The sequence below is a fragment of the Emydura macquarii genome, unplaced genomic scaffold (genome assembly GCF_026122565.2).
Source record: "Emydura macquarii macquarii isolate MOO-44397 ecotype Brisbane River unplaced genomic scaffold, CSIRO-AGI_Emac_v2 contig_554, whole genome shotgun sequence".
NCBI classification, from domain to species: domain Eukaryota; kingdom Metazoa; phylum Chordata; order Testudines; family Chelidae; genus Emydura; species Emydura macquarii.
In genome coordinates, this window is record NW_027130691.1 from 7,581,257 (window position 1) to 7,725,435 (window position 144,179).

General features: G+C 46.8%; 1 long non-coding RNA gene across 2 annotated transcripts; it reads right to left on the bottom strand.

Moving 5' to 3' along the window:
• Nucleotides 1-12,880: 12,880 nt before the first annotated feature.
• On the bottom strand, nt 12,881-120,570 carry LOC137147359 (uncharacterized). 2 transcript variants are annotated; one of them, XR_010918187.1, is made up of 6 exons: nt 120,474-120,570; nt 113,577-113,692; nt 47,965-48,019; nt 17,353-17,495; nt 14,193-14,302; nt 12,881-13,529 (listed from the first exon to the last, which is right to left on the bottom strand). It is a non-coding gene; the product is annotated as an uncharacterized lncRNA (long non-coding RNA). The 2 variants fall into 2 exon arrangements; XR_010918186.1 differs by lacking the exons at nt 12,881-13,529; nt 14,193-14,302; nt 17,353-17,495; nt 47,965-48,019 and adding an exon at nt 111,473-111,818.
• Between the last annotated feature and the right edge of the window lie 23,609 nt (nt 120,571-144,179).

Sequence of the window (144,179 nt, forward strand, 5' to 3'; positions counted from 1 at the left end):
AGCGTCAGGAAACCTACAACCAGACTTGACAGTTCTGCATTACCAGACTAAGGCTGTGTTGACTCCGGACTTCTTGGCCCTGTCTACAGGAGGTTTTTGTTGTGGGTTTCTGATCAATTTCCTATCATTGCTACCACAGGCTCAGCTGCGGTGATTGGTAAAGGTGGTGGGCGCGTCAGCGCAGCCAGCGCAGTGGTAGTTGCCAGTTGTTTAACCACGAGGTCCGGATGACATGGTGGTTAAAATGCTGAAGGCCTGCCTCTTTCCCACCCCCGCTCGTGGGTAGCTGAATTGGTGAGAAATGTAAACAACAGATAAAATTAAGCACATGCTCAAGTGCTTTGCTGAACAGAGGTAGGCTTAAGTCCAGGCTTAAAGTCAAACACATGCTTAAGAGCTTTGCTGAGTCCGGACCTTGGTGGAGCTGTCATGCTTACAGTTTTATGCAGGCCGATTCCACGCGACTGGGAACCAGCCCGTTCTCTGCCGCCTTCGCACAAATCCCCAGGTGAGAGAACAACCCCCCTGGCTCTTACACAGCCCTTCTCGTCAATAGAGCGCCAAGCGCTCCACAATCGTCAGCGTATTTATCTTCACAACACCCCTCAGAGGTAGAGAAGATATTATTAGCCACACTGCACAGAACGGAGGCATGGAGAGGCTCAGTGACTTATCCAGGGTCACACAGAAAGTTAGTGGTGGTGCCAGAAATTGAAGCGGGGTCTCCCAAGTCCAAGGCTAGTGTCCTAACCACTGGACCACCCTTCCTGCGCTCTTTGACAAATCAAAAGGTCCGATAGTAGAGGGAGCCCAACACGAAACTTGTCACGTAACGTCCGCCCTTTTTCATGCTGCCGTTTAGCCTGAATTGTAAAAGTTCAGCATGAAGCCTCATCTCATGCATTGCTGGAAACAAATTTCATCGGTTCAGCCTTTTGGGGTGTAGGCTGAGCCTGGTGCGCAGGTGGATTTTGCCGGTAATTATCGTTAATGGCAGTTAGACAGCTGCAGACAGATTCTTGGTCCTGTTGAGGCAGCTTTGCTTAGTGGACCAGATGGGGATTCCCCATCCCTTCAGGACTCCTTGGCTGGTGTAGCGGTTCTCACCATACCATAAAGGTAGTGTTTTGACACCTACTTTGCACTGTGTAGGGCAGTGGAAAACTGAGCCCAGAGAGAGCTCTACCAACAACACGAATTTATTGAACGCAGCTATCTTGGTGAAGACTTAGAGCCCCACTGACTTAACAGGAGCATGACCCAACCCTCCAAGTAAGCTTCCAACTGTTCTTCTATAACCGGTTTGTTGTCACGTGCCAGTCGGCTGGAGAAATATCACTGAAGCACATGTCTGAGACAAACTCTTGGAATCCAAGTAAAGAACTAACAAATGGGCTATACAGGCGTACAGCTTATACTAGGACTTGCTTTGACATCTTGGCTTTGACATTGTGCATCAAGTGTTAATTGGGTTTGTGTTCTGCTCAGAGGAGACTGAATAAAGGACCTGAGAAGGAGAGGAGAGAGAATCCAATGAAAAGCAGAGCAGAAAAGTTGAGTGACAAACCAGGAAACATTTTGAATGTTTTTGTAGGGCCAACAGTGTGTCAGGTGCTGTACGCACATACACAAAGGTGAAAAATTAGGCCGCTGCCAAAGAGCTAGCTATTATAGAGTATCACTTATCAAATGCCAACAGTGTGGTAAAGCATGTAGAGCCCCTAGTGTGACAAACTTTTAATGGGCTGTCATATCACTATTATTGGCATTATGGTAGTACCTAGAGGCCCCAACTGAGTTGGTGAGCCTGTCTGTCATCTTCTGCACATACACACGGAAGGAGACAGCCCCTGCCTCAAACAGCTTAAATCTAAATGGACCAGACAGACAATGAAAGGATTATCATCTCCATTTTACAAATGAGGAACAGAGACCCAGAGAATTTAAGTGACTTGCCCAAGGTCGCACAGGGAGTCTGTGGGAAAGCTGGGAATGGAATCCAGATCTCCTTAGTGCTTTAACCACATCCTCCCTATCTTTAATGCAACAGGAAAGGCATCTCGTTAGCTAGAAAAGCATGGTTTTTAAAATCTCTCCCTTGTAAAGAAAATGGGTTTAAATTATAGGAACAAGGGGTTCAGGGATTTGAACTTGTGTTGTAAACCTAAAATTAATAGTTTAAGATGTTTGCAAAACTCCCTGTCTTTCAGCTATCTTGTCTAAACCCCCTTTTTGTCCTATGAGTGCGCAGAGGTGTTAATAGGCCACTTGCAATATGTACCAACTGCTTATGCTAACAATCTGCTCCATCTTGCAGTTAGCTGTGATGCTGGGAGTACCTTTCCCAGACCTGAAGAGGAGCTCAGTGTAGCTCGAAAGTTTGTCTCTCTCATCAACAGAAGTTGGTGCAAATAAAAGATATTACCTCACCCGCCTTGTCTCGCTAATATCCTGGGACTGACAGTGCTACAACTACCCTGCATTCACACATCATAACATTCTTGATAAGGACAATGTAACAGCGTCACCACCTTACGCAGTCTGGCTTCAGGCCAGCTGCTCCCTCAGTTTCCCCTCACTCAGGTCGGATCTCCTGATCTTCTCTCTGCCATGTCCAAATCTCTTTCCAGGCCCAGTTTTATTCTTCAAACATGAAATGTAGGCAAAACATGAAAACAAAAGCCGTTCCCCTGCCTCCCCTTGGCTGCAGCGCTCAGAGGCTTTCCCCCTGCCTCTCTCAATGCTGAGAGGACATACCCTTTCCTTCAGTGTCCCTGCTTCACGGCCTACTGCAGAAGCCCACCTCCTTCCTGATGCCCTCTTTAACTGAGCTCTCTCTGCCCTCTATAGAGAACACTGGACCCCTTCCCATTGGGGTCTGATCATTGAACAGGGCTGGCAGGCCACCTTCTTCTAGGCAAAGGGGCAGAGATCATTTTATCTTCCTTGCATGGCAATCAGTAATGATCTGTGAATTGGTGTACCGTGTAGCATTGCTTCTACAGGCCGCAAGCCAGTTAGGCCCATTCCCCAGTTGCATTTTGCTCTTTGAATTTTGGATAGTTTTTGCGCCCTCTCCTTGGGAGCATTGTATGTCTGGGAACATAACAATGTCTGTGGTTTAATGCTGGACTATTATAAACCTTGGGTTCAGATTTTATTATGATTGCTTCTGTAAGACATTTTTTAAAAAAATATTGTGTTTCTCTTTATGCTGACATTTCACTTTGCTGATCTTTCTCTTGATGTTTGAGGGAAACATGGAAAAACACGTCTAATGACCGAGCGCTCATTTCCTCCAAATCCTACATTAACTGAATTTCCAAGGCAAAAGATAGCTTTACTATTTATTAGGGTAAATTAGGCCTATGCCCGCTTTGAAGCAGAAATAGAATGGAGCATGGCACAATACAATATTGACGAGCCTAAAGAATATTGTTTTCCCTTTCCTGTCCCAGCTGCACAATCCTCTCTCAGGTTTCACTTTTGCTCCAGTTCAAATCCCATATTAAAAAAAATCAGCCCCCACTCTCTCACTCTGTCTCTCTCCAAATCAATTGTTGCTCTCATGCAATTTTCATTAGAAGAGTGGCGTGACTTTATTTGACGGCGTTCCATTAGGAACAACTACTGCCTTTAGTCACCCAAATCTGCCATTGATTTCAAGCTTCTTTTGCAAGAGAAGACTACAAGGCTTTGGTTCAATGGGTACTGGCATGTACTGGTTATAGGTACAACTGCCTTTTACTGGATGGGATGTCATAGCTGCTCAGGTGTATGTGAGGTCATATCACCATTCTAATGACAACAGAAGCTATAAGTCATAAGATTATTGAAAGCCAATGGGAATTGTTCTAGAGTTAAGTGGTAGGTTTCTGTTTTGCAGCTGAAATCCTGAGATCTTTCCCTAGCTTGTATAAAAGCTAACTGCCGTGTAGCCTTGGCAGCTAAAGCATCAAGACACTACGTCTCTATGATGTTCTGTGGCTGAGACAGGCTGATGGAAATGAGGTGAACTGTATTTCTTTTACATCAATGGTTTATTTTTTCCGGGTTTTAAATAAATGAGTGAAAAAAGAACTGCAACTGAAGCTGAAACATGCTTTGTGCATTATTTTAAAGTAAAACATTCTGGCTCCATTCATGGCATGCTGGGATCTAAGCTGTAGGATTGTGTGAAATATGCATGTTGGGCCACTCCCCAGTCATGTATCTTATCTTTATTAAAAACAGACACATTTGAAAATCGCAACATGGGGTGAGCCATTTTAAAACTCTACTAAAGGCTTGATTGTGCCCATTCCATATGTGGTTGCACAAGAGAGGTAAGGTGGAAAGACACAAGGAGTCTTCCACACTTTGCACAAGAGTTAGGCACAATCTTATGCCCTGATCCTGCAAAAACTTGTGCGCATACTTAGGAGTATGCACTACAAGCAGTCCATTGTAATGTACCGGGTGGTGGACATCAGTGGAGTACTCACAGTGCATAAAGTTAAGCACCTGCAAAGGGATTTTCAGAATCAGTCTTTGTGTTTCCTGAAGCACAAAGACAACTGGAATCTGGATCTGTTGCCCACACTAGACCTCATTGTGATCCTTCCTTGCCCAGGGTAGGAAATGCCAAGGTCAGGGCAGGCTGCAAAAGGAGAGCAGATTCTCCCAACACTGGTGGGTGACACTGAAGTCAGACTTCCCAACCAGCCGCAAACTACTTCTGATTCCCCACACCCGTTATCAAGAAGCCAATAGACAAATGCACACAGCCCCCTTTACTGCATTTCAGTCTCCGGCTCCCAATCAGCCACTAGGTCCAGTAAAGAGACCAGTTATTTAAACTTTATGCTCTTTACCAAAAAGGTTTCTCCTGACCCCAAAGGGTCAGCCACAGTACCAGATCAATATAAGTTTGGATCTTACCCAAAATACCACGCTGCCAGCCAATCCTTTAGTAACTAAAACTAAAGGTTTATTATAAAAAGAAATAAACAAACTGTAAGAGAAATGTTAAAGGATTAAAGCAATCAGATACATACAATTGATTTGAAAGTCCATAGAGATCAGGTTTTTAGTAGAATTGTGGAGTTTGCAGGCTTGTACAGTCCCTCTGGTGTACATCCAGTACCTGGATGGGTCTCAGTCCTTTGTTTCACAGCTTCAGTTATAGATGAGTTGATCCAGAGGTAGGTAAGTGGCTAAAGGCTGAACAGGATTGAAGACAAAATGGATCCCGGGCACCTGCCTTTTATGTCCTCTGGCCCTTCTCATGCTGCTTGTGGAATTTCACAGGAACCAAAATGGAGTCCAGAGTCACATCAGCAAGTCCTGGTGACTCATCAGGTATATCCCCGGCTTCTCCCCCTGGGCCCCTTGCACCTGTGAATGTCTTAATGGGCCATTAAGCAGGCCATCCCCGCAGCCATCCTGTCTGGGGCATTACCCAGACACAGCACAATTTGAAATACAGATATATCAACCATATCCATAACTTCCATTACACACATAACACCTGAACATAAACATTATCATCTTACTTAGCACATTATAGCCTTTCTAACAGTACCTGACATGGCACATCTCACATGAATTATTATGACTTAGACATACTGATGTCAAACAATATACTAAATACCCTCACCCGCGAATCCAGCCAGCGTGACGCTCATAATTGAGCCCTCATGTATAACAAATGGTATAAGACAAAGTATCCACAGTTTCTGTGTCAGCAGAGATTGTGGCTCAGACAAGTGAGATAAATCTTTAGGAGGACACAAATTTCATTGGTTTGCATTAAAACCTCACAAAGTTTGGTCAAGAGAAAGAAACAAACAGATGTCTCCAGTTCTTGGAGTAACAGAAAAATTGCTTATTAGTTTAACTGAAATGTATAAGGAGCTTCTAACCTGCCTTCGGGCTGGAAGGATGGCATCTTGGCAGGTTTCAACAAGCTATTTCGCCCCCTAACCGAAGACTAATGTTAAAGCTAAGTGCTATGTAGTGAAGTAAAGATGCATTGTCATTTGGCCAGTGCAGAAAGAAAGAGTATTGATTCTTCATTGCAATGAGTCAGGGAAATTCTTTAAAATCTCAGCATTCTGCCTTGAAGATACATAACTGGTTTCCATTACTTTGCCAGAAAGGACTAGAAAAGCCCATGGGAACCTGCAGGTACAAAATTTGTGGTCAGGCTGTAAATTATAATCTCAGCCCACATCTTTTTTACTGTGTTCATCTTTGAAGAACTTGGCAACCATGATAGGAGGTGGCAATGTTGTAAAATACGTGGCAGCCTCTTGAAAGTGTCTGCTTCAATCTTTGAGACAGGAGACTGTTAGATTCCATTTACTGTACCGCCAGCTACCAGCACTAAAACCTGATGATTGATAGGGTGGCGATGGGGAGAGATTAGAGCGTGATATTTTTAGATACAGGGAGTAAATTTTGTATTATTAAATATCAAAGATGGATGCACCTTGGCAACAACAATCGTATTCACTGGGTTTCAGATGCTAATTATCCGCAGGTGCTATTAAAATGCTATTTATCATGTACTTCACTCGTTTCACACAGGCCGCAGAAATGCTGTGAGATAATAACAAGTAGTCCAATGACTAGGGCACTCGACTGGGAGGCAGGAGAGCTGGGATTGCTCTCCTTGGCTCTGCCACTGACCTGTCGTGTGATTTTCAGCAAGTCATTTCCTCCCTCAAGGCGTCCGTTTCCCCCTCCCACTTTCTGTCTGTCCGGTCTATTTAGATTGTCAGCTCTTTAGGGTCAGGGATTGCCTCTTATGCTTTTGAAGTGCGGCACCTAGAATAACTGGATCTTGGTTGAGGCCTGTAGGTACCATAATAATGCAAAAAATAAGTTCTCATCACAAGCAGGGGCCTTGCTGCCTTGAGCCATGTTTGAATAACTGACCTTTCAATGGAAAGTCTCTTCACTGCAGAATTACTGGGTAAAATTCAATGGCCTGTGGTATGCAGGAGGTCAGACTAGAGTGGTCCCTTCTAGGCCTAAAAATGCATGAATCTAGGAGTAAGGCAAGCAGAATCGGGCCCTTAGAGGTTTCAGATTTGTTGTGACAATTGGTCTATATAACTTTTGCCTACTTAAAAATTAACCATGAAAAATAGGTCAGGTGGTTTCAATAGTTAATGTTCTATACAGGCACATGCAACTCAGACAGAGATTAATGGAGTCCAAACAAAAAGGCCACATTGGTATAAACCAAGGACTATGTTGCAATCATGCTTAGTAAAAACAGAAGATGTGGAACCGGGAATTCATGAACCAAAACTGGTGCATTGGAAATTGGGCCTAATTGGTGGGCAAAATAATGAGGGCTCTTCCACTCACCGCTCCTTTCGTGGGGCCTTGGAGAAAGAGACTTTGTGAAGAAAGTACAGAAAGAACAGATGGAGAGTACTGGAGTGAGACTCACCAGTGTGGTTGCCATCCTCTGTTTCCAGGGCCTTTGTCACCCTGATCCTGAGAGAGGGCCAAGAGAGGGACCCACATATCATAATCACTATTGGTGCCAGCTGAGTCCCAAACAGCACCTGGAATGAAATGGGAACGGACTTAAACAGCAACAACAACGGCTCCAGCCCATCTCAACTAACTTATCCTGTATCCAGAATGACAGCTATGACCATCTTTGATATCATCTAAGAAACTGCCAAACAAGGGATTCTTCCTTCTAAAAACTCTCATCATCTAAAGGGAAAGGGAACAAGAAATGTTGTTAAACTGAAAGCCTTGCTTAACACTACGTTTCAAATGCTTTAACTGTCTTCCCTTCCTCTTTGTACCTTTAATTTTTAATGGCGTGTTTGTCATGGCACTGAGCAGAGCAAGGCCTCTGTCTACCAAACCCTGAACCTTTTTAACACGTTTAATGCTGGACAGTGATTGGTTACATTAATCCCTTCGGCCCGTTTATTCCATCTCAATTAACATGACAGATCCCAACACCCGCTGGTCACACAACTAGAGCTGAGTTAATGTGAATTGAGTTTTGATTTTTTTTTTGAAGTCCCATTTCAAAAGTGCCTTATGCTCCTTGGTGCCTAGGTCATGTCTGAAAATTGGATTTGGGCTCCTAAGTCACATAGGGTCATTTGAAAATGGGATGCTCAATGCGGAATACATTTCTGTTTTAAATTAAATGCAGTTTGGGCAGGTCTGTGCCTAGGGAGGGATAAGAGGCTGTCCCCAAACTAGCGGGTTCTTGGAGAAAAGAAAATCGACATATGCAGGCCAACCCTTCTCCCTTGCAGGAACCCACAGCAAAGCGGTCGTGTGCGTAGCAGTTCAGCAGAGGGCAGAATTCTCCTTCTGCAGAACCCAGTGGAGCTTCCTACTCCACAGTGCTTGTTCTCGCCAGCCACTCCCAGGGACAGGGTAGTCAAGGATCTGTTTGCCCCAACTTGGCCAATCCCTGTTGTGCTCCCAACTCCCTTTATTACGCTGTTATGACCGGAACCCCGCAGAGCTCAGTTCTACAGAATAATTCCCCCTCCCCTGCCCTTGAAGGTTCCTGGGCAGGCATGCCACATGTTCTGTCGTTACTTGGGTCCCACGCAGCAGGAGGTGTGTGTCGGGGGGGGGGGAAGGGGAGGGAATGCAGGCACCGAACCATGGCATGTGTAGTGTTTTTGAACTATAGGAGATAGAGTTTTTCCATATGGGTGTTGTGGTTTGGCATATGCAAAGTTCACAGATTAGTAACAGATGGGAAAAGATGCAAAACCCCCATTGATCTCCGAGGGGTTGAGACATAACAGATTTCTAAAAGACAGACAGAATGCAGATAGTGAGCTTGAGCCAGACTGTGGTTTGCACCCTGGTCCCTATACACCACTCCAGGAGTGTCTAGTGACCTCAAAAGAGCTGCAAGGGGCTGGCAGAGAATTCTTCCAGTGTAGAAACAATACTACTATGACCCTCCTGCCTCCCTAAACCCCAGCATATAGGGCATGCCAAAGATGGGAAAGGGCAGACTGGGTGCATTCTCAGGGTGTTTAGGGCAATGGGCATGCTGGCTCCAGAGTAGCCCAGGACAGATTGCTCCTAATTAGAGCAACCCCCAGGGCTGCACTACATTACACAGCAGTCATTTCTGTCCCTGCAGCTGCCCAGAATCCAGGCAGCACAAAGGTGTCCCCCTCCTCCCAAGGGGATGCATTCCTGCATCCTGTATGACAACAGGTGCCAATTTAGGGTTCCTTGAAGGAGGCCATTTTTAATAACCAGCTGAGTTTACATCTATTGTTCAGCTCTAACGCAGAGTCAAACCACAATGTCTCTGAACATCAGCTCACTCTGCAAACTCTTGCAAAATCATCACAGCCAAGTTTTATGTTTTTGACTTTCTACGACACTTTGGGGAGGATATACTCATGCATTTCCCACTTGCAACCAGCAGAAGGCACTTGCTTTCTTTGCGAAGACTGATCTATATACAGAGCAGCAAATACAAAAAGATTCGAGTCTGACCCACATGTGGGTACTGTAAGTGTTTCATAGAAACAGTGATCAGGTAGGTTTAGACAGTCATGTTTTCTATTTAACTGCTTCAGTAGTTGCATGGCAGTCTTTAATAAGACATTTGCGCTGTATGTATGATCCAGCTAAAGCGCATCGCACAGTAAGAACGCAGGCCAGTCAGGTCATCTCCTGGATTAAGGCGTTAATTGGGACATGCTGGCAGCTGTCTTCCTGTGAATTTGTAACTTGGACACAACAGGGGACTGTGCTTGCTTGGTGGCTCTGTGCAACGCCAAGGAAGGCAGTGGGAGTTATGTGCAAGGCGAGCAGATGTGTATAAAGGGGACAGGACTAAAAGGTATGAGCCAGATACTGGCCTCTGTTAAGGCCCCTTTGTGGTGCTCTGGTGGCATAAAAAAGCCTTAAAGTTGCCCTAACTGGCTGGCAGAGGATTGCCCCGGCAGAGCGACAGGGAGTAGGCCAGAGTGGGAGGGGTATGGCCGGAGCTCCCTTCGTTCTGGTGATTCCTGGCTGGCATAATTTAAAGGACAGCCTACCAGTAGTTTCCCCAATCCAGTCACGCTGAGCAGAGCTGTGGTACAGCGAGGGACCGGGGCCTCTCTAGCTGAACCTAGGCTGAGAGTGGAAGTTTTGCTTAGCTGTTACAGCAGGGGGTGCAGAAGTCTGGATTCTTCTGTGCCCAGTTTTGCCGCTGAGTTGCTGGGTTCTCTCTTAGCCAAATCACTTATTAAACTGCTTTGGGCTAAAATGGGTTTAATGTTATTTATGAACTTCACAGGGAGCTTGTGAGGCTGAATTAACTGAGTGCGTGCCACAGTTGGAGCTACACAACATCTGAATAACCCTGTTTATGAAGTGTTGTCTGCAATTCCATAGCACCTTTTATCCCAGCATCAAACTAACCCCTCCCCACCCGCTAGAGGCAGAGAGCATGGGCCATGAGCACCGATCCAAATACATGTGCCCAAAGCGAACACTTTGAACAAATTTCTACAGGGAGCAAATGATGGCCATAATCCTGCATTTAGGCCTGTGAGCTGTCCCATTGACTTCAGTGGGTCTGTGCATGTGTGGAAAGTTTAGCACGATTGAGTGTTTGGCCAACTTCCGAACCTTCAGTGAGACTCAGCTTGGGTTTAATCACGGTGTCATCTTCCACTGCTGAGCATTTTCTCTCCTCCACAAACTACATGCTGTGGCAGATACGGCAATATCCGCGGAAGACCTTATTGTATGAGGCTTATGTGTTATTGGGAGGTGGGACGGTCTGTAAGCTCTGTCCAGTCGAGATGTGAGACCTGGGAGTTCAAAGGATGGTTGTGAGAATGCACAAGACAAGTACAGACTTTTGGGACAAGAAGTGCTAAGTGGAGCGCCTCGGGAATGCCGAGGGAGAGATTAACACAAACTCCCCAGTTCCATTTATGCCAAAACCCAGCCTTTTGAAGCTACAGCCTAAGGCCGGGGTTAGTGGTGATTACAGTCTGTGTTCTGGGTCTGGGTCTAAGCCAGCTGAACATGTAAGCATAGGGAAAACTCAGTTGTGGATTTTGAAAGACTAAAACCTACCAGGGAAGTAGGGTGGAGTTAGGGTGACCTCTGGGAAGCTTGTTAGCATGCAAGTAGATTCTTTGCTGTTTTTATGTTGTTTTCTCTATAATGTTTTCTCCTAAAAAATAAACGTGCTTGCTTCGAAAGAGCTGTGTGGTAGCTTGTAACTACAGGCAATACCCTTATTATAGCCCTCGGAGAGAAACAAAGTGCAGGTGCCGGCCTTGTAGAGAGTCTGGCTTGCTGGAGCTATCACAGTCTAAGGCAGAGGGGCTGGGGAGCCTTAAAATCCAGTTAGGAGGGAGTGGGATGTGGGTGTCTTCCCAACAGAGGGGTGATAGCTGGGAGGAGGAAGCCTAAAGTGGATGACCTTGGGGACCACGGAGGAGAAATAAAGGTGCATTTGCTCTGAAACTGCGACATATGCTTTTAAATGGCTGGCACATTGTGGATGAAAAATGGGACTGTCTGGCAGTCAGGAGCCATAGGTTTTATTCCTGGCTTTGTCACAGGCTTCCTGCAGGTGTCTGGCCAGTCAATTCATCTCTCTGTGCCTCAGTGTCCACATCTGTAAAATGGGTCTATTATCTCTTCTCACATGGGTGTGGTGTGAGGCTAACTGTATTAATACACGCAAGGCACACTGAGCTCCTCTCAGGGAAGATGCTATAGGAGTAGCACACGTTTATTTATTGTGGATTGCTTTTTAATTAACATTTTATAAGGTTATTCCCCCACTCAAAGCACCCATGTATTTTCCACTCAATGGCTTACTTTAGATCAAGGGAAACAACACAACCCAAAAGAACAAAAGTAAAATCTCCATGTGAGAGAAGTGTGTGTGTACAAGCTCTGCTGTGCAAAATTGCAGCTGCCCTGTCTAACAGGCAGATCCCTTTGGGATTTAAAGGTGAAAATAAAGCCAGAGCAGTTGCAGAGCTACATATACCACATCTAATTGCTCCAATACATAAATCAATGGCTTAGACAGTGACAGCTTGAGATTTTGTAATTAATAATAAGTGTCCTCACAGATAATGAGATGTTGAATGATATGTTGGTGAGATGTTTGCAATACCCCAAGGACACCAGGCTTGTGTGGAATAGTTTGTGATTTTTTCCCTCTCTCTGTATGGCAGGAGAGTTATGGATTTCACTCTTGGTCCACAAAGAAAACCTTGGGCTTAAATGAGCCATACAGTAGGATGGGTGAAGTTATAAAGGCAGCGCATAGTGCTATGCAGAAAAAACATACAGAAGTCATGGAGAAAGCACTTTTGCCTTGCACCATAAATGGACCTTGACCATGGATCTCCCAAGGAATGTGTGCAAAAGCAGAACCTTTAAGGAATTAAAACAGTGCTTTGCAGTGCTAAGGATGAATCAGAACTAAGATCTGTGGAGACAGCACCCTCGCTGTGGGCTTCCAAATAACCTCTGAATGGCTGCTAACATTGCAAACACACTAGAGTTGCAGGATGCGGAGTCCCCTCAACTCCCACTGACTCCAACCTGCATGGTAACTGGGACCAGTATAGGCTCAGATTCCTGGGTCTTCCATGTGCCCACTCCCCCTCAAGGCTGTCACAATACCAGAGTCCAGCAAAAGCCAAACTTGCAACGTGTAAGCAGGAGGGGTATATTTTCCAGCACCGCAGGAGATTTTAGCGCTGTTCACAGCACTGGCATGCTCTGCCCAGTTGGAGGACAATGGTAGAACAGGCAGCAGCAATGCAAGCTTCCCTGTATGCCTTATTCCTATTCAGAATGGCAACGTCTTTGAGCGTGAGAGAGAATTCAACCTCTATGTCCCTTCAGCCTCTCTGCTGAGACAACCAGCAAGGATGGAAGCTACCAGCAACGGACAAGAGCCTACCTAATAAGGAAATGGAACAGACATTGGATGTAATCAAACACCTTTCACTCACCATCAATCCAGGTTGGATTTGAACTGGTAACTTGGAATGAGAGGCTTTGTATTCTGCTACCAAACCCCTGCCACAGCCACGTAACTCTTACATGAGGCCTGGAAAATTTAGTATGAATATTCCTTTAAATATTTAGTTACAACAAAGCAGCTCTGTGATGCCTTACTGTATGTAAATCTGGATCTGGGCTGCATATACTAAGCTTTCCAAGTCAATTAAAAAAAATAGCAAGCTGGGAGGCTGAGATTTGATGGCTGTCAAAACAATATGACAAGGTGGCGATTGGCTGGCGACATGCAAAAACAGGCAGCAAGTCAGCATAAATTTGATTGAAATTAAATCAAAGCGAAAGGCAGATGACTTTGAACTGGTTCTGAAGGCCAAAGAGAAACAAGTAAAAGTTGAACAAGTTCAGCGTAAAACAGAGGCAGTGGGAGCAGCAGTGTCTTCTTGGCCCTGGAAATTGTTGGCATCCACTTGCAACAACTTGATTCTTAGTTCAGAAAATAAATTGATCCGGAGGGAGCAGGCCTGAGGCTGTGTGGGGCGTTAAAAAAGAAAATCCATCAGTGCAAGTAAAAACTGCCTGTTGTTACGGAGTTGAGGTCGGATTATGCTGATGCTTTGATACTCAGATATCCCATGGGGGGGTGGTATCTAGATATGCTTCTAGCACGAAGCCTCCAAGGTGGCTTTAATGTAGCCCTATTACTATTGTTTGCATTACAGCTGCACTCAGGTCCCGGTGGAGACTGGGTCCCTCCTGTGATAGGCACCACGCATACACTTAGCGGGAGAGGGCAGTTCCTGCTCTGTGGAATTTATAATCTGAATAGACAAGACAGCCCTGCTTATTGTATCAGGGCAGTAGCCTCCCTCCCTCACATGCCTTCAGGAGCCCAGGGGACCAAATCCTGCCCGCACTGGAAGGAAGGAGTGGAATTCAGGTATTAGCTGAATAAATACGTTTTGTTGCATTGAGTCCCAAAGCTCAGCAACCTGGGATCTGCCAAGCACTGGGGAAGCTGGTTCCAGGGGAGAGGAACATCAGCTGAGCACCCTGATTCTGGGATATGCAACTCCAGGAACCCAGCAGACCTCATCTGCCAGAAGCGGGCACAAGTGGCCAGGGAGGTCTCACTTGGCACACACGCCGCATGCGCCCAACAAAACAGTGTCACCCATAAAGAGACGACATACCTGCCCACGGGTTTCTCCCCTCCCTTTCCAACAATGGTCTTGGCATCCTCGGGCATTAGTGACTGGCTGGCTTTCACGGTGCCTGGTTGCACCTTGAGCCATCAACTTCCCTGACAGGGTGAGAGGAAATGCCCTGAACCGCAAGCCATTGCTGTCTGACTTCACCCTTGCTCTGCTTTCTCACTCCTGATGTGAGTGCATTGGGCGGGGGAAGGAGGGGGTGTTGGCGTCGCAGAGGTTCCTAGGCAGTGATAGCTGAGCCACTCTAGATGCAACTGTAGCTCTGGGGCTGCAGAAACATCTGAATAGATGCACTCCTTGATCTGTATATTCATAGACACCTGGGCCCCATCTGGCCCTTCCCTTTTCCTGCTCCCAGTTCCAGCAAGGATGGAGCTGGACTCCACAGCATGCAATGGGAATGCTCCCAATAGCCTCTCCCCACATCGCCCTGGTCCTGTGGCTGCCAGGACACCCCATGGCTGTGGAAGGGGGAGGGAAGAGAGATGACTGACTCCTAAATGAATGGCACATATTATCCTGGCAGGTCCTTGGACTCATTTCTTAGACCACCCTTGCTCTCAGCATCTGCAAGTGGAGCCTGTGGGATTTTTATTTTCACAGTAGTACTTAGCTAGCTGCCAAAGCAATATAAGTGCTTAAAAATCAATCAGATCAATGCCAACAGCAGCCAGATCAGATTCCTCAAATCATCTCCTAGCATCCCATTCAATATTCCAGTAATCCACGCAGATGCTAGGTGCATTACTTAGCCCAAGTGGCCTGCTATTGATCCGTAAATGGAATGGATCAACTCTACTATGCGTGTCTCCATGGAGCCAACAGCTAATTGGGGAGGGATAAAAATGCTCCAAGGACCAAATCCTGATTGTTATTTCTGTTACAGTAGAACCCAGGGCCCCATTTTGCAAGGCACTATACACATGTGTCATGAAGAGACATGCCCAAAAGAGTTCCCAAGCTAAATTTAAGATGTGCAACCACATCCCATTGAAGTAGATGGCAAAATTCCCATTGGCTTCTGTGAAGTTGCAATTTGGCCCTACATTCAGAGTCTGAGGCCCGCTGGGGCGTCTAAGTTCCTCTCACCCACATGCAGAAGGCACTCAGCTCAGCCTGCAATGTCGTAGGAAGCTATCCAGAAAAAAAATCAAACCATCCCCATGCCCACGGTCTAAGGAACTGTGAAACGGAACGAAGGGCAGGAATGTTTACACATAGTGGGATCTCCCACAAGGCCTGAGAGATGGTCAAGCATGAGCAGATCTCTGTGCTGTCCTAATTATAGGAAAAGCTCAGCTATTTTAGTGAACGATGATCATAGAATCATAGAATCATAGAATATTAGAGTTGGAAGGGACCTCAGGAGGTCATCTAGTCCAACCCCTGCTCAAAGCAGGACTAACCTCTGCTATATCATCCCAACCAGGGCTTTGTCAAGCCGCAGCTTAAAAACCTCTAAGGATGGAGATTCCACCACCTCCCTAGGTAACCCATTCCAGTGCTTCACCACCCTCCTAGTAAAAAACTTTTTCCTAATGTCCAACCTAGACCTCCCTCCCTGCAACTTGAGACCGTTGCTCCTTGTTCTGTCATCTGCCACCACCGAGAACAGCCTAGCCCCATCCTCCCTAGAACCCCCTTTCAGGTAGTTAAAGGCCGCTATCAAATCCCCCCTCACTCTTCTCTTTTGCAGACTAAACAAGCCCAGTTCCCTCAGCCTCTCCTCATAAGTCCTGTGCTCCAGCCCCCTAATCATTTTTGTTGCCCTCCGCTGGACTCTCTCCAACTTGTCCACATCCTTTTTGTATTGGGGGGCCCAAAACTGGACACAATATTCTAAATGCGGCCTCACCATTGCCGAATAGAGGGGAATAATCACTTCCCGTGACCTGCTAGCAATGCCCCTCCTAATGCAGCCCAATATGCCATTGGCCTTCTTGACAACCAGGGCACACTGCTGACTCATATCCAGCTTTTTATCCACCGTTACCCCCAGGTCCTTTTCTGCAGAGCTGCTGCCCAGCTCGTCGGTCCCCAGTCTATAGCTGTGCATGGGATTCTGGTGCATGATGGTATGTTGCATGCAACTTCATTAAAATATGTTAGTTAAAAGCTTTCATCCTTTTGGCATTTTGTTGGCAAAGACTTTAAATCATCCCAGAAGCGTTGGTGTTGAATATGAAATGCGGTTACATTGAACATGGGTGGGAAATGTCTTCACATAAATAAGATTGGGAGACCATGTGCGAGTGTAAACAACTCCCTCACTTCAGGTTGTGAGCAAAGGTAGAAACCAGGACCTTTCATGCCCAAAACACGGGCCTCTACTACTTAATTAGCTCCATTTGAGGGTAGCAGTATTAGACTCATCTCCTCTATGTAGGCCAGCCAGGGGAGGAAGAGAAATACCGCCCTTGGCTGGTGGGTTACACACATTCCCCCTGTCAGAGACAGCTCATTTAAAGAGTATGAGGTCAACAAGAGTTCAAAACCTCATATGGGTCACAAGTTTATAGTGACTCTGCCACCATAAGCCAGCCCTAAGAAATAGGCATGAATAACACAGTGGCTGCTCTACGTAGAGGATAAAGAGTCTACTACTGCTACCAGGTAATGAAGTTGTTCCTTTGGCTCCAATGGAAGAGGCATACACCGAGACCATCTTTGTAATGTGGCAAATAATGTGTGGTTGGTGCCCTCCATTGCCCGCCCTCCCTCCCTCTGCGAGTCAAGGGGGAGACACAAGCATTAACTAAGGGCACGATTTGTCCCAAAGTGTCATCTAGTCTCAGTTAGGAAGTTATATCGCCCAGAATTCTGAACAGGAACGTGTGTGTTTCTGTGTTGGGAGAGTGAAAAATAATACATGGTGCTTTGGGGTAAACGAGTGCCAAAAATTAGGGGGTGAATGTGTTAAATATATCCCATCTGAGTAGCCTCTACCAACCCTGGGATGCCTCCCACTTCCACACATGGGTATCTCAAAGAACATTTATTATGTGTCAGTGGAAATACTTCTTACGAGAAAACTGTCCAGCCTCTCAATAATGCCTGGTTATGCTTAATTCATCTAAAGTGCACAGAATAAAACCTTCATTCATGCTGGGAGCTCTCTTTGCACCATGAGCTAAAATACCTGAGATCCAGTCCAACAAGCTTTCTTTCCAGGTTTGCTGTGCCACAATGAAACCACAGAGATCACTGTGCAGGACGGTCTGAGGCTCCAGAAGTCTAGAATCACTCACTGGAGTTTGAACTTTGCAGTGTTTGGATTTGATCCTAAAACAATTAAACCCATGTGAGAAAGACATTTGGATGTGACTCTTTTTTGAACAGTCTCTGCTTTACACCCCATTAGCTCTGTGCCATCCAGTTATATAAATTAAGGCAGAAAAGTAAGTTGCAGAGCTGCACACTGCTCTAATCGACCATAGAAAGAAGTATTCTATAGTAGTGTGATTTTTTTTAGTGGAAGGAAAAAAAAGAAAGAACCACCATCGTCTAACGGTTTGAAGAACACAAGAACTTAACATTAGATGAAATCTTGGCCCCATTGAAGTCAATGGGGGTTTTGCCATTGATTTCAATGGGCCCAGGAATTCATCTGTTGCATTCAGAAGCAAGAGTTACTTTGTAGAAGCATCAAGCACCTAGCGCAGACACAACACCCTCAGGAGGAAGATCAGTGGTTAGGGCACCGGATTGACATTCAGGACAGGTGGGTGCAGTTCCCAGCTCTGCTACAGACTCCCTACATAGCCTGCTGTTCTGTGTCTGCACAGCCGCTAGCACTATAAGGTGCTGGTCCGTGACTGGGCCTCCTAGGTGCTATGATAACACAACTAAACACCACACCAGCTCTCTCTTGGGCCTCGGTTCCAAATGGGGAGAATGCTACTTGCTTTTTCTCATCCGTTGTCTGTCTTGTCTATTGACAGTGTAAGCTCTGCAGAGCAGGGGCCATCTCTTGCTCTCTTTGAAAAGCACCTGGCCCAGCGCAGGTGTTAATAACAGCAATGAGCTGCACAAAAGGAAAACCAGTGAAGACACCGATGAGCAATGCAAAAATCCAAAACTCTGCTGACAAATGCAGAACAGCGAAACAATCCAAAGTATGTTACATACAGTTAGCACAGCCGTAAGGGGGGGTGTCTCAACTACTGAGGCCATGAGGTCAAATTCAGGCTGCTGTAAAAGGATGTAAATGGAGTTGCACCCTCTTACTTCAGTTCTGAATTTGACCCTCTTATAAGTTTCAGGAATAATCAATGGAAAAGAGAAGTCTGCAGCCTCCATTAAAAACGCTGATCTCCAGTGACATTCCAGTAGAAGCCTGCATTTAAATCTGTTCTAATTAACTCGCTAATCAAGCCCTTTTTCAATATGTCCTACAATTCCTCTCTCGGTCTCCTGTGAGATTCCTCCTTATATTTAATATAATTCTGTGGTTGAGCTGAAACACTGGGAAGGTTTCAGGCTATATTTTACTAGAACCAGATGAATTTCTGAGCTTAGAAATTCGGCATAGAGAATGCTGATTAACTTTGATCTGGTGGCCATCTGTTACTGTGTTTGCAGTAGGAGCAGCTCAGTGAAAAGCTAGAAGAAAAGGGTGAGCTAACTACACACAAGATAAAGTAAATGAAGAAAGCCCCATGGCTGAACCGCTGTTGCTCACTGTCTCTCTCTGGCATGTTTGGAAGATAAATCTTGGCTCCCAGAGGGAGCCCGCTTACTGTCATGTACCACTGGGAGCCCTTGTTCGCTGCTGTACCCAGTCTCCGGTTTTCATCTGGGTTCCCAGCCAATGAAACATCACTCTATACATTTTAGTCTCATTGCATTTTGTGAAATTTCCCACCCAAAAGCCTGGATCCAGTTAGTGTGGGTAGTAACTCAAGGTTGTTGCTCTCCGAAGGCTATGATGTTATTACAGTGTTTATTATTTGTACTGAAGAAACGCCTAGGGCCCCACCCATGGACCGGGACTAGGCTCTGTACAAACACAGGGGGGGAAAAAGAGATAGTCCCTCGTCCCCTGTCTTGTCTACATTTGTCTATTACTGCTGGAGTAATACCTGTAAACCTCCCCATGTGGGCACTCACTGCAGAATAAAAATGCCTTTTTCATTATTACAAACTAAACTGAAAATGGGACTCTAATTCCAGAATGAGTGTCTGCCTGGGGAGTTATGCCATCCGTACCAGTAGAACTATAATGGTATAACTACACTGCTATAGCTATACCAGTAAACTTCTCCTTGTAGACAAACCCTAAGGCAAGAGATAACAGGTAGATACAGACAACCAGCTGTGGGAGGCACAAGATAACAATGCTACAATGCTGTGTGTACTATGAAGTGGGTTACAGGAAGCTATGGTGGTCTTGGTCCAGTTCCCAATGGGCAAGTGTCCAGATCACAAAACACATCGCCACAGTAAGTGGGAGTCTCAATAGAGGGACTAAGGGCTGAATGGGCCATTGAGACCGAATTCCCCTCCCGCACCATGCCCTGCCACTGCCCACCCAGAGTGCTTGTATCTGCGGGTGGGGCTCTTCACATGAACACAAAGAAAGAAAGAGAAGGTTTTCATAAGGTCATCAATCGTTTCCAGTCATCCAGATATCACACTGTGGGGATTCCATCCTGCTGTGGAAAAGCACCGCTGGACATGGCAGCGAGGGGTGTGTACAGATGTGTACAGGGAAGCTGACAAACCTGCTCATGGTGAGGCTGAGGGACCGGCAAAGCCACCCTTGGCACACCTTCATAGCAGGGCAAAGGAAACGCTCAAAACAGGACGAAAACTCAGCTTTTTGAAACACTTGCTGGTTCACCTTCCTGTCCTGACCCAAGATGTTTCCCAGTTCAAATGGCAAAGCTCAGCAGCCATGTAGAGTCTTTCTGACATCAAGGGACAGTGATGATGGATGCCAGAGCTTTCCTGTCCATAGTGGAAATAAGTGGGGAAAGCAAGTCAGGGAGGGAAGAATGGCTGATAGATGGTGGCACGGTATCAGTGCCCTCAGCTCAGAAAGAACAGCCAGAGCTATTAGCAGAGTGACTGAATAGGTTGGAAGAGACAGTAGCAGGAAAGGCAGAAAAAAATCTCATTGGGGCCAGGTTATGAATATAGAAAACAAGCGGGTTTGTGAGGGTTGGCGATGGAAATGGTTTCCAACATGCAAAGGTCTGGAGAAGATGCCAACACATAGTGACAAGACTTCTCTTTCCACCTCCCCACACACATTCCGCGCCATCAGATACTCCAACCTTCACATGTGGAGCCGGGGGATTGCAGCGCGAACAGTTTCACTTTGTAATTCATCAGCATGGCCCAGCTCCCAGCTGGGCTGAGCTCTTTGAAACGAAAAAAACCCCAAATCTCTCTGTTCTTCTTTAACGGAGGAGATGTTCACATGTCAGCAAGTCAATCTGAGTCCCAAAGGAGGGAGGCAGAGGCCGGCCTGAGGGCCCAGCGTGAGGTGTGGGCCTGCCACATGATAGAGATGGCTCAATGGCAGCTGCTGCAAGAAGCCTGGGCTTTTCATAGAGTGACCAAGATTTTTGGGAGGCTCTTGGGTGAGGGTGAAGCTCTTTGCTTCTCAGGGAGCTTTGCATTTCATAGTGTCCTTGCTGCTTGGTCTCCCAATGAAAGAGCGGCCTGGGATTATGGCTGCTGCTGCTGCTGCGATAGAGAAAGGAATCCTATAAGATCCTGGTAAGGGTGGTGAAGGCAGCCCAGCGTGAAGGGGTGAGTAGAAACCTTCAGAAGTCCATTAGCATTATCACTGCCATCCCAGAAGCCCACTAGGCGTATTCCCCAAGCTGGGGTTAATATTGAGATAAATCGTAGGTGGGCCCAGCTATTGCTGAAGTTTAGTAGGGATGCTGTATATCCAGCACCTGTGTGAATTCAGCTGGCTTTGATAAAGCTCAGACATTAGCATTTAAAATTTTAGGCTTAGGCAAGAAAATCCAATAATTAGGCTCCTTTATACGTCAGACAACCCTAGGAAGAAAGCACATTGTTTATATGTCACTCGGCTTAATCCACAATTTTTATATGGCCTTAAGCTCTGTGTTTTTCCTGTTACCTTTAAAGAGGTACGTGTTTTCCTGGCTAATTCTTTCCTCTCGGGTGCACATATGGCTCTCTGAACATGATAGCAGTTGGGTGAAATTCAAACCCATTTCTAAGTGTCGCTATGATGGAGGTTGGGAGAGGCTGGTGGGCATGACAGACACCCTTCATTCAGGAAATAGCTGAAACAATAGGGGCCACCATCCACGACACAGGTCACGTGCAAGGCTAGTCAGAAACTGAGCTACGTGGAGTAGTTTCACTGGGCATTGTTTGATGGAGATGTGTGTGTGTCAGAGAGGAAGCACCAGAAGCAGCCAGAGAACAGGCAGAAAGCCAAGCATGCAGCCGGCAAGCACTTGAAGTGAGGCCCTGAGGGAAAGCTAGGAGAGTACTTTGGGCAGAATACTGGATGGAAGAAGGCTTGGAACTGTAGCCATAGAACTTGCCTCCTGTTGTTTGATTTCTCCTGTGTTCAGGGAAACAAGACTGTGTGTGCATTCTTTGCAAACAAACAGGATTGCATCAAAGAGATACCCAACTACTTCATCAATTTCTCCTCCTAACAGAAACAACCAGCAATACAGGCCAACTACACAGGTCAAAAGAGGTAACAATATAGTCCATTAGGGCAGGAGCATTCCACAAAGCAGCCTCCTGTTATCATAAAAGATGGTCCAATTAAAATTAAGACAGTAAAGTGCAATGATTTGTGGTTTGCATCTCAGAGAAGATAAATCCTTCATTAAACTTGCAGTTGGAGAGAGGAATGAGGGAAATTCACCTCTGTTGCAGCTTGACTTAAAACAATGGCAAATTTTCAAAGTAACCTGTGGAAAGTAAGCTATGGTGCTGACAAGCAGAGTCAATAGAGAAGACGTGAAAGTGACAGGGTATAAAAATAAAGGGCGCGGACTTTTGTGTGTGTGTATTTGTATGATGGTTAGAACTTAGGTTTCTTCTCTCCATTTTTCATTCTCATATTAGCCCCTGACCAATGTACCTGCATGGATCCCTGCACCTGCGCAGACTTCCATCAGTGGGACGTCATACCGAGGTCCACGCTTGTGGTCATGATGTAGGATTGGGGGTCTGGAGAGAAAGGGCTGGGCCCTGTCCTTGGAGTCAGTAGAAGTTCCACGTGCAGAGGGCTTGCAGAGAGGGCAGATGTAAGGCAATCCCAGGCTCTTTGGAAAATCCTGCCCCTACTGCGGTTGCTGAGCACTTGAAACTCTGGCCCGGAGCTCTATGGAAAATCTGGTCCTGAGAGTACAAGGAAATTTACCGGGTTTTGGTGTGAGGGGAGGCCAAGCGAAGAAACCATGTTAAAGACTCGTAGTGTGGGAGGGTTGGGAGCCGTGAGGAAAAGCCAAGCACAGCACCAAAGGAGGAAGTGAAATTGAAGCGCCTGCACACCATCTATCTATTGAGAAGAATCTAGGTCTGTTCAGCTTTTCTTTCCTCCCCCACTTCCCCGTTGGAGATATTTCCTGTGCAGACAGTCTCTATAGACATTTCCTGAGAAGGTTGCTCAGCCAAAGTCACGGGCTTTTTTTTTTTTTTTTTAAAGCCATGCTTTGTAAAGTTAAAGCGGGGGGGGGGGGGGGGGGGGGAGGGGGGAAATAGATGATACTGAGGCAACATTATCTGCTCAGACACAAAGTAAGCAAGTTACCGGCCAAATATAACAGGCTTTACATCAAATCCACACACCCTTTTAAAATGTGCAATGGCAAAGCATCGTCTTACCTTCTTGGAGCTTGCTTCACTCATGCTTTCTAGGGCTTTGTTACCTTGAGCTTTGCAATGTGCTGTTTTTTCCAGGACACAAGGCAAAATCCAGATCAAGCAGGCACCCCATGGAAGTTTCTGGGCTTAATCAGACAAGGCAGTTGGCGTACTGCAACCACTGCTTATTACACCACTCTTCCCTGACCCACAGTTACCGAGAGCTCCCCCCATCTGTCTGTATCCACTTGTCTTTTGTTTTATAATCTAAGCGTCTTGAGGCAGGGACTGTCTTTTTTTTACATGTGGACAGCACCTGGCACACTGGGTCCCTGGACTCCTGATTGAGGCTTTTGTGCTCTACAACACTACAAATAATTAATGTCAGAAAATAGGTGTATGGGCTGATGAGTGTAACTTGCCCCCATTGGCATGCACCTGGTGTGCAAATCAAGTGTGATTTACACTGGCTGAGTATTCAGTGGGGTCCAAATGCAGCTCTGGCATAAACTCCCCTTGAAGTCATTAGGAGTTGTGCATATGTATCCCAGAGCTAAATTTAGCCCTGGGATGGAGCCTGTGTAAGTTAAAATAGAAGTAAACATGGCAGAGCCAACTCCCCGGAGCAGGCAGGGCCTTAGGGTGTCTCTCCCACAGCGGTGTTGCCAACTCTGATTACTTTATCGTGCGTCTTGCAGTAGTTGGGGTCTTTTATTCTGTGGCGAGGTTGATCAGAGGGGTCACATTTGGAATTGGGAATTCCTGCTCCAAACACCGGATGCAGACCAGCAGAGACTGGAGGTTTGCAATTTTCACATAAATTCATGGAATGCTTCCTATGGATGTAGCTTGTGATATGTTCATCCTTACGCGCTACGGACTGGGAAACATGCATTACGCAACACATTGCATAGACTGCACAGTGAAGCATTCAGAATGGGCCCAAACCAGACACGTGAAGTATTAAAATATGTATAGAAGAGGAGTCAGAGAAATTACTTGGGTTCTGGCCCATCTCACTTGGAAACAGAAGTGGGCAAAAACCCGGGGTGGGGGGGATGGGACAGGGGAACTTTAGTTTTTCTTCATTCATGGGGCAAAGGAGATATTTTGTTTGTAAAATAAATGCACCCCCCCCACCTTATCCATCTGCACTGCATGTGTAGAGACCACTTTAGTGTGGCCAAGCACAGGTGATGGAGGGGGATTCATAGGATTTGAAGTCAATAGGAATTATGCATATAATCTGATGCCAGTTTGGCCCTAAGGATACAGTAAGCAGTGACTCAGCCAGGTGCTGATATTTCAGTCCACCTAGCCATAGCATTATTAGCTTCAAGGCTATAATTGAGTGGTGCTAAATGCCCTCAACACCTGCTCTCTGCACTGTGTGGCTGCCAGATCCAAAGCCGTCCTCCCGTCCCCAAGTTACGGTGTAGCTGACTCCCAATGCTTGTTGTTTCCCTGACTTTTGGCAACTCTCAACATGGAGCTCCCCAAGAATTCACAGCAAGCGCCCACGATGGAAATGTGAGGTCCAGGACATTCTGCAGAATGAAAGGTAAAAAAGAATAATGCTTGATTGTCGTCAGCTCTGTGCGTGTTCCTGTAGAAAATTGGTACTTTAACATGAGTCCTGGGGTAATTAAAGGAGAGGTCAAGTGATGCCGTTAGTCACAGGCACGGTGGCACAGCAGAAGCCGAGGGAGCGGTAAATTTTAGCGCAATGAGGACAATCCAGTTATAGACATGGTGCTGTATCTCAGATGGCGGTGAAGTTGCCATTGCTGTGCTAAGTGCTTTGGTAGTCTCTTCTGTCAGTGGGATGGTCTCTGATCTCAGTTACACTGGGATACATCCAGCATAACATCATCTGGCTGTGATCCTGACAGCAAAGAAAAGCAAGTTGCATCTTTGCTAATTCCTCCCCCGCCCCCAGATTTGGCGAACAAAAGAACTTGCAGATGTCACTTGTAAGGGCCGTGAGCGGAGTGGCACCTGTGACTGTCTTTCTATAAACAGCAGGGATCATTTTACACTTAGACTTAGTATAAACATCTGAGCTGATGCAGGTAGAGAGATGGGAGGTGTCTGGGGCTGAACTGTACTGGAGGAGGAGGAGGAAAGCAACCCGGGAGACAGGCCAAATGTGTTTGAATCTGAATGCTAAGGGAAAAGGATGAAAGGAAGAACAGAGACGAAGCCATGAGACAGGAAATTCTAGACCCACTATAGACTGTGAGTGCTTCTGATGGATTTTTAAGCCCACGAAAGACATATCAGGGCTCTCTCTCACTCTGCCCTGAATGAATGCAAAGCAAATCCAAAGGCAAAAACACCACATGCTGCCAGTAAACTAGCTATAGTCAACAACCTGGCTAATAAAATACTTAATTGCTAAGGCAAGCTAATTACAACCTACAGGCTGATTGGTCAATGTGTCAAAAGAAGGAACAAGACTACATCTCACAGACAGGAAACCAAGATCCTATGTATTTTTGGGGTGTGAATAAAAATGTTAGCCCTCAGTCATAGACTCACCATTGCAGAGCGCCTCCTCATGGTGAGAGATGGCATTGCAGCCCCTCTGCCTGACCATCCTCCTCTGGACTTTGGTGATCTGTGCAACTCACTAAGAGTCCTAATCATCCAGGGTAACAAAGTCCCAACTCAAGACTCAAAGGAACAAAATCTCTTCCGCCCTTCCCAGGCGCAATCCTCTGCAGACTCTTTGCTCCTCCGTAGGGCCCTGCAGAGCTTTTCCTTGTCCTGTCACCGAGCGCTGCCTCCCAGGGCCTTCTCCCCGGAGCCCCAGCTCACACGGAGCCACTGGCGAGCTCCCAGCTACCTCTCCCACTTGGCTTGCAGTCCCAGCTTGATAGGAAGCCCCAGTCCAGACTTCCCCAGCTGAGTTCAATGCTTAATCTCCCCTCCAGGTGCCACAGAAAGGGCTAATGGGGCTCTCCGGCTCCCCTCAGCCCCGTTTACACACCCCATCACAGTGAGGCTGTGCGAGAGAACATACGAGGGGCCGGACTGTAAAAGAGGGCACTGAGTTGGCTCTGAATAGGTTGATGGGGGTGCGGGAGTTTGTAGGTGAAATGGGAAAGGGCCAAGGCACCTGGGATTATATGGAGCCAGCGATCCAACATTTAAGACATATATATGGGAGCGTGAGGGTAGCAGCTGCTATCCCAGCCCTCTGGATGCAATAGCAGCTGTGGAGGGATACCTAGAGTCTGGCCATGGGCATGCTGATTCCATTCCAATCAGGCGCCCAAAATTAGTGGACAATTTTGAAAGTGTAGGCTGTCAAGCTCCATGCCTCAGTTTCCCCTCCTATAGAGTAGGTATAATAATACTTACCTACCTTCAGGGCCATTGTGAGGCTTAAATAATTGCTGTTGTCTTGTGTGATCCAAGGTTCCTGGAGAAAAGACTCTACACTCGTACACGCATTCGCGTCTGCTGATACGGGAAAAAGTATTTTTCAGCTGAAGTGAGTATCTCCACCACAGATTTTAATCCCCTTTCTCTTTGTAGCTCATTTCAAGCAACTCCACTTTCCACTGACAATAAATGTTTTGAGCACTAAACGGCAGAGGCTCAGAGGGTGTAAAATGAAGGCAAGGAAGGCTCAACCCTTAAGTAAACAGTTTAAACTTTCCACCAAATGGGTTAAAATAAGCTGTCATACGAAACATTAAAAGCAAAGAAAGAGCTACAGAAATGAGATCCCATCTCACTTTTTTCTTCTTTCTATTTTTGGAATTCAAAAATTTCCCCAGCTTTGTGTCTTACAGACCAGGCTTTTGTTCACTGAAAAGCCGTGAAATAGCCTTTCATGTCATCCAGTCGCACAGGGCAAGCCAACATACAAAACACAAAGCTGGAAATTATGAACAGCTCTTATTGATGGAGCATGGCAGAGTTTGGTGCAGCTGTTTGTTTTCTTTAGCAGTCTTTTCAGCAGTGCAGTTTGCAACCTTTGGCTGTAAAGGGTGAGGTGATTTCAAGCTCATGGCCAGTGGTCACTGTGACTGCTATTTGGAATGTTTTGATGCCCGAGATGACTGTGCAGGTTGCACTCATGGAATGACAACACTGACTTGACGTCCAAGACACATGCTTTGTCCATTTATATGTGTAAGTACGAATACACGAACGGAAGGCTGCATGCGTCAGTAGATTGTGTTCTGGACAGAGTTGTAAGACCCGAGCTCTAATTCTTGGCTTCACTATCAACTCTTTGTGCAACCTTGGGCATGTTCTTTAAGGTCTGATTTCTCAGGTTCAGAGCCAGAGCTTCCACTGACTTCAATTGGAGAGCTCTGTGCTTCTGGAAATCAAGTCGTTTACACAGCTCTGTGACTCAGTTTCCCCATTTTTAACATGGGGATAATGCTCCTTTGTAAAGCACTTTGAGATCAATGGATTAAGAAAAGCCCTCTGAGCGTTAGTACTATTCACCTACTTCGCAGGGCTGTTGGGAGACTAACGTGACATTTTTAAAGAGCTTTGAGATCTTGCATAATGTGTGTAAGACTGTGACCAGGGTGTGCATTATATATTTTTGCCATCCCTGTTTCACAAGTGGGAGAAAACAGACACACAGAAGGGCAAAGCACACATTTTTTTTTGGACATCACTTTGGGAGTTTGGATAAATAAGATTCAGATTTGAAACATTTCAGAAAGGGGCTGGTTAGTGAAACAAAAGCGTTACTGGAACATTGGGTTTAGTTCTGGATCCACATTTCGAAAAGGACGTTGAAAGATTGGAAAGGATTTGGAAAAGCGCTGCAAGTATGGAAACCTGCCTTATAATGAGAGGCATAGACAAGCTCAATCTATTTAGTTGACTGAAGAGCTGATGAAGAGGAGACTTGATCATGGTCTACAAATACCTACATGGAAAAGATTTCTGAGAACAAATGGCTCTTTAATCTAGCAGACAACAGCAAACAAGATCTAATGGTTGGAAGCTGAAACTAGATACATTCCGATTAGAAATAAGGTGAATAATTTACCCCGGGAGGTGGTGGATTCTCAATTACCTGAAGTCTTTTTAAAATCAAAACCGGCTGCCTTTCTAAAAGAAATGCTACAGCTCCGACAGAAGTTATGGGCTTGATGCAGAGTTTACTGGGTGAGGTTCTGTGGACTGCATCACGCAGGAGATCACACTAGATGATAACAACCGTCTTCTCAGGCCTTCACACTGATAAATCTATGAATCTAAGAAGAGCTGAGATCCTATTTCAGGATGACACGAAGTGTCTCATTCAGAAAGCACTTGGGGTGAGATGGCCTGGTGGAAGGCTTCCAGAAGGCTGTAGACATTTTCTGACTTCAGCACCGCTCTGAGCTCCATTGCTGCCTTTCTTTAACGTCACACACAAGATGCACCGTAACAGAGATGGGGTCAGGGGTGGTTTGGATCCAGAGGTGAACATCACAGGTGGCATCTAGGACCCCTATTCCACAGACACAAAGAGCTTTATGCATATGAGAAGTACCACTGGGACTAATCCTGTGTTTAAGTGTTTGTGGGACTGGCCTGTCATGAACCAAACTAAAATCCTGGATTCCACTGACCCTGAATGTCGGGGAATTTCAGATTCAGATGAGATCTTTGTAGCTTATGCCCCTCTCGTCTGAAATAAAATACTCTCTCCTCCATCTCTGCTCCTAGGCAGACTGTGGTACAATGGCCAGCAATGAACTCAAGACAGCGTTAGCTAAATATCACCAAATGGAAGAAACAGTCATCAGACAGCAGCCAAATTAGCGACCAAAAACATTGATTGAAGAGCATCACAAGCCACAAAACACAGATCTGGGTTTTAAAGATCAGGGTTTGAATCTAAGGTTTCGGATCAGCACATTAGCAAGAGAACCTCAGACATCATGACAGAATTTGGATTCAGATTCGGAACGCTCTCAAAGTTAAAGGAAGGGAGGATGGTTTTGTGGTTAAGACACTGGGCTGGAACTCAGGAGATCTGGGTTTTGTTCCTGGTCCTACTACAAACTCCCCATGAGATCTTGGGCAAAATCACTTAACCTCTTTCTGTCTTAATTGCTCCATCTGTAAAAGAGGGATAACAACGCCTACCTACCACACGGTGTTATGCTTAGTTAATTAGCACTATGAGATCATCAGATGGAAGATGTTATAAAGGTACAAAGTATTATTTTTTTTGGCTTAAATTTTTCAACACTAAAATCTGCACCTGCGCACACTAGTAAACATCCATGCGTGCTGCACAATTCCAACACACGCACATGCACTTTGCTGAGTGACACAATGGGGTTTGCAGGTGTTCGATTGTTTAAAGTGTGGGTGGATGATTATGGTTGCAAAGTGCAGGTTTGAAGGTCGCTCAGTGACGCGTCACAGAAATTAAATGAATATCATTCACGGTCCCCGTCTTCAGTTTCGGCTACTCTCCATATAGTGTATTGCATTCCTTGATAATCATCAGGACAAAGGAAATTATGAAGAAAGGTAATTATTGGTCTGGCCTAAGTAGCATTGAGTTATAGCACCTGGAAGGCATTAAAATCTGACACATCAGTCTGTGTAAACAATTTCAGACATTTTCTGACTGGATTTAATGCAGCCATAACAGACAGTTCAGATTTCTTGCCCTCTCTCTTTGTGTCTGTAGAATGAAGGACAGCAGTTTATATTTTTCACACTCGTTCTGCTTATCACTACCAGTGAGGAAGCCTGTAACAATGTAACGAATGAAATAAATTCAGGTGATGCTGAGTTTGATCATGGACAGACAAACAGGGGGTGGAGTATTCAATGGTGCAATGACATCCATGGAAACAGGGTTAATTCCATGATGAGTACTTTTGAAAATCCCAACCAGACTATCCAATGTGGAATCAGTCATCTGTGTAAAGATCCTATACTGGATGGTAAAAGCAGAAATGCTGGAGTGAAGGGCCAGGTTGGACTGAACACTCATTGATAGGGGCTAGTGAATGTGTTTGTGGTGTGAACACACCCAGAGAGATTTCAAAAAGATTACTTGTGAATATTCACAAACAATTTTATAGGCATTAGCTGACCCCTGGCAAATGCCACACTCTGACATCCAACTCCCTTTTTACTAGATTAATAAATATTAAGGGCAGAAGGAACCATTCTGATCATCTAGTCAGACCTTCTGCATAACACAGGCCAGAAGCCTCCCCTGGTAATCTCGCATCAAGCCCATAACTTCTGTTGGAGCTACAGCATCTCTTTTAGAAAGAAAGTGGGTTTGCTGGAAGTAGAACTGTTCTGTTCAATACTCCAAAGTGTGTTCGGAAGTTCAGACCGTTTATATGAAGATGCAGCAATATTTCCAGCTAAAAGGGATGGCTGCCTCGATATTTACAGGAAAACCAACCCTGCTATCTTTTCCTCACTATTAGAAACACAAATCTCTTACTACAGTGGGGCGCACCTGGAGGAATTCCGCTGGGCTTGGAAGCAGAGGCCAAAGAATAAGCCAAAAACATCTGTTCATTTTAAGGGAGTAAACAGCCTGAAAACATTAGGCAGCTCTCGAGATGAAAGCTGGTTGTGTGGCGAGCTGCATAATAAATAAACCTTTTAATGTCTCCAGAAAAAGAATAAGAAAGAACTGCAGACGCAGTCTTGTCCCCTTTCCGAAGTGGCTGCCTGATTTAGTGCGTGGTCAGCTTCTCCGCAGGAATGGAGATTTGTTAGATGTTGACATGACACAGCGTATTCACAGGACCACATTTCACCATGGCACAAAGTGGCCACAACCCCACGGACTGGGGGTGAATGTTACACATCCTCAATGCCTGGCTCTGAAAACAAGGGGAGGTCTTGGGCGGCAGGTGATCTCTGGATGACGAGTTGTCCCTGTCGCTGTTTAACTTGCGGTGTCCTGGGGCGGATGCGCCATTGCACGGAGCAGGCCGAATTCATTCCTGGTACGTAACTTTGCTTACATCAGTGGATGATGCTGGCCCTGTATGACTGCTGATAATGTGATCAGCTCCCCTACCATGAAGTGCAGCCCCTGCTAGCAGCACCAGCCTCTTCCCGGTGGGGGGCTGAGGTGGGTCTGTGCCCCCCCTCACCATGGGGCACTGCACCCTGATCCTCTTCTCCCCCCAAGGCCTTGCCCCCTGGCCAGGCCGGAAGCCAGAGCCAGCTGTGGTAACAGCCACCTAGGGAGCCCAGGCTGTTGTGGGGAGCCCTGGACCCTCCACTTGCCCTGGGTGGCAAGCCCCAGGGGTTAGGGACATGGACTGGGGGCTGCTCTGGCCAGGGGTGGGACCATGGAGGTGAGGAAAAGAGGAAGATCAGGGGGCAGAGCCCTGAGGGTAGTGATGGGGCCATAGTTCCAGCATGTGGCCCCCCATTTCTACACAGGTTCCAGGGCCCCCAAATTGGCCAGGACTCCTGGGTATGGGCCCGTGGGCCTATGTGTTAATCCGCCACCAACAGTGGCCACCCTAAAGATCTTAGGATCAGGTTTTTAAAGGTATTTAGGTGTTGCTCTGCTCAATCTAGCGGTTCCTATGCATCTCAGGAGCCTAATACCCTCCTGACTTGCAATGAGTTAGATTCTTAAGTCACCTTGGCGTTGCAGGGCTAAATAGATCAAAGCCTAAATGCCTAGCTGCTTCTCTCTGCTCCATGTAAGGAAGCTGAATGTCTGGCTTCATTGCGGAGATGCCATTCCCTGGGTCAGGCTAATGTTTTGCCGAGGAGGCCCCTTCTTAGGAGAGACCGGATGTGCTGAAAGCACCAGTTATAACAAACAACCATGAGCACGTCTCAGGCGAATGCTTCACAAGTCAGAGGTCGCAGCTGGAAGCATTTGGGGGGGACGGAAGTTCAAAATTACTGTCAAAAGCATTTCTCGCTAATTTTAATTGCAATGGGTTAATCTCATTTTATTTGCCTTATGCATATTGCTGCTAAGTTTGTGAAACTCTCGGGGCCCAGCTCTGCTCTGCACCAGGAGTAAATCCACTGGCTGTGGTGGAGTCACTCTGGATTTATCCCACCCGCAGCTGCCTGTCCTCTAGCCTAGACTTGCCTCTGGTACCCAAGAAAGCTGTGCAGAAAGGAGGGTTAAGCCGTGTTCACCTGTCGTTCCTTTTTCAGACCCAAAAACCAATGCGTTTCAGGTCTGTGCTGGTCTAATCGCCCCAATGATCTGCTGCTGACAGCTGCTTGTGGGCCATCCTCCATGCCAGCGCAGGACAGCGACGGGCTGCAAGGTACCCTTTTGTTCCCTGGGCCGGCTACCCGCGCTGTGCACGGCAGTGCGGAAGGGAGAGCGGCCTCTGTGGGACTGCAACATAGGAGAGGAGTGGGTGGGAAGGGGCGGGAAATAGACAAAGCATTAGCTCCACCCCCAGAGCACACTGGTGAGTTCAGCTGTACTGACTCACTGGAGGATGCGTCCTGTGCCAGGTATAAGGTAGGACCAAGATTTGTCCTCCTGGAGGGCGCAGTGTCAGTCTACTCCTGGGGCGGGCCCTATACATACATGCCGCCTTTCACATGGGGCATGTGGCAAAGCCACGGTCGACCACCGTGTCATCGCACGTCACGTCAAACCCACCTCTGCAATGTTTATGGCAGAAATGCTCCGTTTAGTTTCCCATCATGCTGTAGGGACTTCCAGCAAACCAGCGTCCTGGGGTGTGCGTTACCACACTGCAAAGACGAACTGTGTCTGATAAAACACTCCTTCCTAGCGTGGAGCTGATAAATACATCTGACAGCGCTTCCCAGGCTCGTCTCTCTCCCCTGCCCATGCACGTGCACAGACATATGGAATTTGCTACTTTGACATGCCTGAGACTCAAAAAGCTGTCAAGCAGCGATCACATTTAATGCCACTCATCATCATGAATTGTCCTCCAAATAAAACAGGCCCCATAGCCAAGCAAAATGCTTTGGAAGATATTTTTCCACTGGATGTACATCCAAAATAAATACAGAAAAATCTGTTACTCCAAGCGCTTCTCCTAGATGCTTCTAATTCAAATCAGTAGTAAACCACCAATATGCACAAAAGTGTGTGTGACTGATGAAAACCCAAGTCAACATATTGCCACAGGTTTCCCCGGAGCTCGTTCTTCTTCATCACTATTAGCCTGGGAGGGCGAGCACCCCTCTCACACATGCTAAGCCAAGAATCCTTGTAAGTCTTCAGACGTATTCGCTGCTAACAGATACATCAGGCAGGCCTTTAACAACTAGAGCTCTGAGGAATCCAGCAATATGGGCTCATAGGGGTTTGTGCAAGCCCATTTTTTTTTTTTTGCTTCGGGTCTCTCTGTCTCCCTTACTGTGTCAGTTATGACGGTAGCTAGTGCTCATGGCTTCCGAGTTTTGCATTCAGGCAACAACCCCATCCCCGACTCATGCTAACTCCTCCCCACTGCATACAGTGGGAAATTGAGCACAGTGCATGTTCCTCGGGGCTGGGAGGAATCCTTTCTTCTCCTTAGGTTGTGAAGGAGCAGCCGATCTACATCGCTGCTGCTGCTGCCCTGAGGCTACCATAACCAGTGGGTCTGCACAGCAGCCATCCCATTGTCCCTGACTCCCGTTCTTCCCAGCCCTGCCTCCCTGTCATGAGGTTCACGCACCACTGGACACCTCCTTGTGGCTGGGTCTGGGGATTAGCTTCCCTCAGGTCTGCTACCCCCTTCCTTGCACAGTGGCTTCTCTCCCAGGACTCGGATGCTCTCTTTTCGTGGCTTGGGGCTGGCCAGGTCAACTGTAGTTTTCCCTCTTGAGTATGAAAGTCTCTCAGGACTAACTGTCTCAGGAAGTCTTCAGCTCCACTGCTCAGACCATGCCACTTCCCCAGTGGGTGGTAGGGGAACCTGGGCCCACTCACTTCTGTAGGTTCCAGCCCAGGGATGCTGTGGCCCTGCAACCACGCCCAGATCCTGTCGCTGTTTCCCTGGGCTCTTTCCTATTGTCCTTTCTCTGCCTTCTGGCCTATCCCTGGCTTACCACTGGAGCCTCCTCTGCTCCCTGTGACTACAGTCTGTATTCCCAGGCAGGATCCCAGGATATACTTCTCTCCCAGGACTCCTCCTCCTTTTCTCTAGGGAGCAACTGCACAGTTCCTCCCTGCAGCCTTCTCTTATCACCAACTTCCTCCCTTTATACCTAACCCAGCTCTTTCCCCAGCTAGGCTTCATCAGCCATTAGGTATTCTCAGCCCTGACTCTCTTCCAGTGCAGCCTGTCACAGGGTTAATTGGCCCTTTTTAACCTCGTCAGGCCGTATCAAACTCCCGCAAACCTCTCTGTACCAGGATGTGTAGTGAAACCAGATCCTTAGACCGATCCCTTCCCTGTGCCGCGGCAATGCACCATTTCCACTGCAGACACGGCCTCCTATTGCTAGATTTAGAACCTTCCCGTCCCCCGTCCCCTCCCCGTGCTGGAGGAATGAACCAGCCTGCTGCAGGCACGGCCCTCCCATGGCTGCGGAGCAGGATTTGCTCCTCAAATCATACCTCAGCCAAACCCCGAGTATTTCCTGGGTTTGGGTCCAAACCACACAGTTACATTCAATGGGTTCCACCCAAATGGTCCAGATTCACTCAAAGCATAAGCCAGGCTCACACAAGACTTGGCCCAGGGTCTACAAACAAGGGTCCTCTGTCCCCAGCGGATGTTCGGGTGAACCTGGATCACGTTTCAAGTCTAACAAAATTTATGAAATGTTCACACAGCTCCAGGAACCCACAAATAGCCAATGCTGGAGTGAATAATGGGCCCCAGGCGTGGAGGTGGGGGTGTTTTTTTCCTCTTGGCAGCCCCTTTGTTTTAATGTACTAAACTCCATGGTTAAACAACATTTTGGTTTGTAGGAAAACTTGCCTCCAGCCAGCTGCTTGCCTGATGGATTTCATAAGAAGTCAGTGCAGAACTCGGCACCTCTCTTCACCTCAGTGTGACCGGCTGGGACAATGATACTAAACAGCAAGAGCTGGGCAAATTCAGCACTTAGGTAAGCAGGCAAAACTCCATTGACTTCAGTGGGCTCACACTTTGTTAGGGGAGTGGTGAGTTTGGCCCAGTGGGCTCTAGTTGTTTTTTTGCTAAGCAGTGGGCATCCCAGAATTGAAGAGTGTGTCTACACTGGAGCTGGAGGTGTAATTTCCATCTTGGGTAAACACCCCTGAGCTAATTCTGATTGAGCGAGCAGGTCAAAAATAGCCCGCAACTGCACGGGCTAGCTGCCCGGACTATAATTGCATCCGAGGCCGTAGGTATGTACTCGGACAGCTAACCTCTCCCATCGGCCATGCACTACAGTGTTTAGAGTGCTAGCTCAATGCAGGTACGTCTACCTGAGCTGGACATTACATCTCTAGCTCCAGCGTAGACATACCCTAAGAAATCAGAGTCACCCACTGGTCCAATTCCTGTTCCAGAGTGGACTGTGCTTTAATGGAAGCCCCCTTCTGTTTACTCTGATGATTCTGAGTTGCAAACTCAGAGTATCTCTGCTCTTCAGAGCAAGGCTCATGAACAATTGGGTTGGAAGGATGGCACAGCAGATAAACAAACGGATACCGTGATGATGCTCAGATAGCCGGTGTTCTCAGCTCCTGCAGGCTTACTCCTTGCCTTAAGGCATCTTTGTGTTTGTACAAGAATTCTTGGTTCTTTTAACAGCTCATCCAAGAGACGGGGAAAAGGAAGACTGCGAGTCAGGTCTTCTCTCAGGCACCTGTTATACTATCTTTACAGAGATGCTTTTTAGCTGGCTGGCATTCTTCTGCCCTAAAGGACCAGAGCTTTCAAATGTCTGTACGGTAGCCTGAGTCTTGTAGAAGATTTTTGCCTTTTACTATCTATTGACCTTTTAGAAGCAGTAAATCTGATCTCTCCTGATAAGCTATGTTCTGCTCCCAATCGCTCCCAGGTAGATCTCGAGTAACTCCATTGACTTCAGATTGATGCTGGTGTAAGTGAGATCTGAATTAGGCCCAAGGCACTGAATAGTAAGGGAGGAACGACCTGGGAAAGCTCTTCCAAGGGGCAGTGAATATTTTGTTTGTCAGGATCTAACTTGCGTGAGTAACTCAAGGCTGCAGTGACCATGAAGTTGAATTTTTTCCGCCCCCCCAAACAGTCCATATGAAGGCAAGGAAAGCAGGTCTGTTGAGGGAGACTACTCCTAATGGTCTGACAACAAGCCCAGTATTTTTCTTGGCTTGCGGCGCAGAATGGTTACCTTGATTGAAACTAGTTTCTATTGCACATTTCAGACAGCAAGGGAGACTGCTGCTATGTGGCTCACATAGGATCGGTTACACAGAATTTCAGAGAGGTCTTTTTCTCTCCCTCCCAAAACAAACACTCTCCTGCCTCCAAAATCCCACAACAAGTCTTGTTTTGCTCAATGTGGCAAGGTAAATATGGCTCCTCAAATGAACTGCTGAGAAGGGAATTTCATTTCAGGTGGCGATATTGCACAGGATCGCCTTCCACTGCTCACCAAGCTGACAAAAAGGTTAATGAAACAGAGCAGGCATTTCATCACAGGGAACACTGAAAATGAGGGAGCAAGCTGCCATTAATGATAACCAGATCTGTGTGCCTCCGCCCTTGCCACCCTGGCTTTCAAATATCTCCCTCATGCATATAGCATCCAAGGAATACCAGGAAATTGTAATTGTTAGACTGGCCAGAGAATGGATTTAATTTGCATTTTTTATCCTCTTTGTCGCAACCCTTACTTCCACTCCCCTCCCTACCCAAGACAATAATGTCTCTATCTAGTGCCTTCCATCTTGAGACATCCCAAAGCACGCTATACGCGCCACCTAACACTGAAACGCAGCAGCTGCTTTCTGCAGGGTTTCTTGCAACGTCCACCGAGGCCTTCTGTACATGCAAAGTTGCAATGAAATCAGTTTAAAACCCAATTTAGCTAAACTGGCGCAAACCACACTGTAGACATTCAATAGTTTCAACGCTGTTGTATCAACTTAATTTAAGTCAATTCGTTACTAAATTAAGCTGCTTCAGTATAAACCAGGTTGAGATCAATTGAAGACTGACCACAAAGGAGGTTGCACCGGCTCAATTGAATGGATTTAGTTAACCAATGCAACTTTGTGTGTACGCAAGGGCTGAAGCAGCTGGTGCTAGCGCTATCAGCAATAGGATGAACCACTGGTCCTAGGGAAAGCAGCAGCTATTTAGCAGTTCTCAGCAACGGGATACAATTGGTTGAGTGGCAGTAAATACAGACGAACTCCACAGGCATGTGAGCTTGCAGGGGGACAATGTAGTTACCCAAATTAGAGCTTGGCCTGAACACGTGGGCTAATGTCCTTGCTTTTGAAAAAGTCCTGAGGGATCTTTAAGGACGTCAAGTGGCCCAGCCCTTGGCTCTACATCTCATCTGAAATGCTGTAACTCCAGAAGCACAGTGCCCCACAGCACCATAGTGAGAACAGGGTCACTCCTGACTCAGAGGGGAGAGATCTGGTCTAACGCATCACCTCAACCACTTTCTGGAGCACGTTAGCAGCCCCCAGCTCCATGCCAGAGTTGGAAAGAACCCCACTGATTGAAGCACTCACAGCCTGATTTTCAAAGAAGTCAGCGAGAGCTACGAGGGCTCAGCAGCTCGTGAAATGAGCCTACAACTAGGTGTGACACTGGTGAGCTAGTGCGGTCCCACCCTGCGATGATACGGTGGCAATGGAGCTGGACTGAAGAACGGGAATGAGACACAATGAACCACTGGCACTATGAGCTGTCCCTCCTCACTGCAGTGGCTGCATGCCAGGAGCCAAAGTGAGCCAAGATAGCATCCGTCTGATTGACAGGAGACTACACAGGGCATGTCCCTAATCAATCACTGCAACAGGGCCAACGGTGTCATGGGGGCGGGATCATTGTAGCCTGTGAGATTCTTACCCTGCTGTTGTCTTGAAGATATTGCCAGCCCATTATTAAAACGCATATTTCTGGCCAGCATCTTCTCTTCCTAACGCTTCATCCTCCTCTCTGGAGATGAACAGGAGCTTCGGAAAAGCTGGGTGAATATCCCACTCCTCTTTGGCCATTGTACTAGGACAGCGGGGCAGAGGTGAGCAGGGCAGTGGGGTGGGGAGATAGAAGAGGAAAGGGGGCGAGTAACAAAAAGCAACAGGGATGGGGAAGAAAGAGCAGGGAGCTGAAACGACCAGGGTAGCTCCTCTCACACAGCTGCATGAAACCCTGCAGGATTTGTTTGGGGGCAGTGGGGGTGTCCTGGGACTACTTCCCTTTGATTTTGCTCTGGAGCAGCTGGACTCTTCTCTCGTTCATACATGATTCTCAGGAATAAAAAAAGACCATGAGGTCCCTGGAGCAACAGTGAAATCCTCTGCCACTGGGGGACGGGTGGATTCCTTCCCAACCTTGCTGATGGTCATGAAGCATGAGGATGGCGATTCTGTCTATTGTAGCCTAGCTAGTGTAAGCGCCGATGATAGTCTTGGGCATGTCTACACATACACCGATGCAGCTGCACTGCTGCAGCATGTCTGGGGAAGACACTCCATGCCGATGGGAGAGAGCTTTCTCCCCTCATCATAATAGAACCATCCTCCGCAAGTGGTAGAAGCTATCTTGGTGGGAGCAGCTCTCCCACTGGCTTAGCGCTTATGTTGGTGTGACTTATGTCGCTCAGCCGGGTTGTTTATTCATACCCCTGAGTGACATAAGTTCTGCCGCCATAAGCTGTAGTATAGACATAGCCTTAATATCTACTCTTTCCCCCCCCCCCAACTCTCGTTAAACGGTGCCTATAGCTCCTGCCTCTTTATGGGGCCATACATTCCAATTATTCACTGCATGCAGCAATAACTGGGCTGAAATGGGCAAGGCAGTCTCCTAGATTAGCATTTCTGGAGCACCTAAAGCATAGTTGGGTAAAATTTTTTGTCTGAAACTTTCACTGAAAATTCAAGGTCAACTGGAACATTTCATGAATTCATTTGGATGTTGGCAAATTATTTCCATCCAAAAAACCCAACCATCCCACCCCCAAATAACCCTGAAAAATCCTGAATATCTAGTATTTTGAAACAAAATGTTTTGATTTTTTGGGTCAAAAAGATATGGTATTTCAAGTTTTCTTCTCCTTTTATTATAAAAAGGTTAAAAAGGCCCGAAATACAAATTAAACAATTCATTTCAGGTTGAATGTAATGCTTTATTTGACCCCAAACAGTTTAATACTTTTTGCTTAACCAAAAATTCAAAAAAATTTGTTTTATGGTCAGCTCAAAACGATTCCCCCTCTTCCCCCATGACTTTTTCAGAACTGCCAGTGAACCGAAAAATCAGTGATTCGCACAGCTCTGATTCCAAGCAGTACAGAGCCTTGTCACTAAGAAATAGCCTAACTGCCTCTTGTGGATGGGATGGAGGACAGCTCAGCAGGGTGGGGGGAATGTGATTTTATGCTGCCTCGGTGTGGCCTAGTTGGGGGGCAGTCCCAGCTCGTTGCCTATGGAACCAATGGGGTGTTGCTATAGCAATACTGTATGCGTGTGGGTATCATGGATGCACCAGTCATGCTTCCATCATTCAGGATAGTTGACTTTTGCACTGGGTATCTAGGTAGTTAATTTAAAGAGCACATGGGCATTGTTCATTAGTTAATAGGGTCAATAAAGTTGTTGTTATGCACCGAATCATCTTGGATCTAACGCTTAACAGCTGGTCCAGCAACCATTGATCATTGGAGTAAAAGGATGCCCTGACCACTCCCCCTTCCCTCCAGCCATGTCTCGCCACATGGCGACATAGCATAGCAGTCCTTAGGCCAGGCCTATTCCACACAAGGGTTTATCTATTTTTTGGGGGGGGAGAATTCCCTGTGACCAGCTAAATTGACTTTTAGGGCAGCGTTGCTCAGGATTTGGGCCATTACACTGGACCTATCAGAACCAGAGGGGTGTTTTCCCCCCCAATCACCTTGGAGTATAATACACAGCCCCTTCTCCTACAACCAAGACCTTCTGAAGTTTAAAGAATTCCACTGTGTCGAACGGCTCTTGCAGGGCAGTCAGATAAATGAGAACTGGGGAGTTTGTGGGGGGGAGGAGACAAGCATCAAATTTCTTTTTAGAAGGTCCTGGAGGAGTTTGTTTTCCTATTTTTAAGGGGAATGGGCTAGAGTTTCATTGAAGGAAATAGTTCTCCTCCTCCTCCTCTCCATTCCCACCCCCTTTTTACACAGTGTGGTAGAGGAATAATTCTCTGCCCGCCTTGGGTTTCTGAGAGACCAGCAGTCAAACTGGAACCAAAGCTGAAGGAGATGCCCGAGGGCAAAGAATCTGCTGTGGAATGAGGTGGTGGTAATGTGGCTACAGCTTCATTGACACTGGGAAGGAGACGGGCCACAGGGATCAACATGTGCCTAGAGGTTGGTGGGTGGGCTGGCAAAGGGCTGGGGCACGTGCAGACAGGGACTGGAAGAGGGCCATGCCAGGGCTTCCCTTCAGTAGCACCTGGCTGCAGATCACTGATGGGAGGGAAGATGAGTTTGCTCCCTTGGCAGAAACCACAAGGGAGGATAGGGAAAACACCACCTCCTCTCTGCTGGGGTGAATATCCCTGTTGCACAGGGGCTTTGCTAACATCGTGGCCCTAGCTGAGAGCCGAGCTCTTCTAAACCTGGCCTGGCGCACAGGCACAAGCTAGCACCCACTGCCGTCCGGAACAAGCCAAAACCTCAGCGAGTGCTTCTGGGTACAGTGACTCAGGGAACAGGAATTACTGCGCATTTATCGTACTTACATATCTTAAGCAGTCTTACCATCTGCGAGGGCCTAGAGCACCCTTACAGCGCAGAGCCCATGTTAATAAGGACCAGATTCTCCTTTCCCATTCCCTGTCCCACGGCAGCTACAGCAATTGCCTCCCTGGGACATCATGCAAGGGAAGCATTAGGCGTTTTAAACTCTTCTGCTGGTGACTGCAGCCCTGAAGGGTGATACTCATTTCCTCTTTTGCAGCAGATTTTTGTGGAGTGAGCCAGACTGCTTCCTTCTCCTTTCCAGCTGCTTTGACAGGCCTCCCTTGCCCCTGTTTATTGCAAAAAAAGGAGCCTGGAAACTAAGCGAAGCAAGGAGAAGACCTGCCAGCTCTCTGCAGACTCCAGCGGCTGTTTGATGGGCTAATAACCATAGTCTAGTAGATTTAATACAGGCCCGGAAACTAGTAACTCCTGAACTTTAACCCCAGCTCTGACACTAACTCCCCTCCATGGTTTTGGGCCACTTATACCTCAGACTTCACCTAGGCAAGACTGAGTTAATACTTACACAAGAGTGCTATGAGCCTGGAAGTGCTTTGCAAGGGTTTGGCCCCATGTAAAGTACTAAGTGTTGCTGTTGCCCATGGAAAATAGTAAATTAAAAACTGTTCACGAGTTTATGGGGAGTCCCCAAGAAATTGTGTGTGCAGCAAGAGGCTTTTTAAATTATTATTTAAATTTCGTTAGTGTCTAATGGGAGAAAGCCCACAAGCCTGCTTTGCATTGATCCCACCTTCTGGCTGTCAGAAAGCGGAAAATCAATGTCTACACAATTCTGATGCAGAGACCTTTCGTCTAGGGATTAATCGGAATTATGGGGGCGCCAAATAGACAGCATGGGCTCTCTGAGCATCTCCCATGAAAAGGGTATCTCAGATTGCTTTGCAGAGTTCAGTAATAGAAGACAACTCATGGGATATGGCCAAGATTTTTCAGAAGTGACCAGGGATATTAGGTACCTCCACTTTTTGGGGACCCCAACTGGAGACATCTTAAAGGGGCCTGATTCTCTCAAGATGCTGAGCACCTGCCCCCTCTAATCAGGCCCTATAAGGTGTCTCCAGATAAGCACCAAAAAATAAATAGCCACTAGTTCAGAGAAATAAAGGCCTCTGTTCTCATTGTATTTCAGAGAGAGACTGGTATTTAAATATCTTTTGGCTGCTTGTTGAAATAATTTCCTACCCATAACAAAATAATGGCAACAGAATGTTAACATTTTTGTGCTGCAAATATTTTTTTTTTTTGAATATTCTTGAGCTATTTCTTCACTCCCCATCCATCATGACACTGACGGGCTCATTTTTTTCTAGTTTTTCTAGAACTAATCTTTTAAGTTTCATGAAGTTGATCTTGGCTCAGGGCACCCACCCCACATCTGTTTTTCTAGGCCTTGACACTTGACTTAAAAAAATTACCTTTTAACTTCATTCCCCTCATTGCTACCGTCAAATAAAAAAAATAACACAACTCAAACACCACCACATGTATGGTGTCTGTAAATGCACATGACCCATCACCTCCTGGTACGGAATGCTGAAAAGGCATGAGGAAGTTAAAAAACTTCCAGGAAGAATTTCTTGTTTGTTCATATTTTCTAGGTGCGCGCGGTGCAAACCGATGATGCAGTTTAAACACAATTATCGTCTGTGAATGAGGTCCTGACCATTCCAAAGCATCCTAATATGGGACCTCCTTTAGATCTGAACTCGGGACCCTATTCAAGACAGCCCTTGCCTAACTTTAAGAATGTGTTTAAGTCAGTGGGGCAACTTCACATTCTTAAAGTTAGGCGCCTACTGAAACAACTTTTCTGAATCAGCGACTTAAGTGGAGCAAAACTAAGGCTTCGGTTTTGGCACAGAAATTTTTAGTAAATTTCAGGGCAGAGGTGAGGACGGAAAATGATGAGTCACAGAAAGGTCAGCAAATAATGTATTTTTTGCTACATCAACATACACAAGAGTATAGTGGGGGTTGTGATGGGGTGCTCTACTCACCACTGGGTGGCGCCTCCTCCTGGCCGTTCTGGGGATTAGCTCTGCCCGGCCGACACCACTTCCAGCGGTTACTCGCCGCCACTCTCTGAGCCTGCAGCCTCTCTCTCGTTCCAGGTCACTGTGTGGTTTCCCCTCCGGGGTGTGAGGGAGAGGGAATGGGTCTCCAAGTCTCAGACTATCCTCCTGTACACTGCGCCAGGTGCCACGCCCTCTGTGCCACTCCGGGTTCTGGCTCCCAGACCCTCTAAACAGCAGCCAAGGTGGTCTCCTTTCTGCACCTGCTGCCTTTCCCTGAGCCTTTTCCTTGCCTCCTGGTCCGCTCCATTCCTCTGGGCCACTCCCTCCTCCCAGGAGTAAACCATGATAATCAGAGATTATCAGAAAGGTCAGACTTACACACTCCGTTTTAACAGCTATAAATCTTCATGCATGGGCCTCTCTTTTCCCCACATCAAGTTGAACCATTTCTTCTGCACAGATTGTGCCTGAGGTTGAATGAAAAGTATTTGCATGTTGAATATGTAGAGAATGGGTGGCCAAGAACAACATACCAATAGCAAGTCAGCAAGGCATTCTCAGAAGTGATGGGTTCAGAGTCAGGTACAGTCCTGATAAGCACCCACATGCTCAGATGCTTTGCCAAAACTTACCCAAACTTCTTGAATCTGCAGAATTTGACTAGAAATTTCAGGATTAGTTATATTTTGTCTTATGTTTCTGGAAAAAATGGAAATACAGCTACCAGCATTATATTTCCTTTTTGGCAGTTCCAATTTTGCTTTTAGACAGAACCCAGAAGTGCAGAGAAAGTGAAAATTAGAGATGGACCCAACCGAAAACACTGGATCTGGACATCACTGAAGATTTGGGGATATTTGTAGCTGGATCCAGACTTCAGAGCTCACGTCCATGTCCAATGTAAATGAAAAAACAAAGTAACCAAGAATTTTAGAACCTTCAAACAAATTTGGTTCTTGAACTAGAGAATGATCTGGTAAAAAGGGGCTTTCTGAACGTTTCTGAATCGGCTCCTCCATCTGTAAATATGTCACATATTGTCATAGTGTCTTTTTAAGACCTCGTAAGTTCTCAAGAAAAAACCTTGTTGGCTAACAAATCTTATGCTTTCTCAATTGGGATGATGAGATAATATATAGAAACAAACCCAAACCAATAGGTTGGAGCTGAACACACTGAACTTTCAATACAGACCTAGAATGAATGAAAAATTAAGCAGAAGGTATTTAAAAATCTAATTTGCTTTGTAGCAGTTGTATTTATTGTCTGAATTTCATGTCCTTGGACAATGAAACAAGACAGCTATGTCATAGATTTTAGGACAAGAAGGGACCATTATAATCGACTAGTCTGACTCCTGCATAGCATAGATCATGGAATTTCATCCAGTAGGTTGTGCTTCAAGCTGGTAACTTCTGCCTGAACTAGAGCACCTCTTCCAGAAAGACATCCAATCTTTATCTAAAAGAGTTCAAGTGATGGCAAATCCACCACATCCTTCGTTAAGTTGTTCCAAGGGTTAATTACCCTGGACCACATTTTTTGTCTAGCTTCAGCTTCCAGCCATTGAATGGTAGGTCTTTGTTTGTAGGTTAAAGGCCCCTCTAGTTCTCATGCACTTGTATATTGTTGTATGTGTTTGGGTTTCCACCACCACAGGGGTATCATTTATATTAAAAAAAACCCTTTCATTGACACACAAGTAAGAGTCATAAAAATATTTCCCTTCTTAGTAGTTTTTGTAAAAACCTCCTGTTTGTAATGCAAAAGCCAAATGGAGGGGCTTAATACATTTTAGTTGCTTGTGTCTGTGATATTATAGGCTCTCTCAGATTGCTGGTGGTCCAGCCCTGAATTCAACAGCAAAGATTAGGAGTGGGGGTTTTTCAAAAGTGCCCTGTGTTGCTATAACCTACATTCCCATAGGAGTTTCATCACTGACTTCCGGGAAAGCTGGAATAGCCTCCAATGACCATCATCTTGCATAAGGGCAAACTATGACAATGGTGAAAAAAGAATAAAGCATTTAAGTTTTTAATTTGTAATATAATACAATTTGTAAGCATTCACTGGTTGCAATTAACAGAGATTGAATTAGGGGTGGGGAATACAGATTTTAGTGCTTGCGCGTTCTCTGTTTCAGAACATTTTACATTCTGTTTCCGTTTTAGGAGACAGCTGAAAGTTCAGCAGCATTTGACATCAGAAAATTCTTAAGGACAACATAAGACGAGATGCTACCCTGGCTTATTCCACATGCAACCTCTTTAAGGAGCAGACTTTTAGTATATTACAGGTGAATTTATCAAAGTTAATCATCCTTCGCAGGTACATAGCGTTAGCATTTGGCATTTTTCAAAGCTCTGCACATACGTTAACGAATTAACCTTCACTCAGGCACAGTTCCCAATCAACTGGGCTCTGATTCAGCAAGGCAGATTAATCTTCTTTCAATGTTCAAGAAGCCCAAGGGACCCCTGCAGTAATGGATTTATGGTTTTGATTGGGATAGCCTAAAAACCAGAGAGAAGGTTGGCAGAGTCGGTGCAGAGGGCCCCACCCTGCTCCCACTGGGAGGTGGAGTTAATTTTCAAAATAAATAAATCCTACGGATTTGGCGACACAAAAACATTTTACAAGTCTGTATCGATTTCAAATTATTTCGGTTTAAAAGAACTGTCAGAAAATCAAAATGGTTTGATTTCCAAGTGACTTTTCATTTCAAAATTTCCTTGGATTTATTTATTTATTTATTTTTTTAAATAAAACATTAAAAATTACTCAAAATCAAAACAAAATTCCAATTTATTTATTTATTTAACTGTCTGATTAACTGCAAGTTTTGCGAAATTGCATTTTTGCTTTGACCTGAAACAAAGATTTTTTGATTTTTCGGAATTTGCAGCAAACCCAAAGGTTATTCTCTCAGCTTTCTTCCCAGCGAGAGGTACACCACAGCTTTAGTGGGATCAGGATCAGGTCCTTATTTTGATGTGTTCCGGTTTGTTATGCAAGAAGACACTGCTTCAGATACTTGTTTGTGTCAGGGTCTCCATTCAGGTTTTCTGTTCTGTTCCCCATTTTCAGCTTAAATTACTCATGAGCCTAGGAATTGTTCACAATCCTTAGAAGGGCCAATTTATTAAAACAGCATGCCTAAGAAATTTATGCCAACACTGCTCTATGATACCCTTCCAGGAGCGCTGCTCTAATATTCACCTGACTCCAAAAGGGGCAGAGAGTTAGGGGAAAAACTACTATCTTCTAATATGCAACACATGCTTATAAAAAGATATCAGTAAAGAAAACTCTGGATTGTCTTCTTGAAGATTTCAGAATTTATATATGATAGGCATACACTGGAAACCATACCTGCCACCTGGGCATAGGGTTAAGACTGCTAGAGAATTGCATCACAAGTTCTTAACCCAATTAAGCTGCAGTGAGAAATTCCAGTGGGTACATGAATTAAGGCAGGCAATGAAGAACAATGTATGAGTTGCTTTTTATAGGACCAAACTCTAGGTCAAGTGACTTTTGTAGAGAGATCCCATAGAAGTTAAATGCAGATATAAAACAGGGATGAAAATATACCTGGAACAGAATGAAGTTGGAGCAAGTTCTGCCTTTGCCACTGACTCATTTACTCTTTCGGGACTCAGGTTCCCTGCTTATCTATCAGGGATAGTGTGAACACAACCAAGACACCTTCCTCCATACTGAGAGAGCCTCAGATGAAAAGCTCTATAAAAATGCAAAAAAACTATGCACCAGAGTTATTTCTGGGTGGGACTGTTTCAAGCTGGAGATAAAAATTGAGCAAGATGCCAAAGAGTAAACATGTCCCATTGTGCAGCTATCTAAGTACCTACATGGTTTTGGTGATAGATACAAAGAGTAAATGTGCCCTGACTTCTATCGAGCCTCTGTACTAAACCATAACACAGCTTCTGTCAGAGATCCCAGCTCCACACTACTCCACTCCATTCCTACCCCAAAAAAATTCCTTAGGAATTTTGGAACAGGTGCATCTTGCAGCACATAAAGGTCTCCAAACCCATGCTCTAGGGAATCAAGGTTGGAAGGGATATCTGAATTTTTAAGATGGCCATCTGACTTCAGAACGAAAGGAAAATCCCATAACATCCAAATATTTGTATTTTCACCACAGAGTGGCCACACTATCTGCAAAGAAACCTAAGGAGAGATTGTGCCTGGCAGTAATGAAATACACTCGTATAAAAGGTGTGGTGACTTTAGCACCGGTGAAAGTGCTAGACTAACAGCCCTGGAAGTCCTCTGTTCTCTGCAAGTACAGGTGCAGCCTAAACAGCGATGTTGCAAACTATCCCCTGCTCCTAACTCAACCGTAACCTGGAGGCAACTCTGGTTATTACCCAGAAGCAAGGTTTGCTCCCCACTGACATGGGCTGGACTCAGACCAGCAACTTTGAGGTTCAGGACCTCTGGCTTGCTATCCTGCGACCAAGGCAACATTCAGGCTGCAAATTAAACCACACAGAACTAACATGCAAGTGGTGATTGTTCAAGAGAATTTAAACAAGATTATCCTAAACTGGTAGGATACAGCGACCCTGCTTGCCTCACTGTTCATGACAGAGACTAGTCTGTGCCTATGCATTCACATGCTGCTGCCATCTACGGGATGGAACTGAAACTGTCAAGCTATGTTTCATAAGCTCTTTACTGCTAACAACTGACAGATTCTCCTTTAGTGCAAGTGGCAGAGGCCTGTAGTTTTAGAGGTGGGGGAAGGCAGGGAATATCTAGGTTCTGTCCCTGCTGGCATGCTGGAGATCCGAGTTGATGCACGCTGCAGCAAAGTGACAAGTGCAAAATCCTAGGCAGGCCTGGATTAGTTACACTGTCATACAGCGGTGATAGATTTTACAAGGGGTCGGAGTGAGCATTCTTAGCTGAGTTGTCATGCGGTAGGGCAGAATTCATTACTCTTGTAACCAAAATGAAACTATTAATATGCCAATTTCCACCCATAAATAGAGAGAGCCGAGACTGAATTTATAAAAAGCTGAGTGACTTACCATATGTTGTGTGTGATGGCTCCGTCCATAGAAGATCAGGTAAACAGTGATTCTCCTGAGGAAGCAAAAACAAAGAGGTGAGAAGAAGAAAAACACTCCCCCAAGCCAGAAGACAATCACAAAGATGCACTGTTTTGAAATCAAAGAGGACACAGAGTGTGTTGGAACATGTAAGGAATTACAGACTGTCGGGGTGTTTAGGCTACAGCATGTCCATCCTTTTCCAAGGTGGATTGAATGAAAAATAATGTGAAGGGCCCCTAAAATTTTTACAGATGTGTCAAGAGAAAATCTCTGCAGCATGTTGACAGATGTTTAACCTGGGGGAAACAAGCTCATTTCCAGGTGGAGGTCACCAGAGACCAGACTAGTTTCCAGGGTGTTTGAAAAGAGGTGCTGGGAGACCACCCCCCGACGTCAGGACTCTAGGATGCAGCAAGACCTATCTGGCCCTGATTCCCTGCCCCACCAGGACCCTGCTGTCTTCCCCTGGCCTGTGTTCCTTATGGGACACACTTCTCACTGCTACCAGTGCCCAGGTCTTTCCTTGGGCTGGAAGCCAGCTGGGATGAAACAACACAGGAATAGAAGTGAAGGGTGGAGGGGAACCAGCATGGAGCCAGGTTAGCTCCATCCAGGGACATAGGATGGATGGACAAGAGAAAACGTGATTTCACTATGCTCCTGTGGAGTGATGGGTTGCCCAGGTGATTGGTGGTGAACTCTGGAGGCGGTCCTATATTGGGGGGTGGAAGAGGACGGGAACAGTATTTTAAGGGAGGTGAAGGCTGGAGGATGAAGTACAGGGCATACTCCTCTCCAGAGCTCTAAGGGTTAAGAGTCATGGGGAGCAAACCCAGCGAAGGAGACAGCCTCTCTACCTGGCTGTGCAGTAATCGGAGTGAGCCTCCCAGGAAGCGAGCTCTAATGCTCCTTTGCCCAGCCAGAGCCAAGGATCTGAACGAACAAGTTTCTTAAAATTGTGTTTCAGGTTTGGCCTGTGTGGGCCCCACAATGCCCTCCAAAGTAGCCTGGAGTTGCCCACGTCCTTAAAACAGAAGTTTGGCCCAAAGAGCCAGCTACAGATCCCAAGACACAACACTTCATATCCATGGGGGGGACAGCTGTGTATTAGAAGTGGTTGCTGTCTGGGCCATTGTACACAAGTTAGGTGCAGCCCTCAGACTCTGGGGAGGTTGCCAATGAGGCCTTCAGCTGGGGCAACCTCCCTGTGCTTGAGCAAGGAGAAAAGGTTTGTATATAGACTGCATACATCGCAGAAGAAGGCAACACAGGCTGAAATGGAGGCACAGAGACGTTAGCAAAGTGTTTCAATCTGGGCCTGCACTCGTAGCTAGTCGACAGTCATGAGCTGTCAGAGCAAACCTGGCCTGTGGTATTTGAAGATTTCCCCCACCTCTTCATAGAGATGGAGCTGGAATCAAATCCACGTTCCAAGCTCCCCAAGAATTCTGGGACAGTTCTGATCTGGGGCTCGGCGGCTTGGACTTCTCTCTACTTTTCTTCTGCCTTGTTTTGGTCACTGTCTGTAACTGAGAGCCACTATCAAATCTGCTACGCAAGAAAGGATTCCAGTACAGAGGTGGGGCTGAGACGGGAGGCAGTATAATATAATGGATACTGCACTGGGAGTACACCTGGCTCTACCACTGACCTGCTGCCTGAACGGCAAGTCGCTTCCTCTCCCTCGACCCCTGTTTCCTCTCCCACCCTTGGTCTGTCTTGTCCAAACTGACTAAGTTCTTTGGGGCAGGCACCATCTCTCTCTAAGGTTTGTGCAGCACCTAGCACAGTGGGGCCCTTGGTTGGGGCCTCTAGGAACTAATATAATATAAATCCATTCTCGCTTACACTGATGTAAATCGGGAGTAGCTGTCACACGAGCAGACCCTGGCCCCGTAGTTGAATGCTGATGTCTAACTGTGTATTTGCTAAGCTCATTAAAACAAAGAGCACCAACATCAGGCAACACCACCAGCCTCTTCCCCAGACGTCTCAGAATTCAGAAAGCTCTGCCATCGGAAAGCCTCCGAAGAAAGCCCCATGAGTTTAGGTTACAAGGTAAGATTAAAACACACAACATTTATTTTGTGTGACTCGAAGGGCTGAGAAAATTTAAGGCGAATTATTTAAAATAAAAAGTGGAACAAAAACAGATTAAAACTACTGCACCATGACTATTAATGCAGTGATGGAAAATATCAATCATGCCATTGCCTCTGAAGCTAGCTGTGAGAGAAGAATTAGGAGATTTTATGTTCCAAGTACCAGGAAACCACAGGGCCCTGGTGCCTAGTTCTGAAAAGAACACTGTTTCAATCACAAGGAGGAAAGCGGAGCCAAAGGGAGGGTTTAAAAATAGCAGTTTTAAGAATTCAGGGATGTATATTAGAGCATTTCAGAGCGTGGCTGAAGAAAGGAGCCCCAAAATTAGTTGATAGACATGTCAGTGAGTGCAGCACCATCAAGGGTGGAACTGGCTGCTTTAGAGGACTGTAAAACCTATCGACTCTAAATCTCTGATTCAAGTTCAACCTGTAATAAGATCTAGTGGCTGCTCCGTGGGCTAAGATCAATAATTTTAGTGGCGTCTGCCCAGTTCCCACTTCCCAATGTCCATGCACATAGAAACTGGAAGGGATTGGAAGCCAAGTCAGACACACAAGGGACTAAATTGATTATGAAGACTGAACTATCTATTGTCTTGTGTAAGGTCAAGTTTGAGGCATAGGTGAAAGTCTATACACATTTAGAAGTCAACACTGGAGAATGCAGCATGCCTGTTGCCCAAATCAACATGACATTAAGATGCACAAGGGCATTTTTAAAATCCTGTGCAAGGATTTAGCTCCACTGGGCATGTTCAAACAGGTTACGACACACCACGTATGCGTGATAACGCAGCTGTGGGGTCCTACGTGCTGGACATGTCAAATTTAACAGAGCAAGAGAAAGGAAATGAGTTTCTACATCTCTGAAAGTTTCCTAGATGGTCAGACGTTTGTATCTGCAAAGCTACGCAACAAGATCCTGCACTGCACATCAGTGCTGGGATATTGTATGTAGGACACAGAAGGCCAAGCTTCAATAGGGAAGTGGATTTTCTCACTAAGGCTTGCACAGTAAAAAAAAAATTAAAAAAAAATATTTTACAAGGGGGGAAAGTGTGTCAAAGAAGAACTGCCTGGCTGACACCAAAGATAAGGCAGCCTGCATCTACAGCACCAGGGAAACTGGTCATGAATTAAAGTTCTGTACTCCGAGAGAATATCCTGTCAACTAGCTTCCTACCCAAATGAGAGTAATCCACGTAATAGATGTAGCAGGTGCAGCTAATGGCATAAAAACATTTCTCTACCGGCGATTAAGTACATTTATATACAAGCACAGCTGATTTAGCTAGAAGGGGAAAAACCAGCCTCCTTAGTAAAGCCTTCGATAATCCAGGGATTTCTAGAGTCAGATCAAGTTTTTTAGAGAGTAGCTTTGCTAATGGGGTATTAAGAAAATCATTTTAATTGTTCCTAACTTAAAATATGATTTGCTTAGGCAACCAGGTTGCCAATTATCCTACGCCTACACCGGGAGCTAGGAGTGCGACTCCCAGCTTGCACAGACACACTTGAGCTAGACACACTCGAGACACACTTGTCTTATCCAGCTGTTGCACTAAACACAGTAGCGTAGCCATGGCAGCACAGGCAGCAGTGACAGCAGCCCGGGCTAGTCGTCCCGAATATGCACCCACAGGGTCCAGGTGGGTTTGCACATGGGGTGGCTAGCCCATGCCATGGCTGGCTGCTGCCCGTGCTTCTGTGGCTACACGACTCGTGTTGGCACACTGTGAAAGCTGGGAAATACAGCCCTAGCTCCAAGTATAGACATAGCCATTGTGAAATCTGCCACTCATCTCCAGTCATCGCGACAAAAGTTTCTTTTTAGCTAGATATCAGAAGCCTTGTACTTAGCTGGTTATTATAGAAAATCAGCATCATCTGGGTTGCAGTGTCACCCAGGTGCCCTAGTCATGCCCCAGGATCCCACTGTGCTAGGTGCTGTACAAACATAGGACTAAAAGACCATTGCTGCTTGAAAGAGCTTAGCGCCCAAGTAATTTGCTTCATATTAGATTGTCAGCTTTTTGGGGAAGAGACTGTCTTTTTCTTCTGTGTTTGTACAGCACCTAGCACAGTGGGGTCCTGGCCCATGACTGCCATTCCTAGGTGCTATGATAATACAAATAATTAATAAACAATCTAAAAATATATTTTGGCTAGAGAGACTTGAACCAAAAGCCTCAAACCAAGACACTTGTGCGCTCCGGGGAATGCTGGATCCAGAAGGAAAGATGGTGGCTGACTCTTTTTTCTCAACCAGAATCTCAGATCTACTCACCCCTGAACTTTAGGGCGGGAGGGAGAGTTAGAATTGCATTTAGATCTTAACTGTGCAGCTTGACCCACCTGTTGTTAACTGTAGGGAATTGCTCTCCAGGGTGGTTTGCAAGCGGCAATGTTTCTTTGCTGAAGCTGACAGTGCTTGGCCGCATGGACAGTTTGCCCTTTAACCCACAAACCACACCACACACTCAATCATTTCTAACATTTGAATTTCTGTTAAGCTATTTTGGGTTTAACTTAAGGAAGCCCCAGACATTGGAGTTCCACAAAAGCCCAGCAGTAATACTCGGCACGTCATCACAGCTCAGGTTTTCACAAAGGCGGGCAATCATCATCATCACTGCCCTGCCCACTGGACGACCCATGAAAGCTGTACTATTGAGCTGAGAAAGACTTTACGGTGCAAGCTTGCCTGCAGTTGCTCTACAGTTTCCTTCCCTACCTTTGGTGCATGTTGTCCTTGCAAATCTATTCAGCCCATCCAAACTTCAGGCTTTCCCTCCAACAAAGCAAGAGATTTGCAGTAGAGGTGACCACTGTTGCCGATTAAAACAATGTAAAAATTCTAACAGAAGAACACTTCTTATTGCCAGATCTCCACCAGTGGAATTTTTAAAATGATTTTTGCACTTATAATAGAAGTAAGCTCATTTGTACATGGCAGAATTGGCACCACGGCTCAGGGAAGTAATTTAAAGCAGAAGCGGGACTTCACATAATGATCCCCTGTTTAAAAATAAATGTAGTATCTGATCTGAAGAGTAGGTGGCTTTTCCTTAGAGAAGAATATAATGAGAGGGCGTTAAAGGAGCCAGAATGAAGTCACCTGACCAAGTACAGTAGGGTTACTATACTGGGTATGCAAAAATGAAGTGATACATTCTTTAATTCATTGCAGAGCAGGAAGACTGGCTGTCAAGCTTCACTAGGTTAATATTGGTGGAGTTTTATACCATCAAAATGAACCCACTGAGTTGTTTGTTTTCATCTCTGATTGTACCAATTTTTGCTGGTTGCTGTGTTCCCCTCAGCAGGTAATAAATCAGCTACAGACAGGGTCCATCGGTTCAGAAAGTGGAGGCCTAACAGGATTTCATGAGTTGTGTTGCAGGAGTACAGCTCTTTTCAGTGGCTGTCCTAGGTGATCGCCTAACTTTCTGCATTTGAACATGCAGCTATGGACTGAGATCAGTGGTGACTTTCGGAATAGAAAGCATCTCTCCAGTGAAGTGCTAAGCTCAAGATTACCTAAGTGCAGCATCTTGATTAACAGAGGTAGAGGCAATTTATTTTTAGCTCTGGTATTACTAGGACTTGTTGGGAGGAGGGAATTTAAGTCATGAACTCAGACTTGGAATTCTTTGGGATCCCAGCTACAAAGAACATCTTAACTGCTAAACTTTAGTGCAGAATATGGAGTTCCAAAAATGTAGAATCAGAATTAGATTTGCTAATTACCCTAATTTGAAGAGGCATTTCCCATGGCATGTACATGATTACTAAAAGATGGAGGTGGTCCTGGGATGGCGACTAAGGGCATCAAAGTGCAGGCCAATCTAAGGAAGATGAGAGAGGAATTTGGAGCCAGACTCTCAGCTGGTGTCCACAGCTCTGATGGATTCTGATTTACACCAGTTGAGAAGCTGGGTCTGGCTGTCTAGTTTTCCCTCCACAAGTGATGAGAAAACCCCATAAAGGCATTGAGTTTGGATCCAGTTTTAATGCTTCTCCCGACTCTCTGACAGAGCTGTCTGGAAGTTTTCCGACAGAATGGTCTTCCACTGGGAAATGCCAATGTGACAAAATTGAAACACTCTGCAGGAAGGAGGCCATTTCAATGAAATTCCCATTGAAAACAGGTAGGTTTCCGATGGCACCCCACCGACAAGCAGGTTGCTGTCGGGAGCCCACCTGATTTTCTGCCAGTTTACCCATTGATGCCTTAGCAGCCCCCTGGTGGTCTGACAGAGAGCGGAGAACCTGCGAGTCCTGGCTCGTGGCTCCTTCACAGCCTGCCTCCCGGGGTCCCTGGCTCTGGGGCAGACCTGGAGGTGGACAGTCCAGTCCAGAAGCCAGGGGTCTCAGGCTCCTTGGCAGTATGGAAGCCCCTGCTGCTCAAGTTGCTTGGCAGGCTGCTGCGATTCAGAACTAATTTCTTGGGAGGAGGAATTTCAGAATTTCCGGTGGAAGGAGAATTCCAGTTTCTGGCCAGCTCTACTACCCAACCAAAACTGGCAGGAAATCTCATGAGAACAGGCCCTTCACATGAGTTCCATCTGGTTCCATCTTCCAGCTGGACCCAAAGCACCACAAGAACAAATAGCTTCTCTTGGAATCTTTAGTCCCTTCCATTGGAACCCAACAATGCAGTGGCAGCTGCAAATAAGGGAGAATGGGGGAGGTAACAAAAAGTGCAGCAGCCGGAGGTGGCAAAGATCTGCTGATGGTGTGTGTGTTAATTTTCCCAAGCACAACCCTCTCATTGTAAATTACAGAGTCTCACCTATTTCCAAAAGTGTCAACCTGAGCAAACAGCAGCTGGAGGTGGCAAAGATACAAACAGAATGTAGCCTGATGATGGTGTGTGTGTTAATTTTCCCAAGCACAACTGATGAGCTGAATGTTATACAGCAGACGGTTAGCAATTGCGACAAGCACTCAGATTCCTATACAACTAGAAGCTTGAATTGTTTATGCATTTGGTAGAAAATGATGTGTGTCTGTCAGTTATAATACTACCTGGGAATATGAATAATCTTGGAGTCTGATACCTGGGAATATGAATAATCTTGGAGTCTGATATCAGGAATTCACTTATTTCCATGACAGACTGGAACATTTTAACCTGCATCATCAGAGGATATAGTTCAAGGCCACTTCTTAACTGATGCATTTCCATCTTTGCAACTACACTCACAAGTGGGTTGATTGCCTGACATGGAAGGTCTCTTTCCCAGTCACAGCATTTGCCTTGGGGGTGGACAGTTCTATGCCATCAGAGCCACAACAGGGATGGGAAAAGCAGGTTAGATGAAAATAGACATTGGGGCTGATCCTCAGCTGGTATAAGTGGTCAGAGCTCTACTGAAGTCTGCTCCAGAGTTTTTGGGCCTGGTTTTCACTGCCTTGCACCTTGTGTACTCACTCTGATTTAGCAGTACTTTTCACCCACAAAGGTTAGGAAAAGACAAGTGCAGCATTAATAATTAGCTAGTGTATGTACAGTAGAGCTGGGTGGGAAATGATTTTCCCATCCTGCAAAGCTGAGATTTCAAAAATATTCCCACCAGGATGAAATCAAGTGGCGGTTAGGGCACTTGTACGTGACTCTCCCACATACCACCAGCTTATCAGCTGCTCTAGGAAAGTGGAGGGGTTGGGGCGATAGGTGAGGGTGTCTCTCTGCTGCCCCAGAAATTCCGAAACTCAACAAGAGTTTTGTTGAACATGGCAGAATCCCGCACAAAAATGGTTTGGTTTTGACAAATCAGCCTTTTCTCTCCACCAACTTCAACGTACAGCTCTTTGAACAAGTAACACGCAAAGGATTTTTATAAGCATCCAAACATTTTAACGGAGTAGAAGTTATTGTTAACCATAAGGAGTTATTTCTCCTCCAAACTGCTTTTACCAACTGTAATTAGGAGGCTGATGGGAAAAGCAGCATTGCGTGAAAGCAGCATGTGAGCAAGGGAAAGCGTGGAAGCTGATATTTTACGCTTGTTCATCAGTTGTATTATAGGAGCATGCACAGGACTAAAGCGAAAATCGCCCCCAGCAAAAAAAAAAATGCCCCTTTGTGATAGGAATTGTACAAATGCAGAGTGAGAACCAGTTCCCGGTCCAGAGAGCTTGTACATGAATGATATTCAGACTTAAAGAGTTGAGCTGAGCTGAGCTCAGTCAATCAGACTCCTGGACGGGCACAAGGCCCACAAATCCGGATCCATATTTTGGGGCTGTGCAGAGCTGGTGTTTGGGTTCAACCCCTGCACTACGACAAGCCCTGTTCTCTTGTAGTTCAGGGGAGACCATGGGCCAGATCAAAAGTCTGAGGTGACCAGTCATTTGTGCTGCTCACGTCTGACACCTCACAAACTGCAAGGGAAAGAACTATTTTGCTTTATGGGAAGAGATCCTGTTGCTATGAGAATGAAAATGGACATGTTCTCCTGATGCGACGTGGAGGGTTTTTTTTGTTTTGTTGCATGGATGGCATTACGGGAGGTCTGGGGAAGATGCACACTTAGAAATCTCGTGCTAAAGGGACAAAATCCTTTGATGAAATTGGCACTCCCTCATTTGTATTTTTCTTTTAGCACTGGATTAAAAAAAACAAAACAAAAACCAAAAAACAAAAACCCACCTCCCTCTTCCATCCGGTGTACAACTGAGGGGCAGATCGCACTACTTTTATTCACCTTGAGTAGTGCCTCACTCCACAACAGTCCCACTGGAACAAATGGGACTATTACAGGAGTAAAGTATTACCCACAGTGAATAAGGTCTGTGATTAATGGACTGAGACAAAGCCTCATCTCTAAACACACCTGAGCTTTGGGTCCCAGACCCACACCTGAGCGCTATGGGCCAGGCCTAGTACCAGCGAGCGCAGACGAAATGGATACCGTTTCAAGATATAATGGGTCACAGATTTTTCTTCACTTCGAATACAGCACTTCTGGCAACCCATTAGACACTCCTTTTACTAATGGAGACCTCACAGATCCCGACTGCGGTGATTTAGATGGTGATTGTAGCTATTTACACCATCAATCAGGAGAGCAAATGCTGGGAGAGCCTAAGGCTGGGTAATTTGAAGCAAACTAGGACACTGCTAGATTTGCAAATTGGTCAGAGGAAAGCCTCAAAGCACAGAGGAAAAATCCACAGCGGCATGAAGGGGCTACATGCTATAGTGATGTGACTGGACTTTGTTGCTGGCATCTGTTACGTATAAATATTTCCATTTCTTCTTTAGTTCTTAACACCATATCATTCCTCAGCATAACAGCTCGCAGAAGCATTAGCTCAGCATATGTGGGTTTAACTTCCATCTCTCAGTGAAAGAGAAAAGGAGGCATTTGGTTTTCTGTTCTTCTTTAAACATACATTGCAATCTGCCCTTTCCCTTGTGCTGCTACTACACGTCTGCTCAGGTCATCCAATTTAAAATCACACATTTGTCTGCATTAAACATGCAGGGGCCTGAGGAATTATGTGGATTTATGACCCAGCTTTTCTGCATTTCAGGTCCTGACACTGCCAAGTGTAAATGCCTATCTGAGCATTACCAGCTTATAGACTCGTGTCAGTACAGTCTGTCCCTATCTGACAACACACGTAGCTTTGAAGCCAAGGGTTTTAAAGTGCGTCACAAGCATTAACCCCCCATCATGCTCTCGGTTTAGCAGAGGTGAAAACTGAGGCACTGAAAGACAAAGTGATTCGGTAGAAAGGCCGAGGCTACGACACGGGAGTCCTGAGTCTCCACTCCCTTTTCTTATCAGACACTACCTCTCAAATGGATGGATTGTGGGAATTCAATATGATTCCCTTCCCCCCGCCACCCCATGACTATTATATATTGGGGGGAAAACAGTTTTAAGACCTTGAACTGGGGCCCACTCCAGCCCCCACTGAAATTACCAGCACTTCTAGCGTGGCAGGATCAGGCCCCAAATATTTACCAACGGATATGCTTAATGCTGAGTTCTACACACTTACTGTTAGGCAATGAGAGAACACTGTACTCTTCACAGTGGCTCTATGTAACACGTTCATTCTCCTGCCCTCCAACTGGTTGTAGATTTGAGCTTGATTCTGCAATCCTCACTCACACAGATAGTCCCTGTTCACATAAGAAATCTCATTGACTCATGTGAATAAGATGTGCAGGACTAGATGTTCATAAGAACATAAGAGCAGCCAGACTGGGTGAGACCAATGGTCCATCTAGCCCAGCGTCCTGTCTGCCAACAGTGGCTAATGCCAGGTGCTTCAGAGGGAATGAACGGAACAGGCAATCATCAAGTGATCCATCCCGTCGCCCATTCCCGGCTTCTGAGAGGAAGGCATGAATTGACCTCGAGAGCCGATTGTAATCTAGCTATCAAAGTGCCTGCTTGCTACTAGCGGCTGCTCAAACGAAGACAACAAAGAAGGACCGGACATTTTGAAATCTCCTCTCCTTTTACTAGTCCACAGTAACCGACACTGACTGACGTGGAGACTCACACGTGCGTGCACTTCTTGGGAAGCATAAAGCTTCAGGCCAATGGAACGATCTGAGGGAAGGTGGGGGAAGCTGAGCGAGAAAGAGAAGTCAGTCAGTTCTTGGCTGCACGGCTGGAAGCTCATTCACACATCGCATGTAAAAGAACGAAGGGGTAAAATCTGGTCCCAATGAAGTCAATGCAAGACTCTTAGTGATTTCACTGGGGGCAGGATGAGGACCCATGGTCTGAATAACGTGGGCAGGCAGACCACAGCTGGCACGGTGGGGAGTGGGTGAGGAAAGAGCATGCATGCAAAAAGGAGGCGTAGGAGCCCCCGCTGAGCATGTTTCTGCCACCTGGGTGGTCATAGGTTGGCTGACCCAGGTGCGAAACATGCCTGCATCCACCACTCCCTCATTCCCTGCTGCTGTGCCTCCGTCAGAGCAACCATAGGGGTCTTCTGGCTGGTCTACACCGAGCGATGGGAGCTTGCAAGCTACATAACGTCGACATCATATCTCCTGTCGATGTACCGTGGTGTCTTCATGGCTCTGAGCTGATGGTAAATGCCCTCCCATCGACGCTGCCTTCCGCCTTTCGGGGAGGTGGACTAATTGAGTCAACCAGAGAGCGCTCTCTGATTGATTGAGTGGGTCTACAAAGTCCCACACAATTGATGCCACTGCATCAATGCCTGCCATGACATACCCTTAGTTTAATTAATTAAGGCTCACAGCATCTCTCCGAGGAAGGGAAAGGAGGTAGAGAAGAAGGGAAATGCAGAACATTCTCTTTTACAATTGCCTCTAAAATGGAGAGAGTCTTTCTACTCAGGCATATGGATAATGCAACCAACCACATGCTACTTTTCCAGAGACACTGGGATTTGTCGTAGACTCAAAGATCAGAAGGGCTCACGCTAGTCTTCTAGTCTGACCTCCTGCAAAACCTAGGCCAGAGAATTTCATGCTAAGAATAAGGGAAGTTTTCAAGTTAACGCAGGGAAAATTAAGACATAAGCCCCATCGGACCAAATTCTGTGTGGTCTCAGTTAGATACAATGCACATCAATATGAAATCAAAACCAGTCAATAACCACAGACTGATGACTGTGCTGCAACATTATAAGAGAACAAGAATCAGGATGAATAATGCTTACATGCTGTTGCCTCTACAGAAGCAAACTTGGTTTATCGTGCTGAAGGAATCCTCTCAGGATTGTTTGGTATGTCAGAGCTTGTTTAAAGACTACATCCAAAGCACCAGGATTAAGAGCTGGTTTTTTAGATTTGCTTTCTCTGTTTCCTTCTCTCATTCTTGTCATAGCTGCGTCTCAGTCTCTACGTCTGGTATTTTGCTTCCAATTTACTTTCTCCTCAGACGTTTCAATTCTGCAGCAAAACAGCCGTGCCGTTTACTCCCTCCTTCTCATTCTTGTCATAAATTCTCTCTGTGCTCCCATTTTGGGTATTTTGTTTCAAATTTCTCTCTCATGTATATATTTTAGTTTGGACAAATAATTTATGACAGGTCTTTTGCAATTTCAGCTGACTGCTTTATCTTTGAAATGCAGCTGCTCCCTTTACCCACTCCCAACTTTGTGCCTTCGCTCCTGGTGCACTTCATGCGTGGAGCAGTTTCCCACTTCTCTTATTCCAAACCCTCCTCTTCAAACCCACGTTCTGCTGTGAAACTTTCAGACACTGATGCTCATTGACTGTACATCCAGCCTGTTTTGTTTTGCAATTCGTGTGGTATGTCTGCTATCCTGGTCACAGACATTGCAGGAGTGAGACTGCAAGATCCTCTCTCTAAGGAGTGCATTGAAGGGAATGATTCATAAAAGATCATTTGAGACGTTAGCTCCATTTTGCTCATGGATTATCTTTGAACAGGTCATTATTCTGCAAATTTAGGCTTTGATCATAAAGTAGTTTTTTCACATTTTTTACTCAATGGATTCATCAGGAACTTTCAAAATTCAGATTGTGTTTCTTAATTGTGGTTGATCTGACCAATCATAAGGTATTGCTTCAGCTCCCTGATTGGATGAATAAGTAAGACGTTCCAGCGCAAATATATAAGGTGATCCATAACACATTTTTCCGTGAACACCCTTGCTTTCAAGTTTGCTTTCTGTGAACAATTTTGCTAGTTTGACCAAGTGCTGAAGTGTAACTGAGCTACATCTTGAAACCCTTATACAGGCTAAACTCCCATTGCCCAGACCTTCAGGAAAAAATGATGCTATTGTAAATACGGATGATTATTGTAGGAATGCTTAACAGGACCAGCTTAGAGTGGGACCCCATTGTGCCGTACATTGCAAGACAGTTCCTTAGTGTTTAAAATCTAATCAGACAAAGGGTAGGAGAAGATACAGCCATGGACCGACTCCTCCAATGCTGAGTGGGAGCTTTAAAAGAGTAAAGATGCAGGTTGTGTCACAACCAGCTTTGTATCCAGAATATTTAGAAGGTATTGGGATGAGTTCATTCCATTGATATTAGTGTGGACAGAATCTTGGGTCTCTACTTAAACTCCACTTTCCAATTGCATGTTAGAGGCTGTGGCACAGATTATGAGTTTGGTGTAAATCCATCACCTTCAATGGAGCCTCTAGGAATTTACATCAGTGTTGAGTGGAGTCCAGGCATTTTCTGCCCTATTCTTTGACTCAGTTTCCTTGTATCACTCAACATGTCAAGTCAATGTAGCTATGACACTTCACACCAGCTGAGGCTCTGTCTCCAAGTTATCACTGTGATACATCCCACAGCTACTCCATACCACACACTAGAGATCCTGTGTGCAGCATGTTCTGATATCTTGTGTGCCTCACACAGTAACTCAGAACAGTTGTTCCATGTCTGCTATTTGCATCCCATCTCAGTGGGAAAATACCTCCTCGCACTTCATAAGGAACAACGCTTTAAGTGAATCCACTGCTGCCTGATGATTGAAAAGACAATTTAAGGGAAGCCATCCAGTAGCTAGGAATAAAGCTCCATTACACTATATTAAAAATTAAATTCACTCCAGTGAGCCAGACAGCCACAGATTGAATTAATAATGTTATTTATTCCATTTCACTGCTTATGGGTAAAGCATATTCATAGCAGCACTTTCAAATCAACATTGAAGTCAATAGCGTGGGTTCCAGAGTTCTTTATAGAAAACAGTGAAGTACACTGAGTAGCTGGAAGTGAAGAGCGTGAATGTGTGAAATGCCGTGGAGCTGGTAATAAGGAAGTTATATGGGTGTGATTGTTCATTTGGCTACTAGTGCTCCAGCGACACTTTGCATTTGGAAAGCAAAGGCGGCTCCCAGAAGATTAGCTGGTGTATCTTCTGGAGCTGGTTGATCTTTTTATGGGTCAAAACATTTTTTTTTCCAAATGAAAAATGGGTTTTGAACCATGCAAGAACACGCCATGGAAAATTCTCCTTCTGGGGGACAAGTCAGTAAAATCTCAGTTTTTTACAGATGAAAAACTGACCAAAAACGGTGAAGTATTTTCCTAGGTTTTGATTTTTTTTGTTGAAAACGAAACAAATTTCCACAGGAAGTTTTGTTTGTTTTTTTGGGGATGGGGGAGAGGAAAAGGGTAGGAAAAAATCCCTGTCCCCAGAGATTTCCCACAAAAAAAATTTTTTTTTTCAGCTAGCTGCTGTATTTTCCCTCTCGTCCTCCCTTGCTCCTCTCTATCATTTTGGGTTGGTCATGACTCTCAGACCACACCACTGCAGCCTGGCACAGCCATGTAAGGAAGTGCATCCATTTCTCCCCACGTATTGTTCACCACCACTCAGCAAGTCTAGCAAACTCCTCCTGTTGCTATGTAGGCACATTTTGTATCACTAAATACTTCCAATTTATTAGGATTCCAAAAATCCAGTCTGCTGGGCTTCCACAAAGGATAAAGCTGGTTGCTTTTATTTCATTCAGCTGATTAGACAGAGATGGGGTCCTCTTGGGGACAGATTCTGATCTGTTACACCCAGGTAAACATGGAGTAACTTTATTGACTTCACTGGAGCTAATCCAGCTTTACGCCTGGGTAACAGATGGATGAGAAGGTGACCCCCTTAGAACATTGGGTTCATAAGTGTATTCTTTATCCCCACGATTATCTTCACGCTCCAAAGGAGAGCAGCAATGGCCAAAAATCAACTAATTTGAATTGGCTCTCACCATTTACGCAGTTGTCCAGTTTTTAAAAAAAGGAAAAGCTCTGAAAATAAGATCTACTCTGAAAGCTCTGGGGGCACTTTCACTTGAAGCTCACATAATTCAAGGCTAGAATTAGTTCCCTTTAATGCTTTTTTCATGACAGCTACAATACTCTGGAGCATCATCGTCTTGAAAAGGTCTGTTGTAAGACTTAATGGGTTCCAAACACCTGTTAGTTTGGTGCATAAGGTGTCAGAGATATATAGCCCCTTTATAAGCCTCTCTGCAGCTAAGTGTTATTACTAGAATACTGTAATTGGTCCTACACTTGTTATCCATTCTATCTGTTTGAGTAGGAAACCTTTGCTAAAAGGTGAAAACAGCTGGCAGAACTCGCAGCGGCTTATGCTAACAAAGCTGTTTCTTCATGAAACAGATTCTATTTGCTGGCCACAGCTTGGCCGTTAGAGTCAGACTGGAATAGGAAAGGACTCGCCATGGCTTTCAAGACAAGACCACATCATCATGTAAGATATATGAGCTAAGAAGAAAGGAACTGGCTGTGGCAGTTAATACGTTACAACATCACCTAGCTCTGATGTAGTATCTACTTTTCATCAGTAGATCTCCAAGCACTTTATTTTCAAAGGACGTTTGATAGCAGTGTTATTGAGAGTCACAGATGGAATATATTCCGAGCCTTGTCTTAGTGCTTCAGTTTGAGTCTGATGAATCTGCTTAATTAGAAGCAGGGATAGCACTGCAGAGAAAAACCACAGGGAGCCAGTGTGGCAATTCTTAACTTTTCCAACGATGAGCTGATTATTATTATTATTTTTTATTACTTGTATTATAATGAATTCTTTGTGTGCAAGAGACTTTTTTTTTTTTGGATCCTTAGAGATGACAGAGGGTCCTGGAAATGTACACGGTACCCCAGCTTGGAATGGTTTCCCTTTGACTGCCTGAGAACATACATGGCACAGAGATCCTCCTATGAAAGAGCTTTGATGTGGCTCTCAGGGAATTCACAACACTGAGACAGCAGCGAGTATGAGTTTACCTTTTTCTAAGTTGGGATGATCTGAAGTACAACATACGTCAGTTTTATTTCTAATTAGCTACAGCAGAGCAGAGACACACCTAATGCACCAGATCCTCAGCTGACTTCACTGGAGCTACATCCATTTACGCCAGCTGAAGATCTGACTCTGTGTGTTCATCTGAACCGTTCTTATCCAAATTGGATCATATCCCCTCTGGTGCATAATCTACTTTGAAAAGTCTCCAAACACATTCCACACCCCAACTGGGGCATCCTGTATATGCTACACCCTGACTCCTATGCATTCATCTAGCTGGAAGGTTAGAAAATAGCAACGTCCAAAGGGTAAAGTTAGGTCCATTCTTGTTACAATTACCTCAAAAATAGGTTGTTGTCATGCAGTTGTATTTCTCTTTTGGTCATTTTCATGGGAACATGGATATCAGAAATGATGTTAAAATTAATGAAAGGACAAACAGACAGATCTCTACCTTAGCCTTTCAGCCAGCCATACAGAATAACCACCCCTGTTCTTTTCATTTGGTTCCATGTTCTGCTGAGACAACGAAAAGGAAGGACGAGTATATTCAGTCTATCAATTTCATGATACATTGGAAAGAATGAAGCACTGACTGTCAAAAACTGTACTGAAGTAACTTTGGGCCTGTGAGAGTCCCTCATTGATGTGTCTTTAGGTAAATCTAAATAAGTCTAAATTCAGGTTTTCTTGAATTCTAATAGCAGTTATTAAATCTCTCCATGACAGGCACTCTATACTCTACATAACCCCAGGAACACTCTAGAGATTTTGCCCTCCCTTTCAATGTAATACTTTGCAATTATATGTTGCAGAACCTTTCAACGGAGGATCTCAATTTACAGACATTAATTAAGCTTTTCAACACCACTGTTTGGTAGGCATGCACTATATAATCACCATTACATAGGAGGAAAAATTGAAATGCAAAGAGGCTAAGTGATTTGCTCACAATGACACACTGAATTTGTGGCAGATTCAAGAAGAGAACCCAAGTGCCCTGTCTCTCAGACACCTACACTAATACTTCGCAGGATGAGTGGGTGCATTTTATAATGCTGGGGCAGAGATGAAGGGCATGAATGCCCAGGACAACCACATTAGCCAATAACCCTAATGTGACAACGCCTCAAGTGAAGTCAGATTTGTCCATGTTAAAGGGAGCTATTGCTCCAGTCTTTCTTTCAGTCTAGATTTCCTTATCTAATGTACGTGCCTCTCTCTACTCTGTGGAACGTGTTTTAGTTTTATAGTGAACATTAGTTATGTGGCTTTTCTGAGCCAAGAACTCCTCGGTGGGTAGCTGTTACCCATAAAACTCATGGAATCGGTCACAAATTTTCCTCCGACACTGTAGAGTAAGCAAGTCACCCTGTCCCACAAGCCCCTGCTCGTTTTTATAGCAGGGACCCCATTGCTCAGCTTATTCTTTGCTTATCTGCCAACAATTTATGTGTTGTTCTACATAGTTTTAAAATAACAGAGGAGATAAATTGAGCTGTTCTATGCCTGACCCTAGGATTGTACATTTCTTGCAGTTCTTAATTGTGCAAGAGTCTCACTGATTTCAATCAGAGTTTTGCCTGAGCCTTACTTCTGGTTTTGGGCCCCATTTCAGCAGAGCACTTAAACAAATGCGTCGCACCCACTGAAGTTAGGGGAATTTAAGCACAGGCTCTAAAGCGCTTTGCTGCATCCAGGACTTGAGCAGGAGGCAGACAATAAAGCAAAGTTTTTACTGGAAAGATAGCAGGACTGCCAGCCAACACAACTCTTAGGGGTTACCAATAAAGGTTAAGTCAAATGCTCCACTGAATTCAGTGTTTACTTCCTAGGTTCTTTATCTTTTTAAAAAGCCAGCCCAAAAGGAAAGCTTAGGTCCATGAAATTGCTCTTTGGCGACACCAGTCAAGTATCTTGGCAAGATATTTCACCCTGCAAGCATCTGTGTTAAATGGATTTTTGAACCAACAGGGGACACCCAAATCCAGTACTTTATGGTGCAGTCATTCATCTCTCAGCTTAGCCTACTGATGTTACCCAGAATTATCCTCCATCTGCCTCCCGCTGAGCCACATTAGCAGGTCTCGCTGGAATAAATTCCTTGCCTCTTTCACGAATGCTGCCTCATTAGCCCAACCCTGAAGTAGAGAAGACTTGAATAGAAAATCACCTCTGTTTGCTAGATGCTCCCTGTTACAGGGACAGCAAGCAAAAGGGGTTATAGAGAAATTGGGAGCATGGGGTGCAAACCAGCCGCTTGCAGCCATGGGAGTCAATAAAGTCCTGCTCATGTGGGTGGCTGGCAGGGCCAGGCCTACAGTCATTAGTTAGTGCTCTGGCCAATTAAGGGAGAGTTTTAGTTCCTATTTTTTTCAAATTAATTTTCATTGTTGAGTTTTGGCTCTTTTAGCACCTTGTAACTTCCTAGAGAAATCAGCCACTGTCACCACTTCCCACCAGGCACCCCAGCTGGAATCGATTGTGTCTTTAACAAATGAAAGAAACACAAAGAGATGCACTCACAAATGCTTTCCCAAAGCAGTCTCCATTGCACACTGCATGTGACCACACGCACATAAGAAAGCCCTTTACCACCCCCAGAAGAACGTGGCCAAGGCTAGGTCTTCTCTGCAAAAAAAAGGCTGTGTTCTTACACTGAGACAGTGAATTCTGTGTAAAACCCTAGTGGAGGCAAGGCACTGTAGTTTTTAAACTTGGATGTAGCTAGTCGCAGCAGAGATACAGGGTTGACTTTGACTAGCTACACCAGAGTTCTTCATGGCAAGGCCCGGGAGCCAGTGGCGGCTCCCATCACCCCTAAGTGCGGCTCCCTGACTAATTTGTTTATATTCCGATACACAATACCCATCTCCGAAACATTGTGTGCAAAAAATGCTGTCATTTTTGCTCAGTACGTATACCTGCGAATCTCTATGTTCAACAATGAATACTGTGAAAAGAAAACATTGTACACTGTACAAGCAGACTTTGGTTCAGTTACCCGAGTCGCTCTGTAACATTACATCATTAAGGCGTAGCAAGCAATGTGTTAATTTTGTAGTCGATGTGGCTCTCACATTGAAGGTTTTTTGCCAAAGTGGCCCCGCTTGAGAAATAGTGAAGCTCACTGAGCTACATCATAAGAACTGCCTGAACCTGGTCTCCACTAAGATATTAAAGCGAGACAGCTATTGTGATGTAAAAAACACACACTTTTTTTTATTTTGCAGTGAAGACAAAGCCCAAGAAGTGACCTGCAAAGGAGGGCGCGGGAGACCCATGGCACACCACTGACTGGGGGGGTGGGGGGAGGAAATGATAGGGGATGTATGATCAGTGGGTGCTAGGATATGAATCCCTATCAAAGTCACTTTAAGGAAGGCTCACCATTTTCTGGAATTTCTCCTCTCCTCCCCTCAGTCACTGGCATACCGTAGGTCTCTGGGGCCAGTGCTTGCATTTGGATCACCCCTGCCTCATGCGCCCCCTATGCAGGGCAGGAGGGGTCCCTGGTTCCCACCAGACGGCGCTACCCCACAGCTGCCCTAGGAAGGGGGGCCCCTGTACCTGCAGGGGGACACACCGCTTTCCTCCTCCTGCACCACAGGGATTTTCTGGTGCTCATGGTGGTGGCTACCCCGGGTCTGGCCAGGTCCTGCCGCTAACCCCTCCTCCCTCGCACTTACCCGCCATGCGGCGCACACCTCTCCCGCTCCAGCCCCACAGTCCAACCAGATCCAGCACCGGCTCCTCCTACCGGGCAGTGGGGCCTCACCCCCCAGCTAGGGGGTAGTGAGAGGAGTGAGTTCCTCCTCCTGGTCACCCATAGCTCCCCACCCCCCGCCTGTCCCTGGGCACCATCTAGCCATCCCTCAGAGCCTCCTGCCCACCTCCATCCCCTGCAAGTCGTAAAGGGCCTGGCCCAGCCAGCGCTCAGGGACCGGCCCTCTCTTCCCCCATCGGTACACCACTGCCTTCAGTATTTGTTTATAATTTTAAGATGATTATGGGTCACTGCCTAGGAAAAATTCCTAGGATTATAACTTTACAGTTGTGACCGATATGGGCACTGAGCGATAACAATGGTATAAACCCCCCAGATTTCACCATTTGCTATCTAGCAGAGCAAGGAGGACACTGAAATCAGTGCCCTCCTTGCTCTGGTAGATTTATTTGATTCCAATGGAGTTGCACCAGGAATGAGTTTAGACCCCTACATCTGTTGGAAAACAATGCCTCCTTCAAGTGCCCTTTTATTTACTCCAGTAGATTGTGTTCAGCATATCACTTCAATCAGCTATTTCCTTAACCATAAAACCAGATGTGCACAGTCATGCACCATCGACAGTGACTGAATCGATGCCATTTAGAAAATGAAAAATAAAAAAAGAAAGCTGAGATGTGCTGAAATGCCCAGAGCTTTCATAGTTTCCTAGGTAAATTGCTTTCCTTTCGAGACACATTTATTTTTGTTGCCTCCAAAGAAATGCTGTTTTAGCCACATTTCTTGGTAACAGTGGTGAGATCTAATGGGTTGTTTCTAATGTAAATTCTCAGTGGCCATATGAGGGGATAGGCTGTAGCAAGAAGGGAGTGTATTACCTTTGATTCTGGATATCAGCATCTTCTGCAGTAGCCTGGTACCATACTTGTCATTTTGTGCCAGTGCAATTAATTACACTGCTTCCGAAAGGGAAGAGCTAATTATCTAGGAAACTGCTACAACTCCTTGGATTTTGGGCTAGAATTTAGGCACTCTTACTCAGGTGCATGGGTTAAAGAGACCCCTTTAACGCCACTTGTACAGTGGCTTTCAGAAGTCATTGTGCTCCCTGAAAATGAGGGGTGCATGTGTGTGGCAGAAAATTTGGAAAGGTTCAGAACTAGCTCTAAACTCTCAAGCTAGTCCCAAGCTCCGTAATGGGCCAAATCATCCCTATCCACCAACTCAACCCCCCTTCCTCAAACTTTGGGGACGTTCTTTGATCTTAATTCACAGTCATTGTGTAGCTCAGGTCCATCTCCATCATTACTTTGGTCTTCTCCGTAATATCATGGTTGAGGGATAAATACCCAAGTTGCAGTCTTCACCTGACAACTCTCACTCAATTTCCCTGCCACCTGGGAAAGGTTGTAGACTTTGCCAGCAATAGTATAGGTACCAGCATGCAGATATGACCTCCCTGGAAGGATCTGCATCAGCAAAACTATGGTAGGCATCTATTTGGAAGTGGCCAAGGTATATTTCCTCTTGTGAGTGGTGTGGTGTGCTTTGCCTGCCCGTTTTTAGACATATAAGAACACTTTTAGAATTCATATAGTCCTTCTCTTTCTGGCATACCAAATAGAAAGCCACAGACTGATCAGATAGGTGAGAATGCCACCTTACATTTACAGTGAAGTAGGACAAGATGACGAGTTTGTTGCCCATAATACCAGTTTCTAACAGAGCCCTTTTATTTCTTGAACTGATCCAGAGTCTCTGATTCTTATAATTATTTGCCCCCATCATTCAGGCAAATGATGTTCACTTTATTGATGGTTCTTAAATGTTTGACTATTAAGTACCATGACCAACTGTGCAATACCGATAATCAAAAAGCATCATTTTGGGACCCCAGCTGGATAAAAGAAACATTTCAAACCGCTGAATAGTGAACGGCACGTTTTCCAGTATGAGTTTTTGGACAAATAATTCATTCAAAAATTTATAAAACTTTCAGGATTAACAAACAAACATTCTGTCTGGGTATTTATATGGCTCCAGCACCATGGCATTTAGCTACAAAAATACCTGGCAATTTGCAGAATAACATGACCCCCAAAAATCACTAGGACCCAAATTCACTGTTTTATAAGCAAGCGTTTTGTTGCTCCTTAGCCCGAGCAGATAGCCAGTATTTGGGGCTTTGTGGGTTATTTCCATTAGAAGGAGAAATTGATGGCGGCAGCAGGCATTTCTTTGGTGCCACCTGTTTATTTACAATGTACACAAAGTTCTGTTTCCCTGAACACAGTAGGAACAAACAACAGGCGGCAGATTCCTTGTTCAGAAATCTAAGCCTGCTTTTGCAGCAGATTCTGTGCCCCAAGGAGCTCCATCTCAGAGCCACGCTTTCCCCGGCTCCTCTTGCTTTTTTTATTTTGTTTTTGTTTCGCGTTGTTTCTCTCACACCTCATGACACACACAACTGCAACCAATCAATCCCCCAATCCCCTGCCTCTGGAGGAAGTCCCTGGGGAAAAAGCATCTGCTCCCTCTTGTGTATGGCCGTGACATCATATTATAGATTCGGACACACTTTTGGGGAAGCAGTGTAGTCCAGCGGATCGGGCACCAGACTTAGGAGACTTGTGTCCCAGTTCAGCTCTATCACGGTGAGCTTGGAGAAGTCATTTCACCTCCCTGTACTGCTGTTCCTCCTCCCACCCATCCTCTGCCTTGTAGATGTAGCTTGGATGGCACGGGGGCAGTTTGGGGGAGGGCAGGGACGGCGTTGTTCCTCCCAAACTGCAAGTCTCACACAGGCACAGAATTTGCTCCCCACAGGTGGCCCCATTGGCCTGATTGGAGTTTGTCCCTCCCCCAAATATAGAAGTCAAAGTATGCCTGTGCTGTAGGCCCCAGATTGTTAAAGGTAGTTAGGTGCCTATCGCCCAGGGATATCTCGGACGCAGCACCTTTGATGAAAGGGACCCTCCACCTCCCCGGCTAAAATCCTGTTGTAAGTTTCCATGTACCTGATCTTTATTGCAGAGCCTCCGTGCGCCTGTGGTTTGCCGAAGACCCATGTGAAGAATGAAACCTGAGCGACCAAAACCCTTTTGTCGTATAGTGGCTGTAGCCCTGTAAGGAGCTGCAGCGTCTTCATTAAGCCAACACAATCAAGTCCAGATCTGGTCAGTACGCTTCTCCTTTGCGCCTTGAAAAGTACCCTTTTCTAGGGAACAGAAACAGCACCTGTCAGAGGCCCAGGCTATGCTTTATGCAGCCATGGACTAAAGTCAAAAGAGTGTGTCTGGCCCAAGGGACCAGGGGAAATTTCAAAAGCTCTTAACTCACAAGCACTATTACAGCTAAAACCACATGCCAGGCCGCACTAGGATTCTTGGCTTCTAATGTCATCCCTCCCCCTTTCATCCCTGGCTGGCCATGAGAGATTAAGGCATTAAATTTACATTATTCTGATTATCTGGCTCTCCCGCACTTGAGCCCAGACTCCCTCTCCAGGCCCCCCCCCAAAACCTTTTCTGCAGCCTCCTCCTCAAAGGCCCCAAGCAGTAGACTCAATTGTTTTACATCAAAGGAAAGCAGCTTGTCATCCCATTTTTTCACAGAGGGCCCAGTGCTGGACTCAGACACTAGCTGGCTGAGAGACATTAGCTGCTCAAGGGCCAGAATTTAAGCAGGGGACAAGGCACGGTGGGAGTGAAAACAAAGCAGTGGGGTGGAGGAGGGGGAAGAGACTGATATCACGTGACCTGGCTGGGGCTAGGAACAGGGCTGGTGTTAGACTCACTGGAGCCCAGGGCAGAAACTAAGGAGTGGGCTCCCACTCCATCTCCCTTACCTGCTCACACCAGGCATTTCTGCAACCTTTCTGAAGTCCAAGCCTGAGCCCTGCCTTGCAGGGCCCCCTGTATCATGGAGCCCTGGGCAATTCCCCTGTTTGCTACCCCCTAATGCCAGCCCTGGATAGGAACACTCTGGCAGGATGACCCACTGCAAATGCTTCAATCCTGGATCATGAACAGGAAGACTGGTGACCACGGCTTTTCTAAGGGTCAGAACACCTTACGCAGGCGAAACTGCTGCTAACGTGTAAAGGAGCTCTGCCTCCAGTACAGATCATTCATAGGATCTGGCCCACCGGGCCTGCTCAGACCACTATAGGGACCAGGGCAGGGAATCCTCCTCCAGGGGGCTCTACAGATGCTCCCGGAGCCTCAGGCGTGCGGTCGACCGCGCACCCCTGCTCCTCCTCTTCCCTTTCAAGGAAAGGATTTGGCTGAGGGATCTGCAGGCAGAGGCCCATTGCATGAGGGCAGTGGGAGCCCCCTACAGAGCTATGCTCTATGGTGCAAAGCTGCAGGCCCCCCCCCGTGCTCCCCACCGCCTGTCCCCCTCTGATTATGAGGCCTGAGGACTAGTCAGGCCAGATGTTTAATGGGTTCAGCTGGGTGGTGGGAGGATGGCCTGATTGGGGGGGGGGCGGAGGGGCTGACTGGTTGAAGGGAGCCAGCAGACCTGCTTTATCCAGGCACTGGCTGCTCAGTGCTTCTGCCTCTTCCTGATCCGGTCCTGGCCCTGCCTGGCTTCAGTTCAGCCCTGTGCTCTCTTCCGGACTCTGGCTATGCTTCCTGGTTTCGGCTCCAACCGTAGGCTCCTGTTCCTGGCCCCCTCAGCCCAGTCCTAACCAATGAGCTTAACTGCCGGTGCCTGCCCAGATATTGCTCAGTGGATAGTGCCAAGTTCCCCAGAATCTAGGCCCTTCCAGGGGCCCAGACTGACCAAGGCCCCCGTAGATCAGGGAGACTCCAGTTTGTGATCCCAACATTCCTGACTCCTGCTTTAATCCTGTTATCTCCCACAGCAAAGCGGGGTTACCCAGACCCACATGCGTCAGCCACCCGGCCACCAGCCTCTCTGTCTCGGAGTCAGAGGCTGATGCATGGCAGTAGCTGACATATAAGGTTCTGGGTAACTTAGCTGCCCTGTGCTCGGCTTCTCCTTCCGCTCGCAGGTGGGCTGGGCAGGGACTAGTGGCAGGGCGGGGTAGATTTGAAGAGCTGGTGGCACAGAGCCAGACGGGTGCAAGGCAGAGACAGGAAGGGGGCCGTGGGGATGGTTAGCTGTCAGGAAAGGGGTCCGTTCTCCCCCAGCCATTGGCCGCAGCAGGGTGAGTGGATTGGAGAGGGCGCGGGTCTTCCAGCCCCACTCACCTCAGCACTCGGCCCTCAGGGAAGGGTCAAGGCCACAGGGTTCACAACCCATTTCCCCAGGACTAGGAGTAATGCCGCCTATTCTCCTGGGACTTATTGCTGGGGCGGGTGGGAGGGAGAGAGCTGCTGTTCTGCTGTAAACACGCACCTGAGCGCCAACATCTCATCTCCGCTCCCCTGCGTGTCATTGTGGCCCTGCCTCCCCGCATGCCGCCTGTGGCCGAGCTTATTATAGCCCTGCCAGGGCCTGGCCTGCACGAGGGGGCTGCACCTCTGCATGCCTCGCTGGGTGGAGTACAAGGCAGTGGGAGTGCTAGGGAAAGGGTACGCAGACGGAGCTGGGGGGGAAAACCAGCAGGCGGGGAGCTGGTGCTCTTCACCAGCCCTGCTGGGGAGTAAAGGCTTGGAGGAGGCTCACTCCATGACCCACACCTCCAGGTTAGGGCTGTGTTTGGCAAGGACGGAGGTAAACTGACTTAGGAGAGGTGAGGGCCATCTTGGTATGCGATTTCAGCGGATGGGGAACCACCCTTCACCTGTTACACACAAATTCCCTCTTAAGCCCTGGGAATTTTGGACCCTGCTGAAAGCAACGCAAGGTAGGCTGGGAGCGCGTGCACCTTACCAACTAAATGCTGCCACGTAACCAAGAGAAGACACAGCAGAGAACAAACTCACAAGTGAACAAAGCACTTTGAGATCCTCAGTGGGGAGTGGTGGCTGACGCAGAAGTATTTATTAGGATGTATATGTGATGTGCTCAGAAAAGACTGGCTCCAGCCCCCACTGAAGTTAGCAGAAGTCTTTCCATTAACTTAAGTGGAATTTAGATCAAGGCCTAGTATAACTGTCCGTTGCTAATTACAAACAAAACAAGACAACATTTTCCCAGGGAAAACTGTTTCAGTAAAACACTGTCTGTGTGCACATGTCTGTAAGTCTAGCTCATAGTCAATGTGTTCCCCTTGACATAAGAGGTCATCACTTTAAAACAAATAGCTGACAGGGACAGCAAAGTTTTGAAACACCGACTGACAAAGGGCAGTTTTAAAAGCAGGAATCCCTTCAATGAGAAGTGCTCTGCCCGTGACCTGTACTTTACACTGCAACAATTTTGTGTGTTATTCTTTCTCCTCCCTGCAGCAGACAGAAACAAGATCTGAAAACATTCACAATGAATTTTGCAAATCAGGAACATGTGAAACTTTGTCTAAAAGGTAAAGCTGTTGTAAAAATCAATGTCAAAGAGAATGCTTTGCCAATTCAATTATCCTAGTTCCTCTTAAAAAAAAAAAAGTAGGCTTATTTCAAGCCCAATAAATGTACTTTGTATGAATGTCCTAATTTTGTAAATATTCTCCTAGGGTAAGCCAGGCCTCTCATGCCAAGTCCTCTTGAAGGGATGCAGTTATTTATAAATGGGGTTACCTAGTTTCTGAGTCACCAGATCTCAACAGCCTTCGGCCTGTGTCCACAATTCTTAAATGACGTTACACTGGTATGTGCCTGATAGGTGGCATCCAGGTTTCCCACAAATGGGAACCATACATCAAAAACGTAACACAAACAAATGTGATTAGACGTGGCAGCTGCACCATACTTGGAGGATGCTTAGCGATTACACAGACTCTCATGCAAGATATAAATGATTGTATCCATTCCACTTAGTGCAAAACCAGGAAGATCCCCAGCCTACTTCCCTCTTCTCATGGTGCATCTCATTCTAAAAATGTGGCTCTAAAGAAAGAAAACCCAACACCTTAAGATGTGCAGAGTCGACCATCCAGGTTACCTGCTCAAACCCAGGCCAACTTGGAAAGGTGCAAGTGACACCTGGAAACTATCACAAGTTACTGGATAGATGGGCAATGACAACCACGGCTGGGATTTCCAAAGCAGGCTCAGGATTTCTCATGTGCCCCTTTGAAAATTCCACTCAACAACTTGTATTTCTGCCACTTCATTCTACATGGAGGAGGAGAGTTTTGTGGTGAAGCTAGAATTGGAGGATGAAATCCTGGCTCTATTGAGGTAGATGGAAAAACTCCCACTGGCTTCAATGGGGGTCAGGATTTCACCCCCAAAGTTATTGTCTCATGGTTTCCTTGTGCTCCCCCACCTATCTGTATCCACCTGGCGTCTCGTCTTATATTTAGACTAAGATCTATAGGGCAGGGACGGTCTCTTAGTCCTGTTTCTGCCCAGCACCTAGCACAATGGAGCCCTGCTCCATAACTGGGGTTGTTATTGCAATACAAATAATAAAGGTTCCCGGTTCTAGTTCTGACTCACTTCAGACCTCCTGCATGACCTTGGGCAAGTCGCTTCCACACCTCTTAGGAGGCGACACTTGCCCACCTCACCAGGGTGTTATGACGCTTCATTCATTTATGGTTGTGATATGTTTTGAGATCTTTGGCTGGAAAGGGTGATAGAAGCGCAAAGAAGTATCAGTAGCTAATGTACACCCACATGTGTATTATATGCTTATTTTATTCATAAGTCCCCTTCACCAGAGGCAAGTCACTTGTAACTGCTCACTTTTTGATGCAAGGACATTCTACAGTTATTCTCATCTTCATACATGTGCAGCTACCTAACGTTAACATAGTTAAATAAAATGTCTATGAAATAAATTCCAACACCAGCAATTTCAGAGCAGCAGAGAATGTCAAGCCAAACTCTGGATGACCCCGGGCCTCTTGTATGTGACAGAAATCTTTTATAAATACACACCGAATACAAAATCGGTTACAGAAATACCCTGGAAATCTGTACATGGTTATCTCGGAATTGAACCATGCCAGGAATTTGGATAAGTTTTTGCTTAAACATTATCATTGCTGGCCTTTGATCAGATACAGAGAAGTTAGGTTTCCAGCTTGTAAAGAGACTAGTCCAAAAGGAATTGGAAAAGATTAAACTCACATGGTTCAGTTTAGTACAGGTAATGTTTTAAAGCACTAAAGCAACATTAATATAAATTTGTGTTAAAACAGTGCTGTAATTTATAAGAGACGTTTTAAAAGCTTGCAGTCCATGACTTTTCAACACATTTAGAAGTGTGTTTTCAGCGTGGAGTTGAGCGAAAAAGCTTCAGAACTTCCATTATGGAAGTTGAGCACGTACGGTTATTACTGTTTTTATCCTTCCTTCCATGTTTCAACATGCACGTGACACGACTAAGGCCGAGATCAAAGATGTATTTTGTTGCCTTTTACAAATAGGGTGAGTCATAATTTAAATAGATTATTAGTAGGCACTAATCTAATATCAGCCCCAGCCAAAATCAGGGCTCTACTGTGTGTGCTGCATCAAAGAGCTTTCAGTCTAAACAGACAAGATAGACTAAGGGCGGGAGAAAGGAAGGGTCACCCCCACTTCACAGATGGGGAAGTGAAGCAGAGAGAGTTTAAGCGACTTACGCAAGGAGTGACAGAGTTGGGAATTGAATGTAAACCTCCTGAGTCCCAGTCTAGAGCCTTACCCACAAGCCCATTCTTCCTCCATGGGCAATATAGCTGAAGCTATTGCACTGACCACGAGAAGCAGTGATCATCTTGGGAGAGGAGTAGTCCTTCTCCTTGGACATTCAACTTCCACATCAGCAGACTGTACTTATCCAATAAGTATCTGGAGTTTCTAAACTTTTGCTTGCTCCCTCGTTTGCCATGTATGTAATTTATAAAAAGCAGGAGATCAGATGCCATATTCCTAGCATAGAATTGGGATAGCAACTGGGAACAGGAAATGTAATCGAGACGTGGAGAACTCTACCCAAGGGAACTGAAACACAAGGAGCTGTTTTTTTGGGGTTTTTTTTAAAACAATCATTTCCAAAGGAGGAAATTAAAACTCTCATAAGAGATGGGAATCCTCCCTATGGAACATGTTCTGAAGGTACCATTTGGAGCAAGCTGGTGGATTCTAAAAACAAACAACTTTGCTCTTTAGAAGATACGATATAAATCAACTCTGGTAGCCACATATTAAGAACACCACGTTCAGCAAAATGGGTGGATTTCCCCACATCCCCAGCTCAGACACTGAGGAAGATGCTAAATCAAGAAGAAAAGACAGGGAAAGGCAAGGAAATGAGAAGCAACGTGTGAAGAACTGTTGAATGTGTAAAGTAGGGGGATTACAAAGGCAAGGGAGCAGGAAGGAGTTGGCCAACAAGTGGAGCAGGGGGTAGCCCAGTCGCTGGGATGGGCAAGTTCATGGGGTCCAGTGATTCTGTTTCTCAGAAGCCAGTCATACAGAGGTCTGGGACAAGTATCATAGCCCCATTCCCCATCTGAGGAGACTGCAAAGGAAGAGTGAAAGCCCTCTCCAGGGAGGGGATGATAAAGCCATGTATGACCTACTTTCACCTACTGTAACAAGGTGCCAGACAGATTTTAACTAATGTAGTGTCTACCACTCTGTGACCATGGGCAAGTCACTCAGCCGCCATGCCTCAGTTTCCCTATATGTAAATATGATGCAAATGCCTACCACACAGGGCTGTATAAAGCTTAATTAATATCGGTTAAGGGCTTTGAGATCCTCAGGACGAAGCTGCTGGAGACAAACAGTATTGCTATGATTAATGGCACAATCAGAAAAATAGCAGCTAGGGCAAATCACAAGACACGACTCTCAAATATCAGATCAAGTCTCATGTTTTCAGAAGTTTGCTGATGGCACTGTAAGAGCTGTAAGATGCCTTAAAAATGCTGCATGGCCAATGACTAAACAGAACAGCCAATGCGGAGTCCAGACGTGGCTGTTCTTCAACTAACAATTCAGCAGTTAGATCAACTATAATCACTCCAAAAACATCAATGTCTTTAAGCCTTCTTTTCTTTTAAGTATGGTATCTGGTTCTGTGCATAAAACCCTGCTAGGCAGAAGGAAAGACATTAAAATCCTTGCAGGCAATAAAACATTAGAACACTCTTTAGTTGTATTAGGGAGGAAGTGCACAATGGGGAGAGAATATTCTTGCAATTTTCCCCCCACAAATTAACTGGCAGATGCAAAAGTAGTTTCCATCCAAAAGGCTCGATTGATGTTGCATCCAACCTCATGAAAATGGCCATAAAGTCTGATTTCCCAAGATAATTTCCCTGGCTTTCAGCCGGTGAATGACATTCGAGACCCAGACACTGCATTTAGGTATCAATGTCAGAACACACATTTCCTGATGTAAAAATTGTTTTGAGAGTTAAAACTCCAACACTGAGTTTCTCAGAAACATGGAGTATGGACAGCAGGACTTGCACCCTTCAGAATGAAAGGCAAGAGTTACTACTACATTGTCTATTTGTCAAGAGGATGGAGGGAAACAAAACAATCCTACTAGAAGTCAGGAGGTACTCTGCTACAATCGGTCTTAGGTGCTTACATCCCCAGGGTATCTTAATGTATCTGCCCGCACAGCACCTCCATGAACCAGGGAAGTGCTGTTATCCCCACCTTACAGACGGGGAAGTGAGGCAGAGACGCTAAGAGTCATAATTACACAGGTATTCAGGGACCTAACAATGCAGATAACACCAACTGGGATTTATGAAAGCCCCTAAGTGAGTTAGGTGCCTAAATGCCACTGCCTTTCTAAAGGAGTTGGGTGTCTAACCTGCTGAGGTAAATTCTTCTAGGCTTCTCTCTGCATCTTTGCCTAAATACCTTTGTAAATCAGGCCAGAGGCGACTTGCCTGAGGCAGAACAGGAAACCTGGGCAAAGTAGAGATTTGAACCCAGGGGTCCCAACCTCTAGGCTAGTGCGCTAACCACTAGCTCATCCTTCCTCTCAGCACAGCAACACTGTTCTGTACAAGGATTTGCACTGGAATCTCTGGAATTAAGTGACAGTTCTCCAACTGGAAGAGGTCTCTGTACCCTACCCATAGAGGGCCCAGTCCACAACCCACAACCACAGAACTAGTCCCATCGACCAGGGCTTTCTAAGAAAGCTCTTCTGGCTCCCACAAGTACACATTCTACATTTAATCTCACCCCTGGCCACTTTTCCTTTTGAGCTTGGGTCCAACTGCACAAAGCAGGCCTACACGAATGAATAAAGGATGCAGGATCGGGCCCAAAGATCATCAAAGAGTTTAACCCACTGTAGAACTACTCAGATGCAAGCAAAACATAAAGGGTTGACTTTGGCAACGCAATGCAACATTCATGCAGTGCAAAGCAAAAGCCACAAAGTGGCTCATCTAGCTGGGCTGATGACTTTCCCCATCTGACTGACAGGTGGGAACCACCACATGCTTGGCTGGCAGGACACACCGAGAGCAGGAGAACGGCGGTGAGCTGGCTTGTGGAGAAAATGCACTGGATTAAGTAAAAGCTTTGGCCTGCTTTTCCCACCATGTGAATTGTGCAAGGGAATGGCCCTGAACAGAAAGCTCAGCACCAGCCAGGAGGGAGGGGGAAGTTCCAGCTACATGGTGGAACGTGCGTGCGGAAGGGAACAGCCCTGCGCTATATGAGCTGGGAGAAGTAAGATCCAGATCATCCCACTTGTGCCGGTTAGCGGCCCAAATTAAGGGCCTGAGCTGCTTAGCCCACATGGCCATTTTCCTGCTAAACTCTGTTTGTTACTTTAGCCTTCCCACTTCATCCGATGGGTCCACCTGCCGTGTCCTGCCTGACCCCTAGACTGGGAGCTAATCCCTCAGTGCTACTGTAATACAAAGAATAATGGGAAACCAACATTTTCAGAAGCGTCTATGCCCCGTTTTCCAGCATGGTTTAGCCACTTAGGAGCCGGAGTCACTTTTGAAAATGAGACTCAGGTGTTTTAGAAAGGGTTGCCCAAGGAGCCGGTTCTCCTTGAAATCAGGGAGAAAGCACCCGGCGTCTTGACTGCTGAAAAATCTGGCCCTATGTGCAGTTTTACGGAGCCCTTGGAAAGTTTCCTGAGCTCTGTTCCTGTGTTCCATTTGGTTTGGTTTTTAAATGAAAAAGGGGGTGAGTCTGATCTCCTTATTCCAGCAGAAAATCAGGAGTAACTTCACTTAACTTGAGTGGGGGAGATTGTCCACTAGCAGAATTTCTCATAGCAAATCGTTACTGGTTTTTACCTGGGGGCTTCCCTGGTAGTTTATATCTGGTATGAGAGTAAGAGCTTATGGTAAATCCAAAAGCTAATGTAATCTGCAAGGCCAAGGGCCACCTTCCGACGTTGCCAGTATAAGTTGTGGTCCGAGGAGTGGCACCTGACGAATGAACTGAGAAAAGCGAATGCTCCGATTTGCACCCTAACTCCTGGGTCTGCACCCGTTGGAGGCACAAATACTCAGACACAGTCTGTCTAAACTTCAGCTGCAGGCAGAGCTCATCGGTGCACGTTCCACCTGCAAAGAGAAAAGGTTGGGTCCTCCTTTGAAAATCTAGCCCTTAAAATGCAGCCATGAGGGCCTACAAGAAAGAGAAACCCACAGATATGTCGGTCTCTAAGCCATGTAAATAACACTCTCTCTTTCAGCCTGTCTTCTGTGATGTCCCTTCCTTTCCAGTTGCCGCGTTGGATGTTGCATACAAGCCAGAGGGAAGGATGCTTTGCATGACTTTCATTATTTACTCTTGCTGGAAGCTCAGTATCCTGTCTGGTTGTTGGCATGCTTCGAAGGCCGTGCTGTGCGGGGAGCTTCTTGCCCAGAGGAATATGCTGCAGTTCAGATGCAGGGAATGAAATAAGCAGCAGGGGCTGCTCAGTGAATTGGAACACTAGTGCCATGTTTAAGGGGTAGCACGGACGCTGGCTCTTCTGCACTGGCCTGGCAGAGAGATGCAGATTTGTGTACATCATGGGGCTAGAGAAATACGAGTCACTAAAGTGAGGGTTTCATAACAATCTGGGCTTCAGCTCCTGCAACCTTCATCCAAACGGCATAAGGTGACTGGGGCGGCTATAACAAGGAGAAAAATTGAGGATTCTCTCAACCTGGGCTTTACAAAGAAGCTTAAGGAACTTAGACAGCCGAATTCCTATTGAAATTCAATGGCAGGTGCGTGCCTAATTCCCTTAGGCACTTTTGAACATCCCAGCCAGTCACACAGTTTCTTTCCCCCTTTTTCACTTGTCAGCACATCTGCTGCCCAGCAGCAATTAGGATTATATTTCACTCCAGACCAGACATGGAAAATGACTAATCACCCAGCAACATAGATACTGGAGTGGGCGGGTGGGGAAGAAGAGAAGCCATGATGAGCCAGTTATTCTAATTCTAATGTATGTGAAAGTGCAGCAGGGACCAGGAAGGAGCACAAGGGAAATGGGGTTTTCTGATGATGGCAGATAGCTTGGTGAGAGTTCCATCAGAACCACTTGCTCCTAAGGATGAAGGACAGTGGGTGGAATGAGCAATGGGATATAGGGTAGGAACTGAGAAGTAGAGTATGAATGTAATAAAGAGCCACAGAAAGCTTTCTGCAAGCATAGGAAAAGGTTTGCAAATCAGAAATTATTTGCAAATGTCAGCACGTATGGGAGTGATGTAAGGCCTGCAGTCATGCATGGGGCCGAGCTGCATTTACATCTGAGGAACACTACTGAAGCCTTTGGGACCAGTCCAGTTCTAGTGTCCACACAGATCAGGAAGGACACTGATAATTGGAGAGGGTTCAGGGAAGAGCCATGAGACTGATTGGGACAAGAAAGCCTGCCTTATAGTGACAGATTCAAGGAGCTCAATCTGGTTAGCTTAACAAAGAGAAGCTTAAGATGTGACTTGACTACAGTCCAAGTAGCTAGATGGAGAGCAAATATTTAATAATGGCGTTTTCAATCTAGCAGAGAAAGGTCTAACACCACCCAATGGCTGGAAGCTGAAGCCAGACAAATTCAGACTGGAAATAAGGCATACCTTTTTAATGGGGAGGGTAATTAGCCACTGCACCAATTTACCAAAGGTCATGGTGGATGCTCCATCACTGACAATTTTTAAAGCAAGATTTTAGAAAAACATCCAAAGAACTGCTCTCTCTCACAGGCCAAAGAATTTCACTCCTGTCTACCCGTTCTTGAGCCCAGTAACTTGTGTTTGACTAAAGTTTGGCTCATTATAACAAGAAGGATCATTTATAACATTTGGATCTGGGTTTGGATTTTGAATATTCCCAGAGTTCAGGCTGTTTGCTTTTTCACTTTCCCTTTTTTGCCAGAGGATTCTGCTAAGATCTTGGATTTACTGTGTTTTGGCTGAACATACATGCTGCAGCTTTAAGATTATGTACAATATTTGCATTTGCCCAATGAAACTGAAACACAAGTTCTGGCCTTTAGTGACATCCACAAAGAATGGGACTCATTGCTGAGCTCACACATTTTTCCCTAACCCAACTTTGCATTTTTAGAGTTGAATAAACTTAGGGAAAGTTCACAATGAACATGTGATCTGTAACTTCATACAGTAACTAGCTATAAACCATGTGTCTATGTTGATTCAGAAACTAGAAAGCACCCTCAAGAAATATTTCTTTAAAACCAATTTAAAAAAATCAAAACACCACTCAAAATGTATGATCCCAGGTTGCACACAATACAAAACCGGAGACACTTTTTTTTTTTTTTTTAAACTTTCTAAGCAGCATAGCAATGTAAACACAGCTACAGTCATTGTCTTCTAATTAGGAGGAATCTGCCATGGGATATTTACAAATCACTTCCGGAATGGTTGGATTTAATCAACATGGGTTGCTTGGTTGTACAGTGAATGAAGTTTAAATCCCTGTCTCTTAGGACATTTATAATTTGACTGGGGGGGAGAGGGGGGGAGGGAGGAGCACTAGCAGCAAATATAGTGAACAAACCTGCACTAACCAGGGAATGGATTAGATCTTTAATAAATCTGTTCATTCTATCCTAGTTACCAGGTGGGATTTTCAGAGGCACTTAAGTGACTGGTGTTTTGCTAACATCACACAGTCAAAAGTAATTTGTCAGACCCCCAAAAATCATGAGATTTTTTTTTTTTTTTTAAACACTCAGTTTTTAAACCAATGAAGTAGGTTCTTTTTAATCTGGCTTTCTGAGTCTTTAGGGTTCACCTCCTCAAACTCTCCTCCATAACCATGTGGGTTAGAAACTTAGGCCCAGATCCTCAAAGGTATTTAGGTTCCTAACTATGGGAGTTAGGCAGCTAAATATGTGAGGATCTGGGCCTAAGGTGTTTTTATTTTAAATGAAAGCTGAGATTTTCTTCTATTCACATGACTTGGGGAGCTGGGGTTCTAAGGAACAGCTTCAAATATTGCGAGTCACAGGATAAAACTCACAGGATTTGGCAACGCTGATTAACTTCAACAAATCAGCTCCAATTTTTTCCAACAGGGAACATTACAAATCTCAGAGCTTTCATTTTTCACACCAAAAAATTGAAATTGATCTTGCATCTATTTTTCAACTGGCCCAGTTTTAAAACCCAATGTTACAGTCCCCTCGAAAAACGCTCTCCCGAATGGTAGTGGTAATAGAGGACCTGCAGGATCAGGTCTCACGGACCTGATCCAGCAGGTACTGTGAAGGTGGATCCTCTATTGGAGTGCATGACAATTCAGCACATGCAGCGACTACACGATCAGGCCATTTGAGTTTAAAATTCACTTCTACTCCAAAAGGCGACTCTATAAATAGCAATACAGGGTCCCTTCAGCAACTCCAGAGCAAACATGCTCACTAACTGCAAACTCCACCTGAGCTCTGAGAATCAAGCTGAGATCTCTTTTTTAGTGCATCATCATAAGGGGTCAGACTAAGCCTTCATTAACACCTCTGCAATGGCATGGCAATGAGATTAAGTGCTCAGCAATACCTGTGCCAGCCTGCTCCCTTCAATGGGTTTGTACAGCTGCAATTGATCATTTCTATCACCAAGATAACATCCTAGCTCACTGTCAGCTGCGTGCGTTCTGCAGGTTTCACACGGGTAAAGAGTAGTAACAACCGATATTGGTCATTAAAAACCAGCAGATCTGACTCTAGGCACACACAGAAAGAGCAGATCTAGTAAAGGAAGTGCTATTTTTGGACAGATCACTTTTCAAAGCTGAATGCACTTCAAATCCCTGATGCGGTTTGTGAAAGAGTTTTATGGGTAAATTGACCCTACACAGGAAACAAATGGGAAATGCTCCTTCCAGCATAATCTGATTCATTATCTTTATCGGCATGGAATATATATATTTTAATTGTTCCTAATCTTTCTGAAGTGCCTTTCAAGTTGAATGCCAGAAGAGAAACGCATGGTGGCATGATCTGGCTGGACATTTATGGAATTTATTCAATGATGACTGAGCACCACAGCGCTTTGGGCCAGCTGGATTCGCAAAAAGTTTGCCATTTGCATGTGCTGCATGGTCTGTGGTGAGTGAACCTCCTGGGAGTGTGAGCTCAGCTGCGTTGGAGAAATAGCACAGACAAATCTTTCAACCCTGCTTCTGTTGCAAGCCATGACAAAGCAAGATCTTAGGCATCCAGGGCTGGCATTTCCATAAACAAATGAAACCAAATAGGCACTTTCATTTATTAGCATTAGTGGCATCTCAAAAATATTAAAAAAAAAATATGAAAAATTCCTGGACTAAGTCCTTTTCAGATTTCAGACATTGCCGGGGAAATTGAAAAACTGTCTCCTGGATTTAGAAACAGATTTTCAGGGTTCCCTCCCTTTTATTAATTATTATGAATATTAATGGAACAATGGGCTCTTTCTTCTTTAGGGAGTTAATCTTCTGTTTATTCATTACGCAAACGAGATGGAACTAAGACGTGGCTCTAATGAAACCAAAGACAAAATGCTCATGGATGTCAGCGTAACCGTGCCTCCAGCCCCTTGCCTGGAAGTCAGAGACTCTTCATTTTATCAGGAGCTTCAGGGCTCACACGGATCCTGTGAATTTCAGCTGCTGCCTTGTCCTTGTTTCACTTTAAATGCTCATCACCATGACTAGGGGGTTCTAAAGGCACTACTGGCGAACAAGAGTTCCAGCCCTGGGCCAAAGCATCTCCTCTCCGGCCTGAAGCATGGATCTCTAATGAACTTTCCACCCCAGTTCCCAGACTCAGCTTTCTCCCACAGAAGGAGTTCAGCAATGCATTGGAGAGCCACAGTGCAAACTAGAAAGGAGGGTTTGGCCCTGTGTGAGGGTGTGACAACAACTGTAAATGCTTTGGGACTTGTTAGTGCCATCTACATCTTTCAGCTCCACACACACACACACACACACACACACACACACACACACACACACACACACACACACACACACACACACACACACACACACACACACACACACACACACACACACACACACACACACACACACACACACACACACAGTAGCAGCAGGCTACCATGGGACTTAAATCTGTAATTGCTGGCAGGACCACCACATTTTCTGCACATTAGTTGTAACCAGCAGCTTCAGTTTCAAAATTAGCATTTGATGCTGATGGGACTTGACTTCGGTTGATGATGCTCAGCTTATAGTAGCTGGCAATTAAAAGCCCCCTACAGTTATTGTTCTGATGCACAGTCAACATGAGGGATTTTTTAAGAGCACATGGAGGTAACCTGGAGGGAGTTTCTTTCAGAGACCTCTAACCTCAGAAATGTCACCTAGAAATAACACATGGATAAAATTGAAAATCAGAATGCATTGAAAGATGGAGTGGATGAAATTCATTGATGCTCGAGCAACAGTTCTCTGCACCAGAGGTGCATAATGTATTGGGATTTACACATGACCCTTGTTTCATTAGTTTGTGTGCCTGGGGTCCCATCAGAAATGGCGCCAATCAGAGACATTCAGGTAGCAATCGTGTTTTACTTGGGTTTATGCTCAGTTTAAAAAAAAATTCACTCCACCTAAACAAACTTTTCCTTCCCAAATCTAGCTCCCTATACAGTCAGCAACCCAGATTGCAAGACTAATCTGTAGCTGTGCCATCCGCTGACTCCCAATAACATTGCTGGGTGCAGAGATGTGCAGGAATGGCTGCCTAGAGAGGAGAACTGCAGACAAAGGATCAGGCGGTTATAGTAGATCACAAGCTAAATACGGTTCAACAATGTAATATAGTTGCAAATTAAAAAAAGGAAACCTCATTCCTGGCATGACAACACACAAGTAGTAATTCTTTCACTCTCTTCAGCACACCACCTCAGCTGGAGTACTCAGTCCAGTTCTGGGCACCACACTTTGGGAAAGAGCTGGACAAACAGGAGACAGTCCAGAGAAATGCAACAAAAACGATTAAAGGTTTAGAAAGCATGACCTATGCATGATGAAAGATTGGAAACCATGGGTTTGAGTAGTCTGAAGAAGAGAAGACGGTTGGGGGGGGGGGGGAAGAGGTACAACATGATAATAGTCTTCAAGTACATAAAAGATGGTTATAAAGAGCGTGGTGATAAATTGTTCTCCGTTGCTTTTTGCTCTGTCCTTAGTGGTGATGAGCTTAAATTGCAGCACAGGAGATTTAAGTTGGACAGTAGAAGAACCTTCCTAACTGGCAGAGTAGTGAAGCACTGGAACAAATTACCTAGGGAGGTTGTGGGATCTCCACCACTGGAGATTTTGAAGAACAGGTGAAATGTGTGGCAGGGATGGTCTAGATAATACTTGGCCCTGCCTCAGTGCAGGGGTCTGAACTAGATGTCCTACTGAGAGCAGAGAGCTTTGGCTGGCCACACAGTGACTGAATTTCACCTGGTTTGCACACAGTAATGGTTGGTTCAAAAAGGCCAACCGGAAACTGCGAAACAGGAATCAGGCTGGTATCAAGTTGCTATGAGTCAGGGGATTGCTTAGCTCTCCTCAGGATTAGCTGATCCAGGAGTCCAAGTGACTACTCACGATGGCTTTGCTTCCTCTAAGCTGGAGGAGTGAGTATTTCACTACTCTATGCAGGCTGTCAGAGGAACCGAGAAGGAACCCCAAATAATGGGTGAGAGTCACATCACTTAATGCATCACCAGAAAGCACTCTGACTGACACCATGGTGATGGACTTGGAACCGAGCCTGAATGGATCCGGACCAAACACCTACCAAACTCGGGTGCAGTTTGGATCCAGGTAGGCCCCATTACTATAATGGGCCAAAAAAAGACTGGGGCTATCAACACCTCAAGCTTTGGGGAAGCCTGGATCTTGTTCTGAATTTCACAGCTTGGGACTCGCTCCAGGGAAACCTAACATCAGTCATGGTGTTTTGTAACCACATTTCCCATGCCCCCCATTTATTTCACCACATTGTTTCCTTGCACTCTCCCATCAGCCTGTCTTTCCATTTGTTATCCCCCGTCTCCCTTAGATAGCAAGCTCCTTGGGGCAGGACTGTCTCTTTGCTGTATGTTTGTAAAGCCCGACTGAGGCTCCTAAATGCTACAGTACTACAAAATAATAAATTTCAGACAACCTGTTTTGGGTGTCCAACCTAAGTGGACAGCTTCCCTATGATTTAAGGGGGCCCCAGTACAACATTACTTAGGGGAATTATGAGCTTATTTGGCTGGTCTTTCAGTACCAGGCACAACTCTATGAGTAAAGCTTATATTCTGCAGAAAGTGGGGAACATAAAATTTTATAGGGTGGGGTGAAATTAATCCCACAAGTGCTGGATCCGTGGTGCTCTTGGCCAAAGATTTTGAAACCTACTCAAAAGCGAACACTGAACTGTGTAGTGTTTGCAGAACTCCTTAGTCCTGTGGCCCCATGTCAGTTCTACGGGAGATAGAAATTAATACAATGCAACTATGTCACTCAACCCCGGAGTATCTGACAGTCATTAAATTGCAACTAACATTTAATATTATTACACAAAGGGTAAGGGCAAGAAGGCTCATAAATTGCATGTAAGGATTCTAATCTGCAAACATGGTTTCCAGATTTATTTAATCTAAGCATGCTGGCTTTGCGGAGCAATTTAGACGGGACGCCTTCGCGAATTACGCAACAGGATGCTGGAACGCTGTGAATAAACTAAGGTACAAGATGACTTTTTCAGGCACTTCTAAAAGGACATTTCTATCTAAAACCCGCTCTTAAAAGCATCTAATGTCACATACATAATGAAAGAAAAAACAGCTGATACAGACCCAAATAAAGCAATACTTTTTGGGGGGGGAGGGGTGAAGGGAGCCATTGGATTGTGGTGATGTACTTTAAACGGCCACTAGATGCTGCTGTATTTTGTAAATATTTTTGCCAGGCAGGTCTTTTTAAGTCAGGTGTGGGGACATAGACTCATAGATTTTAAGGTCAGAAGGGACCATTTAGTTCTGTGGCCTCTGTCTGGAGGAGGTCAGATCTCACCCATCCACTCCTGTAATAAACCCCTAACCTATGACTGAGTTACTGAAGTATTCAAATCATGGTGTAAAGACTTCACGGTACAGAGAACCTGCCAGCAAGTGACCCGTCCACCTTGCTACAGCGGAAGGCGAAAAACATGATGCGGCAGACATTTCCAGGTGCCTGGCTCTGTTGCAATGACACGTTGGGTGTATCCCTCACCCATCTACAAGAAAATGGGTTTTTAATTTGATTACGGGGCCTACCGTCAACACGGAGAAGTAGCTGGGTCGGGAAGGACCCAAGCGGCACTGTGACCTTCAAGTGAAATTTGAGCACTTCTGGTGGCCCCTGCGGCTTGGCTTTGCGTGGGTCCAAGGAACCTCAGGGCAATGTGCTAACAGTGGAGGAGTCAGAACTCTGCCCCACTTCCTCTGCAGGCTAATTTACTCCCTGCTGAAGTTGGGTTTACTTTTTCTGATGCTCAGGGCCTTCAACGTGCAGGCGGAGGCCCCGATCCTGTGAGCGACAGAGCCCCTACGGGGAGCCTGGGGCTGGCTCCCCCCATGGAGTCAATTGCAGGATCGGGGCCTAGGTCACGGCTCCCATTCCCTGGAACTGCTGAAGTCCCAGTGAACATTCTACACCTAAATTCAGGCAGTAACCGATGGGGCTCACCGGGGGGGTTCTTGGTCCCATGCTATTTAACATTTTTTAACAATGACCTGGAAGAAAACAAAACCATCACTGATAAAGTTTGCAGATGACACCCACATTGGGGAGTGGTAAATAATGAAGAGGACAGGTCGCTGATTCAGAGCCATTTGACTCGGTTGGTAAACTGGGGGCAAGCAAGCAGCATGCGTTTTAATACAGCTAAATGTGAATGTCAGCATTGTTTGTTCCCAGCTGGGACTGGGGACACTGTCTTGGGAAGCATGGACTGAGAAAGATTTGGGTGGTGAAACAGTTGAACATGAGCTTCAAATTCTGACTCATCAGGGACCCAGAGGGAAAACTGGATTAAACAATTAAAGATGTTTCCAGCAGTTCATGGGAGGAGCTTTGGAAGAAGAGGGAGGCTCAGGGTTGGAAAGCAAATGTCCTGTGCGGGGAGGGAGGGGGAATATAGCAGGTGTGGGATGGCAAGAAGGGGAGAGGCACCTAGCACTGTGCTAGATGGACCCTGTATGGCCATTCTTCTGAACGGAGAGAGACAAGACTATTCAGCATGGCTGGGCTTAAGGAAGCATCAAGACTCAGGGTAAACTCATTGCCTTTCCAGTGGCTGTGGAGGAAGCAATTCATTTACAGCGGATGACAACCCTGCACTTCTGCTGTGCCTTTTGCAGCAGGCATTTTAGAAACATGAACGAACGCAGCCTCTTTGCCTGCCTGTCTATGGGGGCATCAGTCTCATTATAAAGCTGGAGAAACTGAGGCAGGGAGCAGGAGGTGAAGTGACTTGCCAAAGGCCACACAGGGAGTCTGTGGCAGAGCTGAGAACTGAATCCAGACCTCCCAAGCCCCACTCTTCCTTGCACTTTTCTGCTCTGTTGCTGCCCCTCCATCACAGATGGAGAAACTGGCCCAGGGCAGAAGAGAGACCTTGACTGGAAATGAAACCCTCTCCTTTTGAGATATGGTACCCACCGCCAAGAACCCAGCCACGCCCCAGCCCCATCCACTCATGTGTGTGGCCCATTCTCAGACTAATAATAAAGCAGCTTCTGTTTTAATTTGTTCAGTTTCTCAGTCTCTCCCTGTGCAAAGCCAGGATTTTTGTTGATCTTGTGCCTACAGCAGTCTATGGGGTCTGCCTCGCTGCTCTTTCTTGAATTAGAAAGTATGCACTCCTGGCAGCTAGAAACACAATCTCTTCTCCTGCAGAATGCCAAAGGCTCTTTTCTTGTCTTTGAATTCAAATAAAGCTCTACTGTTTTGAAGCGTTAGAAGGGTTGGCTTCGGTTCCATGGCCATTGATCAAACAAATGGTCAAGCCACGGAGCTGCATTGTAGAGGAGATGGGCGTTCTCTCCGCTCATCTCTTTCCACCAGCTTCCTGGTCTGTTCGGTGTTACTGCTCACTCAGATCCTCTGCTCGGCACGGCCCAACCTGGCTCAGGAAACATTATCTTCCTCCCCTACACACCCAGATCAACAGACTGCATGAATCATCTGATCACCCTTGACAGGTCAGTCCTAGTCATCAGGGAAAGAGTGGGGACTCTCTTACAAGCTGTCGCTGAGTCCCAGTTAGACCATGGCACAAACCTGACCAGAAACTGTGTTTTAATAGATAACAAGATACGACTTGTCAAGAGACCAGCTGCTGCTAAACCAGCCAGGCCGAGCAGCTTTCCACATGCAGTTCTTAACAGGCACCATGGCTTTACGTGAAGCGAACCATCTCTGGTGCATAACCACCTTGCCCTGGAACCGGGGGCTTGCATGGGCAGATTTCAGAGTTCCTGCTTTCTCAGGTCCCACACTATTTTGCACACTGAAGTTCCGGAATTTACTGCAAGTTGCTAAGTGAACATCGACCTGTCACCCCACTGGGCTTTGTTCCATGGTGCTTTTTTGCCACATGGGCCACAATATCAAGGGGGCAAGTTTTAAAGGAGTCCTTATGCAGGGAAATCTGACATGGACTTTACTGAGCCTTATTCCGGCTCAAGGACTTGAGGGTTTGGCCTATTAATACTAAATGGCATTTATATGGCACATTCCATATTCCGAGCACCGGACAGACGTTACCTAGTGCCCCTGTTCAAAAATCCAAAACAGAACATGTACATAAAGAGAGAAAGAAAACAAGCATGCAATGCACAGGTTATAAATGATCGTCCTAAAAACTCTCTCGCACTGCTGCTTCCAGAAGGAACTAAGATCCTTGCCCTTCACCCCCGCCCCCCACTTAATGAAGATTTAGTACCGCTATCCCAAACGTCCGCACCTGTGCGTATGCCAAGAAATCACGTCACCCACCACTGAAATGCAGCCACTCCTGGAGTGGAATGTAGCACCTATTTTATGGCATATGGCAAACCGGGTGCACCTGACTAGGACAGGAAGAGAAGAATCCTGTATACGATTGAAACTGCAAGGAAAATTTTAAGTAGATGGAATTTAATTAACTGTACTTGAAAGAAGAGTTTAAAACCTTCTTGATCAGCAGCACCAAGCTCTTAATTTCCCAAGGCACGATCGCTTTCCCTCCCCTGCAGCAGGGTGCACTGTGTGGTAGAAGAGATAAGCCTGAGCCACAAACCTTTCTCCACCATTCGGAGAGTTTTGATCCAGGCCTCTCTCTCTCTCTATAGCAATAACCGCATAAGGAAGCAAAGCAGCAGAGGATGCAGAGCCGAGCTGGCTAACAACGTCCTGGTACTGAAACATCTCTAAAAAGGATCACATCGCAGAGGAGAGGTCATTTCAGAGAGTGACTCACGTGCAGATGGCTGCCGTGTTAACGTCGGTGCTGCTAAGTGCAACTCCAGTGCGAGCAGCGTTGCTGTGGTCCTGGCATGTAGGGCAATGTGCTAGGAAAGTGGATCTGTGCATGGCAGGTGGCTACGAAAATGAAGGATGGGTATGAGGAAAAACCAGAGAGCCCTGAAATCTGACGGACTGTCTCCCCTAAATGAGCAGCTGGCCAGCATTCCACCGGCAGCAGGATACACTTGGAGCAACAATGGAAGAGCCTGTCAATCAAGCTCATACAACATCCTGTTAATTCTTGGTTGGCCAGGACAACTGTTGCTGTCCAGTTTGACTATGTCAGTATCTATCTTTAACTGTGTAGATGCCACAGATGCAAAGGGCATGGAGGGCAACCTCCAGACAAGAACCCAGTCCACTGATCTCTAACCCCACTGGGCTATATTCTGTATCTCGGTATAGTGAAAATTTTTGCCTGTACTTTTTTTTTTTTCTTTTAAACTACTGTCCAGTCTCAAAGCATTGGTAAGGCCGCATTTAGAGTATTTTGTCCAGTTTTGGGCCCCCCCACTACAAAAAGAATGTAGACAAGTTGGAGAGAGTACAGCGGAGGGCAACAAAAATGATTAGGGGGCTGGAGCACAGGACTTATGAGGAGAGGCTAAGGAAACTGGGCTTGTTTAGTCTGCAAAAGAGAAGAATGAGGGGAGATTTGATAGCAGCCTTTAACTACCTGAAAGGGGGTTCCAGGGAGGATGGAGCTAGGCTGTTCTGAATGGCAGTAGACAACAGAACAAGGAGCAACGGTCTCAAGTTGCAGTGGGGGAGGTCTAGGTTGGACATTAGGAAAAAGTTTTTCCACTAGGAGGGTGGTGAAGCAGTGGAATGGGTTACCTAGGGAGGTGGTGGAATCTCCATCCTTAGAGGTTTTTAAGCTGAGGCTTGACAAAGCCCTGGCAGGGATGATATAGCTGAGGTTAGTCCTGCTTTGAGCAGGGGTTGGACTAGATACCTCCTGAGGTCCCTTCCAGCTCTATGATTCTATGATTCTGACTCTGCGAATGCTAGACAGCGATAGAGGGCTGCTTAGGATGAGCCATGGAGTGAACCGGTGTCAAGCCAGGGGCTGGAAGAAGGCACACCGGGAAAGCACTACTTTAGAAGGAGACACAGCTCAGCTAACACAGGTTTCCTCATTCAGGTGCAGATGCTTTGCACATTATTCTGTCCTGAGTCCCATTGATTTCAGCGTGACCACGGGGAGAGTAAAGGACTCTCGTGAGCAAGAGTATCACCATCGACTCTGGCTGGCTAATTGCTATTTTATAAATGCAACTTCAAGAGTTAGCCGTAAAAAGTCAATTAAAAACCAAACCACAACGGGCCTTGTCTGCAGGCAAGGATTGTCCTTTGTGGTGTTTCACGGCGCCAGGACAATGGGCCTCTGATCTTCAGCTGAGGTTTCCTAGCCAGGCCTATCTAGAACCACCTGGCTCAGGGGGATGGGCCCAGGCTACGGAGTCTTTCACGGCTAAGTGATTGGCTCAAATCCCCTCCCCACGTGCAGCCAGGCTGGGGTGTGAAGTGCGTATTGCACTCACCAAGGGGTTGTGTTCCTTCGGGAAGACCGGACCTGAGCAGGGTTAAGTCTAGGGCTAGGCTCCAAGCAGGGGTGAATTTCATGGTGTGTGGGGTAATGAAAGAGCTGGCGGCAAATCAGAAGGATGGCCGCTTTACGAATGAGCTTCATGGAGCTCCTGCGTGCAAATAAAGTTGCCTCTAAGTTTCAAAGAGCCCCATCACCAGAACAAACTCTCCTTGGGAGAGCCCAGCCTGAAGCTAGTGTCACTTAGCAACATCTGATGGGTGACTAACGTTTTTATGGTGCCCCCCCCAGACAGCCCAATGGAGTCAGTGTTTTATTGTAGGCAGCTAACACAGCCGTAGTGCAAGGAAGATGGCGGTGAATTTCAGAGCTTGGACAGATGGAATATTTGCTGTGAGCCTTTTAGGAAGTGAACATACTTCGATCAATTGCTTGCAGGAGGGAGGGAGAAATGGGGACATCGGATGCACAGATAATTGTCAGACTGGAAGGGGTTAGATAGGCTGGAAAAGAAGAGGCTGCCGGATTAGCCTTTTGAGTCCCTGTGCTGTGAAAGCGGCTGGACTGCCCGGCTGCCTCTTCTGCTTGGCCATAGTGGAGATACCCCACGCGTAGCGCAAGTGTGATCCTCACCCAGCGAGACTGAGGGGCCTTGCCCTACAATGACCCGTCCACACAAGAGGTTAGCTAGTGCTTCTCCATGCAGCACTGAGCCCTGGGGCCCAAGCAGCCGCGGGGGATGCTTTTAGCGCCGAAAGATCAGAATTCAAATCGCCCTGTTGGCTCCAGCAGGGTTGGTTACCCACGTTTCCCACTCTGCCCTGCCCCCGGGCCTCAGTGCTTGGTGGGAATGGACCACCTCTTGGGGTAGGAGGGTAGTTCAGTCACTCATGCAATGGTCTCTCCACTGCCGAGACTGCTAACGAGGTGCCAATTTCGTCAGGAGGCTCCCAAGTAGCTGGACTCAAACCACCTACTCATTTCACAGGAGGGTCAGCATCTTAAACCGGGTGAGGTCTGGGCCCCCAGCAGGAGACACTGGACTGCAGCGAGGGAGCTGGGAGCCAAGTTGCTTCCCTCTCTCATTTTGCTTTCATGTTTATGTGACTTTGTTGATTTTGGCTACCTCCTCTCTCTGAAGAGAAAACAGTAGGAAAATAGAAGAGCCGAATATTTGATTTTTTAAAGATGTATATAGTGTCTACTTCCATTGTAGCCAGTCAGATATACTCTGGGGGAAACTGGCCCAGGCACAGCAAGGAAAGGAGTTCCTACAAAGAAACAACACAATGGAGAATGAAGAGACAGCTTTATCAGTCATGCATCATTTTACAATTACACCCTGTGGGTGCAGAAGATTAATTGTCTGGGTATGTTTGCCACATGTGAAAATATCCCAGCAAACAGCTGAACAGGAAAACACGGCTACTGTGCTTTTTAAAGCAAGAGCTGAACAGCCATTCATGTTTAGATTGGAAACAAATTAAAAACCCAAGGAAAAGGGTGTGGGGCATCAGAGAGGTCAGGGGACCTTGGATAGGTCATATAATGGGAAGAGACAAAGAAAGCAAGAGTGAGCGAGCTCACAGAGGTACAGCCACATGGAAAGTGCTAGGGGGAGCCCAGGACTCATGCTACCCTATCGAGGTAGGGATACCAACAGGCAACCAGCATGGAAGGGGTGCATCTGCCCCAGGGGCTGCGCCTATTGCTACTGTCACGGCATACATACAAAGGCGTTTGATAAAAACATCATCTACTCCTGCTGGAAGGTTGCAATGCAACACTGCTGTATTTCTTGGAATTCAGAATGAGCACACACAAGAACCCCCAAAACAGAGCAACAAAACAGGCTGCTCCCTCAGGCAGGGACACAGCTCACCCCTCTTCCATCTAGGCAGCTTCTTTCTGGACAATCTCTGATCACATGCTTCCCTACAGATCCCTCTAGCCTGCCAGTAGGCCCAGGAGCCCCCCACCCCGACCTCACTGACAGCGAGAACTTGTGATTTCCACAAAGTCCTCAGCACACAGCACCTATCAAAGCACAGGCTCTGGATGGACGGTGGGGGAGGCACATGAGGTGCAGCAAGCACACAGGACAGGGGGAAGAACAGGAGCAGAGCGAAGGGGGAAGGGAGACACATAAGATAAGGGGCACTAAAAAGAGCTGCAAGGACAAGAGTTGAAGATCAGAGGCCAAACGACTTATGTCCTCACTGAACCCAGCAGCTTTGAGGAGCAGCCGGCCCGCTGGCTTCTCAGGACTGAAGAATTCTTCACACCCCTGAATAAGCTGCTCATGATCCTTCCTGAAAGTGACAGGCCTCACAGTACGGGCTAGGGCCACAGCAAGTGCCATTAAGAGCTGTACAGGCCCCACAGCGACTTGTCCAGTGCAGCCCTGCAACAGCTCCGATATGGCTATGGCCCTGGACACGGCTCAGCCAATGCACTGCAAACCTGACCCACAGCCCCCAGGGACCTTCCACCGCTGGCACGCCCACTGAACTCTGTTAACGCTGCCACGTCCTGTGCTGTTCCACCCCCGGGCACCTGCCCAGCCGATAGCTCAGCGCTGAGCTGCAGCCCCTCTGGCATTCCAGTTTCAGAGCTCACACGCTGTTCTGTTAATGCGCTGCCAGGCCGGCCGAGAGCATCCCCGCTGTCCCAGCTCAGCCCCTAGTCCATGCAGCCGCTGCCGCAAAGCAATAAAGCAAATGCTGGGGCAGGTCTGATCAGGGGAGGAGAGTTCTTCCAGACTTTGTTTTTAAACATCGGCACAGTTCCATCCTGCTATCTCGGGTCACGTCACTGCCATGCGGCATCAATGCCGTTGATGCAATGCAGAAGGAAGTAGGAGGAAATGGATTTGATATGCCAATTACCCACCAAGGGCTTGGAGTATCGAAGGGCCTGTCAGTAACCATTTCACAAGGGGAAGCTCTTGCTTTGCCCTCACATTGCTGCAGTACCTGAACTTCCATCGAACCCTCGCATCCCATGAGTTTCCAATGTTGAGAGCAGCAGGGGAAAGGTGGATGGTAGCACCTCGCACACTCAACCCAGGGAAGCGAGCGCTGGCTATCATCTTGGTGCTGATTCAGTGTTCGCTGGGCCGTCCGTGTATGGCCCAAGCGTAGCTGCGTGGGGCTGAGAAAACTTCATAGAACAAAGGCTCCTACTGGGTCTTTGAAATTAATCCTCATCTCCCATTCATCCCCTGTACGCGGAGGTCAGCGAAAAGACTCCTTGCACCTGTCAGTAGCAGTGGGATTGAGCCTTAAGCCGGGTCCCTTAATTGTATGTTTTAATAGAGATTCTGGGTGACTTTCACCGACTGTTTATAAACCCAATCCTCACAGATGCTCAGTGCCTGTAACTCACTCTGAACTCACAGAATAGGACAGGGCAGGTACATTGTCCTACCGATTGTCGACAGATCCATGTTAATTTCATCTCTATCAGCATTTCCAAAGCACCTGCTCACCACAGCGTCCAACCGCTGAACGTTTTGGGACTGGAAATTGCCTGCCTTCTCCACTAGCCTGCTGGGTCTTGCCTTCACGGCTGCCATTTGTATCCATTTTATAAGGTCGTGCAGCCCTTTTGGTGCTGCGAACAGCAGCTGGTCAAAAATGGTGAAGAGGTTTTGCAAACATACTGCATCCTGCTAATTCCCCAGGTTTCTTAAAGGAACCATTTTTCATTTATTCAAAGATTTTTGTGAAAAAAGTTTAAACACCCCCCCCTCCTCATTTCCATTTTGCTTCTGAAGTGGGGAGAAAGGGAAAATGGGAAGCGTAAGTTTTTCAAGTTATTTGGGGTTTGACGAGATGACAAATTTTTAAAAATATGAGCGTTGCCACGAACATTGCTGTGTTTGAAAAAGGCCCTCGATTGAAAGAGCACGCTGGAAAGTTCTAGCGCAGAGCTGTGGCGCTCCACCCGCCTCTAGTGGTGGCTGGCCACACAGAGGTTAATGAATCTGCTGCAGCTTCCTAGTCACTTCAGTGGGAACCATTCAGTTAAAGCCCCAGGTAAACCCCAGCCTGGGAGGGCATCACTCACTTCTCAGGGCTGCAGAACCAGCTCAGAGAACGTGTTCGCCCTCGACTTGTCTCCCCAATAATCCTCCTCCCCGCATCAAGAGGTGCAGCTGAGCTGGGTGCAGTGCACTCTGGGAATGCAGCAGCCACGACTCCCCTTGGCCAGCAGGACTAACGAGTGGATCCACAGACCGTGCCCAACACCTCTGGAAATCAGGCCCTCAAGGTCTCGAGTTGAAAATTTAGAAACTGAGGCATCCCAGATTAGCAAATAGTTCTGGAAACCGGGGCATTTTCTTTTTACGCTCCCAAGTGGAAGGTAATGAGACCCACCAGGTCCGGTTGTCAGGGCAAGTCCCCACAACAGCCCTGCCTCTGTGCCGGGGCTTAACGCCCGGCGTCTTCCATGGTCTTTGAAATTCAATGAGAGTTTTGCATTCCAAGGCGCTGCATGGCTGGGGTGTTTGTTGATGCAAAGGATCATAGATCCTAAAGACAAAATAAAGTCTGAGGCTTAAATTTTTGCATCTTGCTTGTTAAGTTATTTTTATGTAACAGGTGACTGTCAGGATCTGAGGCTGTCACTTGAACCAAAATTGCCTCTTACGTGTCCTGGTGGAATGAAAAGAACAGCCCAGAGAGATTTTTGGAAATTCTCATTTCACACACTGAACATCTGGCTAGGTGCGTGAAGTATTCACCCTGACCGACAGACCTGCCCTGACATCAAGAGCACAACACACAAACCCAGAGAACTCCTGGCAGAGAGAGACAACACACAGACAAACAAGGGCAGGATGGAGCTGAAATAATGTTTGGCGCTACTTCCCAATTAACATGAGCTGGAGATCTTTCAGCTCTCCAGAGCTTTTAGTTGGAGTCTGTGTAATTTCCCACGGTGGCGGCACCTGGCATGCAGTGCAGATGGCGGGGGAGCACAGTACGAGATACAGAAGCATGCTAACAGACTCAGGCTCGTTAGTGATGTTCCTGGGAGACGCCAGTAGGTTTGAGAGGGCTTCGTTTGGGTTTATTTAACAAAAAACCCCAATTACTCATTTATTTCAACTAAGCCAATTTTTAAACTTCCAGAACAGAGCATCTGAGTCTAACCAGATGAGAAGCTTTCATTTTTAGAGCATCAGCTCTTTGAGGCAAGGATCATCTTTTCATTATGTGTTTGTACAGAGGGACCCGGATCCAGGATCAGGGCCTCTAGCTGCTACTGCAATCCAGATAAACAGTACATTATGTTCCTCTCATTAGTTCAGCCCAGCTGATGTGCTCAGTCTATGAGAGAAGCAGGAAAAGAGACAACTCCTCCCGCAGACTAGCAGATATGATGGGCTGGATGGCCTAGGAGGGATGTATCAGGGTACACGGAGTCTGGGTGTGGATGGGGTCCTAACCAAGTTTTCAGTTCAAGACACTATAGAGCTGATGACATTGTTCTGAGAGCAACAGCAATGATGTAGGCATTTTCACAATTGCAAGCAGGAGATGCACTGCTCTTTTTTGGCCCCCCCAGCAAACTGTTGGCCGAGGGCCACATTTAGACCAATTAGCAGTAATTGATTTCAGATTGCCTTGTTATAAGACAACCCATCACTTTTTTAAAACTTCAGAGGGAAAGCGGCTTTTAAGCTCTGCTGAGATTTTGATCATCAGGGGTGTTTTGTTTTTTTAAAAAAGAGGAGTTGACAGGCCATGGAACAAGAAGTACGTGTCTTCTTTCAGATTCAAAAGAAAGTGATCAGAGCGCATATCGGACAGTAGGGTTTCTCCCAGCTACTTAATGCTCCTTTGTTTCCAAAGCTATTTCTACCAAGTGAATCAGCTCTGCAAAAGGAGTAGACTGAAGGCTAGCATGGCCAAGAATTTAACAGGATGAAGGAAACAAAATGCATACTGAGATCTTTGTTCTGCTAAAGGACAGCAACCAAAACAGTCCAGTGCAGGGAGCTTGTCACGGACCGTGGGCACCCCTCTTTGATTGTACTGCTGGGTCCATATGGCTTAGGGTTAAGGGCCATGCGTGCTCGGTGCTTTAATGATCCTCAGCACTGTCACGCAGCCAGGATTGCAGACATTTAATTCAAGGTACATAATAAATCCCCAGCTACGTACATGGAAATACTTTAATCGCGGGGACAAGAAACGATCCTGCAGATGGCTTTTGGGTTTAATCGAGGCAGAGATTGCAGACAGGGTGCTCTGAGCTGGCAGGGGTCAGATGGCAAGCCAGAAACAGGCCCCTGTTTGTGTTGGCACTGGTTCTGGGCCTTACCTTTAAAGCCCCAGTGTCTGAACAGAAACAAGCACTGTTCTCCCGCCGCCCTTCAGTGGGCAGGCAGTGGGACGTATTTCATGCTTGCTCCACTTTAACTGGATCTGTTCATCCAGCAGAAACAAGCATGAAAGGGCATTGTCCCAAGACCAGCTTTTTAAAAATCATTGCACCCTATAAAAGGAGGATTCAAAAACCCAGCAAGAGATTTTGACAGGTGAGCTGTTGCCATGGGGAATGCAAGATGGAGTCAGAGTCAAAGCCCTGAATCCCAGTGCACCCCTGCTACTGCCCATCTACTTCACTTCCATGCATTTCACTGGGGCTTTTGCAGTAAGCCACGCCTGCCCTGCGTTGCAGCAGCTAACCTACACATCTTCAGTCTGAAGCTCAGTGCTTTGCAGGAGGAAGAATAACCGGCGCAGAGCTGAGAGGCAGCATATCAGGATTCTGTACCAGGCTTGGCTACAGATGTCCTGGGGCACTTTGTGAAAATCCCTTAACCTCTTTGTGCCTCAGTTGTCCCTTCTGCAAACTGTGGCCAGTGATACTAGGGGGGAGAACGCGAAGAATGAGTAAAGTGCTTTGCGATCCTTGGACTAAATGGAGCCATGAGAATCTGGACATTTGCCATCATGCACATCTGGATAGCATGGTGAAGGTAAAGACAAGAGGGGCCAGGTGAGACTTGATTGGTTAATGGAAACAATCTCCTGCAATAGGTCAGATCAGAGCAGGACATTGGAGATGCTATTTTGTAATACTAGTGTGATGGTGCAATACACTATAGTTTAAGGTAACAGTACTGTTTGGGGTGACTGCTGCAGTGTTTTTTTGCAATAAGTACAAAGATGGGAGGAGAGCGGAGCAGAATGGTCTCTAGATGATCTGCTATACTGTGACATGCTAAATAGCCATATCGGTTTCAATGAGATTGGAACGACTTTTAAGACTGCACGTGACAATGACGGGGAGTTAGCAATGGAACATCATCACCACCATGCTAAAGCATGAGACCCCAACCAAACTCAGACCCACCCATTGTGCTGGGGCTGTACACACCTACAGAGTCCTTGTCCTGAAGAGCTTACAGTCTAAACAGAGGGAGGAGAAACTGAGGCACAGAGAGGGGAAGTGACTGGCCCAAGGTCACCCAACAGGCCAGCGGCAGAGATGGGCATAGGGCCCACGTCTCCCAGTACAGGACTATCAAGTGGGCCATCCCGTGTCTCCTAAACGAGCATCGTTAGAGACTAAAGCACTTCAATGACATTTTATGTTCCTAGCAGCACAGTGCAGGGCAGCTACAGTCTGAAGAACTACAAGACACACACCTCTAGCACTCGCACCCCTGCCACATCCCGGGAGCAGATCAGCTCCAGGCTTGAGGCAGGGGTCTCGTGTCGAGCACACGTTAGCCAATAAAACTTTGCACTGCAGAGGGCTGGATGACATTGGATGTGTTAATGGCTGATGGCTACTGTATGATTTCAAAGGTTCCAGGAGCCTTGCCAGCCACGTTTGGTTGATGGCTTCACATTTCAGACATGCCAGTTCCAATTCATCCCGGGAGAGGCAGATTTCGCCGGTGTTTTAACTGAACTGACACTGTGACGTACTGTCTCATTATTTTGGGGGGTTGGTCAGTGAACCCTCTCACAGGCTGGTGGGTGAGTAGGAGGAAACCTGCAGCATCTGGGGCCTGATCCAAAGCCCATTGAGGTCAATGGAAAGCATTCCCTTGCTATCAAAGGCCTTTGTTTACTATGGCCTTGATCCAAACCCACTTTCATGCTGTGTGGTACATTGTGTTCATTTGTGCTCGGAAGAATAAAACTGGCTTCCAAGGGACAATTAGTGGCTAGAGCAGGGAACTGAGAGCCAGGACTCCTGGGTTCTATTCCCAGCTCTCCCCTGACAGGCTATAGCCAATAGTACTTGGCCAGTATTGCTTTACCCCAGCACAGTACTCCCGTATACCAACCAAACTATGCTTTTGCTAGTGCAGCTTTCTCCAGCCCAGAAAGGGAAACAAGCTACACCAGCAGAAGTGCAGTCTGCTCAGTATAACTGTTTCTGCACCACAGACTTCAACAGCCAGCACCGCCGTGCCAGTCAGCCATCACATCTCTTCATCGTCCAGACCTACTCCAGCAGACGTCTGTAGCGTAGGACTGGCTCGTTGACCTCAGAGAATTCACGTGGCCTGTCTGTCTGTCTAAGGTCAGGCCTATCCTAGGCACTTTTGTTGCTGTAGCAATGTTGGTTTGGGGTGTGACTTTTTGCAACATTTGTATTCCAGCCAAAGCTCTAACGTAGACGTGGTTATACCAGGGTATAAGGGCTCTTGCTGGTATAGCTTCTTTTGCTTCTCAAACTGACATCAACTATAGTTGCAAAAGCCTGGTTTTTGCCAGTATAAGCTGCATCTCCGTCTTTTCTAGCGTAGACCTGGCCCCACTTTGTTAGTTTGCTTGGAGAGTTTCCTTCCCTCACTGGGGTTGACAGTTTTGAGCCATTCAGATTTGTAAGCCACTCTGGGATAAAGAGGTTCTCTGGAAGTGTTATAAATTAACAACCCACTTACACTGAGCGTCCACCACATTGCCTCATACCATTAATAAAATCCTTCAGGATCACCTCCTTCCCAGGGATCAGCTGGGATGGATGGAGCAGCTTTTACATAATTTATGGTTATTGACATCAGAGAAATATGGCATTAATCTAGAAGTAGGTTAAAAAAAATTAGTAGATGGGCCCCCAACCAAAACCCTGGATCCAAAAAACACTTGCAACATTTAGATCCTGATCTGAACTTTGTAGCTGCCCTCCTTTCTCAATACCAGATTGAGCCATAAACCTGGTTCTGAACCCCTCTGGACTTTGGATCTGAACACTGTGAATTCCTGCCGCCCACATATTCTTGAGTCACAGCCTCTCCTCCACCAAACTACGGGAGATGGAAGAGCCCCTTGGCACCGCTGAGCACGCAAACGAATCTTGCTTTCAAGGTCTGTAGAATCCTAAAACAACTGAAATATTTAGCAAAGTGGAATTTTGAATCAGCCAAGTGGCTTCAGTCAGAACCCTTTGAATGTGCTTTTTAAAAGTTCCCCTTGACTTGGCTTTGCTGTATAGCTCCCATTGGATGCCAAAAGGCCTTGCAGGCAGAAATACGTAGCTCGTCTGTCACAGAAGCACTGTGGGTAAAGCAATCAGATTTCCCCATTGCACAGCCGTTGCCCATTACGGCCTCTGATTGCAAAGATGGCGGGAAATCGGTGGGAACACAGTGGTTAAAATTAAAAGACATATGCAATCTGGGGAGGCTAACATTTCAACCTGTTTAGCACTGCAGCGTCCAGGCTGCTGTTTGCCTTGTGTGCCATGCCAGAAAGACTTATCAAATCAGAGAGGTTCCCCTCCCTCTGTGCTGCAACCACATATTCATTGCTTCCGTTCAGCATTAAGGCCGGGGAGAGCGTTCTGTGGATTGTATGGGGCCCACCTATCAGGGGGAGGGGAGGGGAGAGATTAAAAAAGGGAGGCTGGAAAATTCTGAAGCAGCAATGCAAGAGAAAAACAAAAAAACAACCCCAGCCCCATTGTTTTTTTGCTCATTTGTTGTTTATTACCTTTCAAATTCAAAACAGCCCTGCCATCTTGTGAGTCAGTTACCCGAGCCAGCTTGGGAATTACAGCTATTCCTGAGAAGAAAAAGATTGGATTTCCCCTGGCCTGATGGTTCACGCATCAGTGTACTTCGTGGAACACAGGCTAGCTGGAGAAGAATAACCGCTCCCAACCTCAGTTCTCCCTGCCAACGCTCAAGAGAGACGCACGGGGCCTAATTCTCCATCGCTCCTGCCCTGCAGTCATCGACACTGAGCAAAGAACCACGGGGACCTGTACAGTGACTTTTTTTGCACGTGTCGGGGTGGTACATGCATGCAGGGGCAATTTATACTTTCAGAACCAAGGGCAGGATTCCCTCCTGGGTCAGAGCTCCACTTGACCTAGGAAGGGAGGTGGGGTGCCAGGGAGGGCGCCCCAATTCTCAGGGCTGGCCAAAACCCAGATGTAACTTAGAGCTGCTGCTGGGTGCTGCTCAATAGCTCTGCAGACATATGGTCCACCTGGCTCCGACCCCAGTGGAGCGTTGGCATAGAGGAGTGGAGTTCCCCCCGCCCGCCACACCCAGCACCGGGGGGGTGGGGGGGGGGAGCAGCAGTGCAGACTGGGAGCAGACACTTGCACGCAGCCCATGGCCCTGTGCGGAGGGCGTTCTCCTCCACATGCTGTGGCAGAACAGGGCCAGAAACATGTGAGGGAATCCAGCTCTCCTCTCTGTGGCTCTTCCAGTGAGGGAGGCCCTTGCGGGAGAGGCTCACGAAGTTTGGACCCCTGGTAGAGGGTGTGGAAAATGTTCCATGGACAGAGGAGCTGGGCTCATTTACTGTATGTATTTGCATAGAAGCCAAATTTCAGGCAAAATTTCCAGCCAGTTTATGTACACAGAGGGGTGCCTAGGAACATTTCTCCTGAGTCCGGTGGCTTATCTGCGCCTACCCAGAGCCTCAGGAAGGAGAGCTGTCGGCTCCCTGGCCAGAACACGCCACTACACCCTTGCTACCAAATGTACTAGTTCTTCCTGCAGCTCGCCACACGTGAGCCTGGGCTGATCTGCACAGCAGTACATTTGAAAGTGGAAATGTATAGGGTAGCTGTCCATGCTAGCCAAGTCAGGTACAAAATTTTAAACCACTTTCCTAAAGGCAGCTGGTCTGCAAGTCACCTGAGAGGGAAGAGGGACAATTTCCTTCTTCTCCCAGGGAAAAAACAAAAGGTTACTTGACAGCGTTCTTCTGGGTCAACTTTCTGCTTTAATACACAAGGGAACTGTCTTAGTGCCAGTGGGGGCCTGATTTTAAGCAGCATTCTTATCACCAGTGCCTCTGGAAAAAAATTATGCCTTATATGATGTTTCATGGCATACAAACAAACAGAGAAGTTCGATAACGATTGGAAGGTTGCAGCGTATTACTTTACTTCTTTGACTTCCGAATGATAACTGAGACGAAACAGGCTGCTCCCTCACAACTCACCCCCACTTTAATCTAAGTTAGTTGCCTGCAAAGTGACAGAAACAGCACTGGTGCATGATACTTCCCACAGAGCCTCCTGCCAGCGAGCAGGGCCAGGAAAGCCTCTGAAAATTTCAAGCAATAGATCAGAATTTTAATTAACACCGTTTTTAATATACCACACATATATACACCAGTGGTCAGACATTTTATGTATGCTGCACGCACAATTACTGTATCTGCAGGGGCTCAGTCCCACGGTTAATATAGTCTAAGAAGCTGGATAACTGAGCGGGTCTCAGAGCCAGACAACAAGCCCTCAGTATTGCCTGCAGAATAAACCCTTAGTTTCGGCTAAGTTTTAGAGGATATTTATGTTTGTTTCTCTTAACAGGCTAGTTAACTGCAACCCAAACATAACAGACCCTATGTTCCGACCCCATAAATCGGCACATGGCATGTCCGGCAAATCTCTTGATCAGCACGTTCCTCACTTTGCTCTTTATTTACTCAGGTGTAATGTAGCCATTATGCCTCCTGGGAGAAGGCTGCCAGCCCTGGATGGGCCAGAACATGCTGGGCAAGGACAGGCACCCCTAGTAAATAGCTGGCGTCATCTCCTGCCCTGGCTAGGGCCGTGTTGGAGGGGAGGAGAGGAAGCATAGAGGTTGCAACCACGAGGGTTCCAGGAGCAGGGGGGAGGACAGAGCAGAGCAGGATGACTCAGGGCAGAGCGCACATGATGGTAGGCTCAAAGGAGCAGCTGGGATCCCTGGCTAGCACATACTGTCTATGCACTAGCCAGAAAGGGGGCTGGACCATTTCCCCTTTGGGCCAGCATGTGTCAGCAGGCACGATAGCATGTGCCTCCCACTTCCTCATGCTAAATGGGAACCCGACTTCTCTTCTGCGCGGGGCTCTCATGAGACAGACAATCCCCCGCTCTCTAAGCCACGTTTTATGGGCTGTGAGCAATGCTCCTCTATCCCACGGAGGCTGCCATTCGTACATGGAGCTGCCGCTCGGCCAATCGTGCAGCATCCTAGCCACACCAGATACTGCCCGGGGGAATATGCCTTTGAATGGGAGAATTGGTTGCATTTAATACACAACAAAAAGGGAGGCAAACTCGTTACACTTTTTGATGACTTTGCCCCTTTGGTTTATTTTGCTGGGATGCCGAGTGTTAAAAGCTAACAAACATGGCATTTACACCACCTAAAAATCCCTGTGGGCTTGTCCAGGGGTGGCCACATGCTCTAGGATTCCCACGAGTGGGGACACAAGGTGCAGCCGGTTCAACAACTATTGACCTGACCTGTTTCCATGGCAGAAGATGATGGGTTACATGGAAACAGAGCAAGGTCCTCTGTGCACCTGCCTGAGATCTGTGGGCTTGGGGTCTCGTGGTGATGGGGTCACAGAGATAGATTCATAGAGTTTATCTAGATAAGGCCAGATGGGAGCATTACATAATCTAGACTGATCTATCACACACCATATAATTTTACCCAGTTACTCCTGTACTGAGCCCAACAGCTGGGTGTGTCTAAAGCATACATCTTCCAGAGAAGACTTCCGGTGATGGAGACACCACCACCATTTTCCTGGATAACAGACAGAGGAGATCCAGCTTCTGCCACCTCCACACCCATATTCAGCCCCTGCAAAACTCCACAGTGGCCCTCCTGACTAGTGATGGGAGGGAATGGGGAGAACATCTCTCGCTCTCGAGGAGCCATGGAGTTTGCCCATTATTAGATTTGTTCCCCTCCCCGGTAGCCCAGTACAGAAGCTTTGTTATTTGTCCAAACTGTGGCATTTCCACTTTCCCCTCTGGAATTTGCATCTATTGACTCAGACTTTGAGCAAGCCCTATGGATGGTCAACTCAAAGCAAGCACGGTAGTCAGCCACCATGGCAGTCATCTGCTAGGCTCCACGCCAGCTTTCTGTTCCAAGAGTGCCATGCCGGGTGTCCCCTCTTGGCCGCAAGAGGCTTACACTTCACAGGAAAACAGACTTTGAATGTTGGAAGAACTCAGATCACACAGTAACTAATGCACCTGGGTGCCCTCCAACCATCCAGAAATGACACTGACTGCTCTCAACATACTAGCAAGAGGATGTAGGGCAACGTTTACAAACAATAAATGTAGCAGCATTAGCCAAGTAATTGTGATTGCCCAACTTGAGATACCTTAGAGAGGCCTGATACTCCGCAAGTGCGGAGCATTCACCCTCTGAAACAACCGAGCCCCTTTAAAAGGCATCTCAAAGTCAGGCACCCAAAATCATTCACCACTTTGGGCAATTCTGGACCTAAATCCATATTTAGGGTCCTAAAGAAGCAGTCAGATATGCAGCCTCATAACCCCATTGGCTCCATAAAGTAGATGGCATCTCAACAGCCAAGTCAAGAAGGCTTTTCCCTATAAAGACCCCAGGACTAACTAACACAGCAGCAGTCTCTGCCTTCAGGGATGCTCAGCAGGGGTTTGCTCTAATCAGATTGCAATAGGTTGCCAGCATGTTCCACCAACACAACTCTCACCACACATATTTACAAGGGACATGACTTGTATTTGCCGTTGGTGGTGAACAGAGAACCTTGTCAGAGGTTGTTGCACCAATAACCTAGCATTTGACCAGTTATCCCAAACAGGAAACCACCATAGCAACCTTCAACAGCTAGGCAGGCATCCAAGCCAACCATATAAAAAGAGCATCACGAAAATGGGGCCTGCAATGCCGCTCTAGGCAGTGATGTTAGCAGTCACTGGACAACCCCATCTTTCTCGTAGGACTTTATAATCTGGTCATTAAAAAAAAGAGTTTGCAGCCACTGAACCCTGATGAATAGTGTGTGTCAATAGGAAACAAAAAGGATGCAGGGGCAGGGCACGAGGGAATCAACTCCCAACACTGAGACAGTTCTGAGCCATCTAACATTTGGCCAGGGGAAAAAACTGGAACACAAGAATATAAAGCCCGATATACTTCATTGCTACTTCAGTGAAATTAGAGATTAAGGATGATCCTTTACAGAGGTGTGTACTGACACTATGCATCACCACTAAATTTTGGCTTGATTTTACCTGGGCCCCCAGGAATAGGCTCCATAACCACCACAGCCTTGCGTGCTGTGCACCACGAGAGAACTTGAAGGAGCAAAGGTCTGTACACGAACAATGCATTGTCAATATGGATCTAAAGTTCTCCGAGCAGATTCATAAAGGGCAGCGAGCTAGCAAGTTTGCATAGATTGGTTCATTTTCACTCCCCCACTCTCAATAAAGGACTTGTTTGGTTTTAAACCATGTGTGGATTGTTAATAAAAAGTTTCCAAACAAACTGCAGGTTACAGTTAGTCCTTTTTCCTTCCTCTGCATTATCAGCTCAGTTAGACAAAGAAAACGGACGTCATCAGCGGAGACCCCGAGGAGGCAGTGGAGGGGGAGAGGTATTTTAAAAAAATCTTGTATCAAGTGCTTTTCTTTACTTTGCCAGTCTGACTGTAAAGATAAAAAGCTGGTGACCTGAAGGAAAGGAGATTAATTGGGAGAATAACGTAGTGAAGTTCAGAAACGTGCAAGTTCCTCCTGCCCTCATATGCTGGCTAGAGTAATACCACCCCTCTGCCCAGCAGCGGAAGATTTTGGGGTCATTTCCCTGTTGGAGGGGAAATCATTGACATGTAGTCAGAAATGTGTGCGCGTACGCGCACGGAGACTGTCACAAAATGGCCAGCACCAATCTTCACCTGCAGAATCTGCAGCCCAAAGCGACTAGCGTGCAGTCCCTAAGAAGCACCTCTGCACCAATATTTGCTTCTAGCAGAGATAAGCAAAGAGCAAACCCTTGCTGTTTGCTAAAGCTCCCTACAAAGAATCTACAATCATCCCCCCCACACTGCCCCCAAAACCCTCAATACAGCATTTCTTCAGAGACTGTACACGGCTTGCAATATCAGAAAAAGGTTTAGTAAGACAACGTGTAACAGCGTCATCTAGCAATTCCCACCATAACAATACTTTAACTATTCATCTTGCACCACAGCTACTCCAGTGTGGCGCTCCAACCGTGTCCCAGATGTCACCTGCTGTAGAGTTACTTTCCATCTCTGCCTTTTCTGTTCTGATTTCAGACCAATGCTGTGTAGACAGTGGTCAGTGCTGCACAGATGGTTCCTGGAAAGTGTTCTTTGGGCACCAGGAAATGCTAGCATGAGTCAAACAGTTTGCACCACTTGAAGGGCCTTTAGCAATCCAGAGGCAAATCAACCAACTAACCCACCCACCCTAGACTCCTAAAGAGAGAAGCCATTTTATGAACTGAATTAGTCATTGGGCCCCAGAGAGCAGCGTAGGTATTTTGTCACTTACTTCAGAGATGTCACACCCAATTTCACAGGCCCGATCCAACTACCATTGAAGTTTTGGCACCATTTGCTCTCCTGGTGGAGCTTGCAATGGATTTTCAGGATACATTTTGCCCACACCTAAAGTCTAGCTGTACAATCTGGCCACACGAGGACCAGAGATTTTGAAAAATTGGTTTGCATGACATTAAAAAAAGACACGCAGAAGGATCCCAAACAAGGGTTTGCCCTGCCGCCCATGGGATGCCACCCCCACTTCCTTACACTTGGAACTTAGCAATGAGTTTGCAGGCCTTCGACACACAGCAGTAGAAGTTCTGGTTCAGAAAAGCATTAAGACATTTGGAATTGTATCTCAGCTAGAGATGGGCCTGACCCAGAGAGCTGAGACTTGAATCTGAGCTTCCTCACAGCCTGAAGAGGGTTCACACCTGGTGTTTGCCCTCAGAGCCATCTTACAAGGGGATTTGGATCTGCAGCTCCATTCTGGGTCCATCTCTAATTTGGCTCAGCAAGTTTCTTTGGAGTGCATTTCTGAACCAAAACCAGAACAGCCTCTCTTAGCATCTCACCGGTCTCCCATTGAAATTATTCCATCATATCTTCCAGAGGGAAATAGGGGTTTAGGGAGAGTTATCTACAAAGGCTGAGAGCCACTAGTCTAGACTGTTGTGCCCCTTTCAGGAGTCTGATTTGTCTGGCACATCCCCAAGTTTCACCTCACTTAAAAAACTACTTGCTTACAAAAAAAATCAGACAAACATACAAGCGTCAGACAAAAGCACACTATTACTGAAAAATGGCTTACGTTCTCATTTTCAACATACAGTTATAAAATCAGTTGGAATAGAGATATTGTACTTATATTCCAGTACACGGCATATAGAGCAGTATAAACAAGTCATTGGCTGTATGATGTTTTAGTTTGTACTGACTTCACTAGTGCTTTTTATGTAGCCTGCTGTAAAACTAGGCAAATATCTAGATGAGTTGATATACCCTTAGGATAGCAGAGGCCTTCCAGGGGGTAAGCGTACCCCTGTTTGAGAGCCACTGATCTAAAGTATTTGAACCACAGAAAAAAGGACTAGTCTCTTTTTGGATCCTTTTTTATTTTATCCTAACTTTTCCTCTGTCCCTGTGGGGACACTTTACTGACATTCCACCAGCTGTGGAAGTTCTCTTACAGCTACACTTTTTAAAATAAAAAGGTTTGAAGGGCAAACAAACATTCCAGTAACTTGGCAAGTCCTATTTAAATCAAAGCAAGGAAATCTCAAGTTAGGAGGGACTTCTTAACTCTGCCCTTTCCGCCTAGGGATGCCATCCAAAGAGTGGGTGGCTCGCACACCAACATTTCTGCCTGGACATGGAGTTCGTTAGCGTGGAAAGACAGCAGCTCCCACCAGGCAGACAGCGTTACTAGAGCACAGTTCTTGGTCTGTGCTGTTCTTTCCGATTCTTTTCATCACGGTCACATCCCCTGTGGAAAAGGACCAACTTTTATGCTCATCCAACTTGAAAACCCCATTCTAACATTAGTCCCTTCGGCTTTCCTGTGCTACGGCCAATTGTTTCCTCTGTCGACTTGTGTCTAATTAGAAGCAATCGTTTGGTTCCCTGCTCGTCAAGGAGAAGAGGATCTTAAATACTCTGTGCCAAAACAATGAGTCGCTGTGGGTAATGGGCACAGAGGATTACAATGGAGCTGCATGTAAAGCCTTCTGTACACATGAGAAAGTAAGAACTATTGATCCGGAGGCAGGAACCAGGAAAGAAACCCTGCCAAGCAGATGAGCCACATGAACACACTAAGCTTACAGTAAGACCACTACCACATGTGACTTAAATCCCCGGGTGTAACATTAGCGTGCCTTTTGTGGCTGAAGCGTCATCAGCACCACAGCAGCCCGATAAAAAATTTGAGCTGGCGGAGCCCTAGGAGATTCTAAAAACACTTTCATGTGAAAACTCCACATGCTTCACAAAAGATAAAGTCATAACTTAATAAAGGTGGATGAGCCATTTTCCAGTGGCCAACAGTATCCACAGGGGAGCAACCTGCTGTTCATCTATTTACAAATGGAAAGAAAAGAGATTTCAGAGTCTTCTTCCTTGAAAGCACTCAGAGCCCATAGTGATGGGCACATTTTCAACTAATGCATCCCAGTGATTAATTCATGGCAAGTCATTTAAAAAGTTGACAAGTTGTCCCGGCCAAATCCCATATGACTATCTAAATTCCCCCTTCACCTTCAAATAAATACAGCATTGTTTTTCTCCACTTCCTGCCCTAAGCTGTTGGATAGTTTTGTTGTGCACTGTTAAACTGCTGCTGTCTTCCCCCCCAGAAGTGGCTGCATTTCATCATTTTAAAATGTGCTGTGTGCAAGGAGGGAGGATGGAAAAGCACCTATATGTTCTAGATCTACCCTGAAAGGGTGTTGTGAGGCTGAAGTCCTGTTTGGGAAATGCTCTGAGAGTTTGAAACAGCTCACATTTTATTCATCTCATTTTAAACCCCCCCCCCCCCTTAGATCCCTCCCAAGTTGCTGCGGGCCATGTTTTTCAGAGCACGGCGCTGTAGATGCGCACACTAGACTTGTTACATTCCACATGGCTACATCAAAGGACGGGAGAAGCACTTGAACCTTTGCTAGCTGGAGAGGCCGCAAGCACAACTATTAAGTTACAGACACAAACTGTAAAAATAGACAGATTGCGGCGGGAGCCACTCTTCGGAACGCCCTCCCGTCCGGACGGTAAACTTCAGTAATGCTTCGTCAGGTGCTCGGCGGGCTTGGAAGTGAACATCCGCAGGGATGGCCAGCACAGAGCTATGGCTGCTGCCAAAATGTGAAAAAGGCTGTCAACAAGGAAGAGAACGGTTATAAATGAGCAACTCCCCTGACAAGCCAGAGAACTATTTATAGCAATCTTGAACTCAGCTACTGGCTAACCCTACTGTGTTACTCTGCAGATGCAGAGGAAGAAATGAAACAGTCTTTTGGATGGCAGGATAAATCCACTGTAGCTTAAAGGTGTTCACAGGGTTCTGCCGCAGAAGCCAGGGATGGGAAAGAGCCAGGGGGGCATTTGGCCAACCAGTGCCAAAAAGGACTCTTCCTTATAGCATATTCTCTAGGATTTGCCCAGTGTAGTTTTTAAATGAGCAAGATTGATGGCTGAGCTTGCTAGAAACACTGAGCTAGAGGGAGGGAGGTGGGGAAATCCTGCAGATTGCTGTGGAAGACGCATGGCTAAGGACAGCAGAGATATAAAGAGAGTACATAGCAGCAGAGCAGGCCTCTCTTTGCATCCTGCCCGCCATAAGCTGTGTTATCAAAGAGCTTTGTCCCTCCCAGAGGCCTTCCACCAGGGCTGGCCCTAGACCAAATGGTACCCCAGGGGAGGAGAGTTTTCCCTCCTCCCCCTTTGGTTAAACTTTTGAATTCCTTAGTTTTTGTTGTATTTGTAGCCCATTTGATGACTTTGACGCACGATTTATCCCTGCCATACAAGCCGATAAACTTGCATGTGAGATCTGTATTGATACATGCCCTATATAAGCAAATAAAATCCATTTCCTCTAAGCTTATAGAAGCTTTTTAATTTTAAGAATAACTGAGATGCACTAAAAGCAAGAAATGGAACTGTGCCCCCCACACTGGGTGGGCCGGTATTAAATAGTGTTACCGTAGGCGACAGCCTTAGAATGTTAACCCTAGCCCATTAGTTCAAGAGGTCGCTTTTCACACCTTTGCCCTCATGAAATGGAGCTCAGCGTCAGAGAGAGCCAAAGACCGGCCAACGGCATTCTCAAGTGATAAAATAGCAAGTGAGGTCGGTCTCTCGTCGGCCATCGTTGATGGAAAATATGTTTTAAACGAGCCTGAGCTTCAAAAAGCTGCATCACCACTCGCGACTGTGACCGGCAGCGTGAGCAGAATCCTCAAAGCCTCCGCCCATCAGGAAAAAGGTGTCCGTCAGCTCCGCATCATGAACAAATTGGAGCGCTCAGAGGTGATGATGTCAACATGGAAGCCTTTATCATTGACATCTAGCATTCCCCATGTGTCAGCATCTGGCGAAGGTCTGTACAATTGTTCAGGAGTGTTTTCCTGTCCACCGGCAGCTTGCTACGGTCATGCAAAAAAACCCATAGGTCATTTCATAGTGCTTCATTTGTTTTAGTCAACGGACACTTGAGCAGTGTCAACGAGCAAGCAAAAAACCCACAACCAAGCAACGTCCCTTGAATTTTTGTTCCGAGCTTCCCATCACCCCAACAACAGGAGCAAGAGCGTTTCTTGAGTCACTGAGGGGGTGAAAAGGCAGGGTGTGTCACACAGGTGTCTACCATGCTAACTCAGCAATGAGGAGAACCAGATGATGAGCCCATTCAAGATTCCCTCTTCGAGAAACCTCCCATATTAGTCTCCTGTGGAAGTGACTAAGAGTATCTGAAGATGGTTTTAACAGGGACAGTTTTGCGACTTCAGCTGTTGTAGCGTGTGCTACCAGGAGCCTCCTCTAGTGCATGGACTAAAGTGATTGTTATGGGCATCTACCTAACAAGCATTTTCACCCAGTGCAGTGGGGGTGAAAGAGGGGGGAGCACAACCTTGTGGTGAACGCATAGCAGCAGGAATCAGTAGACATGGGTCCTCTTCCCAGTTCTGCCACAGACTTCTTAGGAAACCTTTGCCACATCAAGTCTCCGTGCCTCAGTTGTCCCACCTGTAAAACATCACAGGGGCGTTGCGAGGCTGAATTTGTTCACATCTACAAAGTGACCAGTGCTTGTCAGATGGAAGGTTTATAGAAGTAGCCAAGCAGGATTATTTCAGAGCCCTTGGAATTGTTTTTATTCAGGCCTCAGTCACCCACGTCATTTACAAGCTACATGAGAGGAAAAGCCCCCAGAAGAAATCCTATTGAATCATTCACAGCCCTCCTGGCACAACAGACTTTTTAGTTTTGGAGACAAAGGATGCTCTCCTGTCCTGCCCTGACTCCCGTCAGGACAGCCGGGTGTGAGGACGTTCAGAATGTTTGTAGGTCTGTTCATGGGTTTGGGGACTGCCAGGTGCCGAAGCTGAATCTTGGCACCATTAGCTAAGTTAGAACTTGACAGGACAGCGCTGCCAGCAGTTTTCCATGCCTCGCAGCTGCGCTGGGTTAGCACTGGTATGCCAGCTTTAAAGCTCCAGGACTTGGAGTTTAGTTCTCTCTTCGATACAGTGTCAGAGTCATGAATGTGGTTGGGGCAGCCCCGTACCTTTCATTACCTGCTCAGGGTGCTGTATCTTACACACTCAGGTGGGAATGCAACGCTGCAATTTGTCGTGTACACTAGCTCTGTTACCTGGCACAAAGAGCTGCTTTTGTACACTGTTTTCAGTATCAAATCCAGGCATTCGGGGATGCTGCACAAACTATGAAGAACCCAGCTTGACTTTCAGATCCCAGATGGAGATTGCAGGAGTGACAGGCAGGAAAAAGAAGTTACTTCCATTGCAAGTGCTTTGGGGCGGGGACCATCTTTTTGTTCTGTGTTTGTACAGCACCTCACACAATGGGGTCCGGGTCTGTGGTCAGGGCTGGGGCTCCTAGGCACGACCACAATACAAACTAGTATTTGTTACCTGAGCAGATTTGATCTGCAAGCCCAGGACAGACAGTAAATAGGGGACCCCCAGGATATAATCTTACAGTCACTTTGCAGCACAGAACCTCACTTGAAGATCTTAATGGGCCTTCACAGGCTCATAGGTTAAACTCCTCTCAAGTGGCCCGTACGGGACACAGACGGGTTGGATGAATATCATCATCATATCTGGTTCAGTGCTATATGCGGATGTGTAAAGGGCTGGAATTGGAGTCACCCATAAGTATCCGGTGTCCTTTCCAACCTACCGCCCAGGTGTCAAACTCCCAGGCTACTTTGTGCCTTTATCTGGCCCCATTGAGCGATTCAGAGGGTGTTGAATGTAAGATTTAAAATAAATAAAATAAATAAAGTCCAAGCTCTTCAAATCACAGTGAAGCCCTTTGGAATGTGAATCGCTCTAGTTTCGTCCTAGAGCTTGCCCCAATGGCTGTATGAACAAATGGTCTCTTGGACAGAGGAGCTACAGAAACCCAGGCCGGGTGCAAATGACGACACCAGGTGGAGAATCACGTCCATGACATCAGGCTTTGGTGCACCTGAAAGTTGCACCTGTACAGCTGATGCAAGGGGTTACTAGAGGAAGCCATCTTCAGTGCACAAAAAAGTGCCATTGGTCCTATAAAACCCAGGAACGATGCTACATGCTCCTGAACCCCCTCTACTGGCACCTTATCTGTTTACACATACAGGGCACTATTCCAATAGCACCCAGGCCTTAGTCCTTTCCCACCGACAGACCAGATTTCCCTGGTGCAGATATTGGTTGTTTAATGGCGGATTCGGACAGATTCAGCTGCTTTAGTCTCCAGCTAGAGACCTTGCTCAGAGCATTTTTACTTCTCGGGTGTCTCTGTATGTGGCCCAGCTAATGTGCGAACATGTTGATCTAGCAGGCCCAATAACCTCCTAAAGATTACAGCAGGATCTGGCCCCATCCCACCCCATGCCCCTTCACACACACTATTCACAGGACCAGACTGTGCTTACTGGTAACTGTATGCTTCTGAAAGTCAGGGGCAGCCGTTAACTCTCTCCTTGCGCTATAAAAAGCCACATCAGTTCTTAGTGGTATAAGGTACCCGACATACGTGCAGGTTCCTTCCAGGGAACATTAATCTTATCAAGCGGCTGCTCAATGTCAAGAGATTAACCGCTAACTCTCCTGCCCCTCGAGCTGAACAAGTAGGGGTAGTTCTAGCTTTTTGGCTTTACTACTAGAGGAAATATCACAACGGGTGAGGCTCTCGCTCAGAAAGGAGATTAGTTTGCAGCAGCTCTGGCTAGGACAGCAAGTGGTAAGGACACTGGGTGGACGTACCTTGTATCAGTTATTCATGTGGAAGGCACTTTCAAATGGAGACACGCTCCCTTTCCTGGTGCAGAGGGAGCTGGGGCGGTGTATCCAGCGGCAGCCGGGCAGCAGAGGAGATCTAAACTACACGCTCTCTCCTGGTTCTGCTTCCACTAGAGGTTTACAAGCAATAAGGGCCTGGTCTGGCGAAACCCTTGCTCACATGAGATGTCAGCGGCACCACTCATGTGAGGGAGGGCGCCTCACGTTATTATTATTACTGTAGCACTCAGACGCCTCAGCGGAGATCAGGGCCCCATTGTGCTAGGGATCGTACATGTAGAGCGAGAGATGGGCCCAGCCCCAAAGAGTTTACAATCTAAACAGATCAGACAGACAAAAGGCAGGATGGAAAACACACGCGGTGAAGGGAAGTGAGTTCCCAAGGTCTCTCAGAAAGTCACTGGCTGGGCTGGGCATAGAATCCAGGCATCCGGAGTCCCAGGCAGGCATGTCAAACACCCGACGTTGTCAACCACAAATGATGTGGAGGAGGAGGGGACAAGCCCCTTTGAGATGGTGATTTCATCTCCCAGGTAGACAGGAGAAACATTCTCTGCAAAAACCAGGAGAAGCTTCAGAAGCAGAGAAGGCCTAGCAGGGGCTTGGAGGCCTCGAGCAGCCTTTGTCTCTTGCTGAAAATATTCCCCAGCAGGTGATGGAGGGCTCTCTGAAGGGCAACGCTTGCCTTGCCCCTGTGGGAGCCTCGGCAAGCCATTCTAGCCAATCCCCTAAATCACCTCTGGGGAGAAACCGTGTTCTAGGGCCAGTGACAGCTCGGTCATACTCAGCTCATAAATGGCCGGTATGGCCTTTACAGAAGAGCTTTGATCAGTTAAAGGGGTTTTCTGTAGCTTCCTGAATTCCCCATTCCATGTGTTTATTTATGGCCACTGCCAAATTTATGTGGCTTTATCCCACATTTTTAGCAAACTTCATTCCTAGCTGGAGCGATGAAAACTTAAGAGGCATGATCTCATTTACTAGAGCAGACTTGGCAGTTGGGAGAGGGCGACAGATTCTGAAACATCAAGGAACCAAACCACGAATTGCTGCTTTCTGGATTTTCCCTCCCCCTTGGAGTTTAAGGCTCCACCTTAAAAATGGGAAACTAAGTCTGAGTCATGCATTTCACTCCAATGACTGTCCTTTCCATGAATTATAGACGCAGGCACTGAAAGTAGGGCTAGCTTTACCTGCCCAAAGATCTTTAGGAAGCCCAGAGGCCCTCAGCCTAGTATCTGGCCTGAATAGCTAGACAGCTACAGTGGGGGTACACAGGGGAGAGGAAGAGAACGACCCTCTCCCTCCAGCCAGGCTGTGGGGCCAACCTGCAGATATCACTGCACAATGCGCAAGCTCACAAATATCTCCCAGCTTTGGTGCCAGCCAGCGAATTGGCCCAGATCCACTCCAGTCTGGCCCCGGCTTTGATCAGGCGGGTGCTGAGTCTCTGCAATGTAGTGGAGAAATCCACGCTGAGGTTTGCATTTGTAACAGAAGTGGAGGGTCCTGGGCTGGGAGGCGGAGTACTGGAGCCAGCCCTTTGTGGCATTTGAGTTCGGGCCCCTCCTCTGACCTAGGCGAACGCTGCATGTCATGGTTCTAAGTGCGAGCGTTGCTGTCAACAAGCTACAGTAGCTCCATTGATCCCCAAGGCCATCCCAACGGAGAAAACATCAGCTTTCTAAGCCTGGCGTGTTGCTTTCCCAAAGATAAAATCCTTGGGGGAGTGTCAGTTATTTGCCATAGTTCAAGGGCCTGAAGCAAATACTTCTGCTAAATTCATCGTCTGCTGTATAAACTAAAGTTGCTTTCCCTTTGCAGAGCAGCCCAGAGAGGGGATAAGCAGTAAGAAACGGAGCAATCTGGCTTTCTGCAGGTCCCCCTGCAGCTTACAGGAGTTCTGAAGGAGCCTTAGCTCCATGGGAGACGCGCCAGGTAAAGTTTGTCTACGAGGGTACCTCCAAAGGGCATTCCCTAGCACTGTGGGTGTTCCAGCGCATAGCGCTGTTGCAATGCAACCTCCCACGCAGACTCTCCCCCCTGCTTTTTTCAGCAAGGAGTCCAGTTCTAGGAGTGGTCGTGAAATCAAGTTAGTTTGGCAAAGCGCAGCTCACCCTGACTGATGTGCACAGCTTGCAGCTTTCACCCCGAATGGCGATTTCCTACCTCAGCCAAGACTTTGCAACAGGGGCAGTGCTGCGGTCCACATGAAGCAAATTCACAGTGCTGTAACTACAGTGATGCAGGCACAGGCCCCTTACAGAACCAGGTTGCAGTGGTGCACAGCCAGGTTCATAGTGGTGCAGCTGACTCTGGTGTGCTACCTGCCTGAGCTGAACATAGGTAGGGCCTTCATCCCTGCAGCACACTACAAAGCAGTCACTTGCATGCTGGGAAGGGTCGTAGCTAGAACTAAATTGCACTTGTCATGCAAATTCCTGAGCCTGTTCTGGCTCGCAGTCTCTCTGCTGTAGTATTTGCTCACCCCTCAAATCCTGGTGCTAAACGAGGGTTAGCAAAGTCCCTGCGTTTAAACAGCAAAAGGCAAGGAAAATGCTTAGCTCTCTCTTTAGTCTCTGGCTTGCCTGGTGGTTCTTAACAGATCCCCAAACTGTTACCCCAGCATCCGGCTTGCGTGCAACATGCACGTTCGTTCCCTTGTGAGCTAACGGCTCTACCTCAGCTACCCCACTGCAAACAGAGACTATGTCACTAACTGCTGGGGCACGTTTGCCAAGTTAAAAAGCCACCGATGGGATTTTAACATGAACACTTTTGGACATCACATCTGCTCCTTGAGAACTACTCTCGCTTGTCAGGGATATCTGTTCCACCCAGCAGGCACTGATGGGCTGTAAACTTAACATCATGTCTCCTGTTACTGAGATATTATTCTTGCTGCTGTATTTCAACTCAAAGACACTTGAGCAGAAATTCACCACCGGCATGCAGGGGCCCCACAAAAAAGTTTTTCCACAGCTAGTACCTCAAGTGCATCCATTTGTTGGAGCATCCTTTTGTTTGACCTGCAGAGTTTTTTTCCCCATATAATAAATAAAAATAAAGTCTGGCGCGTGGCTCATCTCTAGGAGGGCAGCCATAAATCCAGTGGGGTCTGTCAGAAATAATTCAAAGCCCCTGAAGCTGCTGGAAAGTGTCTCCTTGATTGCCACAGGCTCTGACTCAAACCTGGCAAGACATTCAAGAGAAGGCATTGCATTGGGATAGTGGCCTACGGCAGGTGGTTGAGGGACTCGGCCTTTGCACCTAACATCACAGCTCAGCTAGAGCAATACGCCAGCCAGGCAAATCCACTGTAATGACCTACACACAAGGACCAAGCTGCGATTCTTACTCACACAAGTAGCTCTTACTTGCCAGAGTAATTTTGCAATGTTTATTCTTGAAGTCAATACAACCAGGCCTGTGACTGCTGCCAGAGCTTCATACCTGGGTTTGCTAGGGATTGCCTTGTAAAAAAAAGTCAGGTGTCTTATGGGCAAACACTGATAAAGATACAAATTCATGAGTGAATAAACTGTATGAGCCAGTTGGCACATTCACTCCCCTTAATCTCCGATGGGCAAGGTCAACAGCCCTATCTGGTAATGGTTACTCAGTTTTCATCAATAGCCTCGTGCTCCGGAAGGATTTAGACTTTATCAACATTGCTGCTTGGCTACCTGGATACATCAATAGCACACTGTCTCCTCTCGGGCCCAATCCTGTAAGATGCCAAGTGCGTTCTGCAGGTAGCTAAGGGTCTTCAGCACGCTACAAAACCACACAGAGAATCAGGCCCAGGACTGGTCACCCACTGACCCATGACAAGCTCTTTGCACCTTGCTTCCTCTGAAGCATCTGTACTGGCCCCTGGTGGAGATGGGACACTGGCCTGATGCAGTGTGTAATTTCCCATGGGCTTATTACTGCAGCTCTCTCTCTACACGTCTGTTTTGGTTTGGAGATAACTGGGGTGGCTGCAGTGCTGTTAAGGGTGACCTTGAACCACAACAATCAGAGCTGGAAGAGGCTCCACTAAGCCATCATCTCCCTCTCCTGCCTGTGCAGAAAAGCTCCCTGAAAGCTACATTCACTACATTTAAACAACCCAAGAGCTGGGGCTGCCAGTCACTCTGCACGCCACAGTCCTCGTGACACCACTCGGGAGGCATTTGTTTCTTAACCAGCAGCCTACGTTTTCCTTAGGTCAATAGTCCCATTGCTACTCGTTATAGACCTCACCCCATCCCAGAGCCACACCTGCACCCCCTTAGCATACCCACCGGTAGGGGGCTCAACGGCCGCATCAGACCAAGAGAGAGACAGCTTGCAGCAGCTTTACAGACGAGCTGCTTGAACCTGGGCTACTGGTTTGTAGCAAGTTCCAGTAGCATAAAGGACCAGGGCCCTGACCCTTCTTTACCAGGCAACAAGCAACTTCAGATCCCAGTTTAAAACAAACAAACTTGAACAGAATTCAGACTCACCCAGACAGCCAGCAGCAACCAGGAAGAAAGCCCATCTCTTGCGCCTTCTGTGCAGAAGACATTTTTGTGGGAGCACCAAGACTCACCTTCTCTGCCTGCCTGGCCCTTGGGAAAATCCTGACAGCTTTCCTGTATCCCACAATGAGAACCCAGGGAGGGAAGCAGCTGTGCCTCATTAACTCTGGCTGATTGCTAGCCTGTTCTGCTCACAGCATCGATTCCAAGAGCACAAGGGACCATCGTGATCAGCTAGTCTGACCTCCTGTATAACCCAGGCCCTGAAATAATTCCTAGAACAAATCTTTTAGAAAAACATCCAATCCTGATTTACAAATGGCCCGTGATGGAGAATCCACCACAACCTTTGGTAAATTACTCCAATGGTAAATTGGAGTAAATGGTAAATTACTCCAACTCCTGACTGTTAATGATTTACACCTCTGAATTTGTCTCACTTCAGCTTCCAGCCCAGGTGGTAGCCCTTCCTCTGCTAGATTGATGAGCCCATTATCAAATATTTGTTCCCCATGTAGGTGGTTATAGATTGTAATTAAGTCATCCTTAACATCTGTTTGTTAAGGTAAATAGATTGAGCTCCTGCAGTCTATTGCTATAAGGCAGATTTTTCTAATCCTTTAATCACTCATGTGTCTCCTCTCCAATTTATCAACATCCTTCTTGAACTGTAGACACCAGAACTGGACACAGGATTCCAGCAGAGGTTGCACCAGCGCCAAATCCAGGTCAAATAACCTCTCTAGTCCTACTCAGGACTCCCCTGTTTATGCATCCCAGGCTCAGCATCACCCTGGGAACTCATATTCAGCTGATGACCCCCACATCTTTTCTAGAGTCCCTGCTTCCCAGGGGAGAGCCTCCCCATCCTGTAAAGATGGCTGACATTTTCCTGTCCCTGTGTGCCGTGGGCTGTGTTGTGAAATAGAGACTGGGCAGTATTACCCAGGAGAGTTCCTACTCTGCACCCCACAGCCCCCATACTCTGTCTCACCCTGCCAGGGATGTCCTCATGCATGTCACTGAACGTGGTGCAGGGGAGCCACTAAAGCCAAGGATTTTCCTCTGCAACTGGGCGCGTTTGCAAATTACCCATTCCCCAGAAGACACCCATGGAAATCCAGACTGAAGACTCGATCCTGCAGGCCTTCCCCGACCAAAACTCCCACCGACTTCAGCCTGAGGCCTGGTCTACACAGAGTGGCTTGCGTAACTCCCATCGACTGCTGTGCTTCCCCCTTCTGCACGGCGTCTTCACTGCACTGCGCCGACGGAAACCGCGTCCCCATCGACGCACGCTACGCCACTTGAGGGGGTGGTTTTACAGCGTCGACTTCTGGATCGATTTAGTGGGTCTACACTGACTGCTCAGTCAATCCAGAAAGATCGATCTGATGGCGGCTACTTTGCCATTCTCAGTATAGACATACCCGGAGTAAGCAACGCAGGACAGGCTCAGAGCTCCTGATTTAACCACGGCTTCATATTTTAAACAAAGAATGATTTCTAGTGAATCCTCCACTTGCTCCAACCAGTCAGAAACCCTTCTCTTGGGAAGCGCAGCTGGGATCAGCCAGGAACGGCATGCAGCTACGTGTTTTAAAGGCTGTGTTTCATTTTCTTCCCCACTATCCTGCAAATGTACCATGCTATCACGCAAAAGCAACTCTCCCCAGCCACAGATGTCACAAGCGAGCAGCTTTTCATCCTACTCTGACCACGTTTGGGGGGTGTGATCATCACGCATGTCCCACAGCATCTAATGATGATAACCACACAGGGTGATGGGACTGATGGCTCAGGCTTATGTTCGTGCCAAGCTCTGAGGCTACCCAAAGGGGCAGAGCTCAAGGAAAAGAGCGTGATAGCGCTTGCTGGATACACTGGCAAAAAAGGCACCAGGCAAATCCCCGCACCACACCAGAACCCCAGTGGGAAGAGTCCTTTACTGTTAAGCAGCTTCATCATAAGGCTATAAATTGCAGCCCGCAATGACAATGTCTCTGCTTCTGTTGCGTGTTAGCGCTTCCCAAGTGTCTGAGTGGGGGGAAGGGCACTGCCCTGGGCAATGGTCAGGCTAATGCACTAACCTGGGCCAAATTCATGGGTGAAGTGAGCAGTGGCATCAGTTGATTTAAGACCGGGCAAGGGGGAACCTGGTGTGAGCTAGACAAAGCACACACCCGAGTTTAGATCCTACAAAGAGCCCTGTGCAAATGGACTCCTGCACCCACGTGAAGCCCCACTGACGCCAGTCCGCAGACACACGGGGCTGCTTGCAAGGACTGACTTGCAGGCTTGGAGCCTTGGGGGTGTGACCTTGGGCAAGTCTGTTAGGGCCTGATCCTGCAAGATGTGGCAGGCTCATAGGAGAAGAGGGCACCCGGCAGGCTGTACTTAGCACTTCACAAGCATGGGTGCATCACCTGTGCCTCAGTTTACCTGTCTATAAAACAGGCCTGATAACACTTGTCTCTCTCGCAGGGCATGCTGTGAACCTCAATTAATCCATGGCAATAAAGGGCACTGAGATCCTCAGATGGATGGCCGGGTGGAAGTGCCAAGAGCTTTTTCATGGCAAAATGATATTGCTCTGGAACGGCAAAGGGCAAATCCTGGCTGTTTCCGGCAGGAAGGGGTTGTAGTCCACAGGCCAGGGTCAGTGTTTGCGGTGGAGGAAAGTTCTAGTGCAGCGGACCGATGGTTTCCAGTGCTTTGGGTTATTTTTTGGCTTAGTCTATTGTGGGTGTCAGCGTTCGATGAGTCGTTTCCTCAGCAGTCCCTGGGAGCGTCCAGGGGCCGAGTGGTGCCCAACGCGGCATCGCTGGGGGGAAAGCGCCTCGTGTCCTGCACCCCTGGGGAAAGCAGCCCTGCTTTATGCCAAGACACACAGTCCTGCCTCTAGCTGTGCAAAGCCGTGGGCAGCTGCAGTAAGAGACGGTCCTTATGCCAATGGGAATCGATGGGAAAAACCAGAAAGAGCAACATATTTAAGGAGAAAAGCACAGCTCTGGCACTAGGGACAAATTGTGGGAGGGGCTGAATCTTCCTGGGCACACATGGCACCGGTCCTTTGCTATCAGCAAAGAGAAAGCGAAAGGGCCCCAGGCACTATCAGGAACTAGGTGGTAACACCAACTAGACCAGTGATCAGCGACCCATGGCTCTTGGGGGGCCCATGGGCACATCCTCAGCTGGTGAAAATTAGCATATTGGAGCAATTACAAATTGCCCCATCTGAGAATCTGGCTCCATTTCCGTGATCAGGGCAAGAAGGAAGCAAACAGCCTTGGCAACGTGGGATCTTCCAACACCTCTCCCCCAGCAGGGTCCCAGAGCGGGAGGCAGAGAGACGTGAAGGCTGGGGGGCTGTGGGGTTTGCAACACACCAAGCAGGGTTGGTCTGGTTCTGCATCTCAGAACCCCCACATGCTCCTGGCCAGTAGGAGGGCTGCAATCCAACCCAGAGCTGGCTTTTGTGGCTGGCCCCACGTCTCCCTATAGCGAGACAAACCAAAGCCTTAGCAACGGACCCCCTCTGGGTTCTCAAGGTACGTCTACATTACAGTAAAAGACCTGCAGCATGGCCGCAGCTGTCCTGGGTCAGCTGACTCGGGCTCAACGGGGCTATCAAACTGCAGTGTGGACATTCGGCTCAGGCTGGAGCCTGGTTTCTGAGACTCTGTGGAGGGGGGGGGCCTGGGCCCAAATGTTTGCATGGCAAATTTATAGCCCCGTCACAGCCCAGCTCTGGGAGCCTGGTTCAGCTGACCTGGGCACTGAGACTCTGTGCCATGGGTATTTTAATCGCAGTGTAGACGTGCCTCAAGGGGCTTAAAAATCCCGCCTCATGTCGCTGCTTGGAGCCATCCCCAGCTCGGATCAATGATTCTGTCCCATGTCACGTGAGGCCCTGCTTACGCTTTTTCTCCTTGGAACCCCGCCACAAGAAGAGTTGATGTCACGCTTTCGACTGCTGTGTGATAAATTCCACACTGTGTCGTGCCATACCAAGACAAGTGCAACATTGGGCCCCGCTGGTGTCAGGAATCCTGTGTGGGTCTCCGTAGCTCCCTCTAGCTGCTAACAGCAGCCATGTATCACTAAAATGTTGCAGGGCCTGGCCGAGTGGACACAAATGACATCCAGCGGGTCAATTCCCATCTTCCTTACTCTGTTTACATTCACTCCTCGCTCCTGAAATCAATGGGAGCATTTCCTGAGAGAGGATTGAATGGACATGCACAATTTGACCTATTGATTCCTGCTGTGATGCAGGACACTGCTTTAAAAAGAAAAGTGGCACTTCTAAACCCTTCGGGAACTATGACAGCTTATTCGGAGAGCCGTCCAAGCAATAGAAAGGGCGCATCAAATGTAAAGGTCTTGTCATAAGAAACGCGGAGATGCCCCTATGCCAGACAGCCCGTCTGGAACGTAGGTGCATGCTTTTTATATTAGATGGGTCATAGCACCAGCATTTCTCTGCATTCTTTGCATTTGGGGTCGGGACTGTTCTGTCATTACAAATGCTTTGAAAAGTAATAAATGCCACCAGGGCCCTGATTCAGGACAGCGCGTAAGCACATGCTTAAGTCCATCCCTATTCAGGAACACACAAAGGCACATGCTTAATCTGAAGCATGACTTCAATGGGATTTAAGCACTTGCTTGAGGTTACACAGATGCTTAATTGCTTTCCTGAATCTGGGCCTGAGTTTTTATGACCTCAGTGGGAGTTGAGGGTGTTCAGCACCTCCCAGAATCAGGCCTTTTGCTAGTACATACAAACCAGAAACTTAACCTAATAAGAGAGAGACTTTAAACACTCCCTTGTTCTCTGTGTCTCTTTCAGGCTGTAAGGCTTTGGAACAGGGACTGTCTTTACCTCATTCAGCACCGTGGCCACTGTTGTCTCTAGATGACAATTAAAAGAAAATCATAAGTCTCATTTCAGTGTCCAAAATGGAGTTAAGTCCAACAAACAGCAGCAAAGGTGAAAAATGAATGAAGCCTGGGAACCCACTAGGGCTTGTGTCACATGCGTCCCTAGGACTGGAATCCGGTATTGCTCTCAGCTAGAGGCTGTGTCTTTAGCTCAAACTGTACTAGCTCATGCTTTTAGCTCTGCTGGGGTCGCCAGTCAGTTTCTGGTGAGTTGAAAAAAGATGGAGACCCTCACACAAACAAGTAGGCACGGGCTTAACGTGACTCATGGGAATTGTCCCCTTGATGTAGCTGATTGGAGCTGTTGATTTTAAAATTCATCCCATTTTAAGAATCAGAAAAGTCATTAGTAACGTGACATTAGTTACATGAGCCATTGGAAAGCGCTCAGATACGACAGTAATGAAGGTAGTTAAGAACCTGTATGGACTAGAATGATTACGGAATTTGTTCGTAATGTATCATTTTATCTGAAAACATCTTTTTAAATATATGGTTTAACAGGCAAAAACATGGAATGTATCTGAATTTTTCAGTCACCGATCAGAAATAACTAAAGAAAACTTTCATAAGATGCTGTCAAACGAAAAGGTCATTCAAAGGGCTCAAGCAATTTTATATGAATTTTTTAACTGCTGGGTGTTTTTTTTTTTTTAATAGCATTCTTCATTAGTGTATTTTAGTTTTCTTTCTTTTTGTTAGCCCACATAATTCTCGTTCTTTACAGACCAGCTCGCAGGTGTATGTATTATTTTATGTCAGTGTCTGAATTCTACTTACTGCCCCTTTATCTTTTAGCTAAAAATGTTGGACCACGTTTCAAGAAAAATAAATAAAGGAATCAGAATGTTGTGGAGTCAGAGGTAGAATTTTATTTTATCAAAACAAAGGGAGGTTTTTCTCTAGATTTTTTTCAAGAACTGTTGTTCTAGGTGTTTCCTGAGGAAGTGACTTATTTTTTTTCCCCCCATGACTCTTAGCCTCTGAGTTTTTCTTCAGCACAGTAAGATACAAACAGCTCAGCATGCTGGAGAGTAATTTAGTTCTGCTGTTGAATTTAAACCTGACGGATGGTGAGGGAGCCAGACATTTTGACTCTGATGCAGCAAAGAGGGAGGGTTGTAAGCACAATACTTAAAATTAAGGACATGCTTAAGTGCTTTGCTGACTCAAGGTCTTTGTCTAGTTGCTGGAGCACCCCTTGGAAGACGGGGCTAAATTGACATGAAACAAGACGGCTTCGGAGCAGTTAGCTGTTGTTGATTCATTGAATGTAAGCTGCTTTCATACTTCTGTATGCAGAATACAGCATTCTTGTGCTCTTTCATAGGAGCTGCTCCAGCGGCCTGGCTGTATCAGGACACACCGCCATTCACAGCTGAGGGCCTATGACGGAACAGCCATCCGAGGGCAGTAACTTTGGGGCCCACTGTGAGTGGACTCCAGCATCTGCATGGAGATCCTTGAGTCACGGGGACTGAGGGCAAGTCCGAGGGTCCTCCCGCGGAGAGCTCATTGCAGGTTGGTGAGCTGGTTACTCTTCACCTGGCCATGCGTCGATGCAGCATTCTGGAGGGGAAGGTCCTGTCTCTCCACTACAGAGTGACAGCATGGGCCTAATTCTCAGTTACCCCATACCTGCACCTGGGGCAGGGATGGGTGAGTAAAAGTGACTTTAAGCCACCATTGTGCTCTCTGGGTCCTGGGCTATGCAGGGACCTGCCTAGCCCCCAGTGTGAGTTAAGGAAGCCACAGGGATAATCTAATGTATGCCCTGTTTGACTGCTAGGAAGTAGACAATAGTCTGAGTGCAGGGTCCGGTGGCCATCAGACCTAAATGCTGGGGACTGGAAGTAGTGGCAGAGCCTTTAAGCCCACACTACACCAGCCCAGGAGGCCCCGTACAGTGGGGGTGTTCTCAGGGGCCCCCCGTGTAGCAGCCTTCACAGAACTGGGCGGGGGAAGCACAGCCACAGAGGGAAGAGTTTGGAAGAGGCACCACCCGCTTTAAAGCCTCTTTATGTTGCCAGAGCAACAGACAAGAGCCTTGGCCTACGTGAGGGGCAAGCCTGCAGACCGATGGGAGTAGAGGCTCAGCCCCCGGGTCACCGATTAGAAGTCAACAGCCTTCATTTGCTTCGCCTTCTACCAGGTGGCTCATGCCATGGAAGTCGCAGTGGGCTGCTGTTTCAGAGTGGCCCGTGACTCCCCTCCTGCAGGCTGCAGAAGGGAGCCACTGCTCAAGGACCCAGGCAGAGTGTGTTGCCGCGGGGCTACAAGACCAGTGCAAGCTCCTTGCTGCAGCCAAGGGGACGGGAGAGCAGCGCTCCCCTCCCGCGGCTGCAGCAGAGAGCAAAGCGCTCTGCCTGGGTCCCTAGCGCCGGGGTCCCTGCTGGAGTTAGAGGAAGGGGAGCACTGATCTCCTGTCCCCCTGGTGGCAGAAGGGAGCTGCTGCCTAGAGACAGAGGTGGAGCGCATGGGGCTACAGGACATGTGCAGTTTCCCTGATGCAGCCAGGGGGACGGGAGATCAGCGAGGACTGGCTGCAGTGGTGGGGAAGGGGCTGCTGGTGAAGACTGGTGGCCCTTCAGGGTTGTAAAAATGATATCGGTGGCCTTGAAGCCAAAAAGGTTGGGAACCATTGAGTTAGACCCATGACAGAGACAGGGACTGGTTGGAAGGTCTGGTTTTCCAAGATGGCTAAAGTTCGAAAGGAAGGGTGTGCTCAGATCCAGCTCTTGGTTCCGGCTCATCGGGGTATCTAATGTAGATTTACCCAATAACACGTGTGCTTAGGAAGGAGTGGGATGGGAAATCAATGTATTGAAAAAGCCAACAAAGCCACCACAACCAACCAAACTCGCAGCTTTGCTGTAGCTCAGCTATTGAGATAATCAAAGTACTTGACCTCTGCTTGAAGAGGGGGGTTTGGCTCCACGGCACAGCACCTTCTTAGCGCAGTATGTCAGGTTGGAGAATATATCACATCTTAGGTCTTTTGCCAACCTACTGCCTATCTGGGAGCTCAGAACTAGCCAAGGCACAAGAAAAAAACACCCCCTTAGGGCTTCACTCCAAGCCATCCACTATAAATCTTCACTGTCCTTCACCCTCTCCCTGTGAAAACCGCTGTGGTTAGTTATTTCTTCACCTTCATGGTACCTTTTGAGTTGCTGGCATCTAGAAGGAGCCTCAGGTTGTCGTCACTAGCACTGAATCACACTCCCGTCACTGGCAAGTTTCCATACCACAAACGTATCTTTATATAGTGATTCTTTCCCCGGCAACCAACAGAGGGGCCCTTAGAGCCCGAACTCGGTCCCACTGACTTCGCTGTGGCATGTGGGCAGGGGGACCATTTGCACAGATGTCACTGCAGGATCAGGGCCCGTGGGCGAGACCCGCACGCTCCATTCAGGCAAAGCTCCAATTAAACAGGAGATTTGCCCAAGGGATTTCCATTCAGGATTTGGACCTAGAACAACTAGATCCCATTAAACAGGAGATTTGTCAACAGAAGATTTGCCCAAGTTTGTTACCACATGCTCAAGCCCTTATACTTGCTTTATGTACCTTTGGAAAGCAGCCAGCTCTGGAGTAGAGCAAGACAATGGTTAATGGTGCATAACGACTCTACGCAACAATTGAGGACAAGGAGTGAAGACGCCACTGACTCTGCTTTTTCGTCTAGGTGGACTTCAGTGGAGTGACTCCAGATTTACCGTGGGACTGCTGAGATCAGAATGCAGTCAGCAATCTTTATTTTGACTCTGTCCTTTTTCTCAGAATTGGGACAGCGCCTGCCATACATTAGACATTTTCCCCAGGTGTTTGTCATTGGTACTTCGCCCTAGTGGACGGGAGACCTCAGCAAAGTGCTGACAAACCCTTCAGTGATTTGAGTTCTGGAGATGCAGGCCACATGTGCTAAATGGTACACAGCTCTCCAGGATTAGCATGAAAAGGTCTTTATAGTGAAAGCAAACAAACATAAATGCCAGAATCTAAATGAAATGGAGCTTTCCATAAGCCTGAGGCTGTTAAGATTTCAGAGCTGAAAGTGCAGCCTTGTTTGTTTCTTAGAAGGGTCTAAATAGCAAAGTGTTACCTAGAGATGCCGCCTTATCCTGTTCCCAGCAAAGTAGCAGAGACTCTAAGGTGCCTCTAATTTAAAAGCACTAACTCTGACAAAAATCAGTCACCATCAGACTGTTTGAATGGCCTTTTAAAGCTAGGTGCAGTTGATTGCTTTGTGAGTGGAGAGCCAGCGGAGAGAGGATTCATGGTAATAAAGCAAGCACCATTTCTTACTGAGCAGAGTAACGTGGAATACAAAAGCCCAGCACTAGCCACAGAGCAAAGTAAGGTACGACTTGCACAGGAAACCTAGGGACTGGTTTGTTGAAACACATGCCCCAGAAGTTATGCAGACAGCAAACAGATACAAGAAAAGAACGGTACCAGTACGTTTTGGGACTACTAGTCTTGGACTGGAAAGGATCCCAGTTCGGTTCCTGTGACAGGATGGGTGCCGTTATTCTTCCACTATCCTTGATAGAAGCCAGTCTCGAAGACCACCGGGACAGCTCATTTCCCAGCTGCTCATGGCAGCTAATTCCATTGTCTAAATGTCCCCATCCTGCAAGGCAGACACCCCCACCCCCCGCCCCAGGGAACCCCTGGGTAGTCACTGGGTGCAGGAGTCTGCTTGCCTGGAGCCCCTTGCAGGGTCAAGATCGAATTATTCCCACCCGGATAAAACCTCAGGCAAAATTCCCAGTTGACTTGAATAAGGGTTTTGCCTGGGTCAGGACTGATGAATGCCTGCCGCACTTAGCTGGGACAGCTTTTCCTTTGTTTAAATGAAGTTTTGGCTGGTGCAGCGTGAGTCCATTACTGCTTGTGCTGTCTTCTTTGACTGTGCAAAATAATTAGTGCCTGGCCTCTTTGTGACACCCATTTGTACAGCTGCAGCCAATTAGCGGGCCTGGCCCTCCCGCTTTGCACCAGCACCGTTCTACTGAAGTAAACGGAGCACCTCCAGTCTGAAACTGGTTTGATGCAACACAGAACTGGGCTCATTGTGTCTCCCCTCAGCCTTCTGTTATCTCCAACCTAATCATGACCTGTCATCATGTCATTTCAAAACGTATTTTATATTCTGTTACAAACCACAAAGTGTAAAAAGGGAGAATTGGGATGAAACATTTTGGTTTCGTCAAACCAGAATATTTGGACTGACCTGAAACAAAATGTGTGTGGAAGAACGTTGTTTTTAAGAAAGTTAAGAAATGGGCATGGGAATTCTGCATTGTGACCAGCTCCAGAGTCCTTTACCCTAGTGTAAAATGCTATCAAATCACATACTTCGCACAGGTGTAAGCTATGACACAACATCCACAGAGCCACACTGGCTCACAGATTTTGGGACTGTCCCAGGATACACTCCTTGTGGCTATAAATAGGTCAGAGGATTAATAGGATACCAGACTACTTCCTTAAAAATTACTTGATGATTGCCTGTTCTGAAGCACCTGGCACTGGTTGGCAGACAGGATACTGGGCTAGATGGACCATTGGTCTAACCCAGTATGGCCACTCTTGTGTTCTTATGTTCTTTCCAGCACTGTGTTATCAGAAACATACCATCATCTTGGAAACTCTCCAACTGTCAGGGTCCATAACAGAGCGGTCTGACCTAGTGGTCAGAGCCAGTGGCAAAGTCAGTGTTTCGGTCGAAGTCAAAGGCCAAAGGTCAAAGCCAGTCAGAGGCCAAAGCCAGGTCAGGGATCAGAGCCAGGGGCCATGCCAAGACACAAGCCAGAGTTGGGTCAGAAGTCACTCCGAGGGTCAAGCTGGAGTCAGAAACTGAAGTTAGAGTGAGTAAGCAGGAACCAGCTGCAGGACCAGGAGCAAGAACCGAGTGAAGAGGCAGGAACTTGGTTTTAGGGGTCAGGTCAGTGGCAAGCCTAGCAATTAGCTGCCCACGCAAGGGATGGGCCAGGAACAGGAAGCTTTATATTCTCTGGTGTCCAATCAGCATTCTGCTGCTAGTCACCTGACCCCACTAAGTCAGCAGGGGTAACTCTGGTGGTGGGGCATTACCCTCATCTAACCTCCCGGCGTGGGTGTTCAGAGGGTAAGACTCTTGCGTGGCAACCTCACAGCCCTGGGTTTGCCACCCATGGTGCCCGACAGCAACTCTCAGAGAGTTTGGTTTGCTACAGCAGAGCTGGTAGTCACATACCTCACAGCGCTTGGCTCTCTAGAGCAGTACTTAAGTAGCCAAACTGCTTCTCGGGATAGAAATCTGACCACTAAAGAGAAGGTAACGTTTTGGAGGAGAAGGACCTCAGGCAAATTTGAAAAGATCTGGTAATTTTTTTTAAAAAACATTGATTAATTCCTAGCAGATGGAAACCAAGATGCCATTGTCCTTTCCCTTCTATTCCTTCCCCGTTATGTTCTTTTGTCTTTCTTTTGGTTCTTACCTCATTATTTTCGATGGGTGGGTGGAAATCAATATAAAAAACTGCCATTAGCACTAGTGCTGCCCTTGGTGCAGTGTTTCAGTGTATTGTCAAGGAGATGGAAGTCAACCGTTGTTCAAAGCCCAGGCCACTATGCTCTGTCACGTCTATTGTGCCCTGACCTAGAATGAATTGTCCATCTTAGATGCTGTGGGATGGCCCTGGCGCTCTTATGTCAATAATTAGCCATAATTATTAAATAATTATAATAATTTATTATTAAATAAATAATTAGCGTTTGTTGCTGACCTGCAGCTGGAGTGGATTTTTTTGGCTGAGAGTATTTGAGTCCCAGTCTTCTGCTATGGGGCATGAGCTAATGGGGTGAAAAGCAGCCGAGGGGCCCCTGAGCCCATGGAACGGGGAGGGAACAAAACCAGCACTGCACGCTCAGCCTTCTCCCAAAGGCTGCAGAGGGGTCACGGCTTGGGTGGAACTCCATGTACATTTGGGAGCGGGGCATATGGAAGGGGAAGAGATAAGCCAGGAATCAGCCCATCTGTGGGACACACTGGACATTAGCTACTGCGCCATGCAGTGTGAGCTACCGCTCTGAGCCTACACTTCCCCCGGAGAGGGGACGTTCTGTGCACTCCTAGGCAGAGGGTCAAGACAATGACCGTGACGGGTGCGGCTTGCCACAAAGAGGGTGGACAGCACCTCAGAGAGGGGCTGAGGCTCAGTGCAAAGGCACAAAGACATCTCTCCTCCGTGGGGCTTCAAGTCCCTTCCCCTTCTAGGGAGAACTGGCCCAGAACTACCCTGGTTTATCACCCTGGCTTCCCAGTTTGCACCAGAAATAGCAGCCATGTAGAGAGCAAATACTCAGTGCCTCGTGCTGAGCTGGGGTCACCTATTCTGGTCGATTCATTCCTTTCTAGATGGATTTATAGGCAATATACAGATTCACTGGGTCAGAGTCTCTCACTAAGAAAAGCTCATTAAGCCACATGAACTCTTTAGTTCTTTTATATCTTTTATGACCCAATGGGTGAGCAGGGGGGAAAAAAAAGCAGTTTACTATGGGCCTCATTTTTTTTTTTTCCAACGAATTCTTTCCAGTCTTTTTTCCCCCAGGTTTGCACAGAGTAGTAACTTAGAGAGCCCATGGCGCAGCAGCCGTTTAAGAAACACGCTAGGCTACTGTGAAATAATTACTGACTTAACAGCCAAGCACCTAAAGATGTAATTGGGCTCCATTTGAGAGCAAATTAAAGCAACGTGCATACCAGCCCCTGAGTCTGCAAGGGGCACAACTAAACCGAGGCCTGGAACACTTCCAAAGCGCACAAGGTTAGGAGAACCCCGGCCTGCCGACCAGCCCAAAGCAGAGAAAAGCCAGACCTGACGATGGATCAGCTAGGAGAGCTTCTGCCCAGAGCTAGTCAAGTCATTCTGAGCCAAACTTTCTCCAAGGGGCGCCTGGGAGGCTAGGTCGCATTCAGGGTTCTTCTTTGGGCCTGCGACAGGGCAGAGCCCAGGAAGGCAAGGAGAAAAGCCAGGTCAGGAATGTCTTCAGGATCAAGCCCTCAGTCTGCAAGCTGTCTGGTAGGGATCTCACATCTGTCTAGCTATCCAGGTTTCTTACATGGCTGCCACCCCTGTAGTATCTGAGCACTGAGCTGTCCAAGTGTTCAGTGAAGTGCCATGTATGGTTCTGGCACTTCATCAACAGTATCAGTGCAACTCTGCTCCACAAATGTCTGGAGGACCCCAAGAACAGGGGACTCAATGGCAGAGTGGCTGGCTACGTGATGCAGGACCGGTGATAAAACCGTGATTCAGATGAGAGGACACTTGGGCTGGGGCATGCGGGGCTGCGGCGTATTGAATGTATGCAATATTGGCATTCTGCAAGCAGGCGCACAGCTGCTGAGGGCTGCTCTTTCTAAACTCGTGTTCTCAATGCTGCGGAGGAAGAGCTTTTCCAGAGCTCTGAACAAGAACAGGTGGACTTTAAACCCATCTCTCCTGGCAGGTGGACAGTTGTTCACAAAGATGAGGTGGGTGAGATGATCTTTTATTGGGCCAACTTCTGTCGGTGATAGACACACGCTTTCGAGCTTAAACACTGTGTAAGATTGAAAACTTGTCTCTCTCACCAACAGAGGTTGTTCCAATAAAAGAGATTCTCTCTCCCACCTTGCCTCTCTAATATCCTGGGACTGACACAGCTACAACACTGCACACAGTTCTTCAAAAGGCACCCATGCCAATTGAACCTCTCTACCTTCCCAGGCCTGCTCACTTCTTGTTTATCCCGTGTGCACATTAAGGACCAAGGAAAGAAATTCCAAGACAATAATTCAGCCCCAAAGCAGGTTTCTTATTATTTCGGTTCTCAACATTACACTCCTCAACACTACACTACTGATGGAAGTGTTAGATGTATGCTTCCCATAGCCCCATTGGCTTAATATCAATTCTAATCCTACCTTGTGCTCTAGTGGTTTACCGGTTTCTATCTTTCCTCCTCGAGTCCCCAGCTAAGATGTTAATTCAAGGCAGGAATGGGAGGTTGGCTTTGTTTTCTTTGGATGTTGATTTCTCAGACAGATGTTGACAATCACTTGAGGTGATCAGAGCCTGTATCAAAATACAGATGCCTTGTATTCTACAGAGAGAGCGAGAGAAATAACAGCCAATTAGAATCAGCCATTTTCTATCAGCGACAGGGAGTCTAGTAAAATGACTGACACTGGGACCTCTGGCTAGCAAAAGGAAAACCAAACAGCTGGTGTTTATATGCTTTCCAGGGAGTCGTTCACTTCCACTATATGAAACCAACAGTGAACGGATCTGGAAACCGGAGGCTCCGCGCCTCACAGGTGATATGGGACATAGTGACTAACTTCAACATGTGCACACGCAACCCCTCGGTGACAAATAGGCCAGGTGAAAATTCTCAGTGAGTCCTTGGATTCCTTCACATTACAGCCTAGGAGACCTTCACACAGCATAATCACCCAGCTAAACACTTGCCATGGAGGACTCTGGGTTACCGTTCATTTGGTGTGCAAATGTCTACCAGCACAAGACCATGGACCAGCAGCTGCTAAGCTCACTTGTGTGCACTTTGTAGAGGAACGATGGCCTGGTGTTTCAGGTACTCACCTACGATGCAGGAGACCTGATTTGCCAGACACTCCCCGTGTGACCGTGGGCAAGTCACTTGCTCTCCCTGTGCCTCAGCTCCCCATCTGTAAAATGGGGATAATAGCACTGCCCTACCTGAGGCTAAATACATTGAAAAGTTTGTGAGGTCCTTGAACACTATGGTAATGGTGGCCATAATAAGCATCTAAGATTGATTTAAAAAACTTTTGTGGGTACCTCCAGGTGATGTCCTGTGTGCTGCTGCTCATCTTGTCTGCTGGTTGGCTGGTTTCTGGCACTCTGTGGATTCACCGACTGGATGCATAAACAGTCTCCTGAAGAAGTCATACATGTGTACCCAGTTTTGTCCTAAGAAAATGAAAGAGGCTAATAAAGACTCTTCAAAGAGCAGCCCGGACCCAAAACACCACAAAAGGCATTTGGGGAAGGGACATTTTGTTTGGCAATTTTAAGAACATAATTTACTTGGCCTCCTCCCTGGAGATCCTTGGAAGACAGAATAGTAGGTGACTACCAGGATTGGGAGTGGGGCAGGGGACAGGAGGAAAGGGGTAGGACAAAAGAGATTTGTTTCTGGATTAATCCCCCCCTCCCTTTCTCTCATTCCCCATTTGCTTTTCTTTGCTGCTCCTGAAGAGGACAGGAAAGGATGAAAATAAATACCCAGCTGAAAGAAAAACAATAAAAGCCTAAAATTAAGCAAGGAAGTAATTAGCAGAACATCTGAAAAATTAAAGTGCAGGATGGGAAAGAAAGAAAGAGATGAACAGGGTCAGCTATTTCAGGCTTCCTGTTGCTTAAGTGAAGTTGTCATCTGATTGTTTCTAATTTTCCCTTTCTGAGTGAGCTGATCCCAGACAGAGCAGCAAACATGAGCTTTTATAGAAGCAAATCCCAGATCTGAATTTTCCCTGCCCCACCAATAAGAACATAAGAACGGCCACACTGGGTTAGCCCAATGATCCCTCTAGCCCAGTATGCTGTCTTTGGGGACCATCTGGTTCTGAACACTGTGGTTGTCCCTAAAGTCTATAATAGATCAATCAAAATGCCTGCATCTGCATACTCCAAATTTTGGGTCTGGGTATGAATCCCACAGCTTAGTTCCAGCTGTAGATGTTAGGCAGAGGAGCAAAAGTAGACCCATGTGCCCAGTTCAGCCCTCAGTTATGCCCACTTCAGCTAACGGGTTTGCATGGGTGTGACTGAGGGCACAATCATATTTTTAGAACGTGGAACAACTGGACTCAGAAGTCCTGCTAGGGCGGTGCAAAGGGCTAGGTTTGGCTAGTGTCTATGCAGAACTTGATACCATAATAATATTTGCCACTGGTTCGACTTCATATACTGAGCACAAAAGACTCTGTTTAAGGAAGGGAATGGTTAGCGTGACACGAACTGAGAAGAGCCAAGAAATTCAAAGCAAAGGCCTGGCTCTCTGTCCGGAAATTTCACTGTTTTGGAAAGAAACAAAAATACATTAACACGAGGTAAGGAAAGAGAAGGACAGATTTCTTGCTAAACTGCCTCGATTTTCCTTAACATTATCCAAGGAAAGGGGAAGGGGCGTGTGTTCCACGGAGAGGTTTCGAATATGTATTTCTTTCATTCAAGGAACCAAATTAGCGCCTTTGAACCAGTCCTGGTTTCTTGGATAAAGACGAATAATATTAGCACGTGTCCTAGTGCATTTTATAGCATGGAAGGATGGAATCGTGGGAGTTTGTGACTAAAGCTCAGGACCAGGGGTCAGAAGATCTAGGCTGATGAACCCAGGCAGCTGGGTAGCAGATATCACCGCTTCAGCCACCCGGGAACCTGCATAGTGCATAATGAGCTTGGGTCAGGGAAGGGGAAGACAGGGCGAGCAGTGGGAACCTCAGAGGAAGGAGGAGGTGGAAGAGAGAAGGATACTGTAACACGGAGTCTGGTCCAACCCCGCGGTTGTGGCCCTTCTTCTTCTGCACCTTCCTACAGATATGTATCTATCCTCCCATCCACCCAGGCCTTTTTATATCACCGGGCCTCTGGGCAATTGCTCCCCCACCCCTCACCCCCATTGGCAAGCCTGGTTAAGGGATGACTTAATTACAATCTGTAAGAACCTACATGGGGAATAAATATTTAATAATAGGCTCTTCAGTCTAGCAGGGAAAGTTCTATCACGATGCAAGGGCTGGAAGTTGAAGTTAGACAAATTCAGACTGGAAATAAGGCATCAGTGAGGGTACTTAACTATTGGGACAACTTACCAAAGATTCTCCATCACTGACAATTTTTTAATCCAACTTGGGTGTTTTCCTCAAGGATCCGCTCTAGGAATTGTTTGGGGGAAGTTTCTCTGGCCTGTGCTAACCAGGTATTCCAGGTGCCCTGTGTTTTTGCAAACATGGTCTAAGAAGGTTCTGGGGCAGGCGACCGGCCCCAGACACGGCCTCTTTCTTCTCAAGGTGGATTCAGCCAGATGGCAGGTGTTTCATGTTTGGAAAAACATTCACCGACTGGAAAAACATTCCTGCAGGCAAGTCTGCCTCAAAAGGGCTGTTTGCTTTGTCCTTATTTTGCAAGACTAGGGACCTGTGCTAGACGCTGGAGTTACTCACTCGTCAGTGCTGTCTAGTAGTTAGCCAGAGTGGGGAAAGGCCTGGGCTGTACAGCTGAGGGGTTGATGAAAAGCAACTGTAAAGTCAAGTGTGCAATACAAGGGGAAAACATATTGTGTCATCAGCACAAAATACCTGTATGCTGAGATGGGAGAAAGAAGGTAAAATACGGAGGGGAAGGGCTGGCTGGGAAAGAGAGGCAGGGCCTAAAAACAGGCCTGGGGGTGCAGGGAGGATTTGAATATGCACACACAGTAGCTGACGAAGGAAGCACCCAGAGTGGCACAGACACGGCTCTAAAGCCAGTCAATTTTTGAAAGGTAGAGTCTTGATTCTGCGGGGGCACTGAGCACCCCCAAATCTAGGGGGTGAAACCTGCCCAAAGGTAGCACTGTAATGAACACTGCAGCATGTTACTAATGGCCTTGGAAAGTACAATCCCAGCAAGGTTTTTCCAGCCACCCGCAGCTCCATTCAAGCAGCAGCAAGACAGGGCTGTTCTGAGGGCAGGTGGGGCCCCAAGCAAGAATTGGGCCTTGTTTGCTTCCTCACCTGGTCCTGCGAGGGCAAAGGGAGGGTGTTTGCTCAGGGCCTGCCCTACCTGAACATACAAAAACCCAGGGATGTCTGGAACTGTAGCTGGATTTGGAGTCCTCTCTACTGTGGGCCATGAATCTTTCAAGGCTGGATTGTTGGACTGAATTCTTTCCTACACCCTATCTCCCGACTCCGCTTTGTTGTTGGAAGGTAAAAGCTGCTCCTTTGCATTCCCTAAATGCAACTGACTCATGGATCCCAGAAAAGGGCCAAATCTCTGCTGGCCTAGCGCCATTGTCCTTAATGGAGTTCAGCCAGCTCAGAATTTGGCCTGAAATATCTTAGGTGTAACAACTTGAGTAACCTCCTAAACTCCCTCTAACAAAACACCAGGGAAACACTAGCCTTCTCCTTTGGGTGGAGCTTGGAATGGATCGTTTGCCTCCTAAATGCTTCTGTTAAAAGAAAAATTAGCACATTAAGGGAGAAACGGAATCAAGGGGCTTTAACACCACAGCCAGCACCACACGGTATGTGTGAATTAGTCACAAGACAGTGGTGTCTGAATGCCACGTGGATAGTCGTTAGTGAGTTCTTACTCAGCCATAACTCCCAATCAATTCCACAGGACTCTGCACCCTAATTTTGGTGATGTGTACTGTACATACACGCCTGGGTAGTGTCCCACTTCCTCCCTACAGCTGGAACCTTGCCTCACTGCAGTGAAAGGCGCCGGCAGCTCCCTGGTGCTGAAGACTTTCCCTGCTGTCTCCCCCCACTAGAGTCTTTCCTCGCCGCTGTGAAAGGCCCCAGCGGCAGTGAGCATCCAAAGCCTTTTCCTGCAGCCTCCCCTCTTCCTGCAGCCTTCCACTGACTCGTGTAGCTACATGCCGCAGTGTGGACTCAGCCTGCTCTTCACGGCTGCGTATAGCTACACGTACACTACATGCCACTGCCAGTGGTGTGCAGTGGGGATGTAGCCTCCGTGTAAGGACTGCAGAATTTAGCTGTAAGGGAATCATAATAGACCCCATTAAACTAAGTCTAACTCTCTGAGGCATATATGTCCCCTTGTTACACGTTTAAAGCCATTGAGCCCCTCTCTAGCTGTGCCTGGGCAGAAATAAACCTGAACAACAACACAGCTGTACAAGACGGCAGAGACGAGATATTTTTATGACTGGGAATATGAGGAAAGGTGTGTGTCAGGCTCATTATTTGCCTCTGATTACTGCAGAACCGGTCCCAGGTCTCGAAATGAGCACTCGAGGAGTTCACAGTTGGAAAGGCAGAACTGAGAGCGGGCACGACACCTCCTTGAGCTGCCAAAACAAGCTGTTCCCAAGTATTAAATGCAGGTGAAATAACATTTTTTTCACAACATTAAGACTTTGGTAGCCGGCATGAATCAAAATGGCAGTTTTTCTTTGTGGATACTAAACACTCATGCTACTTCTCAGTATCACTGTTATTCATAGCCACTGTCCAGTGCCATGGATGTGCACAGCTCCTGACAGACACAGACAAAAGGGAGTCCCCTGCCATCTTGGATTTACAATTTATGGACCAGAATATTCTTGGCCCTGGTGTTGATCTGCAAGAAAGGGGAAAGTGCAAGGATCTAGCACACCCACACCCCTTCTATCGCACTTAGGCACAAGGCAGTCTCCTTCCATATCCTCAGCAACACGAAGGCACAGAGAGGTGAAATGACACGCTCGGCATCATACAGCCGGTCAGTGGCAGCACCAGGAACAAAACGCAGGTTTCCTGAGTCCCAGTTGTGTGCATCCTTCCCCTCATTGAATGGTTCTCTCGACAGCCCTTGGATATCAAAGTGATAAGCACGTTAGAAACACTCGGCCTAATGCCAGCCTCTATGCAAAGCAGATTTCTCTTACTTGTTGCCTCTTCCTGTGTGTGTGACATGGCTTCTTGTTTGGCTATCATGGCAGGTGAATTATGGAGAAATCAAAGCTGAAACACACGCCTGTACCAGTGTAAACCTACACAGAGAGAAAATAAAGGCCAGATTTTCAAAAGCTCCCATTTTTTTGAATTGGGACTGCCAGGTGCTGAGCACTTTTGAAAATCTAGACTGAAAGGATTTGCCCAAGATCACCCAGGAGCTCTGTGGCAGAACCAAGAATTTAACCCAGATCTCCTCAGTCCCTTTCCTTGTGCCTTAATCACAATAGATTTGCACTTCTCGTCAATTTCATATTTGGATGCTTCAAAATTAAGCAATGTGCTTTAAAAAGTAAAGCCACACCACGGTATTATCTTAGACGTGCTGTAGATTCTCAGTTCTATTCTGCTTAAGTTATTCACCCGGAGGACTTTCCCAGCTAACGTCACCTTCCATAAGTTGGCTCTTTGTTCATTTCAGCAGTAGAATATATATTTAAGGTGTGGGCATACCATGGACTTATATAGTGGCAATAAGATATTTTCTGTCTTATTATCTAGCCCTTTCCAAATGGTTCCTAACATTCTGTTAGTTTTTTTGACTGCCACTGCACACGGAGGGGATGTTTCAGAAAACTATCCCCAGCAACTGTTTCTTGCTATAGGAGATCGCATCATGGAATGGGCCACCCAAATACCCTGAGAGAACCTGCTTCAGTACAGAAATAAAACCCCCTCTCATTGTCACATGCCACCCCCACATTGGAACCTGTACGGGGTAGCATCAAACAACTACAACCACGCTCGATGGGGACCCCATCCTGAAAGAACCCTTTCCTGAACCCCCCACTTCTGGCCTTCAAACAACCCGCCAGCCTCTCCAAGCTCATCATCAGAAGCAAGCTCCCCCAGACCAGGACACACCAACTCACCCACACACCAACTCAAAGCGGCACCAGACCCTGTCAGAGCAACACATGCAAAACCTGCTGACATCTCTCCACCGCTACAGTGATCAACACCCCCCATGCCACACCTTCCAAGATCCATGGATCCTACCCAGGCCTGTCACAACGTGTGGTGTATTTCATCCAGTGCCCTAAATGCCCCCAAAACAACTATGTGGGAGACACCAAACAATCAATACACTCTCAAATGAGCTCACACAGGAAAATGATAAAAGACAAAAGCATCCTACCACCTGTGGGGGAACACTTTTCACAAAGCCATCACTCTATATCTGACCTATCAGTCCTCATTCTCAAAGGTAACCTGCCCAACACTTTCAAAAGACCAGCCTGGGAGTTTAAATTCATTACTCTGCTAGACACTAAAAATCAGACTGGAGAGATACTGGATTTATGGCTTATTACAACAATCTGTAACCCACAAACACCCTCTTTTTGTCCTATGATTGCAGAGGTGTTAACCGGACACTCTACCTTGAATGGGCCCTTACAATATGTGCTAACAATTTATGCTAAACAATCTGTTCCACCCTTGCATTTAGCTGGGACACTAGGCCATTTTATTGCTCAGACACCTAGTTTTGTGAGGTCCCTTTGTGATTCTTCACAGTCAACTCTGGACTTAACTATCTTGAGTAATTTTATATCGTCTGCAATTTTTGCCACCTCCCTGTTTACCCTTTTTTCCAGCTCATTTAAGAATATGTTGAACTGCAAGTATTATGAGCTAGCACAAAATACCATTTGATTCAGTAGGAAAAATCCTGACACCTCAGAACAACTCCATTGCATTCACTGAAGTAAAGCTATTTTATCACAGAATTTTTGCTATAAATCTCACGGTAACTATAATTATGGTACGTCACTCCAGTATAAAAGTTTTACTTCTATAATGACATGTAACTACATATAACTTTCTGTACATGTCCCTGCAAATTACTGGGTAATTACATGAAGTAAGTTCAAAAATAAATACCATGTGACTTTCTCTCATGCTGAAAAGAAGTCACTATGGAGAAAGCAGGGCTGGTTCTAGACAGTGGCAAAGAAAACAAGTGATACTATTAATTCATACAACTATATCACTGCATGGTTCAAAAATCGCACTACAAACCCACACATGCCAGGGTTATTTAGCCCTTGGTGTACTCTGACTTATGGACATAAATAAAGGATGGTTTGTCCCTGATCCTATAGTAGTTATATGATCTGTACAGACCAGTGGGTTTATCCTGACTCTACACCGTTGCATCCTTGTTATGAAACAAAATGACAAGACTTTACCGTAAGCTGCAAGAAGGAATGAAGCAGTGCTTCTCTACGCCATGGGAGTTCCCTTCCTGTTGCTCTCTAGCCCCCACTTCTGGGGCTCCCCCAATCTGACCCCAATGTGCTGACATTGGGTAACCACCAGAGTTCCAAGTCTTAGCTCTGATGTCCCAAATCTGCCATGTGCAGCCATGTTCCTTCCACTAAATAAAGAAAGAGAAGAACATTATTCTGCTATTAACGTGCTTTACAAAGGTGATGCCCAGGAGCCCTATTTTACAGAGGGGGAAACTGAGGCACAGAGAAGAGCCGTGATTTATCGAAGCAGAGAGGGTGAGTCAATAGCAGAGATACAAACAGCATTCCTGTTTTCTGAATCCCAGCTCTCTACCTGCTGCAACACACTGCCTCAGAAAGCCTGTTTACATGTTGCCATCTATCACATTAGAAACAGATACAGACCAAAATCCTGGATCCAAGCACCCCTTAAGCATTTGGTAGGATCTAAAGCTGGATCCAAAGTTTGCAGCTTGAACCCATTTCTAACTGATCCCATTAAAGCAGCCCGTTCGTTTGTCCTGTTTGCATCTCCTTTTCCTTCTGCTTCTCCAAAATGCTTTGCAGCAAAATTGCCTTCCCAGGAAGACCAATGATGATTTTTAAATGACCTTTGAAAACAGAGGTTAAAATATGCCACTCTTCACAGGGCCCTGAGGAAACAAATGGGAAATTAATGAGACCGTAGATGTCAGCCTTCAAAGGAATAAGTTTGTTTCAAAGGAAAATTCCGCCTTTGTCTTGTGAAGTTGAGTTTATATGTATATAAAAACCGCAACCCCCAGGGGCACGGGATGCGTGGGGGTGGGTGTGTAAAGGGCAAATTAAAGTGATTCAACTCCAACGCACTGGGAACACTTGGTACCTGCAGCTGGGAACAAAACCACAAATAATAATAAAAAAGAACCTACCTAAAGGTATATTTCAACACATTTCACGGAAATAACCAGTAGAGACTGGCCCAATGGTGGAGCAGGAGCAGGCGGTGTGCAGAGGCTGAGACCCAGAGGTACAAACCCTTTGGGGGTTGGGGAAGGCAGAGCACAGAAGACTGCAGCCGTGAAAGGTCTGAAGAGAAAAGGAGCACAAGCTAATAATTAGAGAGGCAGCGTAGTCTAGTGGATAGGGCAGTAGTGTGAGACTTGGGAGACTGTCCAGTCTCTGCCGCTACCCTGCTGTGGGGCATTGGGCAAGTCACTTCACTTCTTGTGTTTTATTCCCTTTCGGGGCAGGGACTTTCAGGAAAGGACCTAGCACCAGCAGGGCCCCAGTTTGGTCCAGCACAGAACTCTCGGGGCAGCTGAGCCCCCCCACTGGGATAGCAGGACAGAGGTACACTGACAGAACAGGGCAAGGGCTTCAGGAACAGAAGCAGCTCCTGCATCACCGCCCTGCTGTATGAGTCACGCCAGCCCAGAGTTATTAGTCACTCACTTTTATGAGCACTCAATGCACACGGAATAATATTTATTTTTAGGGTGTCTGACGAGTCAGGGACACACGTTAGTGGTCGGCAGCAGATTCAGAGATGCCAAGGCCAGTTGGGGTTTCTCGTCTTGAGGTCCCTTTCACAAGAAGGTACCTCGGGGTGGCAATGCAGATCGGGATCTTGTTCTGCTGCAGGGGTTCTCTGCTCTCTGTGCCACACACCGCCGCATAGCCACCGGCACTAACAATCCTCTAGTCACTTTGCGGAGACGGGAAAATCCACCTCCGAGCTTGGCACACGGCCGCCCTGTGTGGCTCGGTGCTGCA